This window comes from Paramisgurnus dabryanus, chromosome 17, assembly GCF_030506205.2.
Source record: "Paramisgurnus dabryanus chromosome 17, PD_genome_1.1, whole genome shotgun sequence".
Lineage (NCBI taxonomy): Eukaryota > Metazoa > Chordata > Actinopteri > Cypriniformes > Cobitidae > Paramisgurnus > Paramisgurnus dabryanus.
The window spans coordinates 24,219,599-24,363,777 of NC_133353.1; the positions used below are offsets into that span (position 1 = coordinate 24,219,599).

Sequence of the window (144,179 nt, forward strand, 5' to 3'; positions counted from 1 at the left end):
CGTATTTCCACCATATTACGTGCCCCTGACACGACTTCTTTTCCGTGACAGTTTCACGTGGTTACTCAACTGTTTTTCCTATTTTCTTACAATTGTCGCTTCGGTTTGGGGTTAGAACAACCTTCTGTTACATAAAATGACATCCTTACCCAAACCCAACTCTAACCCCAACGTCAGGCGACGATGGTTTAAAAAGCATACGATTTTTTTTTCATAAACCAATACATTAAGTGACATCCTAACGCAAACAGCAAATCTAACCCCAAACCGAAGCGAAAATTGTTTAAAAATAGGAAAAACAGTTGAGTAACCAATACGTGAAACTGTCACGGAAAAGCAAGTCGTGTCAGGGGCACGTAATATGGTGGAAATACGTGACAATGTCACGCAAAACTGAGCAAAATAATGCGTGACTATTTCACGGATTTTTGTGAGATCATGTTGTTTAGGACATATGACCAGAACTAGGAACCCCTAATGAAACAATAGAAAGAGATGTGCTAAACACAGTTGCTTAGGTGTGAATGTAGCTTTTTTGCTGTAAAATAGATTATAATGTATCTGCTGTGGGCCCCCTGGTATATATATAAACACGATAGGGATAGGAAATGGGTAAGTGGATTAAACTGGTTGAGCCGGTGGTCGTTGGTCGCGTATCGGCTCGGCATCACGTTGAAGGACAGCCAGTAGATCAGTGGTGTGATGACCTTCACAGCAGCAAGAACTGGGTCTGTTTCTCTCATTATCCTCGGGGTCGAGGGCGAGACAGGGAGAGAAAAACAGAATCCTATTAGTGTAGGGGCCGTTCACATGTAATGCAAGTGTCATACAGTATTGTGGTTTAAAATCTGCTCGGTTCCAGACAGGCTACCTATTGCGGAATAAGTATATTACCCAGATGAGTTATGTGAATGCTTTGTTCTGGACAAACTAACTATTGCGGGGAACATTTGCTTGACATTTTATGTGAATGCTTTGTTAAAGAAGAATGTCTTAAGCTTAGACTTAAAGTGATCGATTCTCTGAACATTATTTGGTAAATCATTCCAGAGCTTAGGGGCTAGATATTAAAAGGATCTACCACTTTTAGACACTTTTGATATTCTAGGGATAATTAATTGGCCAGAATTTTGTGATCGCAGTGTACGTGATGGATTGTATTCTGATAGTTATTATTTAAGATACTAGGGTGCTAGGCCATTTAGGGCTTTGTAGGTGATTAGTAATATTTTAAATTGTATGCGATATTTAACTGGTAGCCAGTGTAAAGATGCCAAAATTGGACTTTTTAGATCAAGTAAGCACTCTCGCAGCGGCGTTTTGAACTAGCTGAAACTTGTTTACCTGATTTGCGTAACATTCCCCGAGTAAAGAGTTACAATAGTCTATTCTAGAGGTCATAAAAGTGTGGATAAGCTTCTCTGCGTCAGATGTAGATGGAATATGACGTATTTTTAAGATATTTCTAAGATGGAAGAATGCTGTGCGGCAGATGTTGGAGATATGACAATCGAAGGATACTGTAAATTGCTGTCGAGCACCACACCTAAGTTCTTAACCGTGGAAGATGGCACCACATTTTAACATATTTTAATGCTTGTTTTGTCAAATTTTAAGCCATCTTGAGGCCCCCTTGGAAATCTGCTGAGGGCCCCCTGGTTGGGAAACACTGATTAATAGTATGTCCTCATGAAACAAACACTGGTTAGTTGTCAACATCCAGAAGCTTATTTATCGGTTCCTGAAATGCATCTCTTTCATATAAATTTGGAACTGTCTCTGTAACTATAAGATGGTGAAAGGCTATTAACACCAACATTTGTTTAGTAGTGGCATTGTACAGCATGTTAGTTTTATGACCAGTGGAATAGCAGTGGAAAATTTTAAATAGCTTAATTCTAGCCAAGACGTTTGGTTGCCAAGACAGAAATTAACTTTTAAAAATAAATCTAACCTGAGAAATATTCATTGGAGTGAAATGTGTGACAACAAGCCCCAGTGGCCCCAAGCTGCGTTTTAATTGGTCTGTAAAATGGGCAAACAAATGTTTCCAGCCACCAAACTATTACTGGAATAAACAAATACAATTGTTTTTTCATCAAACAGAAACTTATTTCTGAATTGTTTACTGTTTGTGTTCACTATAATGCCAAGAATTAATAAGACTTCTCGGATTGTGGTGAGTGGTTTCATATTCCGCTACTACAGAGAGGGACCTTTCTGAGCCCACAAGAGTTGGAGAGACACGCTGAGGCGCTAAACTTGGATTGAAGATGGCAGCTCTACCAGATCTGATGAGAAGCAGACGGTCTGGATGGCATAACAACAGATATCAGGCACACACATACACATACATACTACAAGCTTGGGCAAGTCCTCAGCTGGGACACAGCCTTGGGCAGACAAACAAAAAAATGTATCAAATATTTTTTCTGCTTTGATAGACACAGATGTCCCTTAAGAACCGTGGAACCGTTTGTACTATTCAAAGACAGATCTTACTTTTAACTGAATATTTTCAACAAAAGAGATTTACAAATAAATTATTCACAAGGCATTAAAAAGATGCACATTTTTGTCTCACATCAATTCTTTTTTGGAATGGGTGTCCAGTTGTGCTCCTAGAGGAACTCTCTCTGCAGTGGCCCCGGAGCAGAACTGGACACCCTAGTCAAAAACCTTTCACACGGCATGACACACTGTCAGAAATAAAGGTAAAAAAGTTGTCATTGTAATTGGCCTGAATACCTCTGACATCAGCCAAAAACGTGACACTCTTTACCATGTTTGAAAGATTCGGTCAAAATGCAATGCTAACAGGAGTTAACTTAGGACGGTTTCACATTTGGTGCGATTGCCTGGTCCGAACCCGAGTTCGATTGCTCACCCCTCCCCATGCCCCCCATGGACTGTGTTCACATATTATTTTTGCATCCGAACCACGGTACGCTTGCATCATCAAGCTGCAGCCGGTGCGTTCTCATGTTGCTTGGCAACCGCTGTAAATGAGAAGACGACAAGCGTGATTGACGAACTCCAAGCAGAGAGATGATTTCTGAATGCCTCTGCAAAAATTGACGTCGGCGGACAGACCGTTGTCATCGAAACGACTTTAGTATGTTTGGGGCAGACAGACGCAAGTGCGTTTCTGTATTATTTCTTTGAAAACAAAACCAAAGGTTTAAAAAAATAAGAACAAAACTCAAGCAAGCATTCTATGCATTTTGTTGTCAAGGTAAGTGCACACACACAAACACACACGTCTGTTTTGGTGGGACATTCCATATAATACGTAAGGCGATAACTCGCGTCATCGTTTACTTTGGCGTATGAACCTTTTGCATATCGTTAATATGTACTAATACACACTTACACACCAAAGGAAATGAAAAATCGTGAATTGGACCATAGTTGCTCTTGAAAATATTTGATTGGTTATCACCAAAGTGCTTTCCATTTATATTTCAAATATAATTTTCTATGGAACATTCCATAGACGTAATGGTTTTTATATTGTACAAACTGTATATTCTCTTCAATTCATCTAACCCAAATCCCAACCTCACAGTAAACTTTATGCTATTTCTTTAAGCAGTGGCGACCGGTGACTTCTTTTTTTGATGGCGCTCGATGCGAAGTTCGTCACAACATGTATGTAGCCTATAGTGTGCGGTTCCTTTTTTCAAAATATGTGTTCTGCGCGTCGAGTGATCCTGTGTGCATCACGTGTTTTGTCAAAATAGGTGCCTGCTGCAGATGCGTCTAAAGGGTTTATGATAAAAGAGACGCTCGCGTTTGCCAGATACTCGCATAATCTCATGCGTAATCAAAGTTTATTGTTAAGGGAGTGTCTTGCGCGTATTTTGTGAACGTGAGCGTCTCTTTTATCATAAAATGTTTTGATGCGTGTGCATCAGGCACTTATTTTGACAAAACACGTGATACACAAAGGATCTCTGTAGGCACAGAACACATATTTTGAAAAAACGAACCACACACATGACACTCCGAACACTTATTTTGAATAAGCAGCCCTCGGTTGAGCAGTCACAAGCCGCCACCGTCTTTAAGAAACATCATTTTGTTTGATTTATAAGCTTGTTTCCCCAAGGGGACCTCATTTATTCCTATCTCTTTGGGGACATTTGGTCCTCACAATGTGATGTAGGTACACACACACGGGCACACATGCAGTTTTGACAGTTTATAAACTTTTCGCATAGCAATAACTCTAGCAACATTTTGGATAAACCTTAAGTAATAGTCTACCCTTTTGCCATATTAAACTATGTTATTCCCTTAACTTATACGAATTAATTCATATCTATCTTTTTTCAATGCGTGGACTGTACAGCGCGTCGTGAATGTGTTAGCATTTAGCCTAGCCCCATTCATTCCTAGGCTAAATGCTAACACATTCACAACGCGCTGTACAGTGCACGCATTGAAAAAAGATAGGTATGTATTAATTTGTCTAGGTTGAGGTAATAACATAGTTTAATATGGCAAAAGAGTAGACTATTCCTTTAGCTTTCTATCAGTACTGCCCCACGAGGATGCAGCTGAACCTTCCCTTTTAAATAGATTAGTTAAAAGTGTCAAATTTAGCAGTTCAGTGGAAGTGACAGTTAGTTAAGTGACAACAAAACCTGAAAATATGTAAATGATAACTTTATTAATTAGCATATGTTATATCATAATCCAGCACCATAGTCTCAGAGATTTCTATGGGAAACACTGCTTTTAAATAGAGACTTCACCATTGACTTTGAAAGATTTGTAAGGGTACGATTTGCTGTTTCATTTGGTCATACCAGTGCCAGTTCCAGTGAGACAAAGAAACTGATTAACATCTATAATTCTTTACAAACATTTACGAGAGGTGTATTTTGCACATTTTGAATAGTTTGAATAGATTTTATTAACAGTCAAACAGCTTCACAGTATTATATCCAGGGTGCAGCATTATAATGCAACGTCTTAGCGTGTTTAGCAAGGTTTTAACCCATCATGTTTAATTTCATGGGTCACATCTTGAACCTGTCATCATAATCTCACCCCGTCCAGCTTCATTTGCTGTGAAATCCAAATGGTTTAAGAATCACATTCATAAATGTGCTTGGTATTCCCATCTTGCATTCTCACCTGCATATTTTCTCTACTATTTTAAATGCACAAAAACAAAGGATGATCTCTTGTCGGTCACACTCTCAGCTGAAGGAGCTTTATACACTTTGAGTACGCCGATTGCACACAAATGTTTCACATCAAAAAGAACACAAAATGTTGCAGTCATCACAGCACGGATGCTCAAACATACAGCAAAAAGCAAGCGAACCTTAAGCAATTACTTACTCCTCATACATGCGCTCTCCCAATTAATGATAACTGCGGTATCTCAACAGCAGCTCCGCATTCTCAATTATAAACAGTCATAACAAAGCTACACTGTGGTAAATGGAAGCCAGTCAGGCATGCGCAAGGCATAATTGTTACAATGTTGAAAGTCACAGTTAATTAAAGGTCACCTAAGCTGCGGCAAACATGCTGGAATAGTGAAGAATGGTGCGAATCCGGGGCTCTAGCGTCCAGGAGAGGCTGTGATGTCATGCTATGTGTGTCAAAAGAGACTGCAGGTGAATGAATTACTATGAAGTCTTTGCCTTGTACTAATGGATAATTTTGAGCGTATTTTAATGAGCTTCTGGACTGATGGGGGTAAATTATGCTGCATTGGCCATTGTGATGCCAAGCCGGGTTTTGCTGGCTCATCACTGCCTTCTGTTCAGCCGCTTGTGACAAGCGCTCAATGTGTGCCCCTTAAATACGCGTACGTACCCCATCCTGGAAGACGTATTCACACTGGACCAATGATCGTGACATCTGATAAGATCTGTTTTAAGCCTGTCTCAGGAGAACTGTCCTTCAGATGCAATCAATTGAAAGTTTATAGCAACAATTACCTGATAAGGGTTTCTTGATGAAATGTATAGCCTTTAATCTCCATTTCATAGACAGGCAGCTAATCCCATTCATGCCGTGACCTGACAGATATCTAAATTAAAACAAGAGATATGTGGAGTAGAGCTAAAACATTCATAAAATGTGAGTGGTAGATTAAAAGAGGCATTTTTAACATTATGATGTACTGCAGTACACTTTTAATGGTTTAAAGTTTTTGCTCTAGCACAAAGACATTTATCTTGTATTTCCAACAACCTACCCTTGTTTAAGATGTTGTTATTGATGTGGGTAATAAAAAAGCTTGATTCAATAAGTTGTGGTCTTTGAATTTTTAAGCATTCGTTTTAAAGGTCAGATTTTTCCAGTAAAAACAAGTTAACTTATTTTTTAGCATTTACCTGAGTGTTGCTTCTGGTTACTATGGAAGTGGATGGTGACCGCCTCTTTAAGCTTTAAAGTGCACCTATTTTATTGCTAAAAACAACGTTATTTTGTGTACTTGGTATAATACAATGTGTTTGCATGGTTTATGGTTTAAAAACATATTATTTTCCACATACTGTACATTTTTGTAACTCCAGATTTCACTCTCTTTCTGAAATGCACAGATTTGAAAAGCTCTGTGTCCCTGATTGGCCAGCTAATCTGTATGTTGTGATTGACCTCTGATGCCTTACCATGTTTGAAAGATTCGGTCACAATGCAATGCTAATTAAACCTAAAAAAGATAAGGCTACTAACCAACAGCACCACTTTGTATAATTTAATGTTTTGATTAATTAAAATGTACAATTTTAGAACTGTTTTTGTCATAAATTTTCTTTGGGGGGGGGGGGGGGCGAAGGAATGCACCGTACACAAGGGGGGCCACACAATGAAAAAGTTTGAGAACCTCTGCCCTAAACAATAACCCTTGAATTGTGTCATATCTGGGAAATCACCATGAAAGTTAGCAGCTAGTTTAGACACCGTGTGCTCCGTGATCTCACAATAACATTGTATTATAAAACTTTGCGTGCAATAGTTTAAACAGGACTGGTGGAAAGTTTGCATTGATACACCTTCATTCTACATGCTATGTGGTTTATTTTATTAGGTGAACTGTCTTTGTCATGTTAAGAGGGGAAAAGCTAAAAGAGACTGTATTGCGCTTGTGCCAGTCGTGTCCTTAAACAATAGAGAAAGAAGCTTGCCACTATGTGAATTGCTATATTACTGACTAAACGGGTGAATTTTGACACCTGATATTTTTAGAGAAGATAGACAAGATGTTATGAATTTTGACCAAAAATTGACATTCAACTTATTTTTTTATTTTCCTGAAAACATTCCAGCACAACATCTGACAGGATTTGCAAGATTGCAAGTTATATTTTTATATTATAAATTTTTTTGTTTTTGGGTGGACTTTCCCTTTAAACATTCAAACAAAGTGTCCTGCGTTTGTTTCTATCTATATGTTATTATGTGGCATTTAAATTATATATATTTTTCATTAGCATTACATGTGTTTGCTGTTAATTAATCTGTGCTAATGTGCTAATGCAATGCTCTACCAACTAAAGGGCTGCGTCCGAAACCGCATACTGTATAGTAGGTACTGAATAAGATGAAGTACCTACTTACTTGGCATTAAAACAGTAGGCACTGTACAGTATGAATCCTGGTAGTATGAATGAGATTCGGACGTACTACATCCGCCATGTTGCTACATCACGTGACATACGTCGTCATCACGTCATGTCATTTCAGCGCGAAAACAGCCGCGTGCCTCTTCTTCTTCGTTGGATAACTCCTCGTCCGGGGCATCATGGGATAGTGAAGCGTCCATCGTATGCACACTGCAAAATTTAACCGGAAGTAGTAGGTCATCCGGGTTCTTTTCGCATACTGTTTTTCGAATACTATGTATTCGGACATACTACTCGCCTCGCCTACTGCTTTTCGCGTACTATATAGTATGTAGTAGGCGGTTTCGGACGCAGCAAAGGTCTTTACAGAGGACCCGACCTGACCCGTACGTTTCTGGGTCTATTCAGTATTTTAAATGGTCTGTTGGTCCAAGTTTAATTACTTCGACTTTGATTAACATTGTGTGTGAAACCTGAGACGATAAGAGAACACCCGGCTGTGAAAGTCCATGTGCAGTCTCAAGCACACCTCCGGTTTCTATTGCCACTGATAACTGGCTCTTGTTTTAAAAGTCGCGACTATTCTGCCATGTGCTGGCACTTTTTTTCTCCTAATTATTTTGGATAATGTAATGAATAAACTGTCTTTTTTATATCTAAAATGTTTGCTCAGAGAGCACAGAAATGCAAATAAGCAATGCTAATCTCAAGCCCATTGCACTGAACGACAATTATCAGACAAACAGTCTTTATTATGTAAGATGACTTAAGATGTAAAAGATAAAAAGCTGTAATGTAAAGTCACCCATTACATTTAGAGCTAGTAGACTTTTGAATCTGGAATAAAAAGTCGATTAAGCTATTTTATTACACGGTGCTCTAAAATGCTTGATTCTGATTGGCTAGTCACGCCATTCCAAGGTATGTTAATCCAAGAAAACGAATAACAACCGCCTGAAACTACAGTAATAACACACGATAACCAGAATGCCGCTAATCAAGTCTTTTAATAGCATATGAAATTATAAATGATTAAACCACGCGTGTTTGTGACATTTTAAAACTGAAAAGAAATACGTTTTCAAGCAGAAGTTCTGTATTTGTTAAATTATGAAGTAAATAGTCGTGTAATAAGCGGTATAATGTACAGGCAGCGGGTTGTTATCATAAAATAAGCCCCTTCAGTAAGATTCAAGACCCTTTGTGTTGTGTCCTGATCACACTGTCAGGCTTTATGTCTGTGATAACAACCCACTGCCTCTACATGCCTCTACCTTTATCCCTTACTTAATTAGCAAGGAAGGGATTAATTAGGCTATGGATCGTATGCATCAAAGTCAGGTAATCTACAACAGAAAATGCTGTTAAGGTAAGACAATGTTTTATTTTCACAACTTGCTTATTGCCAGTCTTGTCTTTCGTGTCCAGCTATATCAGGTTCAGGTATTATTTTTGTGACATTTCACAATTCTGCATGGGTCAGGGCCCAACTTTTACATATTAGACGGGTCAGGGTCAGTTCTGTGTAGCACATTCACAGGTCTCTTTGGGTTTGGGTAAAATTTTTTGAACGTGTGAAGACCTCTACTACCAACTTAACTACAACAAAGATATTGGGCTCTATCATACACTGCTAGTTTCAACCCGGCGCAATGATAATTTTCACGTTTAGCCTCACATTGTTTAAATACCAAATTAATTTGCGCCCAATGTTGCGCCCATGGGCGTTCTGGTCTAAAAACGAGGTTCAGGTGCATTGTTGGCGCTATTTTGAGGCAACTAAAATAGACTACGACATTGACCAACAAAAACCTGGTCTAAAGTCTAAAGTCAATGGCGCAATATGTTTTTTGTTATTTAAAGAGCGCGTTAGTAATATGCGCCTATAAACGGGACGATAACGTGGGTTTGCTTATCACACATGGATGCGCAGCAGCACAAAAACGCTTTTAAATATGAAAGATTAAAGGATTAAATGTAAAAGATTATTATTGAGTCTCTTGAAAATAAATGAGGACTGATTATGAGACGTTAGAAGTAAGTAAATAAATGCTTTGCTTTAAACATGCATATATTTTTAAATGTTTTTTAAATGCTACCCTACGGATTTATTGTATATGATGACCTGTGGATATGGTGAGATGAGAAACATTGTCAGTAATGCTTTTTAAAAATGGCGCTGTCCGAGTGCTGAAACGCTTCGGCTCTCCACATGTTTGTAAATTCGTTATCTCTTGTTTGTATTTTTAGAGTACAAACATTTTCTTGCATATTTGCATAGTTTTTCAGTTTACAAAGTCCGTCATCTAAATAGGGATTAGAAATAGCGCCAGCGCAACTGGCTTTTAAAGGGGATGAGAGATAAGACTCTCATTGGTTTATTGCACGTTACACCCAAAACACACCCATTACTCATTAGGAGAATATGAACAACCCTTTTCGACCATTTTTCCCATCGCTAAATTAGCAAAAGCGGCATGAGACACGCCCATTTAGACCGTGCGCCATGCGCTTTAGACAATGCGCTCAGATCCTTAAAATAGGGCCCATTGAATATAACAAGACTATAGGGGGACAATGTAACACTCATTATGGCCGCTCTGGCAGCAGAAGTCTAAGTCTGAGCATAAGAAACAAGGTACAGTTGATGTCAACAGAAAGGAAGATATTATGAGAAATGTTTGTAACCAAACTGTTTGTGGACCCCATTCAAAGTATTATTTTTCCTGCTATGGAAGTGAATGGGGTCCATGAATGGTTTGGTTACAAACTATTTTCAAAATATCTTCCTTTGTGTTCATCAGAACAAATGAAACGTACATGGGTTTGTAACAACATGGGAGTGAGTAAATGATGACAGAATTTTCATTTTTGGGTGAACTATCCCTTTAATTGTGATTTAGCAGGTTATTTTAGGGTGTTTTCACACCTAGTTCGTTTGAGCCCTCCAAACGCTCTTGGAACAGTTCAGGGTGTATATGTGAACAAACCAAGTGATCTCAGACACCCCTTAAAGGATCCAAAAGTAAACCGAACTTTTAAGTGAACTGGGTTTGGTTCTTTTAAAATGAACTATATGTGAAAACACCCTTAGAAATGTCTCTTTTTCCCCATTCAAGTAGATAGCACTTTAGTCTTGCATGCCTGAAATAACTGCCTGAAGGTACATTACATGAACACTAGAGGAGCGACAATGAGGTTTTACTTTTTTTTTTAAATGACATACAATTTAAAAGTTAGTAATTCCTGATAAAGTTGTGAAATATTATATATGGTGACACACAGCAGATTCAGTTGAGTTTGTTCTTTGAGTTTTTACAATACCTGTTAACTACATACAGTTCTGCTTAAACTGTGTGACCCAAAAGTTTTTATTTGTCACAGATACAAATGCATTTGTCAGCACTGCTCAAGGTCAGATTATGATTTTGGACTTCAGAGTTGAGAGCTTCCCCGGAGCTGATTTTCCACAAAATAAATTGTATTTGTCACACTCGATGCCACCGAATATGCGACACCAACATCACAGCAACATTGCAAGCCGGCGGCATCTTTGTCTCTCCTACGAAATTTTCACAAACTAATGCTTTCTCCCTCCGGGAATTGCACCCTTTTACTTAGAGCCATCATTAAAAGTTTTCTTTGAGGTTGACTGAATCTGAGCCACTGGTTTTGCCCTCATAATTATTCTGGTGCCTCTCTAATGCATGCAGCGTGAGGCCATGGCAGTTAAACTACTCCTCTGCATGTGCAAAATGGATGATGGAGCCCGTGTCGCCGTGGTAGCGGGGCGCCGGCTGTCGTTGGCGCGTGTAGGAAAATGACATCGCTTTTCTGAATGCACCCAGCAGGAGAACACCTCTTGCTTTTCTACCCATGACTGACTAATGGACTATGGTAAAGACATATCAGACCACAGAGACCACTGAGCTTTATTTCCTTTGATCCCTGAAAACAGATTTTATTTTGTTTCTTGCTTTTTCATTCAGCAAGGTAATTCTGTTTGCCAAAAAACCCAGTTTACATATCGAAATGTCACAGTTTAATACAGCTAAGGTGGCATTGAACTGCTACTCCCAAAACTGAAGGAATTTTAAAAACTATTTGGGTTACGTGAGGTTCAAGTATAGCTAATGAATCCATTTGACTTATTTTGCCCATGCACACACACACACACACACGCACTCACTCACTGACGCATGCACACACACGCGCCCGCACACACACACACACACACACACATACAGTCGTGGGAGTCATAATTACAATTTGACATGCATTCAATTATCTTTTTTGGAAAAGGGACAAAGGAAGCTTTTTAGTGCTAATGCAACAAAATGAAGAGCAAGTGATGCATATTATGTGTGTAATTGATGCTTTATCTAATCTATCCCAACTTCTGTGCTGTGCTCAATAAGCTTTACAGTGTATAGCTGTTTTTTATCAGCAAAACACAAAAGGAATACAAATTATATTTTAATCTTTAACCACAGAATAATTATGACCAAAAGTTTGTCTTTAAAAACCCAATGTGTTTTTCCATCATTATTTTCCATTATTTTTTATTTTAGCATTTGCCTGAATGTATGCCATTTATAAAAGATCTTTAGAAGCAACAGATAAAATCGATGCTAATAAAAAAATTTCTGTGTAGCCTTGTCGGGAAAGCTAACATTTCCCTTATACACGCACCTAAAGGATTAGGAACACCTGTTCAATTTCTCATTAATGCAATTATCTAATCAACCAATCACATGGCAGTTGCTTCAATGCATTTAGGGGTGTGGTCTTGGTCAAGACAATCTCCTAAACTCCAAACTGAATGTCAGAATGGGAAAGAAATGTGATTTAAGCAATTTTGAGCATGACATAGTTGTTGGTGCCAGACGGGCCAGTCTGAGTATTTCACAATCTGCTCAGTTACTGGGATTTTCACGCACAAACATTTCTAGGGTTTACAAAGAATGGTGTGAAAAGGTAAAAACATCCAGTATGCGGCAGTCCTATGGGCGAAAATGTCTTGTTGATGCCAGAGGTCAGAGGAGAATGGGCCGACTGATTCAAGCTGATAGAAGAGCAACTTTGACTGAAATAACCACTCGTTACAACCGAGGTATGCAGCAAAGCATTTGTGAAGCCACAACACGCACAACCTTGAGGCGGATAGCCAACAGCAGCAGAAGACCCCACCGGGTACCACTTATCTCCACTACAAACAGGAAAAAGTTGTTTCTTGAACATGACAATGAGTTCACTATACAAAAATGGCCCCCACGGTCACCAGATCTCAACCCAATAGAGCATCTTTGGGATGTGGTGGAACGGGAGCTTCGTGTCCTGGATGTGCATCCCACAAATCTCCATTAACTGCAAGATGCTATCCTATCAATATGGGCCAACATTTCTAAAGAATGCTTTCAGCACCTTGTTAAATCAATGCCACGTATAATTAAGGTAGTTCTGAAGGCGAAAGGGGGTCTAACAAAGTATTAGTATGATGTTCCTAATAATCCTTTAGGTGAATGTATGTTTCACTGAATATTATAACTCAAATACTGTGTTTTTGTTTAAATACATATTACATAAAATATAAAAGTTTCAGTCAGATCCACTCAGCTAAAACATTTTCACAGGAGTTCTGACTGTAAATGTATTAACTGGTGTTTTTCATTGAATTGAGGTTCGCAAAGCCGCACTGAAGACTTTGAAAATGAGGTGTCTGTTTAAAAAAATGTGTTTAAATAAATTGCTGTTCTTTTAGTTAAATCCACTCAAGCTTTTACAGAAACTGCCAGGACACTACAGTGTATATATATTCCATCTGCTCATTTACAGGTGCCTGCAAGGTCTCTCATCTTTCATAAAGTGAAAAGTTGTTTAAAAGATAAGCAATATTCAGCAGCAGTCAAGCTGTGAACAATTACATTTATACATTTTGAAGATGCTTTTATCTAACGCACTTTATACTGTAACAATTCAAGCCACATTTCATCATTTTGAATGCTGCAATTCAAAGTTTCTTCGCAAAAACCATCATGCAGACCATCAGTCCACGCAGATTTTGAGCAAAGAGGCTTTGAGCATTTTTTCATATTTTTCAGGTAACCTCCCTATAATTAAATGTATCAGCGTGCCATGTGCTTTAAAATTCTGCAAAGCGTAATTAAGGCTGACTTTAAAAAAGCAAACATTCTAGTCACTCAGGGTTACTCAATGCCTATTCGGGTCTGTTTATCAAGCACATGAGCCTAAGGAGGGTGCATCATTTATTGAGCTTCAGCGTGCAATTCTCAGCAAACAGCATTAGAGTAGTTCACTATCCACCCTAAGTGAATTCTAGCCAGTGGTGATGCCTTAGGCGTCTGCTAAGAAGCTGCGATAGCACCATCCTCCCTCCTGCTCTGCACTTACAGGAGCTTAAACATCAAACCGCAATCACGCATGCCATTACTTGCTGATGTCGCTGTAACCAGGTCACTTCACATTCTTCAGATCCAGCTTCACCAAGGCGATTGTCATGATCTCCTAAGGTGCACGAATGAAGAAAACACATTTCAAAACTCCTCTGGGTATCCAGCATCCAAACTATTGAGTTCTCCCCCCTGTTCATCCTAATGGCAACAATACAGCTTTGAAGTTTGTGCATGAAATACTGCCTGATTTGCTTTTTATTTATATCTCTTAGCTACCCTTTTACTGTTTTTTTGGGGGGGTTGACATTTTTACTGTTTTTTTCTTTTATGTAGCAGTTTACAGTGGCATCCATTTTTATGGTCAGTGTTATTTTTAAGAAAACTGAAAAAGACAATTGAGAGGGAAAGAGAAACCAAGAGCTATGAGGTGGGTTTGCTTGTATAAAAAGACACAACACTACTGCTCTCGACTGATAACCCCGTAGATGGATTACCTCATCAATCATCTGTCGCCAGTGTTCTATCGCTCTCCATATAGCACAAAGCAGACGACGCATTTCGCCTTTTTATTCCATTGTCAACCATGAAAACCAGCATACCATCTAAGATTACTAACTCAGCTTTATTTGCATAACATTTACATAGAGATAAAGAACCTTGTGTAATTCAACATTTTCCAATGCACATTTTCGTGACATGATTGATAACCTGTTTTGCTAACAAAAAGAAGGCTTAAAAATATACACATTTTGCTCTGTGTAGTTTTGATATTGTCACAACGACCAGAAAGAATAAGTATCAATTTATATTTATGTCAGATATCTTTCCAAGAATATAAAATAGTGGTTTCCAACAGATGGGATGCTACTCTAATTTTTTTTTTATATATACATACATACAGTATAGCATATATATATATTTGACATATACATAGGTATATATCATATCAGTACAACACATATCATATACTGTATATCAGTACACCGCATCAGTCAGGATAATAGGATAAAAGTTAAGGCAGCAAAATTACAGTAAAAGTATAAAAAACTATAAACTAAAGTTTCCCTGATGTTATCTGTGAAATTTATGGAAGCTAGCCCAATTAGGTAGATACTTACATAAACATATTCAGTGACATCTTTGAAACTATTAACTGTGCTAGGAATTTCATAATACAACTAAAACTCTGATGCTCCAAATCTCATAATTGGATTATGAGACTTTTGTGCCAACAACATTTAACCATTAAAATGGATGTTTAAATACCAAAAAGTTGAGTAAAAAACAACTAAATACACTAAAAATATGTACCATGTGACATTTTTTTAAATGTTGTTTTTTTATGATAAAACAATACATAGACTGTAATACATACAATATATATATATATATATATATATATATATATTAAAAAACATACTTATAGTGTTTATAGTTTATTATTCCTTCAATTGTTGAGGAATAGTCTTACTAAATATCAAAAAGCTGTAAAAATACATTATTTTGCTAATATCATTGCCAACAACTCTGAATCCCCACGAGATTTATTCACAGTGGTTAATAGACTTCTTTGTCACAGAACGAAATTAATTTTGACTCCCTCATTAGCAACAAGCAACTTGTTAGCAATTTTTTTGTGTGGAGAGACAATTACACTGTAATGGGATTAGAGCCAGTGTTGGTATTCCTGCTGCTAAATCGAGTGCAGTGGATACAATGGGATTCTGTTTTAGTCAGTTTGAAACTGTGTCACTTTCGGAAATTCATGATATTATTCTTCATTTGAAACATTCATTCTGTCCCAGTGACACTGTCCCTGCAAATATATTGAAATATGGTGTCAATTTTATAAGTCTGAGTATTGTAGCAATTATGAATAGTAGTCTTTATAATTGGGTTGTACCACCCTGTTTAAAGCAAGCTTTGATCGACCGCTATTGAAGAAAGACAATCTGGATGTTTATGACCTGAATAATATTGCTTTATATCGAAACTTCCCATTTTATCCAAGACTTTAGAAAAAGTAGTCCTTAGACAATTAACTACTTTCTTAACTAAGCATATTTTAGAAAAATTTAAATCAGGTTTTAGATGTAAACATAGTACTCAGTCAGCACTCTTAAGGGTAGTGAATGATCAGTTGCTCATAAGTGATGCAGGGAACCATGCTGCCTAAATACTTTTGGATCTTTCTGCAGCGTCTGACACCATCAACCATTAGGTTCTCCTAAATTGGTTAAAGTGGTTTGTGGGAATACAAGGTACGGTTCACTCATGGTTTGCTTCTTACCTAGAGTAAAGATCTTTTATAGTGAATGTTAATAATTTCTTGTCACATCCAGTGGATCTTACTAGTGGGGTTCCTCAGGGTTCCATTTTGGGCCCTATTTTGTTCTTAACATATATGGTCCCATTGGAAATTATTTTTAAAATATATGGTATCTTTTATCATTTATATTCAATTCAATTTATTTATATAGCACTTTTCACAATTGTTTAATTGTTTCAAAGCAGCTTTACATTAATAGATGCAGGAGAAAAATTGTAAACATAAGCAGCAGAATACAGCAGTTAAGATTAACCGTACTAGCAAGTGTAGAAATAATGTAAATGTAGAAATAATTTAACGTATTTAAGAGGGTGCTAAGTTAAGCATATGTCAGCAGATGCCCCAGTGGTATGCGGATGAAACGCAGATCTACTTTCCTTTAAAGCCCAAATGTACTGATCCCTGTGCAACATTCCTGAGATGTTTGGATGAAGTTAAATTTTGGATATCAGATAATCTTGTTCAGTTAAACGAGTGCCAAACAGAAATTATGATTTTTGGTCGTTCAACATTTAACAAGGTGGACATTGACATACTATTATTAGGGCATGTCCATGGGTTTTTCATGATTGAAAAACCTAGGAGTTATCTTTGATTCATCCCTAAAATTTGACAGTCAAATAAAAGTTGTAGTTCGGAATTGTTACTTTTATCTGAGGGCAATAGCTAAGTTAAAACCAATTTTGTCAACTAGCCACTTAGATAAAGTCATCCATGCTTTTATCTTCTCCCGGATAGATTATTGTAATGTTATTTACTCTGGAACCTGTCAGACTTATATTGCACTTCTCCTACTTGCACAAAATGGCACTGCTAGAATGTTTAAAGGCTAAGAAGACTGACCATGTTAGTCAATTGTTGTCTTCATTAGGCTGGTTACCAGTGCACTACAGGATCCAACTTATGGTCTTGACGTATGTCTTAAAGGCATTACATAGAATGGCGCCATAATATTTGGTGGAGCTCATTAAGCCATATAAACCAAATTTACATCTGATATCCTTAAACAAACATTTATTAGTAACCCCCAAAGTACGTCTTAAATCTAAGGGAGAGTGTGCACGTGCTGTCCCTGATCCAAGGCTTCGAGGTTTCATCATCTACAACCCTTGACATCAACAAGAGTCATTTAAAATACACCTGTTTTCCCTGGCGCTTTAACTTTATATAGGAATATTTATCATTGATGATATGTTTGGTTGTGTTGTTTGTTTAATTTATTGTATTTTAATAATTGATTTGCTGACGCTGTACAGCCCTTTGGAGCTACAGAGTAGCCTGTAAAGTGCTCTATAAATAAATAAATAAATAAAATACAAAGAAAGTGAAATGTGGGAATGTGAAATGAATTAACTTAAAGAGTACATTGTGACTTTAGGACCAGCTAAAATACCTTGTTGCACTTACATTTTTAAGTTTAGTCAATAGGAATTTAAATATGGTTAAAATAATTTAAGCTAATTCAATTTTTATAATTTTTAGCATCTCCTCACTAGTCAAAAAAAGTTTAAATACATTGTAAATTTAGGTTGATTAAAATTAAGTGCAGCAAGGCATTGTTTTATAAATTGCAAAAATGTGACAAATTTGAATGAGTTCTGAGAAAAGAGATAGCAGTTATTTGCAGATGCCACTTGGTTTGATATGTTGTTGTCTTCTGGAATTGCAATTATACATTTTAAATATGACTTAAGGCTGCAAACACTTTTCTGGAACAAATTTTTTATGTAATATCAATGTTTTAACATTTAGATTTATTCTTTTATCAGAGTCTAATCCACAATGAAATTTATTAAAATGCCTACATACAGTACTGTCACATTTTTGTGTATCTTCCCTTGCATGTCATTAATATCTGTATATCATTTTTGCCTTTGCCTCGTGTATTTCTATAAATATTTTATTTTACTTACATTTTACAGTATATTATTTTTGAATGTGTGGTATTTATGGGCAGTGTGTACTGTAGTTGCTTGCATGAGTAAGTACAATGGCTCATCTATTTACAATGCATTGATCGTACTGTAATGGATCCCATGACCTTGCCATTATCACCACAATGTAGCAACACTGGAGCCACAGGAACACTTGAGTTTTCAACTGTAAAGTTATCGTATTTTAATGTCAGATGAAGGCTTGCTGATGGGGCCGTGAACATGATGACTCAGTACAGCAGAGTTTGTGAACTCGTATAGAGGTTGTCTTTTTTTAGCTGCTGTGAAGGGAGCACATTAAAGTCAACTCGAAGAGCAATAAGACAAAAAAGCTATCGCTGTTGGAGAGCTTGTTAAAATTCTATGAGAGAGATACAATAATGGTCCTCGCTATCAGGAAGTTCCTTTTCATGTTCCAACACAAAACACAAGTCCCTCAGCACTTTTTGATGTTCATTTACATCACTTTATCCTTACTCCTCCGAAGATGTCTTCTGCTGGCCCAATTCAGTCTTGTGGCAATTTGTATGTATTTTACGTTACAAATTCAAATGTTTTTGTACGATCTGCTTTCGACCCTGTAGTTTAAGGGGCGGTGTTAGGGGTGGGGTACCATTAAAAGGGAGATATCATGAAAATCTAACTTTTTCCATGTTTAAGTGCTATTATTGGGTCCCCAGTATCAACCTAGAAAATGTGAATAAGAACAACTCAGTATTGTAGTTTTGGTAAACCATTCTCTGCAAGCATTAAAATTTGTCTCCCCTTGTGATCTCAAAGGGGATCTTATTAAAATAATGCACTGCCATTTAATGCAGAGAGAGAGAGAGAGAGAGAGAGAGAGAGAGAGAGAGTGAGAGAGAGAAAGAGAGAGAGAGAGAGATAATAATTGACAGTAAACCACTATTATGCCGATCAGTGTTTGCATTTCATCAGCTCATTTGCATTTAAAAGGACACACCCAAAAACAGCACATTTTTGCTCACAACTACAAAGTGGAAATTTTAACGTGAAAATAAAATTATTGGTAGAACTTTATTTTACAGTATGCGTACTTACCTTGTACATATATGGTAAATATGTTGTACTTACACACAAATGTGTGGTACTTAATTTTGAGTATCTACACTGTTAACGATTTCTCTGTATTTTTACAGTACGGTACTGGCAGCACGGTTGCCAGTAAGTTACTGTATTTTGGTTTTACAGTACTGTACTGTAATACCATTTTACAGTACACAAACTAGTACTGTATAGTTACAAAGCAGTACTGTACTGTAATTTTACAATATTTTATTACAGTAGTCTATTTTTACAGTAATTTACTGTAATGTCTATATTGACCCATAAATACTATTTATTACTTATTACAATTAATACAATAATATTATATATAATAGCTAGATATTTAGGTTTAAATCTATAGTTATTAATATGGTAAAAATGCTAAATTAAAACAATGAATTAAAAGGCAATCCAAGCAATGTATGTATCAAAATTTTATTTAAAAAAACATTTAATTGAAACAAAACATATTTAAAACAAGATTTTAAACAATAATAAACATATAAACAAGTTAAATAAAATAAAATCAACAAGTATAAACAAGTTTGGAGACCCCTGCTGTACAGTAACATATTTAACTCAGGCAAATAGGACACTGGTCCATAGTTTGAAGTTTTCAGTTTAAAGTCCATCATCGACTAAAAGGTAACATTTCACTGTGGTAAAAAGAACACTGGCCCATAGTTTTAAATATTCTACTTGAATTTCATTGAACACTAAAAATAAATTAAAAATTAAACTGTGGCAGACAGACCACAGTGGCCTTTACTTTGAAGTCGTCCATTCGAACTCAATCAGGGACTGCATGAAGCTGTTTACATGGGGGTTAATGGCCACAGCTTTTCTCTGCACCAAGTTCCTTGTCTTTTTGCTTGCTCCTTGTCTGGATGTGCACTTTTTCCCATCTTTGGACTTAATTCTATCCAGAAACCTGTTAGAAATATCATAAACATTAAGTCAACAAATATAAGATAGAAAAAGATTTTTAAAAAACTAAACTCAGCCTTGAACTTACTCCTATTTTGAAACCTTTTGCTCTTATTCTACTGTTCCACACCTAATTACATTAAAATACAGAAGATTTACTTACCTCTGAACAAACTCTTTCCTCAATGGACAGCATCCACATGGATCCTGTCATGATTGAATGTCCTGAACAGAAAGTAAAATTGTTACTGATTTGGACACAACTTTTTATTCTGAAAACAAAATCTTTTGTCAATAAAGTCCAGGGACACCTCTGCTCAATAAATACAATTATTAAATTTCTTATAACCAAAGTCTGAATATTTCTGTTTGTATATTTCTACATGGCAAACTAAGACAATTCTGTACATGTTGTGTATGGTCGTGTTACAGTGTTGTGTGTGGGAATTGTGAATGAGTGTATACATGGGTATTTAAAGAAGCTGTAGTGGTAAAGTACAAACTTACCGAACATAATGTGCTTGGGTGTGTCTGGTGTCACCCGTTGTGCCTCGACATCTGCCTTAACTCCTGAAAAGTGCAAGGACACTCAGGTAAACTACAAATAAAAAGTGAATAGCCACATTCCTGTGTACTTTTACATGTGACGTGAAAGCATTTAATATTGCAGTCAAAAAAATACATGACTTGTAACTGTACATCATGTACTTGCCTGGTTCCTTTAAAGATGATCCATCTTACCCAATCAAGCTTACAAGCAATGGTAAGACTGTAAAAAATACAAATGTTACAAAATCTGTTAGCCATAGAAATAAGTAGACATTGTGAAGGAAATGGTAAAAGAAAATTTAGTAACACTTTACTACAATAGTTTATTACTTAACATTTGGTAATGCCTTAGCTAATATGAACTAACAATGAACAATATATTTTACAACATTAATAATATTTGATAATGTTCATTGTGCAGAGACAAAGTGATTGATTTAAAAATGTTTTAAGTGTTTAAATCTAATATCATGCTATGCTAACAAATAAAACCTTTCTGTAAGTGTTTAGTCAGTTGTAAAACAAATATATATATATTAGTTGTTATATTATATATAAATATCTAAACAAGCCTTTTTTTAATTATTATTCTATAACATCTTGTCTACAGAAAATCTCTGAAAATGTCTCGTTTAGTGCAGAAAATAGCGATTTATAGTGACAAGGTAAAAAGACTGCCCCTAATGTTTAACCCGGACCGGCTGCGGTGTAACACGCTATTTCACGCAAAGTTTTTTAACTAAGTAGCTAGCTGCTCACTTTAAAGATAAACATGATCGCCTAAATCTGAGCAATCCTGGTAATGCCAGTTTCCTACACGATGTTATTATGGACTATTTTACATCCAGCGACGAAGGATCAGATGACAGAGACGAGAAGACAAAGGTACGTAAATGCGGAGCCCATTCTCTTTTCGTGCATTGATTTGATGTGTTTTGGAAACTTGTATATACTGCATGTAATGCATCTGAAGTGGTGGAAACAATATGCCATAAAAATGTATTGGACAACTTACTGGACGTGTAAAACGCTTTAGAGAAGATATTCTCTGCTTTTGCTGATATACCGTAATATAATAACAACAACAATAAGCGCGGCAATCCCTTACGTTCATCTGATATTAAGATGAGCCCAGGTCTGAATTATATTTGGTCGAAGTTAAAGCTGCGATGAGTTCGATGCATGTATCCAGTTAAATATGAGGTTTCTTGTTTTCACTTCTGTGGAGAAGTTCGGTACTACTGTCTGTTTACAACCACGAGTCAGCCTTGCCAAACAGTCGAACTTAATACTTTTCTCTGACGGTAACTGAACGGATGAAACGCCGAGATAAACGACCATTATGCTGGGACCGCAAGACCGCGCTGGCGGGTTGTCTTTGTCCATTTCGTTAAAAATAGTTTCATTGTCACCACACTTTCAACACAATATAAACTCACCAAAACCCTCATAATTTAGTTAAAACAACCCTATATTCATTAATAAAGGTGTAAAGCGAGTTAAAGCAGCGGTAGACATCTGTGTGTAACGTTAGCTTACTTTCTGAGGGAGATTGAAAATTGTGGTGACCGTTTTTCTCTCTCATTGCACGTTTAAAACAATATTGTGACAAACTATTGACAACATTCTTAAACTAAAAATTAAGTTTTCATGAAACAGAAATATTTCAAACTTACCGAACTGACAGAAATCAATCGTCCTCCTTCAGCTGCAGCCAAGAGTTGTGCTCTCCCTCTGTCTGTGTGATTTGACGTTGGCGCACTTTCACTGATTATTGCAAGTACACCTGGCACATTACAGCAATGGCTACAGCAAGGTTACATCAAGACCAAAATATACTGTAAAATTTTCCCGCTCAAACAAATTTACCCAGAATGCATTATGAACTGCAGTACTGTACTGTAATGTACACATACAGTATAGTACTGTGGATTTTTACAGTAATGTACTGCTAAATCTACAGCGACATCTAACAGTGTACATGGTAATTAAATGGTATCATTACTGTACTTATAGTACCAGTGGTACATACTTAGTTATTATGTAACTCTAGGTAAGTACTGGGTAATACTACAGTAGACGCATACTTACAGTGTAGGTATACTATAACTAACAAAAAAACTACTGTACTTACATACAATTTGTAAGTACAGTAATGTTTGTTATTAGTTATCATATATGTACACTATAAGTACCTGTCGTTAAACCACAATTAACTGTAAGTACTAAATCCTTATATTGTACATTCATTTGTAAGTACAGTAGTGTTTCTTGTAAGTTACTGTAATGACACAAAATGCGCGGAAGCAAATGCAGGTAAAAAACAATGTTTATTGAAATGTAAACAAAGAGAGAGTATTCAAAGTCAATGCGGACGTAGCTCTGTCCGGTGTTGTGGGCAACCTACCCGTTCTCACCAAGATGCGTACAAATGACACGCAGTGTGATTATCGTGCAATAGATACGCCAAATTCCGATTTTGCGTGCATATGATACGCCAGTCCTTCCCATTCACTTATATGGCGAATCGTTTCGTGACGTTTTATTTATTGTTTTCTCATTTGTTTTCTGTTTTTTAAACCATTTTCGCTTGGGTTTAGGGTTAGGTTTCAGATTTGTTTAAGCAGGTTATTTAATATACAGGTTTCTCTAAGTTTTTATCTATATTTAAGCCATGGTCGCTTGGAGTTGGGGTTAGAGTTGGGGTTTGGGTTAGGATGTCATTTTTATATAACAAAAAGTTGTTCTAACCCTAAACCCAAGCGAAAATGGTAAAAAAAACATAAAACAAATGAGAAAACAATAAATAAAACGTCACGAAACGATTCGCCATATAAGTGAATGGGAAGGACTGGCGTATCATATGCACGCAAAATCGGAATTTGGCGTATCTATTGCACGATAATCACACTGCGTGTCATTTGTACGCTTTTTGGTGAGAATGGGTTGGGGCAACGGTGGCGTTGACTACGGTGGCAGATGTTGTATTTGAGTGCGTCGGTAATGGAGTGGTGAGCAGTGGTGATATCCAGACTGAACACAGGTAAATCCAAATGAAGACGACGACAAACAACATCCAACTGAAAACGTAATCCAAGACACACGGAACAACCAAACAACACGGAAGCCAACACAAAGTGGTGATCTGGCGAGCAACAGAAAGTCAGGTGAGTATTTATGGAGGTGATGTAATGATGAACAGCTGGAGCGAGACAATCAACACACAGGTGCAGGAGATCGCTCTAATGAGCACATGGCTGGGGTGAGTGAACAACAAACACACACACACATGACACGGTGGAAACAGTGGATTTCCTACCGTGACAGTTACAGTATAACTACACTATGGTTCCGTACACACTGCATATTAATTCGGTTGTCACTTCACCTTTTAATGTTAATCATGTTCTGTACACACTCAGTTCAGTAATTTACGGGACTGACAACCGCATTGTACAACCGAATTAACTCCCGCAAAATGCGGGTAGTGACAACCACATTTAAAGAAACTTTGCATAGTGTGTACATACAGTAACCGAACTGAACAACTAGTAGTTAATAAATTGTTTAAACGTGCATCATGGACATGACAGGTCTCTCTTCTGACAAAATAAATGCCAAGAAGGGGAAAAAGTCTTCTGTATGTGCGGTGCACAAAATGACAGAGGCATGAGCGTTTGCTGACTAGTGTTGCCAGATCTTGCAAGAATAAAACAGCAAAGAAGAAAAATCCAATAATAAACCGAAATAAAACTAAATGCTTTACCCCAAGCATTCATGAGCCAAAAGCAATAAACGGTTAAGCATCAAAACATTATGTAAGTACAAAAAAGATGAGGACCTGGCAACACTGCAAGACAGTGTGCTGTGGAGCAGCCTCACAAATGCGTACAATACACAATGCCAAGACATAGGTCTATTGCAAAACATAACGCTGTTAAATTATTTTGGTCAAAGCTGTGAGTGCTAAGCACGCGAGACGGCAGAACGTTGCCATGGTTTTCTCTGTGTTAATCATGACATTTTCGGGAGTGAGTCTTGTTCCGTACAGACATGAAACAAACATTTAGGGGATTCAATCAGCATTTAAATGTGGTTGTCACTCTCGAAAGTTATGTACACTAAGTAAGTACAGTCATAATACCCTTTAATTACCATGTAGATACTCAAAAGTTGGTACCACACATTATATATATATATATGTGTGTGTGTGTGTTTTTTTTGTGTGTGTGTGTGTGTGTGTGTGTGTGTGTGTGTGTGTGTGTGTGTGTGTGTGTGTGTAGAATGTACAGTAAGTACACATACTGTAAAATAAAGTGCTTCCAAATTTCTATAGTATTTTGAGCTAAAACTTCACATATGTACCCTGGGCACACCAATGATTTATTTTACATACTTTTTTTAATATTTAATATTTTATTTTAATTAGAATCACTTTGTATTAATTCATAAAATACAAAATAATTCCTGTCAGATCAGATTGGTTGGCCTGTACATCTCCGAGGATTCAAAAAAGTGAAAGTATTTTTCAGGGATTTAGTTCTTTGAAGGGATAAACAAGCCCAGCAGACTAATAGACAGTTACCCAGTCTAGTGTTCAATAACCGTAAAAAAAAAAATAAAGATTTTCATCCAAGCGGAATCCACTCTTTACACCATGAAAAATTACATCTTGTAAATTTAGATTCATCACATTGATAAATTGCATTTACTCTTAAAGTGAAGGGCCCTGTTCTACTTCTTTTTATGTTTGACTGCTCTTTATCTGTTCAATATTCTTTTATCTGAGTCGGTTGTGTTATTTTATTTAAATCAAATAAAGTCAACACAGAGAGTGTAGACTTCTCAGCAGGCAGATGGGAAGAAGGGATCTTAGGTGGTTATGGACCATAAAGATCAGCCGTGTGTTGACTTTATTAAAGAAATGTTTTATGCAATTCAGAGATAAGGGGGCATTTTCTCCTCTCTCCAGGTTTCGTGGATAACATAAAAATGCTCACATTTCAGGGGCTATCGACATAATGGGTCACATAAGAGGTAATACAAGCTGTGTATTTCAATTTGTGTTTGCCTGTGTGAGAAAATAATGCAGTGTCCAAGAAAAGACGTTGAGGAGGAAGAGAAAGCAAAGTTTACAAATGTTTATGTATAATGTAATTAGCCTTAATGTCAAACAATGCATCACTTTGTGGCAGTGACACTATGGTAGTTCTTCTATTGTTCAATGTGACAAAGACACAAGCACCGTTTCATTAATCTTGCTGCCCTTATGTTTGATTGCCTTTCACCTGCACAGTCTGCGCTTTTCAAATTACCTTTGTGCAGGTACTTGTGCGAATTGGCTGGTCTGAAAACTTAATTATGTCATTAACCGAATAGTTCATCCAACAATGAGATTCTGGACCCCTGTGACTTTCTTTCTTCGTGGAAAAACCCAAAAAGTTTGGCAGATTGTTGATCCTGGTCTTTACCATTATGGGTAATTTGCTGGGTTATTTTTAGCGTTCTAGTATTGGGTCAAAAAGAAACAAGCCCACCCTTCTGATTTGTAGCGTAATTTAACATACGCTGGGTTGTTTTATTCATGTTGGGTCAAATATGAAGATTTTCTGAGTTAATTTAATCCAACGGCTGGGTTCGTCCCAACGCTGGTGCTTGCAATGTAAGCATAGGGGTCAAAACACAAACTCTACGCCTTTCTGCTAAAATGTATATTAAAATGTAAATGCAAAATGAAATCTAGTCCATTATTATATTAACAGAGGACCCAAGAAGATATCTAGATATATCACAGATTTATTATGGCAGTTGCACCACCACTGTGAAAATGCACAAACTGTAGACTTCTTTTATCCGTTTTGCTAAAATGCTTGTTCGTTCCTTGGATAATTCTTCAATAAAAAGTTTAACTTGGAGATAGTACTGTGTTTTGTCTGTGATACCAGCTCTGTCAAAGCTTCTGGGACGAACCATTTCTTTCATGTCTTTTTAGAATCTAAAAAAAAAAAAAATGGTTCTGCCATTATATATATATATATATATATATATATATATATATATATATATATATATATATATATATATATATATATATATATATATATATATATATACAGGATGAGCTAAAAAGGGATGAGCCCAGCCCCTTGGGTTGTAATTTAACCTATGCTGTGTTTTTTTATTCCATTGATGTAGCAAATATATAAATTTAACCTAATGGTTGGGCTCATCGTGCAATAACATTTCTGTAGACCAGTTGGTGCATTGGCAACTCAGAGACTTTGGGTTTGAATTCTAGGAAACATACTGTACATACAGATAAAAAAGTAATCTTATGTTTACTTTAAGTTGCTTTGGATAAAAGCTCTGCATAAATGAAAAGATTTTTAGTAAATAACTGTTCTTCACATAAAGCTATCATAGGACTTTAGAAGATTTGGAATATAGTGCAGGCCATACTACTGTATATGGATTAAATATCTTTTTGAAATTGACAACTCCTGATTACTGAATACTTTCTTACCCGGTTGGAACAACATGTAAGTGAGTAAATTAATTTTCAGTTTGTGTGAAGTAACCCTTAAAGGAACAAATTCTTGTCAAACTGAAACAAGGAATTGATCAGAGCGTTAAATGGTGTAGACACTTTGTTCTATTCTCACTATGTAATGTATGGAAAACAAACAGAAGTACATACCGATGACGCTATTGGCCTGAGGTAACACCTTTGTCATTTCTAACTGCAGTCATAAGAAAGACTGTTGGCAATTCTTCCTGCTAAAATATTCTTTGTGAATCTATAATTCAATGTTTTATTGTAAAAGAAAACATGTGGGGAAAAGCAATTTCATGCACCAAGACACATGATGTATAAACAAAAATGGATCCCGATATCCTTGTGAAAGACATAACTTGATGTTCAATCAAGTGGTAAAATCCTGAGGCGAAAACCATTTGAAAGCCACTCATGTAAAATCCTCCTCTCTATTGTAGCTCTCATACTGTACTACTGTATATCATCTGCATTTTTGCCTTTCTTTTATGTGTATACCCACCGTGTGGCAAATAGTCACATGACACACAAAAATCAATGCCGAATTATTATGCTTAATAAACTGGTAGCGTGTGGGGAAATGTAAATGCGTAAAACGGTTTTCTGTTGCGTAAGCCAACACTGTTAAACCTTACCAGGCTTTTTAGGAGTAAATTACTGGCAACACTGTTGCCAGCTAGTTACTGTACAGCATCTGTAATGGTGACTTACTGGCAACAGTGTTGCCAGTATAGTACTGTGTCTATGACAATACAGTGAATAACTGGCAACAGTGTTGCCAGTAATTTACTGTCTCTGTACCATTACGGTGTTTTATACTGTAGGTTAGTAATTACAGTTAATAACTGGCAGCAGTGATTTCAGTTAATTACTGTACAGTACCACATGCTTCAGGTATAATACTGTATAGCAGGGGTTCTCAAAGTTTACATTCAAAGGTCCAAATCTGAATTCCCATAATTTTCATAGGTCCGGAAAAACTTAATGTAAATCATTTGTTTATATAACAAATCAACATAAATAGTTTGGGAAAAAAATAAGTGTATTTTGAATTTAAAGTATTTTTTTTTTAAATAAACACAAGAAATATGCCAAAAGTAACCAGGTGCAAAATACAGAGCAACCTTATTAGAGAAATGGCACAGTTTGTTCTCCATCATATGCATAAACCATGGCAAAAAAAGAAAAAAAGTGTGGTTGGTAGGCAGAGACACTGACCAAAATAAGGGGTGCACCTATAAATTGGCTGATGATGCTTGCTATTGTTCTCAATGAATAACGGTGAAATGCCGCTACATCCAAAAGCCAGGGGGCGCTCTTGGGCAGAAACTTAATATGTGCTGCAGACGAAGAACCAGATACACGGAGCTCCAGGAAATGTCTTAAGGATATATTTATATTGCTGTTCTTCAAACCTTTTCAGGTATTTTCACGATAATAAAGAATATGTATAAGATTATGTTTGACGAGTGTTGCTTTTTCAAATGCATGTTTTAAACGACTCAAACCAACAGTGATTGGTAAGGACTGATCAAAAGCCGTAGTACATGAAGTAGCTGTGCATTATTTCTGGGTGTGATGGCTACAGCGTCACACAGGAAATTTTTAAATAACTCGTTTTATTTTCGGACCAGGAATACTCTTAAATCTAAAAAGAAAAAAAACTAAACGAATGGTTTACAAGTTTAATATGCATTTGTAAAATAGCAACTGCACACATTTAATCAATCACATAGAAATTAATGCACTTGTAATATGAAGTGAACGCGGGTCCGGATCAAGTTGCCGTCGGGTCCGGATCCGGACCGGAGTCCGGACTTTGAGAATCCCTGCTGTATAGTATATAAAATGCCGTACTCATTGTGGTACTCTAAAACGTTTGAAAGATTCTTTTTTTTTATGTTACTTTATTAAAAAGGGAGAAAGAACCCCAAAATATTTAGACGAATACACTTTATTACTGTGGCAAAAGATGTCAGGATCAGAGGACGGATTAACCCAATCGCAGACGAAGTCGGGAAAACAGAAAACACTTTATTTACTAACATATAACAAATTCCACGAGGGTGTACATGACATGAAACACTGTAAGCAGATAGATAATACTAAACTTGACAAGATAACTCGGCTAGATAACCACATGAACACAAGAACAAAACAAAACGAACCTGCACAGAACTAAGGACACAATGACATTATATAGAAAAAACAAACAAGATAACGAGGGGGAACAGGTGATGGAAGAAAACCAATGATTACTAATAAGCAGGAGAACGAGGGGGCGGGGACAAGACACAAGACACTGAAGGCACATGACCCAATAAACAAGGCATGAACCTCCACATAGAGCAGGGATGGGCAACTTCGGTCCTGGAGGGCCGGTGTCCTGCAGAGTTTAGCTCCAACTTGCCTCAGCACACGTGCGTAAAAGTTTCTAGTATGCCTAGTAAGACCTTAATTGGCTGCTTCAGGTGTGTTTAATTAAGGTTGGAGCTAGACTCTGCAGGACACGGCCCTCCAGGACCGAAGTTGCCCATCCCTGACATAAAGCTTGGGACTGCCAGAACGCCAAACTGCCATCATAACTAGATATAAATACAAAACAAGACTCCTTGGCAGGATCCTGACAATAGATAAATGCATAGCACAAGGAATCACAAAATTAAACTAAACAGAACAAATTTTCTGTAGAATTGGCAAAAAAAGATAAGATAAAAAAAGCAATAATATAAACAAAGAACACTGCCACTGCATGACAGTTAAACCAAAACTAACAAAATCATACTCCAAAACAATGCAATCAAATAACATTCAGGTTATTTATTGGTAGTGCGACACATAGCAAAAAAAACACATATGGCAAATTGTGTGGTTTACTTTCAGTGTAATAGACTAATTCTTTTAAGACACTTAACAAAATAATGTCAAATCCCACCCTCAAAAAAAAAGATCTCCGTTGTCACCGTTGACCGTCAGGTTATTCCAAACCTGCAGTTATTCAACATAATTTTAATGACCTTCTTATATTCTTACAATTCAAGGATTAACAAAAATGCTTCATATAACACGAAGTAGAAACCAGAAATTAAGCTCTGTTTTTTGCACAGGCCTACTAAGGGGTTAATGGTGCCACATGGTGATCAACAGTAAAAATTACAAATTTTACCTTTTTGCAAAAGGAAAAACCATCATCAATCAAAAATGGCTTTGCAATCAAAAAATGTTGCTATAATGGAAGTCAATGGGGCAAAAATGACCACAAACCATAAATGAGGAAGAAAAAAAGTTTAATCTGATGCTGCACAAAAACTAAAAATTCATCAAAGCCAATGTTTTTTCTAATCGTTGAAATGCCAAAGACTGTGAAAAGCGTTTTTAAAAAATCCAGTCCAAAGTCACTTTTTGTATTGAAAATAAGTCATTTTGTGTTTTTTCCCAAATACTTATTTGGGAAGTTCACTTATAAACTTTTTAAAGAGTTACAATCATGGAATTTTTGTAAATATTTGGTACTTTTGATCAGTATTGATGTTGATTAACAGATTAATATTTTTTATATTAATCTGATACATTTTTACAACAGTTTCATTTTTAGTGGCATTTTTTGGCCATGAACATAAACAACACGAAAGGGCAGTGAATTTGAACAATGCACAAGGGTTAACGTTGATAGGAGATGCTAAAAACTTGCTAATCAGGAAGCTATTTGGAACCTTAACTTTATGTGTTTTAAAGACACTCACAAATATTTTAACAGTTTACTTACTCATTTTCAGCTTTTAAACATACAAATCCACTATTATATTGTTCAACACAGCACGAGTAAACAAACAAACAAACAAATAAGTTTATCAAGGCAAATTGGTGACACCTGCACCTGTGTATGTGTGTGTTCCAGTAATTTACCAGATAATATTACAGTTATTTTCCTTAATTGGTGCAAAGAGTAATTTACCGTAGTTTATTATTAGTGCAGCATAACTGCACCTCATATCACAGTAAAATACCTTTCACTGATGTTAAAGCTAAATACTGCCAATTTTACAGTTATTTACCTAGAAATCTACAGCAAGGTTTAACAGTGAACGTAAACACCAAGTGGCACAAGTCATTTTTGCTCATTACCCCGATTTAAACACCTTAAATGGTTTCTCACAGTTTTGTTCATGTATGCAAGTCTCTGTGTGTAAAAAAACAAAAAAATCACAAGTGGAGGTAAGTATCGCATAAAAGTCTTCACTCGACTCAAGCACTTGGCAGAAAAAATAAAAGCTCATGTTAGATTTACAGGTTCTGCAGACATAAAAAGAGATACAACCGTATACCTTAAGACAGTTTTTCCGTCTGCTTTTTGAATGACTATACTATAGGCGGTGACGTCACTTCCTACGAGAAACCTGACAAATCTCCAAATCCATGTTAATGCAGCTTTAGGCATTTACGGTTTATTGATTTGCATGTAAATGCATGAAAACAGGTTTCTATAATAAGCAGATTTTTGATCAGTCTGATCTCATAAAATAAGTAAAACAATCAAGCATTATTTTGCTCAGTTTTGCGTTGCTTTATCACGTATTTCCACCATTTTACGTGCCTGTGACTTTCTTTTCCGTATCAGTTTCACGTATTGGTTACTCAACAGTTTTTCCTATTTTCTTACAATTGTCGCTTCGGTTTGCAACTTTCTTTTACATAAAATGACATCCTTACCTAACTCTAACCCTAACATCAGGCGACAATGTTTTAAAAAGCATGCGAAAAAATAGTATAAACCAACACTTATAGTGACATCCTAACGCAAACAGCAAATCTAAACCCAAACCGAAGCGACAATTGTTTAAAAATAGAAAAAACAGTTGAGTAACCAATACGTAAAACTCACACAGTAAAGAAAGTTGTGAAATGCCACGTAAAATGGTGGAAATACGTGACAATGCCACGCAAAACTGAGCAAAATAATGGTGACTATTTCACTGAATTTTGTGAGATCAGGTTGTTTTTGATAGTTATCCACTTATTCTGTGCATGCAAACGCAATTATTGACTTCTTCGTGAGGTATCTTTAAAAAAAATGTGAGACTAGAAAAATTTAGTGGGGAGAATTTTCAGCAACAGGGCATCACCAAACCCAATTAAAGGGGACATATCATGAAAATCTGACTTTTTCCATGTTTAAGTGCTATAATTGGGGCCCCAGTGATTGTATCAACTTAGAAAATGTGAAAAAGATCAACCCAGTAACTTAGTTTTGGTAAACCACGCATGTGAAAAAATATTTGTCTCCCCTTGTGATGTCAGAAGGGGATAATACCACTCCTTAATCTGCACTATCCAACCTCGGCACTGCCATTAATGCAGAGATCAGCTAATTTGCATTTAAAAGGACACACCCAAAACGGCACATTTTTGTTCACATCTACAAAGTGGCAATTTTATTGTTATAATAAATTATCTATGGTATTTTGAGCTAGAACTCACATACTGTACGTACTCTAGGGACACAAAAGATTTATTTGACATCTTAAAAAAGTCTTGTGAAATTTTCCCTTTAAAATTTAAATTTGGGTTGAACTGTCCCTTTAAAAATGTGCGGACTGTGAGTACAGCCAGAATACTAAAGCAAGGACATGCATTAACCAGTTAATCAGCATAGATATATCAGGTCCCTTAATGTGTTACCAACAAGCAGAAGCAGCAGCACATACTGTTTATGGTACCTTTGGCCTGAGGTAAACCCTTATTCATTTATAGCTGCAGTCATAATCAAGAGTCTTGGCATTTCTTCCTGCTAAAATATTCTTTCGTAGTCTATACCTAAATTTTTTATTGCAACAGGAAACATGAGGGAAAAAAGCAATTTCATGCACCAAGACACAAGATGTATAAACAAAATGGATCCCGATATCCTTGTGAAAGCTATAAAACCTTTATAAGGTGCTCAGTTAACTTAATTCTTCAGCCCTGATACGCAGGGAGCGGAGTAATAGCTTGTGCAGGCTCGTCGTTGTCACAAGCTTCCATGCTAATCATAAACGATTCCAAAAAATGGAGGGTGTAGAAAAAGGAGGGGATATAGATTACATTAACCGGCTCGATAATCTGAGGTGAAATATGACAACTGCTGCGAAGTGAATCTTGCCTCATTGGCTACACCTCCATTTTATTCACAATAGAATATATTGTAAGTTAAACTTTGGTCTGAGGCTCTGTGAGATGCACAGTATTGAAAAGGTCAGTAGCCACACATAGATGTGTATAATTCATGACCTAAAAAATACTAAACTTTGTTCATTCATTCTAACTTGTAACCTAAGAGCAAAACATTAACTTATAGCCAGCGATTCATTCATATTCGGGAATGTTCACTGTGGTGGAGAATTTTCTAAATGTCATTGCCATCCTAATAAAATTCATCACCAGTTTTGCACTTTGTTGTGTGCGCCTTGGTTTTAACCGGTCTTCATGAATCATACAAAGAAATGAACGTTTTATGATTTTAAATGAATATGTACGCAATGTTAATTAAATATAATGGCTTTGATTAAACGTGTTTAATAACTTCAATATTCTAAGGGATCCTTTAAAATTGTTCATGCTTCGTACTGTACAGAATGTTTTGATGCTGTCAAAAAAGAAATACACACCATTTACTGTACAAATACCTTTGAATGCAAAAGAGTCTATTTTGGTAATGCGAAATAAGCAGAGCAGTAGTCACATAATAGTGCAGTACATTAGTGTTTCAGTCATCACTCAACTCGTTTGCATTGCATTAGGCCAACATAAATGTTTCAAAGGCTTTCTGTGTAATTTGCATGCAAGAGTGTGCGGACTTGTCACATAATACCAACCAGATGCAGTGACATATATCGTTTCTCACAGCAGGGTTATCTACATGACATTTATTCTATCAGTGACATCTTAATGTTCTCGCTCAGGTTGATGTGTTAAACCCTCCTGTGTCAAATGATCAAACCTGCTATATACAAGTGACATGAATAATTTACAAAATAACTACCTCAGGCTTTTCAAGCAAATCAGTCACATGAAGTATCATTAATTTGTTGCCTTTTCCCCCATTTTTCTCTTCATATCACCAATGATACTTAAATTGACATTTATGCATTTGGCAGAGGCTATACCCAAAGTGACTTGCAGTGCTTAAAGAGCACCAATTATCTGATTCACATTTTTACATTTCCTTTGATGTTTAAGTGTGTATTAGTACATGTTAACTAGGGGTGTAATGGTTCAAATTACTCATGGTTCGGTGCATGTCACGGTTTTATGTTTCGTTGTGTGCGTTTATGGGGACAAAACGGCTAGTGTCAATTCAATTCAATGAAAATAAAATAATTTATTGGGTAACAAAAAACCTAATACTTTTGTCACAACAGGCTTCTTTACAAAATAAAACCTTAGCAGTTTTTAACCTCTGCCAAAATCAGTATTTTAACTTAACTCTTTCACCGCCAGCGTTTTTAAAAAAAGTTGCCAGCCAGCGCCAGCGTTTATCATGATTTTCACCAAAGTTTAATGCCTTCCAGAAAATATTCTTCTTTAAATGTATACAAGATACTCCTCGAGTCTCTGGAAATATTGGAATCAACATTTGTATGTTTTTTAAATATTGGACACACATTTGTGCTATGTGCTATTTATGGTATGTTTGTTGTGGTTGTTTGTGGATGTTTGTATACTGTGTGTTTCTTTTATATATTATGGATGTTATATTGTGTATGCTTTTTTATATATTATGGACGCTTGTATGTTGGTATGTGTTTTTATATTTGGACTTCGAGTCTGTTAATAAAGAATAATAATAATAATAATATAAACATACAATATACCAAATAAAAGAACAGTCCCTCTGCTTTCAAAAAAAAAAAAAAAAAAAAAAAAAAACACCACATTTTGAGCAAAAATCAGAGATAATTCCATTTTTGTAATGGACTTTTCATAGAGATCCCATTCAGAGCGATCTTTAAAACAGACACAGACATGCAGCCGCTTGCCATTGGGCAATACTTCCGGGTTTAAAAAGTTGCGGAAGGGCGCCACGTGGTGGGTAATAGCGGTATTGCGGAAAGCCAGAAAATCTCGTCATTGGCGGGGAAGCGTTTTCTCTTAATTGACGAGATATCTTGTTAATGGCGGTGAAAGAGTTAAGAGTACACACACAAACACACCGAAACATGAGGAGGAACTATGAGGTTGGCAACAGATTTGCATACTATGGGTATGATGATTGGAAAGGTACTCTCATGGAAAGATATGCAGAGCTTATTCAGAACCATACATTAGCGGTTTTATGCGTTGTTTTTTCACCAAACTTAAAAATGCGTGGTCGAATGAAACATGGTGCACCGCAGTGCAAGTGCATGCCGAACCATGGGTGGCTAACGGGCCGATTCTTTACGAAAAACCTAATGTTAACAATATGCAAAAGGTACATACCCCAAAGTAAACAATGATGCGAGGTGTCGTCTTCAACGTAAATCTCTTTTCTTGGACTACAACAAACACACGGATTATAGGCAACAGTTTACTTCCTGGGATTGGTGATGTAAACAAGTCCGACATTATCATAATTCCTCCCGCTTAGACTCATTAGCATTAATTCCTTAGCATTGCATTGTGACCAAATCTTTCAAACATGGTAAGGAGCGTCACATTTCCAGCTGATGTCAAAGGTATTCAGACCAATCACAATGTGCAGATTAGCTAGCCAATCAGGGACAGTTTTGTACAAAATCGTGTGTTTCAGGAAGACAGGGAAATCTGAAGCTACAAATATGTGGAAAATAATGTGTTTTTTAACCATAAACCATGCGAACACATTGTATTATACCAAATACACAAAATAACCTTGTTTTTACCAATGAAATAGGTGCCAAAAAATTCTGTCATTATTTACTCAGTGTCATGTTGTTACAAACCTGTATAATTATTTTTGTTTTTGTTTTGATGAACACCAAGGAAGATATTTTGAGGAATGTTTGTAACCAAACCGATCAGAAGCCTCTTGACTTCCATAGTAGGACAAAAATACTATGGAAGTCAGTGGGCCTTCTAATGGGACAATTCTCAAAATATCTTCCTTTGTGTTCATCAGAACAAAGAGATTTACTATTACTTACAGTTTGAATCTGACTATTATGCCTATTTAATAGCAGCCTTCATTTTGACAATATACTAATTTTTACGATATTTACCTCATATACTGTAGTGTAACAACATGCCACATTGAAATGTAGGAAATTTTCAATAGCTTTTTAAGGCAAGTAAATATGTTGCACAAAAGTGACCTTGAAAACTAAATGAGCAAACTGAGTTGAGATTCTCATTTTTGTTGAAGTGTCTGAGGTTCTGATGGAGATGAAGAAGCTGAGCATTAGCTGTATAGTGCAGACAGCCAAGGTGAATTGGTCAGTTATGACAACTTTAGTTTTCATAGACCTGGAGGCAACAACTCAGTGACCTTCAAATGAGGTGGACAAAATGAATGGGGGAGGAACAAAAAAAGGAAGGTCAGCATTGACCTCTGCACGGCTCACTGCAGAACTGTCTCTAAGTGAAAATCAAGTGCTGAATAAATGAGTGTTTATATTATAGTCACTGATCATTCACAATTTAAAGCCACATTAAGAAGTCTAATGTGATTCAATTAGCAAGCATCTGCCCTGACTGAATATGCAAGATGACATTCTGCACTCACCAATGAGCTTGATTGTAATTATGTGCTTGGAAACAAAATAGCTGCAACCTGGTTTAAGGATAATCACTATGTCAGTGGGAATTTTGGGTTTTATTTGTCAATTTGTAATGACTTGCTGTACAAGCCCAATAGATGTAAGAAGTTGCCCGGTGCCACCCACAACAACAACTAAGTAACAGTCAGCTAATTTATCACTTGGCTAGTTACCACTGGCTGGAGAAAACAAGGCATTTTTAAAATCAAATTAACACAGTTCACGCTTTATGGTGATTTTTTAAATTCTAGAATTGGCACAAATAGTATTCATCGTTAAACGAACAGTGCACCCAAATATTAAAGTTTCTCTCATAATTTACTCACCCTCATGCAGCGTTTCTCTAATCCATTCTGAGTTTTAAGAAGTCTCCCAGCATAAAAAATGCCTGATTTAGCTCATCATCCCTTTCCCATAAAAAGCTTGTTTGACAACATGTGCAGAACGATCAACGTGTGACATCACGGTACCACAAGAGCAATCTGAGGCTACTCTACTTTATGTCACACACTGCGCCACTGAAGTCGAACAAGCGAAATGTAGGCATTTCTCTAGTTAAAGAGCCACTATTATTCGATTCATGATTTTACTTTTTCTTTGATGTGTAAATGTTTGTTAGTACATGTTAAATAATGATGGGGACGAGACCACCTATGCCGAGTCCGAGTCAAGACCGAGTCTTTGAATGGTTGAGACCAAGTCGAGACGAGTCTTTTGGTTTTCAAATAGAGTCGAGTCCGAGTCAAGACCGAGTCTTTGAGGAAGCAAGTCTGAGTCGAGACCAAGACCATAAAAACATTTCAGTTTTCATATTCATGATTTAATATCACCCCAGTTAATAATCAACAGTTAGGCCTACAGACTAAGCTAGATTGGGAATTGTTTAGAGGAGCAGTCATATGGACTATGCTTTTACTTTTTCTTAATAAAATCCCTACCACATGCATCATCTTCTGCCTTTTTTTCTAGAGATAAATGAACGGCTCTGATGGCAGTATCTTTGCATTGCACCATGGGATGTCACTTTCAAATAATGCCTGATAACATTTTATTATTATTGGTTTGTGTTGTGTGTTTTTTTATATGACCATAAAAATGCGCTGGTCTCGAGGGCTAGGTCTGAAATTACAAGTCCTTCTCCTCTCACTGTGGTCCTAGACCGAGTCAAAACCGAGTCTTTGAAGGAACGAGTCCGAGACGAGTCCGATAAAGCAGAAATCAGTCGTGAGACCGGACTCAAGTACTACATCACTAATGTTAACGATATGCAAAGTTACAAGAATTGTTTTTTTGTTTTGTTTTTTGGTTACAAGAATTGTAGGCAATTGTTTACATTGGCAGCCCGCTAGACACCATGTATGCAATTTTTTTACGCAAACACATTCCATTACACGTAATAACATTTCTAGCAATGTAAAAGCAGCTCTTTAACAAATTTTTTTTAAAGGGGACAGAGAATGAAAAACCATTTTTACCTTGTCTTTGTTGAATAATGGCAGTCTACCGCATTCACGAACATACAAAAAGTGCTAAACATGCTAAACATCTCAGTCTCATAGAAATTCCTCTTTTAGAAATGTCAGCCAGAAAACGGCCCAATCTGAAAAACTGATGCTTATGACATCACAGGCATCTAACTGCCCCTCCACTTTAAATTAATTGGCTACATTTTTTGAGTGGCAGCGAAGTCAGCCAATCAGTAATGAGATTGTAAATTAAGCCAGTAGGGGGAGCCAAATAGGTGCAAAACCACTTGTTTAAAAGCCCCCACCCTAATAGAGCTATCTGAGAGAGGTTTTTAGGAAGCTTCTAAGGCATTACAGACCCAAACAAATTTTTTTTTGTCTACATGTCACATCACAGAACAAGGATAAATACTCCGTTCAATCATTCTATGTCACCTTTAAGGTAAGTGGGCAACAATTTATTTAAGCTACATTTAAACAAAGTTTTTTATTTTATTTTTTTCCATAATTTTTTTGTTTAAATGTAGCTTAAATAATTTGATTGCAACCACTTACCTTTTAAAATGTAGTAAATTGAATGAATAATTTTTGGTTAATCGGATCACAAGAACAATTTTTAAAATGGTGTAAACAAGGTCTGAAATGTTTTGAGCTTGTCCACTTTCGCAGTAGATAGTCAAAGGGGCTTTTTACACTTGGTCACTTCATGCGTTTTCTCTGATCGAATAGCTATCCGATCGTAAAAAGGCCAGGTGTAAATGCCCACTGAAACTTTTTCAAGTCGGATTTAAATCAGAATGCTCAACACTTCAGGACATGGTCTGAGACGCATTTTAGACGAAAGTGTAAATAGATTGACTGGTTGATGAAACTACATATGTCGGCGCATAACTCCTCCCAAACGTACACACGCCACCCTGAAGTTAGCCGGCAAAGAGGCAAACAAACAAAGATGACACGCTTGTTGCTTTATGGAGCGACGACAGCAGGTAAAAAGCTTCCTAGAACCAATAAAAGAGTCCAATGACAGAATCGAATGACATTAAACAAAGAAATAAAACTTTGAGAGAGAGTTTTGTGAACGCTTTTTCTCGTCATGGACCTGTGCATTAAATCATCGTGCGGTCACTCTGCTGATGCTCTACTGCGTTCTCCAGCTCATGCCGAGCAAGGAGACACACGCCCGCTGCCCAACACACAGTGCAATACAGTAAGTGCTGCCTTTTGTTGCATAAACGGTGTCTTAAGTTTTTTAAGCCGGAGTAATGAATAGTGTATTTGCATTTTGCGAGGGAGTAGATGATCGGATTCATATCCGTTTTGCCAAATTTAACAAATCAGATAGCTATCCGGTCAAAGAAAACACATGAAGTGACCAGGTGTAAAAAGGCCCAAAAATGCATAAGACCGGATTGCTTTTGTGGTGTAGCACACATGTGTAAAAAAAATGCATAAATGAATGTGTTCGTGCAGCCACGTAAGACCACCTTCTCTCCGTCTATTGCTCTATTGTAATGTACTGAGCACAATGTTTTTACATCGGACATGACTTCTAGCATAAACACACGGTGTACACAACTGTCTTTAGACTTTCATTGTTATATCAGAGAAAGTTCTTACATAGGCATGTACAAAACTCTTTGCAGCATGTTTACTAACAACACAAGCAGTCGCCCAAAGACCACTCCCTCAGTAATCAGGGCAGAAGTGGTCGAAAGTGGAGAAATTAGATGAATTAAAACACTACGTGTTAATGTGAATGTGTCTCTCTCATCCACTTGTGATCTGATTGACCAAAACGCATCTTAATACACTCAAACAAAGTTCATTTAACTTAATTTAATTAACTTTTTAACAAAATAAGTTTAGGCTTGTACAACAAGAATAGAATACGTTCATTTAAACAACCATTTAAATTTCTTGGTCATACAAATATTTTGTTCAATAAACTTAGTTCAGTTAAGGAAACCTTTCCACGCAACTTGTTCTGGTCTGTTTAACAAAGACAAAACAAGTTAATGCAAACAAATATTGTCTTGTTAAACCAACTGCCAGTTTCTATATCATACTAATTAACGAATTATCAAACACATTAGCATGCTAATAATAATAATAAAATATGATAGGCTACATTTGATGAATATGTGAAAAGGGATTGATCACCAGACAGGCATTAACACAGTTCATTAACTCACCTCCATAACTTAACCATAAGCCCAACCCTTCTGCATGATGAACTCTTTTAAATCAGTAAGATAAATAAACATTAAACACTATAAAGTCTTTCTTAACTTTAAATTACTGTCCAAAGGCAGTTGCATGCAATGCATGCTGGGAAATACAGATCCACGGCACAGTTAGTAAGTTACATTTAAAAATGTAAGTGGATTGAACATGATAAAATTAATTTGAAACAAAAAAATTTTTGTATCAACTTGTTTCATTTAAATAAATTGGACAATGTGCAAAATGTTTATTTTTTATAACTTACAAGCTGATGTAACAAGCTCAAAAACATTCTGGGAGGGGGAGGGGTGCGAGAATTGAAATAGAAAAACACTGCATGTGTGTCATTCTATGTGTATATGACTTCCTTTCTTCAGCCGAAAAAAATATGTGTGTTCGACTTTAGACCGACAAGCGTATGACATCACAGCACCGCAAGAGCGATTTATGACTGGTTCATGATTTTGAATCGCACTCAGACATGAGTTATATTAAATAATATCTGTTCAGGCCGAATGCAATGATTGAAAAACATTTTATGGTCCTCTGCCTTTCACGGAAGATTTATTGGAGCTTCACCATATTGAGCCCCACATAAAAAGATAACATTTCTGTAGAAAATTATTCATTTGGCAAAAGGGTGAGTAAATTATGAGAGAATTTTTATATTTGGGTGAAATATTCCTTTAAGAAAACCCTGCGAAATGCAAGTGAGGAATTGCATGTCAGGTGTGATTGTCTTGAATTTCTGGGTGTCAGTGTGGCAATTTTTTCCTCCATCTCTATATTTTACGTTTCTTTATCTTTTTCTCACCTTCTCTTCTGCCCTTCAGATTCACAGGTGTGATGGTAAACGCTTCATACAAGTATTTGATTTAATTCAGGGGCAATGGGCCACAGCTTGAAGAATTTTTATGTGGTTGGCATTGGGGGTTAGATTTTGAGCTGTATAGTATTAACTGTATGAATTCCTCCTTTAGAGAGAATCTGTGTAATGCTGCAAATATTCAGATGGGTTAAAGGAAAACACCACCGTTTTTCAACATTTTACTATGTTCTTACCTCAACTTAGATGAATTAATACATACCTATTTTTCTCAATGCCTGCACTTAATCTTTGTACAACACGTCGTGAATGTGTTAGCATTTAGCCTAGCCCCATTCATTCCTATGGCTCCAAACAGGGTTGAATTTAGAACACTTCCATGTTTTCCCTCTTTATAGACTATTACATGTAATTACACGAGTGAGTATGGTGGCACAAAATAAAAGAAGGAGATTTTTTAAATGTATAAAAAATGAGATCTATATTGTATGGCGGAAGAGTACTAAGTTTGCAACACTTCGACCTTGGCGCGTAGTAACATCATCATCCCTGACTATTCCCCCTCTCCCTCAAACTTCTATCAATATTACTCCACTCGAGGTCGAATTCGAAGTACTTCTGTGATACAATATAGTTAAAAAAATTTATTCGCCACCATAGAAATTTGTGCCACCATAGGGAAAACATTTGGTGGCTTCTATTTTCATCCCTGTTTGGATCCTAAGGAATGAATGGGGCTAGGCTTAATGCTAACACATTCACGACGCACTGTACAAAGATTAAGTGTACACATTGAAAAAAGATAGGTATGTATTAATTCGTCTAAGTTGAGAACATGGTGAAATATTGAAAAACTGTTGAAATATTGAAAAAATATTCACCCAAAAATTTAAATTCTGTCATCATTTTCTCACCCTCATGTTGACCTAAATCTGTTCTTCCGTTGAACATAAAAGAAGATATTTTGATAATTGATGGTTGCAGCCAGTTAGTATGAAGCACCGGCAATTTTGCATTGTGATGCATCATTCAAGGGTGTCATTCAAATAAATGGCATGTTGCATTTCTACATCCTTCAAATTATTACTGGCTAAATAAAATTTGAAGGACCAGAGAACAAAAAAAAAACAAAGTTTTTAGTCTGTTTCTCACAAAAGAATTACCACATGGCCTCAGAGGACTTGGAATAGGGTAAATAAAGTATTCCCATGACACTGGTAATGAAAAGACAACAGCTCATGTTGTCCTAAAATTGTATGTGTTTCTATCTTCTGATTAACACAAAAGAAAATATTTTGATAAATGATTGTAAGCACACAGTTGACAATACCCATTGACTTCCATAGTAGGAAAACCGATGCTATGTAAGTCAATAAGTAACATCAATTGTTTGATACCATAATTTTTCAAAATATCTTTTTGTGTGCAACCAACAAAATAAAGAAACTCATATAGGTTTAAAACAACTTGACGATGAGTAAATTATTGTTTTTCGGTGAACTGTCCCTTTAACTGTCTAATGCCAAGGGATTGGAGGTTTAGAAACAACAAACTGATTAGACTACATATACCGTAGTATAAAACCGCAGTAGAATTTTTGATTTTGTAAAGATTTTGGCTTCCTGTTTATCATATGATGGCTGTCTAATGAGAAGCCAATATATGTGTGCACGTGTGTCAATTTAGCTTGTCTTTGTGATAAAGTATATGTGAAATGATGAAAAAAATCTCACACATTTACATTTAATTTATACTGCGTTATCCTGTCTTCAATTGGCGTCAAAATGATTTTTAATCGGTGTAAAAATTCACTACTGTCTAAATTGTGTGGTTGTATTGTGTTTTATATTGCATATGCCAACACTAACTTTGTGATCCCTTTTAAATAACATTACGATAAATTGTATGCATCGCAAAATTCTAACATAAACCTCTATAGATTTAGACAAACCCTCGGTACAGTACAATGCAATATATATGATTTGTCAAACACTGTTGGCACAAAAACCTCCTTTGGTCAGCATTGAGCTGGTCAGTGATGCAATAAAACTGTACCCAGTCCGCTGAAACTCCATCCAGGCATGCAGAATTGTATTGATTTAAGGGGCAATTAGGTGAGACTATAGAAAAATAATGATTCTCTTCTGTATTTATGCATAGATATTGCTTTGAGAGATGCATTGAGATTGAATGGGTTTTTCGACCGCTTTAGAATGTATGCCAGGCAATTAATGTCTTCTTCTATTTCTCATTATGGTGGATGTCAGCATCATCTTTACCCGAGGCTCAAGGGCAGTTCAGTCTCCTGAAACACAAACAGTGAGCTTTGAGACCGTTCTGCCCTGGGTTTATGATGTGTACATGCCAGTGGCTTGATTACTTTGGAGGTACAAGAAGCTTGCACAATTTCGGTACGAATAGCTTTCCGAGGACCGCTTTGTCCAATTCCACAGTTTCAATGTTTACCGAATGTAGTCTTGATAAGGTCTGTATCAGGCAGATAATTTAAATACACTACGATTCAATTTTAGTCACGCTGCAGTGCGGTGATTGGATTGATCTTGCCAGAGCTTGCATTAGACGTACCAATGATAATTACAACTGATGGGAGCCGTTTGCACCGTGTGTATATCAGTGAAAGAGTGTGTGTTACGGCTAACAACTTTCATTTGTAATGAGATTCATTAGTGGAGATGTTTGGGGAGCCATTGCCCTCTTACTGCTCAGACGCATTTATCGCGTGTGCATGTTTGTGCACATGCAGTAATGTGTGTTCAGATGCGATCGCATATGTCCAAACATCCACGAGATGGGAGAAAGCACGGCTGTTGAGGGACTCTCCAACCAATCACAATCAGCCAGTCGATATGTAGCACCCGCAAGACACTATTTTACAGCCTGATGCAGCATTCGAGGATGTCGTTTGAAGGAATGGCATGTTGCATATATCCTTCGCATTATTACCAGCTAAACTAGAAAATAAAATTTGAAAGAACAAAGATCAAACAAATTTGTCACCAAAACGATTTATATTTCAGTCTGTTTCTCATACAAAACTACCACATGGCCACAGAGGACATGGAATATAGTGAATGAAGTATTTCCATGATACTTTTGTCCTTTTTTCAGAGCTGCGTGCGGAAGAGCCGTGTGAATATAAAGAGAGATTGAGGGTTAGTAATAGATGACATGATTCATTTTGTTAAAACTTTTCAATTAGGTTTCATGTATTTGATAAATAATTAACATCAGAATTTACCAAAATGGTCTTTCTGCTTGCATGTTAAGCTGAAAATACAGTTCATTTTTCAGCAAAGCATACTTCATTTGACTCGAACGCGTACATTTGATGCTTGCAATACCTTTCCTGGCCTACAGGGGTCTGTAAGAAGCAGTCAAATCGGTCTAAAGGGGTGACTCCACAGATTAAAACTCTTGTTAATATCTTTGTACCCTTTATGGTACAGTTGTATAAATGAGGATACTTCCAGACCTCTTCGCACCATCTCTCATGTACTGTATTATGGCCTCTATCTTCGATGTAGCTTGCATGCTTTCCGGACAGTTTTGTATATGCAGTTTTTCATTGACATTCGCACTTTATCCACAGTTTGTCTGGTCCTGCGACTTATTGTCAGGTGCGATTTATATGTCAAAATTAATTCATATGAACCAAGAGAAACCATTACCGTCCACAGGCCGCTATGTGCTTCTCCTGTATTTTTGTAATTCAATGGATTTAGTAATGTGGAATGACTTCGGGAGTTTAGTGAACTTGATTTGGCTTGTTGTGTTAATTTAGCCTATTCAGCCTCCCAGGTATGTTCTGTATGCTATTGTGTTATTTGAATAAATGTTAAAGTTACGTTAACATGTACGGACACCTATTCAGCCTGCTGTTGTGTGTGCCATTGTTTAGTTGAATAACTTACCTTTTCAGATTAAATGTCAGTTCTTATTTTGTAGATTTTCTAAATAAACGTGACATATAGTACAGTGCGACTTATATATGTTTTTTCCTCTTCAAAATGCATTTTTGACTGATGCGACTTATACTCTGGAGCAACTTATAGTCCGGAAAATACGGTATGTGCGACTTGCGATTTACAAAGTGTGTGCGGTTACAAAAACCCTGCACTGACCCTGACCCTTTTGTACATGTAAAAGTGAACTATACCTTGGCCTTTACTCCAATGAAAACGGTGGTACCGCATATTCTTCTCCACTCCAACCATCATTGAGGAGCCTCACTCGACACCCATATTAAATGTATTTGTAGTAATAGACTTTGAAAGAGTCAGGTCCAGAAACAAACTTCCCATTGAATCATTCCTTCTATATTTAGTTCCATCCCAAAAGACCACCTTTGATTGAAGTTATGTTTGACTATGGAGCCCGTATGGTTTTCTGTCACTTTAAGATCTGAAGAGCCCAGAGGCGAACACTACTTAAGTAATTTTACTTTCAACATAAAAGTACATTTTTAAGAATTTGTATTTTATTAGTATTTTTCTTTGGAAAACATACATTCCAAAGCATATTATCATAATTTTTACTCCACTACATTTCATAATTTCAAGTTTTTGGTTTATATTTAAAATGTAAGTACATTAAACATCTAGTATTTGTTTTTACTTTTACTTAATTAAAAAGTACTTTTTATGTAATTAGGTATTAAATCAATATTAATATGCAATATAAAAGGAATACACAGTATGATTCTAATGTAGTGGACATTTTTAGTAAAGTTAAGTATTTTTTTCACTCTGATAAAGCACAGATGCTTGGAAAATTTACTTAAAATACTCAAGTAGTGTCCGCCTCTGGAAGAGCCACAGAGAGGGATCCTGTGGCCCAGTTACTGGAGTATATGCTTTAAAAGTACCTCTACTTTCCATGATGTCGTGCAGTTTATTTAATTAAAGAACGATTCCAGCATTCCTTTATGGAAGCCAAGAAGCTGTTTCAGTCTAATTGTGGTGAATGGCTTATCAGGAAGAACAATTTAGAGCAGCAATTTTCAATTACTTCTTCCAGTTCTGGAGTTGACCTTTCACCATTCCAATTTTATTAAGGGGTTATTAATGCCCTCTCGCCACACACCCAGTCAAACCGCAATCCATTTGCAAACACTACCACTGAGCTGTGTACAGAGTCACACTTTCTTTGTACAGTGCTTTAGTCATTGTATAAGAAAAAGCATTACTGCAAGATATTCTGTACAGTGGTTTGATATTTATTATACAGTATAGTGCTTACATATATTACAAAATAATTTGTGCAACTTGTACATTTAATTGTGACCATGGCATTAAATGTACATTCAGATTATAACCTTATCTGTTGAGTAATTAAGTACAGTAGCATATACAGCTAAGGATATAAGTGTATTCGAATAGTATATAATCAGAAATTTAACAGATGTACTAAATTTTATTCCAAATGCCGCACAGCCATTGTGTTTCTTATGAAAACAAATGTTTTACAAACAGCAGCTCTTGCAGACAAGGGCATTTGCGTTGCATTTACGGAAAACTTGAATTATGGATCCACTTTGTACAGTACTTGAAAAATTACCCAACAAAAAAACGACGTCCTACAGCAAGAGGCGGGGCAGAGTAGTGGGCATCTCGCTAATCCACCTACAAACAAGAACAAAGACATGTCAGTCATACTAAGGGGACGTCACAAAAACGTCCTCAAAAAATGCCAGAGCAAATGCACACTTTTACACAACAAACATTTAGCATTTCAACACTCTGCCCCTAGTTATGTTAGTATGGTTTTAGTTGCATGCAAAATATAAATAATTTCAGGGCAGCAATGAAGTGAAAAATGTTTTTATTTATATGAGTAAATCAGGGTTGGCTTAGGAAAGGCACAAGACCACCAGGTGTCATAAACAGGCCATTCATTATTCACAGCGAGGTTAGTATGCAATGTCAAGGGCAGACTCAATATCCATAGACCTTCCTTTCTCTGCGACCAAAACTCATATAAGTTTCCATTAGTATTGTACCATAGTTCCTGTCAATTTCCACCTGCATTCATAGAATACTGTACGTCTACTCTTAAAGGGACACTCCACCTTTTTTGAAAATAGGCGCATTTACATCTCCCCTAGAGTTAAACATTTGATTTTTACAGTTTTGGAATCAATTCAGCTGATCTCCGGGTCTGGCGAATCTGATTAGACCATTAGCATCACACTTAAAAATAACCAAAGAGTTTAAATATTTTTCATATTTAAAACTTGACTCTTCTGTAGTTACATCATGTACAAAGACAGACTGAAAATTAAAAGTTGCGATTTTCTAGACCGATGTGGCTAGGAACTATACTCTCATTTCAACATAATAATCAAGGACGTTTTTGCCATACCATGGCTGCAGCAGGCGCAATGATATTATGCCATGCCCAAAAATATTAATAGCAGCGGGACTTTTGCTAATGGTCTAATTGGATTCAATGGATTGTGCTAAGCTATGCTAAAAGTGATAGCACCAGACCCAGAGATCGGTTAAATGGATTCCAAAACCGTAAAAATCAGATGTTTAACTATAGGGGAGCTGGAAAATGAGCCTATTTTCAAAAAAGTGGAGAGTCCATTTAAGTCGCTATGAAAATAAAATGAAAAACTGTAATTTGTTTTGGAATATTGTGGTATTTTTAAATTACTTATCTGTGAGTTAAAATTTTTTTAAGTCATGTGCCCTCATGATCTTTAATCAAAAATGCAAATCTCCTCCCCTCCTCAACACGATCTCTCTTTACTTCCAGGAAAGTGGGCGGGGTCCGGGAGAAGATTGCGGCGATAAGCAATTAGCAACATGACCCAACTTCAAACGATTCAATCAGATCTCGATGGACAAATTCAAATCCAGCCCTGCTTTATTTCATTTCAGAAGCTGATTTAATTTGGATATACGTCACCAACTGGAAAATAAGGCAATCGCTACTTCCGTTTCAAGGCGACTTTAAAAATGTAAACATTTAGTTTCATTATACATTTCAACAGTCCAAAATGAAAATTATGTCATAATTTACTCACAATCATGTTGTTACAAACCTGTATAAATTGCTGAACACAAAGGAAGATATTTTGAACAATGTTTGTAACCAAACTTTTGTTTCCTGCTTAATTTCAAACATCTTCCTTTGTATTCAGCAGAATATACAGGTTTGTAACAACATGGGGATGAGTAAATTAAGACAGAATTTTCATTTTTGGGTAAACTATCCCTTTAATAACATGCTTATAATGTTTAATATGACCAATTGAATCTATGTCTGTATAGTGCATATACATGTAATTTACCAAAATGTATTTTAAATGGCTAATCATTAACTAAATTAGTAAGTGATGTTTTTATTAATATACTGTACAGCATAAACATCCAGGTTAGAAGAACTACTGCCCGGAAGTGACTGGTGTTTTACATTGGTGCTTAAGTGTCATCAAATTTGATACAACCTTCTGAAACAAACAAATCCTAATTAAAGTAAATTTTTAAGCCAATCTTTGGCTTTAACTTTCACAGGCACGCTTATGAAAGGGTTTTTAAGTTAATTGTGTAGCCCCATCTTTGTTCTGCTTTGAAAAAAATTGTCCAATGTTTTTGCCACTTCTTACATTTGAATTACTTAATATTGCACACTATTCAGCAAAGGTACACAATTATGTCATGTATAATGAGTGGTTATGGCCATCACAGACCAATGGCTCTTATAGCTTACTGTATGTCAGACAGGATTTAAATCCATATGAAGTAATTAAATGTGGCTGGAGTTGTGCTTCACATAAACAAAATATGCTGATCCTTTTGTTTTTCCAAACTAAGAGATAAATCTGAATTATTTTTAGAGAAATTGACGGCATGCCGTAGAGGCTGTTGATAGAGTTTAACTTACATTGAACCCAGAATATTCCTGCAGACTTGACAAATACTTTTGACGTCGGCTGAATTTGTCATTTGCTTTGTGTAAATCCACAAAGACGAGCACTTTCTCAAAATCCGAGACACGTTAATCCAATTCATTCTCAATATCCAACTAAGAGTGTTTTCAAAGCTTGAGCATATGAGACACAGCACGGTTGATAATAATTATTCTGAAGCCATTCTCTCTCTAAAAGAGATTTTAACAATACAGCCCTTGAATGACACTAATGAAAATGATTCTGCAGAAGGTTTGAGCTCAATGCGGTGTGGACAGTTAATTGTTGTTGTCAGACAGAGTGCAGGTGTGTCGCACGGCTTAGTCTGAATGCATTTGGCTTTGGCAGACAGTGAGAGAGACCATTTCCATGCTTAATGAGAGAGTACAAGTGCTGAGCAGCAATAGCTTCACACTCACATTGGCTGAGCCTTTCCTTGCTGTTTTTATTGTTATTCATGATAAAATCGTATCAGAAATGTTCGATCTTAAGATATTGTGTTATAATTTCTTTTGATGCTTTTTTTCTTATTAAAACATTTACAAAAATTGTGAGATAGGGTAGCACTTTATTTTATTGTGACTTTGTTATAAATGTTGTATGCAATTAATTAATATAATAATAAGTAAGGAGTAATTGACGACGGACCATTGAATTATAAGAAAATAATGCACACCCAAGGTGCAATGCGGCACGACGCGAAGCAGAGTGTGCATTATTTTCAAATAATTCAAAGGACCGGAGTCAATTATTCCTCTTATACCACGGTTACCACAAACATTGCTCTGGTGCCTATTTTTAAGACATTTTACAAGTTAGGTGTGCGTTTTCAGAAATTAATGCATACCCACAGAACATTTCTCAGCCAATCAGAATACAGCAATCAACAGACCCGTGGTATAACAGTAAATAATGCATATTTACATGCAACTAACCATAAACAAAACCCATACCTAACCACAACCCTATAATACAGTGGTTGCCAAACTTTTCATTCTGCAACACACTTAAAATATATAATCTATCCTGGGACCAACCAACATACGTTTAATTCAGAACGATTATCAAAACATACATGGAGTGTAAAATTGATAATTTTTTTGCTTCAGTTTTTTGTAAATTGGGTAAGTGTGGCGACCAGTGGATATTACAGTTAAAGGTATTACAGATAACGATTAAAACTCATCAGGAACACATTTTTTCATGCAAATGTTATCTCAATTGATGAGATAACTCGTCAATGGCGAGGAATGAGTTAAATAAAAATATGAGAAAAATTCACATTTTACTTATTTTATAATGAAGAAGTTTTTTATTTTCATTGTCATTTTTTAAATAAAAGTTTAATTGAAATATTAAATACATTTATGATATATCATATCAAAATCATTGTCATTGCTAGTCATTAATTGGAATAAACAATTTTACAAATTGTACAAATTGTACACACGTTTTAGGGACGCATTGGATAGAGGAGCAACAATAATGTAGTCTATGTGGAAAATAATGTGTTTTTTGAACCACAAACCACTCGAACACATTGTATTACAGCTAATACACAAAATAACATTGTTTTTACCAATGTAATAGGGGCTCTTTAAAATATTCAAAAACTGCCTATAGCTGCAGAAAGACATCTTTAAAATTCTTCTCTGCAGGCTTCACATTTCGCTCACAGGTTCACAGGTTCAGCTGAGGCATTGAGCCATAACCCATACCTGCACAACTTGTTGTTTTGGCTGAGAAAGGGCATATTTATTTATGATGAAAATAGAAAAAGAGTCTAAACAACAAGCAAAGTCTTCGGGGTCTTGCATATTTAAAGACAGCCATGCAAAAGACCTTCTCTCAGCATTCCAAATCTCACATAACCTGTAATGTGTCTGGGCAATAAAGTTGAGAGAGCCATGAAACATTAATCCTAACAACGCTCTGCAATATGAAATGAATTTTGAGACATGAAAAACGGCTGCTTGACAAAACCTGATATCAAAGCTTTGTGTATTTTGGCCACGGCTATCACAAATCTTCTTAATAATATACAGACTGAATAGCTCGGTCATTATTGATTCAGAGCGCAAAGCAACCCTTATTGTCATAGTGCCACCATGGTAACCAGACACAATTTTATCTTAACACTGTACTTTCCTCTAGGCAAACGCCAGTAAGCATTTCTTCTGTAGAGCCGATAAATAAATAAACAATTAAACAAGTGGAATGTATTGACCAACTGCCATGCACATTTTAGTTTGATGCTGTACAAGGTTTGGCTGGAGGTACAGTCCAATAAATCCAGTCTGAATCATCAAAGGAAGTTCAACTAAACACCTGCATGTCCCAACTGTCGAACAAATCGACCTGCTGACCAGCATTCCAGGACTTTTTCTCATGGGTTCATCAAGCATTTTTGTTGAATGACATCATCTGATACTCACAGATACCGATAGTTTTGCTTTTTACTCTTTCTTTCATATTATTATGTCATAAAATCCAAGTGTATAGCATACCTACAGCAATTCTGTTGTGATTTTGACCCACTTCAGAATAATTGACCTATGGCTAAGCCACGCCCCTCCACTAACTCGGACTAACAATCAACATTCTGTCAGGAGAAATTTCACAGGAGGCAATTGATGATTTTTGGAGACAGAAAGACTATATATCATCTCGAAGTCACCAAAAGGGCCTTAACTATGCATTGGAGGGTTATATTAATAATTTTATTGTTGAGAAGGTCAATGAAAAGCTTCAGCTCCAGGCAAAAATTTACACGTCACAGTGTAAACGCGATAAACCGCATCTCGTTGCCATCATGATCAAATTAAAAATGTTGGGGGCTAATTTGCATACGTTTCGAGGACAAGCCTTTTTACCATCTTTACCAAAAGTATATCGTTGATAGGATGTTTTCACATCTTTAATTTGGTTCATTTGAACGTATTTCCTAAACTGCTTCTCGATTGGTCAGAATCAACATCCTCGAATCATTTTTAATTTGATCATGAACCCCGGAAGTAAACAAAAAGAATGAAAATACAGCAGACACCGTGGAAAGACGGCTGCACGCTGTAATTATGTCTCTGTTGTTGTTATACATAGTTTGTATACAGCACCCTAGACAAACCGTTCATTTTCAGAATGAATCACGGATGCGCCTTGAAAACAACGTTTTAGTGCACTACAAACGGCAAAGACAACAAATTTCTGAGGCTCCGCCCACACCTCCTCGCAACTCCAGGTATATCCGCTATCTGTCATTGTGCTAATATTGCTAATAGAAACTGTCAACAAACATTTTCTCATCCGATAATGGACTGCGCAGCTGATTTAGTCCAATATGTGCAGTACTTTTGCAGGTTGGTTAGATCTCGGATCGTGTTCTCACCAAAAACTATTTACAAATAACATTTGTTATCTCAGTTATTTACAGATACGTTAATGAAGCTAAGTGACATGTACAACGCAGCTAGAAGCTAATGTTAACATTTTCTAATGTTAGGCTAATGTTACGTTAGAGATGTTAAAGATAATGTTCAAATACATTGTTGACTTAGCTTAGAACAGATGTAGACATCCTTGTTTAATTCATCCACGTTTAGTTGGTGTTGTGGTCTACCTCATAACTTAATATAGTGAAGACACTTAACATTATCTCAGTTGAGATATGGCTTAGGAAAGGGTAAAAAATACACAATGTCACCCATCCTCTCGGTATACCTAGTGTTGGAGTTGCATATACCCCATGCACACAGTTTGACCATTTTAAACTTAAAATGAAAAGAAAAAACATATAAAAACGAATGAAAACGGACTAATTGAAATGCATTACAATTGACGTGGAAGCAGAGAATGTCCGAGTGTATTGGGTTAGCTATGCGGACTGTGATTAGCTCATCGCGTTTGAGGGCGTGGCTTAGCCATAGGTCAATTACACAGCTCTAATGTGTTTTTCCCTTCTAATGGGTTTTTCCCTTTACCCTTTTTGATTGCCAGGATATAATCTTTCCCTGAACTCTAAAAAATGAGTGGGTCAAAAAGAGACGAACACAACCTGTTGGGTTGTAATTTAACAAGGTCTGTCAAACGATTAAAATATTTAATCTAGATTAATCGCATGATTGATATGTTTATTATTTGTAAAAATCCTGTTACAGATTTTTAAGATTCAAAAACAAAATCACTGCATCCATACCTTAAAATCACTGGTAAAACTAATAGATTTAGCACACAAAAGGCTAAAACAATATATGTTCAACTTTTTCCGTTCTTTTATTGTTTGATTGACATTGAGACAGACAGCTTTAACCCTTACGAAAATTAACCATGGTTTTACTAAAGTTAAAACCAAAAAAACATGGTTACTGTAATAAAACCATAGTAATTACAAAATAACCATCCTGGTTTTCAAAAACCATAGTTAAACCATAGTTAGTGTAGAAAAACCATGGTTTTGCTGAAAGTAATCAATACACCAAAAAACCATTATTACTACACTTTTACCACAATAAAACCATGGTTAATGTTCGTAAGGGAAGATCTACTGTAATGCAAGGATCTAATATAATGTTATACATCAGATAATTATTTCCCCAACAGTTAATTAAACGTTTACTTAAGACATAACAGATTATATCTGCGTGAGTTCTTGTCAAAACTGTAATTCTGTCTATGTGTGCTTACATCTGTTCACGCGCCTGTGTGCATGCTTTAGATGTGTCAGTCAGTGTGAGGAAGATCATTTTTATGTCATATCGCTCTTAATAACTCTTTTAACATCAATCAGGTGTCAAACTTGATCACTCTTAATATCTCTTTAAAGGTGCCCTTCCTCTGGCGTTTTTATTGTTTTAGACTGTTGTCTGAGGTCTACTCATGACATTTGCATGGTTTTTACATCCAAAAACATCAAAAGCAATAAGTAATAGGCTATTTTGTACCCTGATTTTGAGGCTGGTTAGAGAAGTGATCCGTTTTAATGGGCGGGCTGCATTGACGACTTGGAAGTAAACGCCCACTGCTATGATTGGATAACAGTTTTTCGTTCAAACTAACTTTCAATTTAATCTCATGTGTAATCAGTTTAATGTTAAGTGAGTGTCTTAAGACACAGTGTCTTTCTTACACACGCATATTTTATCATAAACCCTTTTGACACACACACGCCTGTCTTTTATCGTAAACCCACGCACAAAAACACACACACACAAACACAAACGTACACGTGTCTTTTATCGTAAGCCCTTTCGTTGTGCGTGTAGCAGCACACACACACACGCGCACGCGCACACACACACACACACAAACCCTTTTACATAAACCCTTCGACGCGTGTGTAACGAATGCACAAACACACACATGTGTTTTTTATCACATTTAATAACTCACACAAACACGAGTGTCTTTTATCATAAACCCTTTCAAAGAGTGTGCAGCATGAATTTGCGTCCCTCGGAAGAGAAAACACCGGCCACCACAGTGACACATAGTACTAAAGTGTTTTACTCCCACAAACACGCGTGTCTTTTATCATAAACCCTTTCAAAGAGTGTGCAGCATGAATTCGCGTCCCTCGGAAGAGAAAACACCGGCCGCCACAGTGACACATAGTACTAAAGTGTTTTACTCTCACACACTCGCGTGTCTTTTATCATAAACCCTTTCAAAGAGTGTGCAGCATGAATTCGCGTCCCTCGGAAGAGAAAACACCGGCCACCTCAGTGGCACATAGTACTAAAGCGTTTTACTCACATAAGCTGCGCCACCATTACGTCCGGATCCAATATTGATAGAGGAGCATTGCTTTTTAATCGCAGTCTCTCTTCAAATCCAGCGTTCTTCTGAACATCCAAACATGTAGCAACTGGTATGATTACCTCGTTTAATAGGAATGATGTCTCTTGACGAAAAACAATGGCCCGAATATGGTACGGTTAACGTTTAGCCATCCTTGCAGTAACTTGTTATGAAAACTAACTCAACTACACGTAATATGTGGGCGCGGTCTCAAGTTGAAGAGCTCATGAATATTAATGACCTCGATCAGTTCCACGTCACACTGATAAGCTTTTTAAACTGACCTGATTTCTCCGCTTATTTCTTTTCAGTGGCTAGAGCTGACAGAGTAGGTGGAAGTTAATTTTCACATTCACGACACAACACAAACACATATGAACCTAACACATATCAAAAAATACAAGTAAAAACGGTTTTATGTGGAAGGGCCTCTTTAACATCAAGCAAGTCCTGAGCTTTATTTTCTAATTCCTGCATGTTTTAAAACCAAAACCCAAGACGTGCAAGTGGATGGACGCACACGCATTTAGGGCTATACTGTACACATCTCAGAACACGTACAAATAAAAATAATTTTAGAGGTTTAAAGACTATTCAATTCAATTTATACAACAACGGGCTAGGCCTAGGGTCAGAAATTGCACGTTGCATTTATTGCACGTTAATAAATTAGTGTCGTTAAAATTAACCTTAACACGTTTTTAACATGTTAATTTTGACAGCCCTAAATTTAACCTATGCCGGGTTGTTTTAACTCAAAATGTCATTTTTGGGTCAAATCTAAAAAAATTTCTGGGTTAATTTAACCCAAATTTTGGGTTCATCCATTTTTAAATCAACTATGGGATGAAAAAAACTAGCATTTTAAGAATTTTATGTGATCATCGGCTGTTTTTCAACATGTTGGCCGATGTCTGATAATGCTTTTATCTGCCGGTACTGATTATAGGCAGATATATTTCGTTTCTTTCAAAGCAAATGTATTATTATATTATTGGGCACAGCAAATAGCCAACACTTCAAGCCAGAGTGGATGAATTTTTTTTTTTAAAATCTGTATGTTTGCACACAAGCCAGCACATTTGTATGAATGATGCGTGAAAACTGTTCTTGGTGCATATCTCTAAAATATGAATGTGAGAAAAATGCTTTCACCAGTGTTTCACTTGGATGAGCAGCACAACATCTTCAGAAAATGCATAACCAAGTCCAGAATTCTAAATGCATTTTACCTGATGCATCACTATATGGATGCCTGAAAATCTGGATGCTTAAATTTCATGCAACTACAATCTTTCACCAACGCTGTCACACTTTTCATGTGTGAACAATGTGTTAAGCATTTATCTTGGAGCAAAGCCTTGCTGCATTTCCGTGCATTATCAAGAAATATATTGTAGTTGTATGTACACTGTCAGAAAGAAATGGTCAATGGTTAATCTAAAAAGTGAGGGGGACCGGGATATGCATATGTGTATGTATATAGTAAAGCAAAATATAGTAGACTATGACATATTATAACAATAACCCAACAAATTCTTTATGGTCTACCAATATGTCATGATCCTGTCAGCCCTGTATGTTTTCTTATGTGTTTCATGTGACAGGGTCATGACAGCCCAGTTGTCTTGTTTTGTTTGGAGAGTCACGTGGCCTTTTTTATATTTTGTTCTCATGCTCTCCTGGGTTGCGTTCAACCCCGGCAAAACGTTGCACAACGTTATTTAACCAGGAACAGTGACGCATTGAACACCCTGTTCTGATGACGCAAGAGTTGCAACTTTGATAGCTGAGAGGCCATTCTTTCTGTTCTTTTTAAATGTTTCTGGAGCCTGACGAAATTGTTATAAATACATGTTTAATACTGTAAAATACCCTCGATGTTACGGTCACTGCACTTGCTGTCCAGAATGAAAGACATCATTTCAACTTGAACCCATTGTGCGAGCTGTCTCTTTAGTGCCGTGTGGTGTGTTTACATGTTGCTGCTGATTGGACTGCAGTTCTGACACACCCACCAAACAAGAGAAAACTTATCTCAAAACCCTGTTGCACACCGATGCACACCTTTTCCAGGAAACATGTTCAACCCGGAAAGCGTAGCAAAACGTCCCCTTGTTTCCTTGTATTCATTATTAGTTAATGCCCTTCACCTGTGTGTCCTCGTTACTTAGTTTAGTTCTTCCCTATTGAATGCCATTGTGTGTGCCCTGCTGAAAAAACCAGCATACCAGCAAGACCAGCATATGTTGTGTTTTTTGTACTGGTTTGCTAGCTAAACCAGCCCCAAACCAGCATCAGCACCAGCATCAGCACCAGCATCAGCACCAGCACCAGCATCAGCACCAGCTAAACCAGCACTAGCACCAGCATCCCATGCTGGTCATACCAGCAAGACCAGCATATGTTGTGTTTTGGTGCTGGTATGCTGGGGACCACCAGCTAACCCAGCATAGACCAGCATAATTCCCATGCTGGTCCATGCTGGTTTGATGCTGTTTTTTTCAGCAGGGTGATGTCTTGTGCTGGATCGTTGTGTGTCTTATGACGCCATCGCATGAGTCTTGTCATGGTTTACCATGTTATGTTTGATTATTGTCATTGTTTTCCCCCTCAAGGGTGTTTTTGTTACAAAATAAAAGTATTTTGTTTAAGAGTCTGCAATTGGGTTCTGTCCATCCCCCTTACATGACACAATAAAATTGATAATAAAAAAATGACACCAAAAATTATCTAGATAAGGTTGACCTGACCATGTTTTGCTTAATTGTTTTATTTTCCTTAATTCGAGATTAATTTGTTCTTAAAGACTAAGTAACAAAAAAATTACATGGGCGGAATGGTAACGGCGAGTTGAAAACTGCAGGGTATATGCCCCGCACAATCTACACCCATGGGATCTAAAAAGTCTTAAATCAAGATAAATTTTCAAATGTAATTCAATTTGTGCTTAAAACAAGCAAAACTACCGAGCCCCTAAGGTGACATTGGAGTAAAAAAATCTAAAGTTTAGTTTCATGTGCTCACGTGAAACTTTCATGTGCTTTTTATTTTCAGGGCCGGCTCGAGGCATGAGAGAACTAAACGGCTGCTTTTTTTGTTGTTGTTTTTTTACAAATAACTTAGTGCTAGCGTTTGAGTCATGCGCAATATAGACACCTCGCGTGCATTGATAATTCGCGCGACATGCAAGTGCGCGTCACTGTAATAAATGATAAGCTATGTCACAAAAAAGGATGTATCCCTCTGGTGCCGAAAAGGGAAAGAAGAAAAGGACAGAGGAGGAGAAAAAAGAGCAAGATAAAGGTACGTTTGCATGTTCATTTACAGTATGTTTAATTTGTGCAGCAGCAGCTAGTGATGTGACAGATCGCAGTTGATCCCTGATCGACCCACGGTTCGGCTCGCATGCAATTCGCGGATTGATATGCACATTTAAACAGGGAAACTTTATAATTTGCACATGTTTCAAAGGCTTGCAGATGTTAAAATTTCAAGTGATTTTAAAAAATTGGCGCTAAAGTGAGCAGCTTTCTGGACGCACATATCTCGTCAATGACGGGGAAAGAGTTAAACTTTAGAGAGAGTTACGCTACTGTGTGTCAGACTGAAGTCCATTAACATACATTTGAGGAATAGAGCACTGAAAAACAATGTACCGTTTTTATGCTGCGCTGTCTGTAATTCGTCCTCCATCTGTGTGCGCGTGCAGCGTTTAAGTGCACTCAGTAGTGCACACATGGAGAGACGCATTTCAGAAAGCAAGCAAACATAAAATCTTTCTGTTCTTGACAGGGCACATACAAACAAAATGATCTCCACAGTATTATTTTTTCCAATAAAACCATTTGTTAATGTCTTAGGTTCATGTATAGATTAGGCAGAAACCAGGTCCATGATTTTCTTAACAGTAACCTCAATTAACCTACTTAAGTCTGTGTCATTATTGTTAATCAAACAATCTAAGACGAAGAGAAAATTACTTCTGTAGCTCTAAAAAAATATAATTTTATTTAATTCATACAATAAAGACAGTGTTATGATTCATTTGATTTGATTTCTGTACCTAATGCTAATTTTTGCCCTTACTTAATGTGCAACTTTGTTCTTTTTATAAATGTTTGTAATTTCTTTATTCACAAAAATTGGTGAGAGGGGGGCCCCCAAACAAATTCTGCTTAGGGCCGTCACTGTTATTTGACAAAATATAGCTATGTGAAACCTTTAACTGCTATGTACAGCACATTATGAACAGCTAACAGGTGCTTTGTATCATAGCTGTCGATATATTATTGATGACAGCATGATTCAAATTTTGCATTGACCAATCAGGATAGGCCTAACTATTTTTTGTTTTTAAAGTTCAGTACCTTTTCCTCAAATAAAACACAGCTATTTTTATTATTTACACAATACATGTTTTCTTTGTTCTCATCACTTTCAACCTCACTTTGCATTCTTACTAAGTCACATGGCACTACTGTAGTTTACCGATGTAAACTCTTCAAACAACAGCTCTGGTTTACTCGGATATGTAATCACATTTAAAATCAAGGCAGGAGATAAAGAGAAAAGAAAGCTTAAGCACTTAAAAACAAGAAAAGACTGTTTGATGTTAGATTTAAAGAGACATCTTTATAGTGAGGGTAATTGTCTAACGTAATGAGAGAGAGGCTTTGATGGATGGATTAAGACCGATTTTAAGTCTTCAGGCTTCAGTGTCCCTGTGTAAACTCTCATTTGAGTCAGTGGCACCGCAGAGGCAGACTGCTGTTATTCTCCAGCCCTGCTCTGTCATTACTTTTCTTTTATTCCCTTTTATTTCTCCTCAGGCACATCAATATTCCATAGGGTCAGGAATCATACACTCTGCAATTCCTCCTGTTTGACTGACACCCCAGATACTATATGCTATATGCATACTCACAGGAACGAATTCACTAAACAGTGCTATATTTCAAAACCACCACAATCCAGTTGAATTCTTCTAGGTACCAAATGTGCCGAAACTTTGTGCTGCAAAAGTTTTTCATTGTGTAGCACAAAAACGCCATTAACATTGCTTCCATGAAAAGCAAGAATTTGTATTTTAATAAACTGCTTGTGTACATTTTTATTGGTCTTGCCAACAGTTGTTCGTCAACTGATATTCATCAATTGATGAAAGAGGAGCATTAGCACAAAGAATAAATCCAAATGCGTGGGGTACACGACAAGAACACTTTCTGCATTTTAAAGAGCAGTCCCTATGAATTATGGCAGAATGAGCTAATATCTCATTTTTTCTCTATAGACAGCAATGACAAATGAAATGCAAATTGAGATTTCTGCTTAACTACATTCCTTCTCAGATTTTTCCTCTGAGAAAATTTTTTAATCTTACATCTGTTTCATCTAGAGTTTCAGAACGGATTACTATGATGTCTCAAAGTTGTGCTCGGATGATATCCAAGTTTGAGATTTTAATAAGAATTTTACCAAATCAAATGATCTGATATTACTTTTTAAACTCTACATACTATTTGCCAACAGCTGTTTCATTTGTGTCTTTTTAGACATATTACCAGACTCGTATTTATGGGAAGATTGAACAAAAATTACAATGTCGACTGTGATGGAAACATGGTAAGACACTTGGCACCGATGACAATGAACAAAATGGCATCTCACATTTCACATTTGTTTTCTATGAAAAGCTTGTTCGTGTCGATAAGAGTCTTTGGTGAAGTTCTGTCAAAAGTGAGTGACTGAAAATTCAAACCCACGAACTGTGCAGCTGTTTATCATTGCCGTTACTTGGCACACTTAAAGTTCACTCAATGCTGATAATGTATGAACGTCAAGAAAGCCAAATATTAATGGCTATAATTCGAACTTTCACAAAACCTACAATTTCTGATTGGAAACGCTCCGTTTCCCAGCAGGATAATGGGTTACATACGGATTATGTGTGTCTTTCTCTCATTTTTAATAATGGGCTGCTTGGCGCATGAAGAAAAGAGGACAAGAATCATGGGAAAGTTTGCGACCCTGAGCGGGCATGGCCTCCGGGAACAGCCCATTAGTTCTGTAATTACAGCCTGGGTGTGATAACTATGCTACACTTCACTACCCACCACACAGAGGCTTTATTGCAGGTGTACATTACTTAATGCCTTCATTACCAAAGACAATCACTTAATTATATAGTCTGAGGAAGAACATCAAATGCACGTCAGAATCAATTTAAAGACTGATAATGAAGGCGGCAAAAACCATTTATTGCCAAACTGACAAGCACGTCAGTTAGATCAAAGCTTCTTCGAGAATCCCTTAAAAAGCTTATTAGATATTGCCTCATTGTGCATAGCCGATTATCGTGTTTAATCAATGAGCCAAAGATATTAGAGATAAAACGACATTCACCTGGATTCAAACCATAAACTCGCATACTTTTGGTTGCGCATTAATAGACAAGGTTGCATTGAAATACTTTTTGGGTCACACTTTATATTAATGTTTTTTTATTACTTACATAAATATAAAAAGGCATGGTAAAATGGTAGATTTAGGATTGCACTGAATAGACATGTACACCACAGCTGTAGTTTTAACATAAAGTAGTTTTATTATATCAATAGAGGTAAAATAGAAATGTGCTAAGCTTCAATTGAGAATTATCACAAATATTCAAGAGATGGATTTGGCATCTGTGTTTTCACCCCTGCTGGTTAAATATTGGACAGAACACACCGCTGGGTTAAAAATTACCCTGTTCTGGGTTGTTATTACAGCAGTTGGATTAAAACTGGAGGGTGTAATGACTTATGCTGTGCTATTAGCACATAATGTTATGCATTTCTAATCTAAATGTACTGTAAATTAAATCCAATGGAGATATTATGCAACAAAATGAAAACTACACTGCAATTAAAGGTGCATTGTGTAACTTTTAGAAGGATCTGTTGACATACATGCAATATAATATACATAACTATATTATTAGTTGTGAATAAACCCCTTTGCAAAATGACTGTATTGTTTTTATTACCTTAGAATGAGCCATTTTTGTCTACATACAACGTGGGTTCCTTTACAAGGAAGTCACCATTTTGTGCCGCCATGTTTCTACAGTAGCCCTAAATGGACAAACTGTTCTATAGAACGTGCTATGTCACTACGTTGCATCAGATAATGACGTGTTTGTCTGTGGTGGCTAACGTAGCTTCACTATGCATTTCGAAAGGTAGGGTGAGCTGTGGAGTCTCACTAGATGCCGCTAAAATCTACACACTGGCCCTTTAAAGGAAAACACCACCATTTTTCAATATTTTACTATGTTCTGAACTTAGACGAAATTAATACATACCTATCTTTTTTCAATGTGTGCGCTTAATATTTGTACAGCACGTCATGAATATGTTAGCATTTAGCCTAGCACCATTCATTCCTTCGGATCCAAACAGGGATGAATTTAAAAGCCACCAAACACTTCCATGTTTTCCATATTTAAAGAGAGTACATACAAAACATAGAAGTGTTTGGTGGCTTCTAAATTTATCCCTGTTTGGATCCTAAGGAATGAATGGGGCTAGGCTAAATGCTATCACATTCACGAGGCGCTGTACAAAGATTAAGTGCACGCATTGCAAAAATACAGGTATGTATTAATTTCTCTAAGTTGAGGTAAGAACATAGTAAAATATTGAAACACTGTGTTTTTTGCCTTTAAGGTTATCCATTGTTGAAATCTTGTGTGGGTCAGTAAAAACGTTTTTTTTTTTTTTTCTGTATAAATTGTACAATAATTTTGCTATTAACTGTAAAACAAATGTTGGAAGCAATTATCCTGGACACCAATGGTGCAATTAACATAAAAATTACACCATAATTGTAGCTCCACTTGACCAATAGAGTTACCATGCCAACAATAATGACTATGACACATTTGTGAATTATGAAAGCAATAAGTGTCCTTTTTACATTCAATTCTATTATTTAAAAATCATCATCATTATTTTTCACTGAATAACAAATTAACCAATATTACCAATTATTCTATGTGGTGCATGTCTTTTAAGTTTGTAAAATAGTAAGTACCCGACTCATTTTGTATAAACTTCAACCATATTTAATAAATCTATAGCAAAGCATGGCACTTACAACCCTACAGTATCAGTAGTTTATTCCCAAGGAACAAATGTACTGATAAAAAATAAAACATATACCCATTGCACTGTAAGTATCTGCCAAAATAAATCAATGCAATGCAGATTATGCCAACTACCCAGGTGGTGCTTTCTAAGCTGACTCTTTATTTGTCTCAGCGTTTCTTCCTCAACAACGTAAATCTATCTTGAAATATTTCCACGCCACTCTCATCTTTTGCTTTCTACTTAAAGAGTTTCCGGTAACACTTTATTTTACGGTGTCTTTGTTACACATGTCACATGTAATTATTTTAGTAATAACAGTTAATTATGCATAATTACATGCAACTAAGCCTAAACCAAACCCTAATCCTAACCCCAACCCTACAGTAAGTACATGTTGTTGATGATTATTACTTAGTACTTAAATATATAATTACAATGTAACAGTGACGCCTTAAAATAAAGTGTAACCGAGTTTCCTTGTAAAGCTGCTTTGTAAAATTGTAATAATCAATTTAAAAAGAATTTCATGTGTTACATTTCTGTGTCTATATGAAATAATAAGAAACTTACTGTAAAAGAATCAGTACGATGAGCATAAAGCCAGCCATGATGATATAGGGCATGCCAGGGAATGTAGGCAGGGTCAGGGGGTAGAGGCCGTTAAAGATGGTGGAAGCAATAAGGATGCAAGTCGCTTCCACTGAGGCAGAGAAGGAGAACATGGCACCTGAGGACATCAATATTCAGGTCAATGAGGACATGAAACAGACGTCAGGAGAAATTCAGCTGAACCAGGCCCAGGTGGAAAGGATTAATATTTAAGTAAATTTACATTGCATTTTACACAGACTAATCTTTTGGCTAGTAGTAAAATGTGAAGCGCATATAAATAATGCAAAACAGTAATATCTCAGTCCCTCTTTTAAAGTACTGGTCCACCATAGTAAAAATCAAAACAGAGACAGTATTAGGAGAAATCATAATGCTCGATGATTGACATGAAGCTGTCGAATCTGAAATGCGTATACATTTGTAAGACCTGAAGGTCTGAAAATACTGGTTTGTAGTGAGATCTCAGAAAAATTGCTGTTTATGCTCATTTAAAATAAGTTCCTTGAACATAATTTTTCTTTTGTTTCCTTGTGGATAAGAGCTTCACAGATTGGTGTAGTTTATGAGGACTTTAAATTTTATACATGCAGTTTTATGCAATCATACATTTAATTAAATCATTCATTTGATTTAAAGGCCACATAAGCAGTTGTTAGCTGTTTAAGTACCCTTATATAATCATACTTAAACGTCAAGTTGTCCACATAAATGTCTCCCCTTTACATTTTAAATGATGCATTGTCTCATACAAAACATTTTTAACCATTCGGGAGTGCATTTCCCAAAAGCAATGTTCGCCAACTATGATCGCAAGATCCATCGTTTCAGCATAGTTTAAAGATTCGGGTGTTTCCCGAAAGTATCGTTCCAGCAGATATTTGCAAACTGCATAGCAAATTTGTGTGGTGGTAACTACAACTGTTGAGCTGTGGTTAGAAGCATAGTTCCTAGTTATTGGTAAAAAATGGTAAATGGATTGCATTTATATAGTGCTTTCATAGACCAATGGCCATCTAAAGCGCTTTACATATTGCCTCACATTCACTCATACATTCATACACCGACGGCAGTGTCAGCCGTGCAAGGCACCATCCAGCTCGTCGGGAGCAGCTGGGGTTAGGTGTCTTGCTCAAGGACACATCGACACTTGGTCAGGTGGAGCCGGGGATTGAACCACCAACCTTTCCGATTTGTAGACAACAACCTACATGAAGCACTGAACCACTGCCACCCATGTGACATATGACATGTAGACTGGCATTGATAGTGCTTTTTAACAAAATAAGCAAGCAACATGCAGAGCATGCTTTATCCATCATTCTTAATATATGCAAAGTCTAATTAATGTCTTTTAGTTTGTAAACAGAATTAAAGAGGAGTGACGTAAGAGGCACTTGCGCATTAATAAAATATCTTGGAAAACAACAACAAATGACTTAATCACGATAACAACATCAGTCTTCCGGTGCAATTTACATTATTTACAGCAATAATCTGACATTAAATCGATTTTAACAGATTAATTAGTACTTCGCCTCCTACGTGACATCATCAATTATGTTGTTGAACCAACATGGTTCAAACGATGAATGTGCGACAAAGTTACTATGTTTTCGGTAAATCTTGACAAGGTAGTTAATTTCTCCAACTATGCATCGTACTATGGTGGTTCAGCAGCCCAGTATCCACGAAATGATGTACCTATAGTCACGTAAATTTTTATTATTTTTCGTGATACTGTCACGAATTTCCATGTTTTTCGTGACTGTATCATAAATTTCTGTTTACGTTTCATTGTCACATATTGGTTTCCCAACTGTTTTGTCCTTTTTTATCATTGTCGCCTCGGTTTAGGGTTAGATTCACATAAAATTACATCCTTACCCAAACCCAACTCTAACCCTAACGCCAGGCGACAATGGATTAAAAATATGAAATATTAAAAATAAATCAGAAAAACAAGTATAAACCAATACTTAAAGTGACATCCTAACGCAAACACCAAATCTAACCCTTAACCGAAGCGACAACGATTTGAAAATAGAAAAAAAGCAGATGAGTAACCAATACGTGACAATGACACATAAACAGAAATTCATGATACGGTCACGAAAAAAAACATGGAATGTCGTGACAGTATCACGAATAGCATCAAAAATGTACATGACTATAGGTACGTAATTTCGTGAGACTGGGTTAGGTTTAACAGCGATTATGTCATTTTTGGGAAACGCACCCCAGGGTGGGTGATAACCTTTGACGGTTATCCCCAATACACACTGACTGTACTCAAGGCCGCCTTAATGCACGGGCTTACCTGGGCTGAAGCCCAGGGGCCTCCCAAGTTCAGAGGCCTCCCAAGTTCACGTTCATTTTGTTTTTTAACTTGTCAGGTTGTCTGTCAATCACTCTAACTGCACGTTACATGGCTGCTGATTTGTCCGTGGTAACTTACTGTGAAATAAAATATCAGACGTAACAGATTTTTCTATTCCGCATAATGTAATTAAGTGCGCGTTGTCAACTTGGCATTCCTGCATGTTAGACTGAGTGTGACAGAGAAACAGGAAATAATCCACCAACAAATGAAAGAGTCATTTCTGAAATTTCATAATCAGCACTGAGGTGCAGGTCTCTATCTCTCTTTCGCGCGCGCGCTCGCTCTCTCTGTACTCGTACAGCTGTGTCTCTGGCATGCAGAAGTCTCTCCAACCGTGCGCAAGATACTGTGCCGCCAAATAAAAAAAGGAGTTCCCAAACATATTAATGCTGTTCGTTGTTATAAAGTTTAAGTTTACTCGCGTTTAGATCAGTGACGCGTGCGCAGCTGGAGCGATGTAGTTTGACGCGATGTTAGCTCACAGTACACACATCTGGTTTAGAAAAAATCAAAGCGTGACAAGACCATCTCAAATGATCATTCCCTGATCGCACCATTCATATTTATAATCTCCTTATCTAAAGATCTTATATACAGGTATGTTCCCTGTCTGTTTTGTGCATATTCATACGTGTTCGTTTTACATGCGTAGTATGCATAAATACTAAATACAATGCATACTATATCTTCAGTAGCCTACAAAATAAATAACTGATTAAAAAACAATATTCTGTCTATAAAGACTTATCTTTTGTTAACATTAATGCATTAAAACTAACTTTAACTTCTTATATTTTATACAACTGTGGTGAGCATTTAGTTAGTGAGTGGCAATTTTCTGCAAATTTGTATATTCCAACATAAAGCTTATAAACATATATACTTTTGGTTTTATTTTCACCACAAGTTGCTGTGTGTGGTTGTTAAATAAAGTGTCTTGTGTTTATGCTCAAGTGGGCTCAGTGATATGTTATTAATGATAATATGGTGTTTTCTGGGTCAAAGAGGGAAAACTACATTTTGTGATGTAGATTACATAGATATTACACTTTTTTTTCAAAATGAGACTATAAATTGAGGGTATGGGGGGCCTCCAAAACCTCTCAGCCCCAGGGCCTCACATTAGGTTAAGGCGGCCCTGACTGTACTCTTCCGTTTTGTTTTTATAACACCGTAAAATCAATATATGTGTGATGAAAGTACATCTGGAAATTACATAATATTTAACATTATGTTCTTTGGCAATGCACAGATGTGTAACTTATGATTATCAGTATGATCAAACCTGTGACCTCGCCATTTTTACATACCTGTATAGTACACATTAACATGGTGATGAAAGGTATTAATTTTTTTAATAAGCAGAGGCCAAAATTGTCATTTATATTGACTACATATGTTACAAATAATGTTCCTCAGTTAGGCCTATCAGTTGATGAAGATATATCAAACTCTGTAAGGACAAAACCAGCACCAAGCCTTTAATATGCCATGGATGCACCTGAAATTCATAACCTATGATTTTATCTGAATGAAAGAATAATGGCCGCTGAAACTGAGGTCTGCGGAGTAGATTGTTGGCATGAATAATGGTTTGATCCGCTTTGATAAAATATCTCCCCGAGCTGCTCCGAACTTCGTGACTGCTCTGACTAACTGGAGCAGAATGAACCTCAGTGCTTCGGGGCAGCCTTTAAGTGCCTGAAACATGCAATACTTATTGATCTAAGCTGGAACTAGAAGTCGCCTGAGTGGCCCTGAATGAGTGCAAACTGCAGTAGATTCAGTGACACATGCAATCTAAGACAGAGATTGAGGAAATGGATGTCAAAATGGAGTTAGGCGACTTTGTGTACACAATGAAACCTTGAGCTGATGCTTGGGCATAACCTGTCATCAATATGTCCATTCAGAGTTGTGTCCCTCTTGAATCAACAAGAAAATAAACAACATAAATGGAGAGAAAGTAGCTTGTGTCCTCAAACAAGGTAGATATTTCCTGCGAGTTTGGCTAACAGCTTCAAGCTGCTTATGAGAGGGTTGTTCTGAATCCGAAAATTCTATTCAAGCTGTTGTTTGTTGTTACTCGGTTTCTTTTGCATTCTTTTCCACTTAGCATAGTTTGATAATTCAATGATTTCTGAAAAACTCAGCCTTCAAATCCCCAGTTAATAATACACTTTGCACCGCCTCTCATTAGAGATTTGTGAAAGGACAATGTAGATTAAAATCTCGGGCTTTTAGCTACGTTATCAGGGAGAAACAAATGTCAGAGAAAGTAAAGATTCAGAAGAAAAGCATGACTCAAATCTGTTTGTCATAGTGAAGGTCAAAACACTCTGGTGCTTCCTGAAGGTATTTCAACTCATTTGTGGGCGTGAAGATCAAACAGTAGGACTGTAAAAGTCATGATGTCATGAACACTGAAAGAATAGAGCACAGCCTTACAAAAACAATACTGTTGTGCTTGCATGGTACAATAATGCTATCATATGACATTACTAAAGTATATCAAAATATGCAATAATACTGAATGTCTTATCATATTTATTTTATTGTGACAGTTAGTGCCTTAAAATGTACGCAATTTACATGTAATTTACGAGGTGGCTTATTAGCATTAATTTGTACAACCACATTTGTATCTTTTTATACAATTTCAGGGCTCGAAATTGCGACTGTTTTGGTCGCATATGCGACCGAAATTTAATTTGTGCGACCTTAAAATATATTTGGGAGCATTTTTGCGACTGCCTATTTTGTTGTGGTGTGACTTGATTTAGATTGTGTATGCTGTGTGCTGTTCCAGGTTCAGTGTGTAACCCTGATGTATAAATTTGTTATTTTCTTTATTTACTGAGGGTGAATGTATTATAAAATGTCTTATTTTCTATGTATTTTGAAACTGGATTTTGTTTAAAATGTATTGTTTTTGTTTACTTTGCTATATTATAGTTTTTTGATTTGTACATGAGAAAAACGTGTCTAACATCAGTTTGGGTTGTCATTTGATGTTCATTGGACAAAAAAGTGATTGACATGTTTTGAGCCAATCAGATTGTTGGAAGGGAGGGTTTGTTTGGGAGATGCTGAGAGAAAGTTGGAGAGATAAGAGAGGAGAGAGGATAGAAAGTGACCGAGAGGAAAGACGTGATATATAGTGATTTGTTTGAGTGTTTAAAACGTGAATCTTGCTGTAAACAGAAGTACTGCTCGTATTTCTACATTGAGGAGGTGGATCGTTTTACTCCGTACTGTTTCAAGTAAGTTGGCAGTCTCTGCATGTTTGGCTCGGTCAGAGTTGAACGCGGTGCACGTCAGCATAACTTACGGTATTATTGTGACTGAAACTGCTGTTGTTATCTGCTTTAACCGAGCGGATTTTCATGACAATTACGCGGACTTTCGTTTCTCGGGATCGGGATGTCAGTGGGCATCGTCTGGTAACTTTGTGAGCGTCTGGTGCTTAAACAGCCATCGAACCTGTTGCACACTGAGACATCGCCACGCACGTGACACTGAGGACCATTTCAATGTGATGAACGTGAATGTGTTTCAACGCACACTAGCTTCCAGATTGAGGTAAACGACCAAAAAGTCTTTTTGTTTGCTCTTCAGAGCGAAGGGGCCAGTTTGTTTTCCCGGCCACTACGCACTCAAGCTCCGTATCAGGCCTGCAACGGGGTGGGATGTGTGTACTGTGTATGTGTGTGCGCGTGCACGTGTGAAAGAGATTCAAGTGCACTAATAACAAGGTGACCGGTCTTTTCCTTTTCTTTAATTCTAATGTGTTTTGGATACGTTAAAAGATGTAAAGAGTTATTTGAGCTTACAGAAAGTTAAACGAGTTACACGTTCATTTGTAAAGTATAACTTTGAGTAACTGAAGCTTTAAACTGTCTGTTGGTGTTTATGTGGATAACTTTTGTGACTTAAATCCACTACGGTGATTTAAGATTGATAATCCTGCAGTGATACAGTGAAAAAGTGTTTAGTTGCAGTTAAAGAAAGACAATCACACAGAAGTTTGTTTGATTTATTTTATTTGTTTATTTACATTTCATTTACATTGTCAGATTTTTATATTGATTCATATTTCATTCCATTTCATATTTCATTTCAAGTAAAAAACTATTCATTTCAAAAGACATTCAATACAGTATATCTGTGTTTAAACGTTGATTTGTGAGTGTGTGTGTTTTTGCAGTTTTGAAGTGAATCACTGGAGGACTAATTAATTAGTAGAAGACAGGATTAAATTATCATTTAGTATTAAAAAAACCCAGGTCCTTATCGTAAACTCTGGTCTTGTGTAAAGGGGCGGAGGATAGGGGCTACATAATGGAGGCACCGCTGGGATTTCCTGTCTTCTAAACTAAAGGTAAAAGCAAAATGTCAGAGAACGATCATTCAAAAGAACTTCGCAGCTGGTGCGCAAATGAGAAAATTGATCCCCAACATGCTATTTTACTTGTCGGTGTGCCATCTGACACTGATGTTGCGTTTATCGAAGACACGGTGCAAACTGTTAAAGTCTTTGGTCGAGTGCGGGCTCGCGCAACGAAAGAAGGCACAGTTCCTGGGACATTTTTAGTATTGTGTGAGTGCAGAGAGAAAATCTGCCCCACCCAGGTGCCATCTGAGGTGTTGCCATCCTCTGGGGACACCTGAAAAATTGTTGTGGTAAAAGATGAGGATCCTAATGTGAATGCTTTTTCTGACAAACTATCTCAGTTCTTAAGTAGGGAGGGCAAAAGCATCACTGACCTTCAGAGTCTGATTAACCCCTTGGCTTCAAATGTTACATCACCTGAGACAATTATTCGCGCCATTGGGGAATTGTTGGAGAAAACTAAGCCTACTAGCGATGGTCAAGCCTACCGTCGCTTGCGCATATTTTCAGGTATCGAGCCTACCCCAGTAGGTGAAGAGAATAGTGAGAATTGGCTTGAGCAAGCTAGATTGATGATTTTTGAGACAGACTGCTCCACCAAGGAGAAGCGCAAACGCATTGTGGAGAGCCTTAAAGGGCCAGCCTTAGAGGTGATCAAAGCGGTAAGAGTCAACAACCCAGATGCTACAGCATTTGAGTATATTGAGGCTTTAGAGAGTGCTTTTAGTACCTCCGAGTCAGGTGAGGACTTATATTTTGCTTTCCGTTTGCTTCGACAAGAGCCTGGAGAGGCCTTGTCTGATTTTCTCCGTAGACAAGAAAAATCGCTAACATTAGTGATTAAAAGGGGAGGGTTAATGCCTCAGAGAGCTGATCGAGCCCGAGTAGAACAGTTGTTAAGGGGTGCGATTGAATCAGATCTGATGCTTTTGAAATTGCGGCTGCATGAACGGAAAGAAAACCCCCCACATTTCTTAAACTTCTTAATGAGATTCAAGAAGAGGAAGAAAATGAAGCGGCTAGACGTAAGCTGGGTGCCAGTGTGAAAGATAAGACAGTAAAAGACAGAGTGAAAGGCTCACTGTCAAATCGAGACAATGTGAAAGTAGATGCTAAAGAGTTACGACTCCAACTGGGCAGCACTGGTCTGTCACGGCCCTCCGAAAGGGATGAGGTTAAAAGCAAATCTGATGTGAGGCCCTCAGATAACCCGCTTAATGCAGAAGTGCTAGCACTAAAAGCTCAAGTAGAACAACTACAGAAACAATTGTCTGTGCTTAGTGTGGGGGCGAGTAGCCCGGGTGCTCAAGAGTTTCCGGTGAGCCGTGGTTCATTTGCTCCGTCAAGATCGGCAGGTAAAAACAGTGATGGCTTTTTCTGTTACAATTGTGGTGGAGATGGCCACATTGCCAACAGATGTGAGCATGCCACAAATTCTGCTTTAGTCATTCAGAAACTTTTACAAGTACTTCGCAAATCCAAAGAGAGAAAACCCTCTTCAGCACCGAAAGATACTGATGTAGAGAAGAGTAATTGTTTTTCCAAGAAAAGCCTAGTTGAGGTTCCTGAGCCTAGTCTTCTACCAGCTGGTCTAGTAGGGCCTTCATCCACAGTTGAGGTCAAGGTTAATGGACAGCCTTGTTCGGCTTTGTTAGACAGCGGGTCACAGGTGACCATTGTCTTTGAGAAATGGTACTTAAGTCACCTACCCCAAGTACCATTAAATCACCTTGATGGGTTGGCTATCTGGGGTTTGAGCTCATCCAGCTACCCTTACCGGGGGTATATTGTCGTGGATGTGGAATTCCCACAGGCGCTAATGGGCTCATCTGAGGTGATTTCGGTACTTGCATTGGTGTGTCCAGATCCAGTAGGGCCTAAGCAAACGCCGTTGATTGTTGGTACCAATGCCAGCTTTTTCCAGAGATTAGCTGACATTTGTACTAGTAGTACAGTGCCCAAGACCTCTCATGCTATGCGGATACAGCCTCAGTGGGTAACAGACAGGTTAGTCCCTACAAGTAACCTTGCTGCTCTTGAAGAAAAGCCTGTCGGTGAGGTGAAGTGGGTGGGAGATAGCCCTCTTACACTCCCTCCTCAGACCGAGAAATGTGTAGTTGGCCGCATCGACTGTCAGTCTCCCCTGGAGAAAGATATTTATCTGGTAGAGGGTCCTGAAGAGGATGTCCTTCCTGCTGGAGTCTTAGTTCCTCCTGTAGTGGTTCCCTTTTCAGCCATGGAGACAAGCCAAGTCAGAGTTTTGGTACGCAATGACACATTTAAGGAAAAGTCTATACCTAACGGGACAGTGCTAGGCAGAGTTTATGCTACAGACACAGTAAGAGACGCGCGTGAGGCACCAAAAGACCATCAACTACTTGATCCAGAAGCGTTTGATTTTGGTAACTCCCCTGTGTCGCAGGCGTGGAAAGATCGACTCAGACAGAAATTATCAGAAAGAGTGAATGTATTTTCGCTATCCGAGGTTGATGTGGGATTAGCACAAGGGGTCAAACATCATATACGGCTGAGGGACGACACCCCTTTCCGTGAGCGCTCCCGTCGTATCGCCCCTGCGGATGTTGAAGACGTTCGTCGGCATTTAAAAAATTTGATGACTGCTGGAATCATTAAAGAGTCGCGGAGCCCATATGCATCTCCCATCGTCATTGCTCGAAAAAAGAATGGCGATGTGAGGATGTGTGTGGACTACCGCACTTTAAATAGTCGTACGATACCTGACCAGTATACGACCCCCAGGATAGATGACGCATTGGACTGCCTAGCCGGTAGCCAATGGTTTTCTGTCCTGGACCTCCGGAGCGGATATTATCAGATAGAGATGGCCGAGGAGGATAAAGAGAAAACCGCGTTCATCTGCCCTTTGGGGTTTTTCCAATTCGAACGCATGCCCCAAGGGATCACTGGGGCCCCAGCTACTTTCCAATGGCTGATGGAAAGGGCCATTGGGGACATGCACCTCCTCGAAGCCATCGTCTATCTTGATGATATCATTGTCTTTGGACGAACATTAGAGCAGCATGAAGAGCGTCTGCTCAAAGTTCTCGATCGGTTGGAAGAGTGCGGTCTTAAAGTCTCTATTGACAAATGTCAATTTTGCCAGCCTGAGGTCAAATATGTTGGCCATATGGTGTCAGCAGAGGGTATTGCGGCTGACCCTGCAAAAATTGAGGCAGTAGCAAAATGGAAGCAGCCGTATGACTTGAAATCACTGCGGTCTTTTCTCGGCTTTTGCGGTTACTACCGCCGGTTCATAAAAGGTTACTCTTCCGTACGACCACTCACTGACCTAACTAAAGGGTTTCCACCCACTGGTAAGAGAAAAACAAAACCTAAGACCGCCAGCATTCAGGGGTATTTTAAAGAGTCGGAGCCGTTTGGAGATCGCTGGACTCCTGAATGTACAGAAGCGTTTAGCGAAATTATTTACCGACTGACACACGCGCCAGTTTTGGCCTTTGCAGATCCATCCAAGCCATACGTCTTGCATGTGGATGCAAGTATGAATGGTCTTGGGGCGGTTCTTAATCAAGAAAACCCGGACGGGTTGCGCCCCGTTGCATACGCCAGTCGTAAGTTGAGTGAGACAGAACAGCGTTACACCATCCATCAGCTTGAATTCCTTGCCCTTAAATGGGCTGTTGTCGATAAATTTCATGATTATTTGTATGGGGCAAGGTTTACTGTCCGTACAGACAACAATCCTCTCACTTACGTACTGAGCAGTGCTAAACTGAACGCCACTGGACATCGATGGTTGGCCGCTCTCGCCACATATGAGTTTACCATTCAGTATAAGCCAGGTCGCATTAACACTGATGCTGATTTATTGTCTCGCAATCCACATGATGACACGACTCCCATTAAGTGGGCTGAGATCTCCCCTTCTGGTGTTAAAGCGGTATGCAAACTTGCCCAAGTTGATGTCCCTTCCAGTACTCCTTACAGGTTAGCCGATCAGTTAGGAGTCCCTCCTGATGGCCTCCCTGCAGCATTCGTTTGTCCTGTGCAGTTAGGTGGTGAGGCCTTAGAACTTTTATCTATGGTTGACTTAAAGGAGGCTCAGAATAACGACTCTGTAATTGGTGTTGTAAAGAGGGAACTAGAGACAGGTAATGTAGTGTCTACGGTGAAAGGCACTAACCCAGCTGTTACTCTACTTCAGCGGCAGAAACAAAAATTGCGCCTTTTGGATGATGTTTTGTATCGAGTAACGCAGACAGATAAGGGTGAAGAATGTACACAGTTAGTCTTGCCTGAAGAGTATCGCCTGACAGTTCTAAGGTCTCTTCATGATGAGTCCGGTCATTTAGGTATTGACAAGACCCTTGAATTGATAAAGGACAGGTTTTACTGGCCGAAAATGGGTAGTGAGATTGAGTCCTATGTGAAAAACTGTGGTAAATGCATTACCCGTAAGACTATCCCACAGAAAGCTGCCCTGTTGCATCAGTTAACCAGTAGTGGCCCCCTTGATTTAGTCTGTATAGACTTTTTATCCATAGAGCCTGACAGCAAGGGATTTGCAAATGTGTTGGTAATTACTGACCATTATACTCGTTACGCTCAGGCATATCCCACTCGTGATCAAAAAGCAACAACAGTGGCAAAGGTCCTGTTTGAGAATTTTTTCGTCCACTATGGTCTGCCTGCACGGGTACACTCTGACCAGGGGCGAGATTTTGAGTGTCAACTGATTCAAGAGTTTCTCAGAATGCTAGGCATCCGAAAGTCTAGGACCACGCCTTACCATCCCCAGGGTGACCCACAGCCAGAGCGTTTCAACAGGACGCTCTTGTCAATGTTGGGCACTCTGGAGTCAGCAAAGAGACAAAGGTGGAGCCAATATGTTAGCTCATTGGTACACGCGTACAATTGCACTTTCAATGAGGCAACGGGTTACTCGCCCTATTTTTTGTTGTTTGGGCGAGAGGCTCGTTTGCCCATTGATGTTTGTTTTGGACTTTTTCCCTATGGGAAGGAAAATACCACTCACACACAGTATGTTCAAAAGTTGAAGGCTGATCTTCAGGAGGCCTATGAACTAGCTTCCGCTGCAGCTTTGAGAAACCACCAGAAAAACAAAACTTACTATGACCGTAGAGTCCGGCATCAGGTCTTAGCTAAAGAAGACAGAGTGTTGGTTAAAAATGTGGGACTCAAAGGGAAACACAAACTTCAAGATAGGTGGAGTTCCGTTCCACACGTTGTAGTGGAGCAATTGCCTAATTTGCCAGTATATCGCGTGAAACCCGAGGATGGGTTTGGGCGAGAAAGAACGTTGCACAGAGATCATTTGCTTCCGATCGGAGAGTTTGTTCGGTTTGGCAATTCTGTTGAGAAAGAAAAAGTCTCTCGTAAACCTGTGACAAGGGCTGAGCGAGCAGTGAGAGAATCCAGAAAAGCATCAAAAACAGAGACTGCTAAGTTACCTCATGTATCTGTAGATCTTTCAGCCAGCTTATCCAGTTCTGAGGATGAAATGTATTATGGTGATTCAGAAATTTGCCAAGAGATACTGGATTCCTTCAGAAAAGAGCCTGAAACTGGTGATAGCAATCCGGTAGAGTTAGTGGAAGATAACATGTCTGTAAGTGAGCAGAGTGATGTAGAAGAACCACCTGTTGTAACTGATGAACTGGTGGGGAACAATGCTGAGTCTGTTGTGTCTGAAGCAGTGGAGTCAGAGTCTGAAGGGGGAGACCATCCTGTTTCATATGATTCTGATAAAGCTGAAGAGAGTGGGCATACTTACAGACTCCGACGCAAAGTTGAACCTGTCATTCGACTCAGTTATGATGAGCCAGGAGTACCTACAAATCGACCTATTACTTTAGTACATCGTGGGCTTGTCATTCGGATAAGTTACGAAACCCGGCATGTTGATTCCTTTCATACACGTTGTAAATGTGTACCTGTCCCCTCTTGATATGTATGAGCATATGTTTTAAGTTTGGTCTTATGGGGGCATGAAGACCATTTGAAGGGGGAGAATGTAACCCTGATGTATAAATTTGTTATTTTCTTTATTTACTGAGGGTGAATGTATTATAAAATGTCTTATTTTCTATGTATTTTGAAACTGGATTTTGTTTAAAATGTATTGTTTTTGTTTACTTTGCTATATTATAGTTTTTTGATTTGTACATGAGAAAAACGTGTCTAACATCAGTTTGGGTTGTCATTTGATGTTCATTGGACAAAAAAGTGATTGACATGTTTTGAGCCAATCAGATTGTTGGAAGGGAGGGTTTGTTTGGGAGATGCTGAGAGAAAGTTGGAGAGATAAGAGAGGAGAGAGGATAGAAAGTGACCGAGAGGAAAGACGTGATATATAGTGATTTGTTTGAGTGTTTAAAACGTGAATCTTGCTGTAAACAGAAGTACTGCTCGTATTTCTACATTGAGGAGGTGGATCGTTTTACTCCGTACTGTTTCAAGTAAGTTGGCAGTCTCTGCATGTTTGGCTCGGTCAGAGTTGAACGCGGTGCACGTCAGCATAACTTACGGTATTATTGTGACTGAAACTGCTGTTGTTATCTGCTTTAACCGAGCGGATTTTCATGACAATTACGCGGACTTTCGTTTCTCGGGATCGGGATGTCAGTGGGCATCGTCTGGTAACTTTGTGAGCGTCTGGTGCTTAAACAGCCATCGAACCTGTTGCACACTGAGACATCGCCACGCACGTGACACTGAGGACCATTTCAATGTGATGAACGTGAATGTGTTTCAACGCACACTAGCTTCCAGATTGAGGTAAACGACCAAAAAGTCTTTTTGTTTGCTCTTCAGAGCGAAGGGGCCAGTTTGTTTTCCCGGCCACTACGCACTCAAGCTCCGTATCAGGCCTGCAACGGGGTGGGATGTGTGTACTGTGTATGTGTGTGCGCGTGCACGTGTGAAAGAGATTCAAGTGCACTAATAACAAGGTGACCGGTCTTTTCCTTTTCTTTAATTCTAATGTGTTTTGGATACGTTAAAAGATGTAAAGAGTTATTTGAGCTTACAGAAAGTTAAACGAGTTACACGTTCATTTGTAAAGTATAACTTTGAGTAACTGAAGCTTTAAACTGTCTGTTGGTGTTTATGTGGATAACTTTTGTGACTTAAATCCACTACGGTGATTTAAGATTGATAATCCTGCAGTGATACAGTGAAAAAGTGTTTAGTTGCAGTTAAAGAAAGACAATCACACAGAAGTTTGTTTGATTTATTTTATTTGTTTATTTACATTTCATTTACATTGTCAGATTTTTATATTGATTCATATTTCATTCCATTTCATATTTCATTTCAAGTAAAAAACTATTCATTTCAAAAGACATTCAATACAGTATATCTGTGTTTAAACGTTGATTTGTGAGTGTGTGTGTTTTTGCAGTTTTGAAGTGAATCACTGGAGGACTAATTAATTAGTAGAAGACAGGATTAAATTATCATTTAGTATTAAAAAAACCCAGGTCCTTATCGTAAACTCTGGTCTTGTGTAAAGGGGCGGAGGATAGGGGCTACAAGTGTTCTCTCCAACTTGACATAACCAATCAAATTTCACCATCAAGTTCTTGCGTTTAATGAAGAGCGCAGATTGGCTAATATGAATGTCAATCATTCCTTGTTGCCGTGCTACGTTGGTACGCAAAGCACGAAAATGTGAAAAAACGAACCGCGAGCATGAAGAGAACGAGCCGACTACAGCCAATGTTACTACTGTATTAATTCATAAAGACGGTCCGGATTTAAATGCAACTTCACCACCGGAAAATAAGGCTTAACGTGAAACTTTTCGGAGAGAGTGGCTTAAAGATTACGAGTGGCTCCGCTATGAAAATGACTCGATGTTACTGTGTACTGTTTACTGTAAATCCTGTGAAACGGAGGTTACAGGTAAAACGACGTTGGTGGCGGAATCCACACATTTTAAGCGCGAGAGCCTGCTTAAACATGGCGAAAGTGCCAAAAACACAAAAACTGTCGTGACAAATGTGTTCATTATTGATGGAGACACCGATCTGGCTGTCCATCAAATAGTGTTTGATGATGTATGTGCGCATCCTGCTTGAGGGACATTCGACAAACATCCTTGTATTCCATGTTAAGGTGGAACACGACAATGCTGATGGTATGTTTTTAAAAACATTGCCTATTTAGTAGTAATAGCATCCTGGTAATGCAGTTATCAATACCAATATATATTAGCCTTCTATATTAGGGTCACTTTTGTAATGTCACAATTAATCAGTGTTTTACGTGTTTACTAGATTTTCTATTGTAATCATAATTATGTTACCTGTGATTGTTAAATTATTATTGCTGCTATATTATTTAAACAGCATTTGGGTATTATTTTAGGAATCTATGCAGCAAAAAAGACCAAATTTCAAATCCTGGCAATAGGATGTGTAAAGCCCAGTTGTGGTGTTTAATTTTTACTAAAATATATCTATTAACTTATACATTGTAGTTGTGGTGCTTCATAATTTTTGGATGAGTGCGCCAAAATTTTTGCTGGTGCTCCTAACTCTTTAAAGTTGGGAGCACCAGTGCTACCAAATAAAAAAAGTTAATTTTGAACCTTGAATTTTCTTTCGCCCCTGTGATGTTGGTAGTTAGAGGCGGGGTTAGCAATAGGGTTTCATTATTGGGTTTTTATATGTACGATTCATTTTGTACGAATAAAGTTCCGCAGGGAGGGCTTATTTTTGTAGGCCAACCCCGGAAGTTAGCGGGATACTGGTTTCCTAGCTAAAAAGGCAATTAATTTTTCCAATAGATTTTAATTTATCATAAAAAATAAGCTCTGTGTTTAACAGTGACAGTCACTCCGTTTTTTGAAGGCGCACGATGCGAAGTTCATCACAACATGTATGTAGTCCTTCCATGTTTGTGGTTTGTAATTTCAAAATAATATGTTCGAGGTGTCGAGTGAACCTGTGTTCATCGCGTGTCTTGTCAAAATAAGTGCCTGCTGCAGACGCGTGCGTCTAAAGGGTTTATGATAAAAAAGACGCTCGCGTTTGCCAGATACTCACATAATATCATGCATATTCAGAGTTTACTTTTAAGTGAGTGTCTTGCGTGTATTTTGTGAACGTGAGCGAATCTTTGATCGTTAACGGTTTTGACCCGTGTGCATCAGGCACTTATTTTGACAAAACACGTGATGCACATGGTTCACTTGACGCAACAAACACATATTTTGAAAACACGAGCAACACACGACACTCGAACACATTTTAAATTTGCACCCCTCGTAAAAGCAGTCAGGAGCTGCCACTAGTGTTTAACAAGTTTATGATACTTACACATTTTCTCAACAGCTTAATTTTCACAAATTTTAGGAATTTTAAAGTCTACTTTTTTATTTCTACACTGTAAAAAAGCAGCATTTTTGTCAAATCAACATATTTTTTTATGTTACTTCATCTGTGAAGATTAACTTGTTGGACAAAACGTGTAAGGGGGTGTGCACACCAAAAGCTTTTACGCTTGCGGCCGGCATATGTTTTCAATTGTTTGCAGAGAGTTGAAAAATATTGTACTTTGGGTGAAAAGCTCAGCTCGTCAATGTCAGTTCTCACACGGCCAACCAATCACAGTGGAGGAGGGGCGGGATAAACGCAACAACCAACCGCCGCATTGTACAACGACTGATATTACAGCAACCATAGCGCTCAGCTGTAGAAAGCTGGTAGTCGGCAGAAAAAAGCTGCCAGTTAGTGTCCGCCCGGCGTTTCAGCTATGTTTAAAAGCTGTGTCACAAACTTTTGTTAAACACAGAGCTTATTTTTTTTGCAATGATCCAAAAGTCTATGTGAAAAATGAATGGGCTTTTTATCATTGTCCCACTAACTTCCGCAGGTTGGCCTACAAAAATCATCCCTGCGGCACTCTATTAGCCAACTCGTAAAATATGTACAAATTCCTGTGAGATCAGAGTGCATTTACCATGGTTCCCAGTCATAACATGATTGTTTATTGTTTATCCAATCTTTGATCTGAAAATGTTTTGTGTCTGAAAATTCGAAAACCACAAGCATTTTTGTGAAATGTTTATAAAATGAACAGAAACCACACGTTCTGTATTCCCATTTTGCATGTTAAAATATCAAACAAGCGTAAGATTGAACCAAAGACAATTTGTATTATAAAGTCTGTCTCACCTTATGATTGGATTTTTAAGCTGATTTTTTGGTGACAAAATGTAACACATTAATGTTTTTTTATTATTCTTTAAGCTAATTAGCATGTTTTCATTCAAAGATTTTTACTTGGTATACTTGGCTCCACTAAAACAAAATGTATTTTTAATTTTAAAGTACATGTGCATTTGGTCCATTTTACACTGTTGCTGTGGTATCCTAAGGTTCTGTTTTTTTAACGTTATAGACCGTTTCAGCAGTAACAACATAAACAAGCCGCTGTCGCGGTCCGCACCTAACTTCCGGTAAACTCCGCTAATAATAAATAACAACAAATTCTTTAAACATAGTTTATTTATATAACAAGCAAACAAAACAACACATAGATTGCCTAGGAAACCAAAAAATTTGTTATTTTCGATGAGGCATTTGTTCAAGAGATCAGTTTAGCAACTAGTCAGACCATTAAAAAACTAAACCGGAAGTAAGGTTCGGATCCAGACGTGTATCGCGTGCGTCCGATGAAACCATCTATAGGTACAGGTATATAAAACATTATACGATTTTGAGCATGTTTGGAAACATTACTGTACTTTAAGGACCTATTATGTAGCATAGAAGGTACAGTTAAATGTTTTGTATACCCCTACATTTAATTTACAAAATTGGTCCTTAAATGTACACAATAGGTCCTTCAGGTATAATATTGTACACAAAATGGTACAACATTTTAATGTGTTTTATACCCAAAAATGTACAAAAATGAACCTTTGAGGGCACCACCCCAGTGACAGAAAAGGTACAGTTTTGAACCTTTTTTTCCTAACAGCGTACAACCACAGAACAAAACTCTCTTTCTCAAGATCTCTGATGCAATTTAAATGCATGTGCTTCTGCATAGCCCAGTGCTAAAGCATTGCATTAGCAGCACAAAATGGGTTCAAACCAAGGAAATAAACATACTGATAAAACATGTATACATTGCAATGCACTGTATGTGGCTTTGCATAAAAGCATCTGCCAAATGCATAAATATAAATGTCTTTCACTACAACACTGCTTTCTCTTATACCCTTCATTTATATTCTGCAAATGTTTTGGCATGTTTTTGTTGCTGTGAATTTTTAACATTGTACCTTGTTCATCTGGTCCCACGACAGCAGAAGACACCGAACGAATCACTGCTTGACTGATCCCGGCTGGAGCGCCAACTACAGCCACTACAACACAAGAGAGATCAGATGCACAGTCCTTAGAAAACAGTATGCATAATATATTATGATTTAATATACAATGAGGTCAACTAATTAAAACGCTTCTGTTTTGTGTTTGCTTTAGTCACCACAAACAGAGCAAAAGTTGAATAGAAAAAAAGGACAATTAGTGTGCTTTCCTCATTACAACATGCACTCAACCTGCCACGGAAGTTAAATCCTGATAATCCAGCCGGCGTTGGATAATCCGTGTTAACCAGCATGATCTGAGAGCGTTTCAAAGACCATCTTGTGGACTTTAAAGGGCCAGTGTTTTTTTTTAGCTTCATCTAGCAGTGAGATTGCGAATTGCAACCAACAGCTCAGTCAACAGCTCACCCCTCAATTTTGAAATGCATAGTGAAGCTACGGTAGCTGCCACAAGACAAACATGTCATCGTCTGGGACAATGCAGGGATGAAATCCAATCTGTAACAGTTTGTCCGTTTAGGGCTACTGTAGAAACATGACGCCGACTTCTATGTAAGGAGACCCACGGTGTACAGTCTTATGTTGGGTTCACACCAGACGTGTTGGAGGCGTCAAATTTGCGTCTACCGCGAGTAGTTGGACGCTTGAACATTTTGAGCGTATTGCTTCATTCTTGCGTGAAAGCCGCGCATGAAATTCTAGTCATCGAGACATTCACAAGGAAATTTGCATCATGGAAGGGGCTTCTGCGACTCTGCTCGCTTCCAGTAATCATGTCACTACTAGAGCAAGGTCTTGATTGGTTAACGCGGCACGTTTTTTCCGCCAACGTTCCAATTTTTCAACTTGCGCGTTTTCCGCGGCAACGCTCAATTTGCGGCAATCGTGCAAACTAGACTTGTGAATGAGGCGGAATCGCTTACCGCGCTGCGCTAACACCTCATTTGCGCCGCAAGACCTCCAGACGCGCGTCAACGCGTCTTTACATTAACTTAACATTAAAATCACTTGCACTTGACGCCTCTACCACGGCTGGTGTGAACGCAGCATTAGGCCACCACCACCAGACTTGTTGTTTTAGAAGTTTTAATGTCCATCCATATTTATTTTTCAATCTATTTTATTAAGATTCAAACAGAAAATACAGAAAGTATATATTAATTTTCAGGACTAAATAACTTCTTTAGGCATCATCGGTGTTAAGTGTGAACTCTCTTGGCACTAAACACATCTTGAGCGTTTTTAAGCAGAATTAAGTACAAAGACTAATTTCTTTAAAATTAGACATTAGGATTTAATTTTATTTAGGTTTAAAAGATCCTGCAGTTTCCTGCTACTGCTTAAGTGGAAGTTTATAGTTTACATTTTTATACAGTTTTTAATCTTATATGCACTTTTCATGTATTTTCTGAATGTATTCTATTAAAGAGACTGAGAAACAATTATATATGATCACTATTAAAACAACAAATCTAATTGTGGCATGGTGGCGTAGGACTTTTGCACAGTACTGTATGTAGATAAAAACATCTCATTCTAAGGTAATAGAAAATACAGTTCATTATGTAAGGTATTTATACTCCACTTATAATATAATCATGTATATTACATTGCATTTATGTCAAGAGATCCTTGTAAAAGTCCCACATTGCACCTTTAATGAACGTTATATGATCTTTAGTACAAATGAGTTAAGACTGTCATTGTCAAGAGTTAACTTTTTTATTTAGTGATCCAAAATAATGCAGGACATTTATTCTATCCAATCATTTTGTTATATTTCTTTTTGTAAAAAAATCAGAATCCGAGAACTTCAATTTGGTCCCAGACATTTGAAACCAACACAGTCTCACACCCATGGAGTCAATATTTGACGACACTTGACCATGCGTCAATATGTTGACGCGGAGGGTATACCTTTCGCGTCACTTTTTGACGAACTGGGGACTTCAATACTATTAGGTACGCGAAATTAAACAGTTGTCGCCTGACATTGGGGTTAGGGATAGGTTTGGGTAGGGATGTCATTATGTAAATCTAACCCTAAACCGACGCGAAAATGGTAGAAAATGGTAAGAAAATAGGAAAGAGAATTTCGCGTACCTGATAGCATTGAAGTCCCCAGTTCGTCAAAAAGTGACGCGAAAGGTATACCCTCCGCGTCAACATATTGACGCATGGTCAAGTGTCGTCAAATATTGACGCCATGGGGTGAGACTGGGTTGTTGAAACGCTCTATGAACATAAAATACAAGCATTACACTATGCAATCTGTGTTCCCTACAAGCCACAATTACCTTAAATCTATGGCTAGAACAAGTGTAAGTGAATCCAAAGTGGAATGTTCAATAATTCATGGAGGTAATCTATATGTATGAAATCTCAAAGTAATTCTGATTACAAAGCATGGGCTTTTACTAACGGCTAAAATGTCACTCATATCAGCAGCTTTCTCATGCATGTTTAGAGAGCAGTTCTCATCCTAATGAGAATAAAAGCTTTTCTCTCTTGCGTTACTCTGCACATGTGTTGCAGTTTTAAGTGTGTGTGTGCACATGTGTTGCAGGTGCAAGTGTGTGTGTGTGTGTGTGTGTGTGTGTGTGTGTGTGTGTGTGTGTGTGTGTGTGTGTGTGTGTGTGTGTGTGTGTGTGTGTGTGTGTGTGTGTGTGTGTGTGTGTGTGTGTGTGTGTGTGTGCTGTAAATGCAGGTTATGACTCTCACATGCGCCGCTGTGCCCCTTATTATCGCACACAACAGAACACCAGCATGCAGATTTCACCCTCCCTGCTCTGATTATTCATCGCAGTCGGCGCTCATCTCCATTTAAAAGCCATTGGTCCGCCACATCGATTAGAATAACAATTTCCACAACCATTTATTTAATTAATGGCATTAATGCTAGTCTGTCTCTCTCTCCCCAAGAGTGGCCATCTATGGTGTCCGACACAATGTTATCATTACCTACCACTCTCAGAACTCTCCCTCAGAGGTGCAGCCCCCCAGGTACAAGGCAGCAGTGCAAAAGTCTGGTCAGGTAGACATTTTTAAAGCATTTACCCACTTGACTGTCAGCTAAAGTGAAGGCAGGGAGGCCTCGAGTGGGAAAAAGTTTGCTGCATGCACGTCACGTACCGACAACAGGAATCTGCATTGGTTTTGGGAAGAAAAATGCACTTTGATATCTCCTCTGGCAGTTTTGAAACGGGGTCAGTTGTGATGTTGCTAACCATCTCAAGTTTTGTTGTTTTTAAAGGCTCTCTTGCTGTGAACAATGGAGTTGGGAAAACAACAAATCATCACTACCACAACATCAATACGTGAACAATAAGTGGATAGTTTACCTAGAAATGTTGTCATTGTTTTCTTATCAACATGCTGTATAAAACCCAAATATTTTTGCGGACCACAAAAATGCAAAATATATAAAAGCTTTGTATGAAGACCATATAAAAGGTAAAGTTCAACATCTTCACCTATGCCTCTCACTTATTTGTGAGGTTTAAATATTGCTACCCAGTCTCACAAAATTATGTACCTATAGTCACGTAATCTTTTTATTTTTTTCGTGATACTGTCACGAATTTCCGAGTTTTTTCGTGATCGTATCACAAATTTCTGTTTATGTGTCATTGTCACGTTTTTGGTTACTCAACTGCTTTTTCCTATTTTCAATCCATTTTCACTTCGGTTTAGGGTTAGATTTGTTGTTTGCATTAGGATGTCACTTTAAGCATTGGTTTATACAATTTTTTTCATATTTATTTTTTTATATTTTCTAAATTTTAAACAATTGTCGCCTGGCGTTAGGGTTAGAGTTGGGTTTGGGTAAGGCTGTCATTTTATGTAAATCTTACCCTAAACTGAAGCGAAAATGGTAAGAAATTCGGAAAAGCTGTTGAGTAACCAATACGTGACAATGACACATACAGAAATTCGTGATACGATCACGAAAAAACACGGAAATGCGTGACAGTATCACAAAAAAAAAATTACGTGACTATAGGTACGTAATTTTGTGTGACTGGGCTGGAATATTCACATAATCACAGTCTAAAAACAGAATTAGGTCAAAAACGTCTGATCCCAGCCGTTGGGTTAAAAATTAATCAAATGTTTATATTTGACCCAACAATACAGTACATACAAATAACCCAGCAATATTTGTTGGAACAACCCAGCATAGGCTAAATTACGATCCAATGGGTTGGGTTCGTCCGTTTTAATAATGAATCATTTGTAACATTTATATAGCGCTTTTCTGCAGCACTGAAAGCACTTTACACATGAAAGGGGGATTCTTCTCAACCACCAACAATGTGCAGCATCCACCTGGATGATGCAACGGCAGTCATATTGCACCAGAACATCCACCACACACCAGCTTATAAGTGGAGAGGAGACAGAGTGATATAGACAATTAGTATATAGACTATATAGGAATGATTGGTAGGTCAATGGGCAAATTTGGACAGGATGCAGGGGCACACCTCTACTCTTTTTCAAAAGACATCCTGTGATTTTTAAGACCATAGAGCCCTCGGTTTAACACCTCATCTGAAGGACGGTGCCCCCATGCGGATTGTGTCCCAATGACTATACTGGGGTGTTAGGACCCACACAAACTAACACACTAGTCTTACTAACAACTCTACCAGCAGCAATCTAGTTTTTCCAGGAGGTCACACATCCAAGTACTGACCAGGCGTAATCCTACTTAGCTTCAGTGGACACCAGTCTTATGGTGCATTCACACAAGCCGCGGTAAAATGCGGCAAAAGCGCGCTATTCGCGCGTAGTTGGACGCTTGAACATATGATTTTATGTGCTTCATTCGCCCTTGAAAGCCACGCGTGAAATTTAGTAATTCGAGACATTCACACAGAAATTCGCGTCATGGGAGGGGCTTCTGTGGCTCCGCTGAGACTCCGCTCACTTCCTGTAATCACGTCACTACTACAGCAAGGTCCTGATTGGTTAACGCGGTGCGGAAATCTGCCAAAGTTCAGATTTTCAACTTGTCAACAAGTCTGCATGAACTGCATTTATGGTGCCACAGACTGGTGGCTGAACATCTTAAGCATATGGTACACTTTTATGGAAACACTTCTGGAGATTTCAAAATTGTCACAGCACTTCATGTTTAAATCGGTGACAGTATGCTTAATCAAGATTGAATTAAAGAGCACCTATTTAATTGCTAAAAAAAAAAGTTATTTCTGTATTTGGTATAATACAATGTGTTGGCGTGGTTTATGGATAAAAACACATTATTTTTCACATACCATACATTTTGTAGCTACAGATTTCACTCTCTGAAGAGCTCTGTGTCCATGATTGGCCAGCTAATCTGTACGCTGCAAATGGCCTGAATACCTCTGACGTCAGCCGAAAATGTGATGCTCCATACCATGTTTAAAAGATTCGGTTGCTAACAGGAGTTAACTTACAGGCTGAGTCCAAAGCGGGAGGAATTATGATAATGTCGGTCTTGTCTACAGCACCAATCCCAGGAAGTTAACAGTTGCCTAAAATCCGTGTGTTTGTTGTCGTCCAAGAAAATAAATTCACGTTGGAGACGATAACTCGCCTCATCGTTTACTTTGGGGTTTGTACCTTTTGCATATCATTTACATGTACCAATACACAATTAAAAACGTGAATTGGACGATAGGTGCTCTTTAACACTGCACGTTTAAAAGTATGCAAGATATTTTACTGTGTTTGCTTCAAAGGACGTTCGTGAATGATGGTAGCACACTGTTCTGTTATTGTGGTGACATCTCCAAGCTCCTAAACATGACGTGGCACATAGTGAAACGTGATTGGTTGCTTTATGTCTCAATATGGCCTCTTCGGCGGTCCTTGGCCATTGAAAGCTGCCATCGTTCCCATATCTTTAGCAGGAGGGTCTGACTACGCAAGACTAGAGTTTGACAAACCTTCTTCATCATTCACTTTAATTATATGAACGTTCTCCTTCATTCATCTCTTTGTGTTTAAAGGAAGAAAGTCATACACTACTTAAATGGGTGTGAGTTAATAATAACAAAATTACATACTATTACATCTACAAGCTATATATGCATAAATAATGGTATTATCACATACTGTACAGGTAAGTGATGGGATCTTACCAAGGAAGACCATCTCTGTATTGTTGGAAAATGCGAGTAGGACATAAGAAGCCGCTCTGAACACAGCGCTGAGTTTTGCTAGAGTCATCTCCTTCATACACCTCATTAGCAGAGGAAATAGACCCAGCAGACCAAAGCCCTAAAGAGAGCAGGTTAAAGATGAACAGATCTGACTCTGAGGATATAACATGCTATATTTTTCAAAATAAGATGTGACCGGAACCATTTTTTGTATAGTAAATCCTTAAAAGGTTATTGCTATTGTAGGTCATAGTGCTAAAATTACACAAAGGCCATAGGTTTGAATCCCATGGAACATACTTTATTACTGATAAAGTATATAGTATAGCTTGAATACATTGTAAAATCAAATAAGTGTAAATGAGGCTTGTGAACAACACTTATAGATGTTGCTGTAGATTTAGCAGTACTATTACAGTACAATACCATATATCTCCATTATAGTAAAGTCTGTTGTATGTATTCTATTTTTTGTCATTTTGTTTAAGCCAGAATATTTTACACAATATTATATTCTTTATGTAAGCTGACTGTAATATGCCAGGCTATAATAAGGGATTTCTGTAAACAGCGCCATGGGAAGTCACTTTACACTGAACACAACTGGTCGGAATTGAAGTATGATGATGGATTTCTGAAATAGTTTCTAAAATGCTATGCATCGTTTTAAGGATGTTTTGGGTAGTTAAAATCACAATGATCAGCAGTGGTTAGGGATTATGTGTATTTGAAAGGTGGTTCATTGATAAATCAAAAACAGGTGCTAAAAAGCCTAGTGGTGAGGCCAGTACACCAGATTGCCATGCATCATAAACAGAAGATATTTTTGTGACCATCAATGCTATTTTTAACAAATGGTATTTTATTGGTTCAAGTGAAAAGAGCTCAAACCACAACAGTCTCCTTTGTCTGTTCTATGGCCTCTGGAATTCAAATTGTTTAGAAAAGAAATAATACGCTGCACAATATGAGGTTTTATTTATGCCCGAAGCACAAACAGTGTTTCAGCAACAAAGTTGTTTAAATCCCTAACCCTAAAACATGAGCAACGGTATTTGTGATAATAATGACTTAGCATGCATCTTTTTTGTAACATTAGCATTCTTTGGTTCGTGGTAAGGTCAGTTTATGGCAAAAGAAATCCTGTTATATACCTTAAAAGAAAACACTACCGTTTTTCAATATTCTATTTTCTTATCTCAACTTAGAATTATTAATACCTACCTATCTTTTTCAATGCGTGCACTTGATCTTTGCACAGCGCGACGTGACTATGTTAGCATTTAGCCTAGCCCCATTCATTCCTTAGGATCCAAACAGAAATAAATTAAGAAGCCACCAAACACGTCCATGTTTTCCCTATTTAAAGACTGTTACATGAGTAGTTCCACAAGTAAGTATAGTTGGCACAAAATAAAAAGTTTTTTTAACGCAATTTTTTGAGTGGATTAAAAATGAGAACTATATTGTATGGCGGAAGAGCACTTAGTTTGCGGCACTTTGACTTCGCCGCTCAGAAAATATCATCACTCCTGACTACTCCCCCTCTCGCTCAAACGTCCATCAATATTACTGCGTCCAAGGTCGAAGTGCTACAAACTAAGTGCTCTTCTGCCATGTAATATAGTGCTTATTTTTTATCCGCTTAAATTACTTGTGTAACTACTCATGTAACAGTCTTTAAATAGGGAAAACATGGAAGTGTTTGGTGGCTTCTAAATACATCCCTGATTGGATCCTAAGAAATGAATGATGCTAGGCTAAATGCTAACACATTCAAGACACGGCGTACAAAGATTAAGAAAAAATATTAAAAAAGATTGTAGGTATGTATTAGTTTGTCAAAGTTGAGGTAACAACATAGTAAAATATTGAAAAACGGTGGTGTTTTCCTTTAAAATAATGGGTTTGTAATAAACCTAAAGCTTGGTTGGTGACAATATTCACTCTTTTGTCATGGTTTCTAATATTATTTTATACTCTGGATTTAAAATTGGGTCATTTTTGAGTGTAACAGTGTACAATTTTTTTTTTTTTAATTACTACATCCAGTAAAAATTATGTATAGTAAATTGTAAAACATAATAGTGAAATAAAGTATATTGTATACAATTACTGTAGTAAAAGCTGACTATATACAGTACAGTACAGTAAAGTACTACATTCAGTAAAAACCTGTTAACCTGTTCGTTTACCTCTTAAATAAAGTTTATATTCACCATATAAAATTCTTTATTTGTGTTTAAAAAAAACTTTATATTGTTGCAATTAATTTCATCCCAGTAAATTGTGTTGATGTATAATTTAATGTAGAGAACTTCTATAAATATCTAAAACACATAATTATACTGTAGCACTAGAATATGTAGGCAGTAGATTGTCTGGTTCAGCTTTTGATAAAAAAAAATACATAAAGCCCTGAAATATTTTGATTGTCTCAGACTCATTATAAAACTAAGCAGTGAATTAATTAACCTTCAGTGTTTGTGCCTGATGAGGCAACGTCAGAAACAGCAGCGAATCTCACTCACAACGTCTGAGAGCACTTGAAAGCGAACTCACCTGTGTCCGCATTTGCGTGTGAGTGTGTGAAATGTAGCGTGACTCATTTGCCCTGCCTGCTCATGCAAACAGTTTTGATGTAATTACCTCCCTCCCCCCTTCACCCGATGCGGACCCCGTGTCAACAGACTTTGCCACCAACTCTGATTTGCAGCACAAAACATAATGCGAATGCATAAACATTCCACGGAAAAGGTCAGCGCTCCGTGTTTTTACTTTCATCAACTCATTAGACCCTGGAGTGTTTAATAATTCCTCACCAACTCCACACCACCCTAATTACAAGTCAATTTCAGCCCTTTAGCCATTTATAAAAACTGCTCACCGCAGCCTTTAGACATGCCAAGATTTTGATGGCTCGAATCTTTAGAAGTACCAGGTCTGTTCACCTCTGTTATACTTTTTTACATTTCATTTTCTCTTCTTTCTTCTTTCAATTGACTTATTCAATTGCAGTTAATTAAAACTTTTTGAGGCTTTGTCTACTGGGTGGCAGCCTGCCAGGACGACAACCCCTACGGATTGAATGTATAATAGGTTCAATCAGGATCGATAGCGTCAGCTTTCACACAAAAGGCAACTGAGCGATTGGAGCCCCATCATGGTTTAAATGGAGAACCATCACCTCTCCAATAAGGAAGGTGCTTCTTAACTGGCTGTCTTTGTCTGAGCGTCACTGCAAGACACGGCATCGACCAGCTCACATCGTCTGTGAGAGACAGGCCTCCTTATGACAGACAGCAAAACAAAGCTACCTTCAACCTGTTTGCTTTATCGCTGTTGCTGTAATGTCCATGTCAAACCGCACACCTTTTCTGCTAATGTCAGGGTATGGGAAATGCTTTCTCTGTGAGGGGAATTGATAATAAAAGCCAAAAGTTTCCCAAAGGAAAAGTGTGTAGTTGTATCACAGAACCGAATTGGAAAATAACAGCTTTTACAGGTTTGTTAAACCCTGCACCACAGCTGCATTGTTCAAACTCACTAGGGAGTGCTTCCAAAAATACAGTAAACGTTGTTTGGTTGAGCCAGTCTTCGCTTTTGAGGTAATTCGATATTCCCACAGTTTTTACAGAGAATCAACTAACAAAAACTTTATATTTGTCCTATACTGAGATAAGATAAAGCATTTTGACATCAAACGTTGGGTTACACCTTTATTTTGAAAGTTTACTTTTGACATTTATGACCCTGCCTGTGAAAACACATAATTCTACATACATTTATCCTATAGTACACAATGTAAAGAACATTCTGTGAAAACATAGTCTTGATATCTGAGATCTAACCTTGAGATGAATTGATTTTGACAGCCTTGTTTACACAGGCAGCCAGGGTCACATTTTACTAACTATACTGTAAGTAACTTTTTGCACTGTCAGAAAAACTGTCAAAATATGTACCCCAGCTGTCAATGGGGCAGTACCAAGGTTCAAACTAATACGTACCATTAACTCTTTCCCCGCCATTGACGAGATATCTCGTCAATCTGCAATACCCCTATTATCTTCCGCAACGTATAAAAACCGGAAGTATTGCCCTAGGGCAAACAGCTGTATGTCCGTGTATGTTTTAAAGATCGCTCTGCATCTGATCTCTATCAAAAGTCCTTCACAAAAATGGAATTATCTCAGCTTTTTGCTCAAAATTTGGTGTTTTTGATTAAACCTACACATATTTGAGAGGTGATAAAAACAGAACACATGAAGGTAGGATGAAACAGATTGTTTTGTTTGAAAGCAGAGGGTCTGTTCTTTTATTTAATATATTTTATGTTTATATATTTAAAAATGAGCATTTTCTGGAAGGCATTAAACTTTTGTGAAAATCATGAAAAATACTGGTGTTGAAAGAGTTAAGAGCAGATGTATACCAAATATATACCAATATGTACCTCTGAGGTACTAATATAAACTCATTAGCTCCAAAGTTGTTCTTTTTGAAAAGGTACCACCACAGTGACAGCTGAGGTACATAGTTTGACCATTTTTACTAGAGCTGTGAATGCAGTTAATCTGTGATCCGTACCCATGGTTCGGCTCGCATGTGATTTGCAGATTAATACGCACAGTTACATATGGAAAGTTTATCATTTGCACGTGTTTCAAAGGCTTGCGAATGTTAACATTCAAGTGGTTTAAAACAATTTAATCGCACAAAGGTTTAAGTGCACTCAAAAGTGCACACACGGAGAGACGCATTTCAAAAAGCAAGTAAACAAAAAATCTTTCCGTTGTTGATGGGGCACATACAAACAAAATTATCTCCATTGTATTCTTTTTGTAATAAAAACATTTGTTTATGTCTATCTGTTTAATATCTTCTAACACTTTATTGTGATGATCCCTTAAAGGAATAGTCTACTAATTTTCAATATTAAACTATGTTATTACCTTAACTAAGAAGAGTTGATACATCCCGTTATCATCTGTGTGCGTGCACATAAGCGCTGGAGTGCGCTGCGACACTTCGATAGCATTTAGCTTAGCCCCATTCATTCAATGGTAGCAATCAGAGATAAAGTTAGACGTGACCAAACACATCAACGTTTTTCCTATTTAAGACGAGTAGTTATACGAGCAAGTTTGGTGGTACAAAATAAAACGTAGCGCTTTTCTAAGCGGATTTAAAAGAGGAACTATATTTTATGGCGTAATAGCACTTTTGGGAGTTCTTCGATTCGGCGCAGTAACACTCTCCCTCTCCCATTATGAGAGGGAGAATGGGAGCGGACTTTTCAGGACTTTTTTTGCTTTTTCAAAAACTAGGCATAAACATTTTTCTCTAAAAAATACAAACATGTACATACATGTTGATTATATGATATTGTGGCCCAGTTTGTGATGAACACAGTGTTATGAGACTTTTGCCATTAATATGTTTTAAGCAACTGAAAAAAGCACAAATGTCAGTGCATGCCCAGGGCCCTAAAAACCCCTTAGACCCCAGAGGGTTAATGAAATTGTCTAATCAACCAATCACATGGCAGTTGCTTCAATGCATTTAGGGGTGTAGTCCTAGTCAAGACAATCTCCTAAACTCCAAACTAAATGTCAGAATGGGAAAGAAAGCTGATGTAGGCAATTTTGAGCGTTGCATGGTTGTTGGTGCCAGATGGGCTGGTCTGAGTATTTCATAATCTGCTCAGTTACTGGGATTTTCACCCACAACCATTTCTAGGGTTTACAAAGAATGGTGTGAAAAGGGAAAAACATCCAGTATGCCGCAGTCATGTGGGCGAGAATGCCTTGTTGATGCTAGAGGTCAGAGGAGAATGGGACAACTGATTCAAGCTGATAGAAGAGCAACTTTGACTGAAATAACCACTTGTCACAAACGAGGTGTGCGGCAAAGCATTTGTGAAGCCACAACACACACAACATTGAGGCGGATGGGTTACAACAGCAGAAGACCCCACCGGGTCCCACCCATCACCACTACAAATAGGAAAAAGAGGCTACAATTTGCACCATCTCATCAAAATTGGACAGTTGAAGACTGGTAAAATGTTGCCTAGTCTGATGAGTCTCAATTTCTGTTAAAACATTCAGATGGTAGGGTCAGAATTTGGCGTAAACAGAATGAGAACATGGATCCATCATGTCTTGTTACCACTGTGCAGGCTGGTGGTGGTGGTGTAATGGTGTGGTGGATGTTTTCTTGGCACACTTTAGGCCCCCTTAGTGCCAATTGGGCATGGTTTAAATGCCACGGCCTACCTGAGCATTGTTTCTGACCATGTCCATTCCTTGATGACCACCATGTACCCATCGTCTGATGGCTACTTACAGCAGGATAATGCACCATGCCACAAAGCTCGAATAATTTCAAATTGGTTTCTTGAACATGACAATGAGTTCACTGTACTAAAATGGCCCCCACAGTCACCAGATCTCAACCCAATGCAGCATCTTTGGTATGTGGTGGAATGTGTCTTGCCATGGATGTGCATCTCACAAATCTCCATTAACTGCAAGATGCTATCCTATCAATATAGGCCAACATCTATAAAGAATGCTTTCAGCACCTTTTTGAATCAATGCCACGTAGAATTAAGGCAGTTCTGAAGGTTAAAGGGGATCCAACACAGTATTAGTATGGTGTTCCTAATAATCCTTTAGGTGAGTGTATACTATAAATATATAAAATGTAGATTCATAAAATCAACAACAGGTGACTTTTAATGTGCATAATTTATGGCAAGAGAACAAAATCACATTTTTCTATATAGTCGTACAAACTAGAAAATTGCTGACATTTCTGTTTTCCGATATGTTAATGTGTATTTGCATCTAGCATAGTGATACAGTCCTTGTGGGACATAGCTAGCCATGTCATGCAATGGAGGTGAAATTAATTGATGATGTTATTTTCAAATTCAAGGCATTTTCAAACTTAAAAAAAGCAACGATGTGCCCTGGGATGTTGTGTGTTTCAATATATTGCGCAGTGGGAAAGCAAGACTTTAATTTGTGCTGATGTCATTTTCCAATCTTATTCTCACTCATTTCCAATAATTGTCTGTTTCCTCCCTGATCCTTTTTTTAATACCATATGTCCAATATTAAAGAAATATACATTTTGTTTATGAACACCCCCCACTATAGAACCCCTATACAGTAGCTGTGTATAGCCAAGTATCATATTAAAAATAGTCAAAAGTACACAGCTGTGTCCATTCAATGCAGACAGAAAGGCTGAAATTGAAAGATTTCTTGGTATTTCAAGGACATTACAGATCTCCACTTTAAACAGCAAAGGCCCATGAGTCATTAAAGAAACGTTACTGCATTAAACAACAGTACTTACCAACAAAAGCATCCTTGCAGCGTTAAATACTCCAAACAGGGCAGTTGTAAACTCTCTGGGCTCATACTTCAAATACAGCAGCAAGATCGACTGATCCCCTGTGGAGACATATACACATAAAAGCACACATTTTTTATGTCTTTTCTCTTTCCACCTCTTTATTGGCATGACTTACAAGACTCACAGTTTTTAAAGCAATATGAAGTGTAATTCAAGTGCCATATATTGTAAGATTATAGGGGAATTCATTGTGCACCTATAAAACAATAATTACAGTATATTAGGCAAGATAAAAGTACATAATATTTAAGAGGAGAAATTACTCATTTTAAGAATTTATGGAACTTAATTCATTCTTCAGCCCTCCGTGTCTATCTGGCCTCCAGAGAAACAATATTCATGTGCTCTAACTTCCCTGCAGTAGCTCAATGGTATTATCAACATAAACAGGCGACTTTACCAGAGGGAGCATATTAGCCCTACTGATCATTTATTACTATATAAAAAATCTGCCTGGCAACTTAATAAGGATGTTTATGCACTGCTGAAATATTTTATTGTTCTAGCAACTACAAGCTCATCGATTCAATTTCCACTGAATGCGCATACTTACAAAATGTATAGCTTGAGTAATCTGTAAATTGCTTTGAATAAAAGTGTCTGCCAAATGCATGGATTTGGCAGGATTGTATATATCAGTAACACTTTGCAATAGGGTTGTATCTGTAACATCAGTTAATACATTAGCTAATGTGAACTAACAATGAACAATACTTGTTTAGCCCTTATTCATTTCAGTTCATGTTTATTTCGCCATTTACTTATATACTCTATTTTTAAAATCAAAAGTCAAAAATGCATACATGTGTAAGTATCTCTCTGTGTGTGTGTGTTTGTGTGTGTAATTGTAAGTGTGTACTGACCAACAGCTACCAGGTTATTTATGAAGGTGCAGAGAATGAGAAAGTGCAATTTCAGTCTATCCTGCCCTGGTCTCCTCTTAAAAACTGCTTTGAAAGAAAGCTTGGCGTACTTTAAGATAAACAGCCGAGACTGGTCTACTTGGGCATCTTCCTCAACCGCATCCTCTTTATAGGTGACCGTAAATGTGTTTTTGGTCATCACAGGGTCTTTCAGCCATAGCACAATATAACTAAGTGCCAGAACATGACATCCAATGTAAGCCCCGAACGCTGCCTGAAGCCCATATTCCTGCTCCAAAAATCCACCTAGTAGGAAGCCCACCATCCCTCCTACGAAGATCATCGACTCAGCCACCGCCATACGTAATGTGCGGCTGGAATTGGAACCCATGGTCAAGTCGGCGAGGTAGCTGAAACAGCTGAGGAAGACAGAAACATGGCCACCGGTGAGGCCTGCTAGAGCGGCAGCCATCATGGTCCAGTAAACATTGATGTCCAACAGGTCTATAGCCAGTAACAAACCCCCACTCAGCAGGGATAGCAAAGATGGGAACGCCATGACCATGCGGCGTCCGGCGCGGTCCGACCATGATCCGAGCAGTATCGCAGGGGGGATGGAGACCAGACTGAGGGTGACATTGAAGAAAAGGAGGATGTAAGATGCTTTTCTCTGAACCTCTTCGTTATCTTTGTGGGGCTCAGGATTATTGCAGATTGTGTCATTTTTGAGCAATTCATGACAAACCTATGAATCACAAATGAGCAGGTAAATACACCACCTTGTTTACAACTGCATGTACTCATAAAAAGGTTAAAGGATTAGTCCATTTTAAAATCCAGATAATTTACTCACCACCATGTCATCCAAAATGTTGATATCTTTCTTTGTTCAGTTGAGAAGAAATTATGTTTTTTGAGGAAAATATTCCAGGATTTTTCTCATTTTAATGGACTTTAATGAAACCCAACACTTAACACTTAACTCAACACCTAACATTTTTTTTAAACGGAGTTTAAAAGACTCTAAACGATCCCAAACGAGGCATAAGGGTGTTATCTAGCGAAACTATTGTCATTTTTGACAAGAAAAATAAAAAATATGCACTTTTAAACCACAACTTCTCATCTATCTCCGGTCCTGTGATGCGCCCGCTCGACCTCACGCAATACGTCATCACGTCAAGAGGTCACAGAGGACGAATGCGAAACTCCGCCCCAGTGTTTACAACTGTGGAGAAAGGGGACCGTTCCAACGTTTTTGTATGTTGAATGATACTAATTAATGTCTTTGTGTCAGTATATTGTTTACAATGGTCCGCAAATGTGCGTTTCATATATGTAACACGTGACCTTTCAACGTCACTATGCAATTACATGAGGTCGCGCTGGCACTTCACAGGACCGGAGATAGACGAGTTGTTGTGGTTTAAAAGTGCATTTGTTTTTTTCTTGTCAAAAATGACAATCGTTTTGCAAGATAAGACCCTTATGCCTCGTTTTGGATTGTTTACAGTCCTTTGAAACTCTGTTGAAAAAAACTGTTAAGTGTTGAGTAAAGTGTTAAGTGTTGGGTTCCATTGAAGTCCATTAAAATGAGAAAAATCCTGGAATGTTTTCCTCAAAAAACACAATTTCTTCTCAACTTAACAAAGAAAGACATCAACATTTTGGATGACATGGTGGTAAGTAAATTATCTGGATTTTTTTTTTTAGAAAATGGACTAATCCTTTAAACATTGAATTATAGGTTGGAATGAAGTGTGACCTTGTAATGCATTTGCTTTTATTTAGTTTTTTTGAATAAAGCCTTGTTTAATAATGATAACATATGCAATGAAACTAAATTAAGTATTAAAAAAGTGTAACGTCTTGTCAAACAATATAGCGGAGCGCAACAGTTGCTAAGAATTGATCTGTAACTTTTTAAAGCAAGATTTAGCAAACTTCTATTGATTTCTGTGAATCCACGGCCCACACCGAAGACTTGACATTTAAATCTTATTCTAGTTCCTTCAAATGTTATGAACTGAAAATCAGGTATTACCTCTTATGTCAGCTGTGAGAATTTTCTCAATTTTTTATTCACTGTCAGTAATGATGCTCTAAGGCATTATGGGAATGATGCAGAACCGTGGCACTTACTCATCGTGCCAGGGGACCCTTCAGTTATCGTAAGAAGTCGTCTTACAGAATCTCCCGAACTGCATTCACACAAATATGATGATATCAAGAAGTAAATGGCGAGAATCAAGGCCATTAAGAATGGCGTAGATGAGCGCTTTGCAATAAATGATTGGGCACTTTTTAATCTTTGAATGTTTTTTACTGCGCCGAGTTGAGCTCGTTCCTATGATATATTCATCCACGTTTTTTCTGTGAGCTGTTTTGCAAAGATCCACAGAGTTCATTGGAAGGGTAAGAGAGTATTAAGAGAGAAAAGAAGGTAAGGACGCATGCTTGTAAAAAAATGAGTGTTACAGCTACACGATTTGGCGAGTAAACATAAGCCTTAAGCTAGTGCAAATATTTACAGGAATATTTATATTCATAAAATATATTCACACAGAGCTTTTTCCTGCCATTTTACTTTCATATAATTAATGCGCTGACATAAGTTAAATTACACTTTATGGGGCGGTTTCCCAGACAGGGATTAGACAAGTCCTAGACTAAAATAAATGTAAGAGCTGTCCAAACTGAAAACAACTTGAACTGACATATCTTAAAATACATTAGTGCCCTTTGGTTTGCCTCAAAATGCACATAAGTAATGTTTTTAGTAAGGCATGTTTGTTAAAACTAGTTATATTTCCTAATTAAACTAAGGTCTAGTCCTGACCTAAGCTAATCCTGGTCAGGAAAACCACCCCTATATGTTATAATTGTATACAATAATATATAACATTACTGTGCAGTGTTAGTGCCCAGGTTTGTTTTACTTTGCTGGCATATTTGCAGGGTGGGGGCAGGTGCTATACTTTTTTTAAGGAAGTAGCATTTAGTTTAAATCAGTACATTGTCAGAAAAAACCTCAAATAAATGGTCCCTAGCTGTCACTTTCAAAAAGTACACCTTTGCATCTAAAGGGTTTATATAAGTACCTCAGAGTACATCGGCCGGGCCGATAATTTGGCAGATTTCTGCATATTTAAAAAAATCGTCTTTGGACGATTTTCCTGCAAAATTAGGCTGATTAATAGGTCATCTGCGGGCACCTAAGCGTTGTTGTAGAACTCGTGACGCCACCTCTTGTTTCACAAAATAAATTCAAACGATGATAAACAAAAACCTAAGATGGTGGCATTATCGGAAGCTAGTTATTTTTGTTTATAAAGTTTTAAATATGGATATTTCTACAACAAAAAATGCACGGATTACCCTCAGAAAGCCTTTGTTTATCATTGTGGAGCCGTTTGGAATTATTTTGTGAAGGATGGATGCACATTTTTGGACTTGAAGGAGTGGACCGTGCAACTTTACATTTGATTAACTGAAACATCTCATTTTCTAAAATAACTGAAAATGTGTTCATCTGAAAAATGATGGACATATGCATCTTGGACGGCTTGGGGGTGAGTAAATCATGAGTTTAATATAATTTTTGGCTGAACTGTCCCTTTAAATCTCTTAAAGGCGGGATCCATGATCTCTGAAAGCCAATGTTGACATTTGAAATCACCTAAACAAACACGCCCCTCCCCCTATATAGAATCTGGACCTCCCTTGATAGACCAGCCCCACACATACAGAACCCAAAAGTGTGTTTTGGTACTCAGGCCCGAGTCCCTTTTCCAAAGTGTTTTTCAAAAATCATGCACCCCGCCTTTAAATATTAAAATATATTGTGTTGCGATATACTATACACATACACTCACAAAGCACAAGGTTAAAAGGATGACACTGAATTATCTTAAGCACTGCCAACATTTAAGTTCAGCATCAGAATACAAACGAATGTCAACGATTGTTTAATCTGTAGCATGAATGATAGCGGAGCTTGTTGTTTTGCTCTAAGACTGTCATGGTCTGTTTGGTGTGATTAATGCCTGCTATAGTTTTGGGCTTTGAGTACATCTTGAGCTCTGCTATTCTCCAAGCGCCCCGTGGTTTTGCTTCGGGCATTTCCGTTTTGTGTACTAGAACCGTACCCTGCTGACCTATTTTCCAGGGCACAGAACACAGCGCTGACTCTGTGGACAAACTTGATTAATGTTTCGCTTTTCACTATCTCCTATTTTTTTACTTTTCTTGTTTTTCAGTGCGTACTTGCAATCTCCCCCACTGTGATATGAAGTACCAGCCCTCTTACCTTTGTGATAATCATTTGTTGATATGCAGGTGTCACGATGAAAGTGCCGGTCATGTAGAGGAAAATTACCGGCTCCACAGTAACAGTTCTCCTTAGTTTCTCTTTCCATGTCGACATATTCGGCTTAGCAGTAACTGTTACAGGAAAAGGAAGGAAATGAGATCCAGTCTCTGTATTACAGCTGTGTTATGCTGAACGAATCCATGTCAATTGTCTATATAGTCCAAAAAGAAATAATGAACAAGGGAATTGTCTTTTCCTGTTTAAATGATCTCTGAGGTTAGTCACATGCATGTCAGATGCAACACACACAACAACTGTCTGACTCAACGTTTTCTTATCAGGTTCTTTTTATTCATGGTTGTAAAAGAGACTCTGCCTTTATTTGCACTGTGAACACATGCTCCACAGATTAACACTTCTCCAGTAAAAAGAAGAAGTGGCCAGAATAGTGCCTTTTTTTAGAGTGCGTACTTTATGAAATCTCTGAATAGCTTAAAATGTCTTCAAAACTGTTTAATAGCAGAATGATACGTATGAATGATCATTTCAATTTTGAGAGGCCTGTTACAGCCAGAGGTTTCTTTAAATAATTTAGCAATAAAATGTATTGGATTAAGAGAGTATTTTCCTACAGTAAGTGATAATAGACTAAAAAACAAATTTTTAATCTTTATTGATTCATGTCAGTCACAATAATAAATCATAAGAGCCAATATACAAGGAATAATTGCAATAATGCAAACTCAAGGTGGTAAACCGCAGGTGTGCGTTATTTAAAATTATAACACGGGTCTGTTGAATGCTTTATTCGGATTGGCTGAGAAATGTTCCATGGGTGTTGATTATTTTTCAATAACCGTGCGCACCTAACCTTTAAAATGTCTTAAAAAAGCACCAGAGCAATATTTTTGGTAATCGTGGTATAAGTGGAATAACTGACTCCGATCCTTTAAATTTTTCGAAAATAATGCACACCTGCGGTGTAACACAGTATAACTGTTAGGAATTAGCAGGAAGCAAACCCAAGCGCAGATGTAGATGTAACAATGAACACTTTATTTTATAAAAAAAAGAAAACAAAACCCATGATGGGGCAAACAACAAACTGAACAGAAGACAGGATTAACACTGGACTATAATAACTAGACTACAAAGAAAATAACAATAAACTGGACTATAACTTAACGAAACATTACTTCAGGGTACTCACAATGACAGGACAAAACAAACCAGTAAAGAACACCAAACACTAGAGCTGTGTCTGAAACCGCTCCCTATCCACTATATAGTGCACTATATCGGGTGTCGGCCATTTTGTAGTGGTGTCCGAAACCTGAGTGAACAACTTCATTCCCTACATTCATTCACTACTTTTTACCCACAATGCACTCTGATTTTGAGGGTACATTCGATGTACACTCGTTCACTCATATTTCCCATGATGCAACGGGAGACGAACGCGTAACTTGAATCAGCTGAAGGATACTGACAGTAAACACCAAACATTTTCTTGTTGTCAGTTATTTTCTACTTTTTGAAAATAAACAAATGAAAAATAATTGCGTTATCTTTTATTTTAAATCTAATACACATTTTTATTAAACAATAAACAAACAGCAGTAAATAAATATTATAAGCAGTTGTTTTGTTCTCTTTATTATCAACTAATAGCCTACAATAAACATGACAAATGTGAAAAACAGTAAGAAAGTAAACTTTACCATTTCACAGCACAATCAATAAAGCCACACAGGTGTTTTTGATTAATCTCTGCGACAGCTCTCTGACGCATGATATTGACGTCAGTGTCCGAAATCGCTCACTCCTTTTCATTTGCTTCATCCCCATATAGTGGACTCAACTGTCATTCCCCATATAGGGAATAGTGAATGAGTGAACGAGGGAACGGTTTCAGACACAGCTAAGGACTTTAAATAAGGAGAACTAATGAGGGGAACAGGTGAAAATCATAACAAGTAAGGGATTGTGTAAAAAGTGACGAGACATGGGAAATACGTGGTTAGCATAATACAGACCACATTCCCTACACAAAACATTGTACTGTCAGAACCCTGCCATACTGGACTTATAACACTATAAAAAATGAGACAAGGTTCCGGCAGGATCCTGACAATAACCACCTTGGGTGAGCATTATTTCCTTATAATTCAACGGCCCGCAATCAAATATTCCTTACATAATTCAAAGGACCAGAATCAATTATTCAGCTCACGGTTACCACAGACATTGCTCTGGTGATTATTTTAAAACATTTGACAGGCTAGGTGTTCGCTTTTTTGAAAAAATAATGTGTACTCATAGAACATTTCTCAGCCAATCAGAATAAAGCATTCAACAGCTGTGATATGTATAACAATAATGTTCAATGTTTGCATAAAAATAAAGGGGCTTAAAAGGTTCTTTACAGCAATGCCATAGAAAAAAAACCTTTTCTTTTCAACTTTTTTCACCTAAAAGAACCTTTTGAAAACAGAAAGGTTCTTCTGATTTTGTGAAACAGAAAGGTTCTTTTATCCAAAAACCAGTGTACATTATTTTATGTGAATTACAGTTAAAGTGTTTAATTACAACACTGACTGGCTGCTTTATTATAAAAAGTTAAAGTTTGATCTACTTAAACAAATTGTTAATTGGTAACACTTAATAAATGCAATTTTTGTCAACTTTAATGTTTCACTTAAAGGAATATTCAATTTTCTTAAAAGAAAAATCCAGATAATTTACTCACCACCGCAAATTTCTTCTCAACTGAACAAAGAAAGACATCAACACTTTGGATGACATGGTGGTGAGTAAATTATCTGGATTTTTCTTTTAAGAAAATGGACTATTCCTTTAAGTCTTAGCTAAAGCCAGGACTAGACCTTAGCTAAATTAAAAGTGCCGTAGAATGTTAAACTGTATGGAAAACAGGCCAATCTCAACCTAACACTGACTGTGACGTTACTGTCGCGATGTATTCCCCCCAACATCAAATTACATAAAATTAATTATGTTGTAACAATGCTAAAAACAAAGTTGTGACTGCTGAGTTAGCGCAATATGCTAATTAATCCTATATGCTATGTTTAGGCTGAAGTTCTACTATTAACGTTACAGTTACATTTTGTAGGTTCTTCCTGAAAAGAACACAAACTTACCACTCAGAATCCTCCATTAACAATCTCTGAATAATTTATTATCTCCAAAATCTTTATCTTTGGCTGATACAGGCTCAAAAATAAGATTTTTTTTAGCTCACACAGAGCTACTAAAATGAGCAGCTCTGAGAAACAGCCAATCAGAGCACAGCTCAACATTATTATTCATGACCCTTTCAAACACGGTAATAATAGACCATTTAATTCTGGGGACAAATCCTAGGGTTTTAAATGGACATGTAAAACCGCCTCTGGGTCATTTTTGCACTTAATAAAGTCATATGCTGTACCATGTAGGTATCAGAGAACAATGTAACATTGTATCAATGCATTCTTTGCACTTTTAAGATGTTTCAGCATCTTTTATAGACATGCCTAAGAAAAAGTTGTTACTGGTGTGTATCTTGAGACAAATCAATGGCACTTGCATATTTTAAGATCTGTCATTGCAAGTTATTTTTTGTTCAGACAGCCCAAACATGTGTTTTATTCTAAAACTATATAGCCTTAAGACTTGTCTGTGATACTTGGGGTTAAAGTGAGACAATTTAAAGGGGACAGAGAATGAAAAACCATTTTTATCTTGTCTTTGTTGAATAATGGTAGTCTACCCGCATTCACGAACTTACAAAAAGTGCTAAACATGCTAAACATCTCAGTCTCATAGAAATTCCTCTTTTAGAAATGTCAGCCAGAAAACGGCCCAATCTGAAAAACTGATGCTTATGACATCACAGGCATCTAACTGCCCCTCCACTTTAAAATAATTGGCTACATTTTTTGAGTGGCAGCAAAGTCAGCCAATCAGTAATGAGATTGCAAGTAAAGCCAGAAGGGGGAGCCAAATAGGTGCAAAACCACTTGTTTAAAATCCCCCACCCTAATAGAGCTATCTGAAAGAGGTTTTTAGGAAGCTTCTAAGGCATTGTAGACCCAAACAAATTTTTTTTGTCTACATGTCACACCACAGAACAAGGATAAATACCCCGTTCAATCATTCTATGTCACCTTTAAAGGAACAGTATGTAGGTTTGTGTCCAAAACTGGTACTGCAATCACACAACTAGTGGCCAATACACAAAATGACAACATAAACATCAGTTGAGGGCTGCAACTCCACTTTTTAAATGAAAATATCCTGTCCGGACAACTGTTGTGAGTGATATAAGTATTTGAAATGATTATTTCTTTATGTCTAGTGACATATCAGGGCCATTTTATGATTCATTGATATACATTTCTTACATACCCTTCCTTTAAGTAGAAAAAAAATGTAATACTTTAGGTTTTACCAATTGAAGTGATTTTTTACGTAAATCGAACTTTCACTTTTTACAGTGTGGCTTCACCTTGGTTGTATCGAGGTGGACCCTACAAAACTCAGAGCTTTGAATTCTTTTTAATTCTTTTTTTTATAGATTCAGTATGATGCTGAAAAAATTTCTATGTTTGCATCACACAGTTGGAGATTTGTCGGCTGCACTTTTATGATGCAGATCTCCCATTATTCAAAACCCCACATATGATGGAGGCCAGTAAAATATTAAAATGATCTTTTATCCAAAGTTTTACTAAGTTGGTAATGTTCAAAATACTAAAACATTCTTATTATTAAAATTAAGCCAAGAAAAAAATACACATTTTATGTTAATATTAAATCATTATGTTTTTCCAAGAGTCTTTTTTGTTATTTTTTCGCTTGCACAAAATCTAATGCATCATTTCCTATTTAATAATAGACTTTTTTGTAGCCCAGAAACCACATGCAGAGCACTGACTTTTAAAATCCTTTAAAATCTAATTAAAGCAAACCACTGTAATCTTAAAACACAAAAATTCTTACTAAAATGTCTGGGTTGTACAAAAAATGTCATGGTGTAAAAACAAAATTACCACTCAGAAGTGACCCTTAAATTACAACAGAACAATGATTACATAATAACTAACACTGAAAACACCAAATATTTTCATCTGGTCTGAAGCATTTTGGTGCTGATTACACCTCAAATACTTTCAGACTGGGTATCCAGAATGGACTTGAAGGCATGAGCCACAGAAAGAGATATAACAGATATAACAGGAATCCAGTATGTGAATAAAGCCTTTCTTACCTGGTATAGTGTTGGACTCTCTAGAGACCCTTATATCTGCTGGGCAGAGCTCAAATATTTACACAGGCTAGCTGTCTGAGGAGATGTATTTGTGTCTGGACACAAGCCTGGTCTATCATACTGCACTCTTATAGATTTGTCAATACCAGCTCCATCCTTTATCAAATGTTTAATGGTGTTTATCACGTTGTATATAGCTTGAAAAGCACAGTTCTTGTCAAACATGAGATTGTTGTATCGTATTATTTACACTATATGAAGAGCTCAAATGCAAACCCTAAGTGTGTCTGACATGTTTTCTTGTAAATTTGTGTAATTTTTCATCAGGCTCTTCAGTAATTTCATTTTAATGGCAATGGAACGGTTATTAGTCGGTAATTGAAATGCCTTATTTTCACAAATGTCACTTTAGTCATTTCATTTGGTATTTAACAAATTTGACTGTCCTTCACTGCAAATGTAAATACACAAATGATATTACATTATAAAACAAAAGAGATATCTGCAAATAAATAATGCTAGTCATCCTAAATGTCATCCATCTAAATATGCAACTAAATATTTAGTTTAGTAGTATAGTAACAAAGTAAGTATTTTAACTATATTTGTACTTTACCTCATGACATTAAAATGGACAAGTAACAAACTTTTTGTTTGAAAAGTGTGCTTGTACTATTTGTTCCATATAACAAAGTCCATAGAAATATTTTTATATTCATATAGGGTGTTTTTACTTTGTTGAGTGTTTACTATACATCACATCTCTTCAACATTCCCTACAGGTAGCAATACTATCAGAAGTCTGGCAACCATTATAACCATTATGCCCCCTCACCTACAAATTTTATGTCCATCTCCCCATTCGGAAGATAAATAACACCCATAATGTGTTTCCCCTCTTTCCAAATCATTTCTGTGCCATTGCATAGAATATATAAGATGGCAAGAATTTGCCTTGACAGCCATGAATAATGAATGCGTATTCCACTAGGTAAAAACTGTAATTGTTGCAAATTACCTCATAAAATATCATGAACCAAAGCTCTGTGCAAAGAATCTGGGTTTCTTTCTCTTGGAACTTCAACACGCTCTACATAAGGTCCATGTGATCATGTGCAAAGTGGAGTATAATGCTCTTTTAAAGGTTGAGATAAATGATCTGACCTTCAGTCAATGGCCAATGTGTTTTCCACAAAGTTTTTAATAATACCACAGGATGGCCCCGCACACCCTTCAAAGTTTTGATAGTGACAACCGCATTTAAACGCAGGGGTAAATGTTCATTCTATGTCTGTACGGAACAAGACCCGAAAACGCAATGATTGACAAAGACATAACCATAGCAACGCTCTGCCGTCTCACATGGTTACTATTCACTGCTTATAGCGCTATGTTCTGCAATTTTAATAAACCTCCGGTGTGGTGTGTTGTGTGCATTTGTGAGGCTGCTTCAAAGTAGTTTTGTAGTGTTGCCATGTTCATGTCTGTTTTGGGCATATAGTACATACCATTGTGGCACTTAACCATTTTTGGCCTTGGCTCATGAAGCGATCAAGTTTTTGTTGTTGTTATTAAACTGGGTTCCACTATTTTGGTCTTTGAGGAATTAATTTCAGTTTAGCATGGTATTTATCTTGTTTTTATGTGCAAGATCTGGCAGCACACTTAAGTAAATGCTCGTACACCTGTGATCTTCTGCACCGCGCATACAAAATATTTTTTTTCCATGCATTCATTTTTTTTTAGAATGGAGACCTGTCACATCCATGATGCATGTTTAAATACTTCATCAACAACAAGTTGTTCATTTTAGTTCTGTTAATATAAATGCATTTGTAACTGCATTTATGAACTTGATTGAAATTATTGAACTGTCTGTGTACAGAACAGGAATAAGCATTTAAAGGTGAATTAACAACCAAATTTAGCTGGAGTGTGTACAAGGCCTATGACAGTAGCTACACAGATTTAAGTTAAAGGTTAGTTAAAGATTTTTAAAATAACCTGTTCTTTCTTACCTTTTAATAGTCTGCAGAACCTCTTTCCACCACAGACCTTTTGTGTAACAAAATGGTTCTGTGGATGTTCAAGGGACATTTCACTTTTTTAAAAAATATGCTAATTTTCTAGATCTCCTAGAGTTAAACATTTAATTCTTACCGTTTTGGAATCCATCCAGCTGATTTCCAGGTCTGGCGCTACCACTTTTAGCATAGCTTAGCACAATCCATTGAATCTGATTAGATCATTAGCATTGTGCTAAAAAATAACCAAAGAGTTTCAATATTTTCCTTATTTAAAACTTGACTCTTCTGTAGTTACATCGTGTACTAAGACCGACGGAAAATTAAAAGTTGCGATTTTCTAGGCAGATATGGAAAATAGTCCCCTTGGTTACTTTCAATAGCAGGGGACTATATTCGGGCAGTGTGTAATATCTCTAAGCCTGCTGCAGTTATGTTACATCAGCAAAGTCCTTGATAATTACGCCGCAATTAGAGTATAGTTCCTAGCCATATCTGCCTAGAATATTCCAACTTAAAATTTTCCGTCTGTCCTAGTACACGATGTAACTACAGAAAAGTGAAGTTTTAAATAGGAAAAATATCGAAAATCTTTGGTTATTTTTTTGCGCGATGCTAATGGTCTAATCAGATTCAATGGATTGTGCTAAGCTATGCTAAAAGTACTAGCGCCAGACCCGGAGATCAGCTGAATGGATTCCAAAACGGTAAGAAATAAATGTTTAACACTAGGGAAGCTGGAAAATAAGCATATTTTCAAAAAAGTGTAATGTCCCTTTAAAAGTTTTACATTTGAACATGTTAGTAGTCTGGGCAAAACAAGATCTGTTTATGGTTCTGCTACTGTTGCAGAACCAGTATAAATACTTGCTACATTTAATGAATATGCTACAGTTAGCATGAAAATGATGCTGCTGTAGTGCTAGGCACAATATCTCTCCATAAACAGATCTAGACAGGTGGACCTGGGGGTGGAGCGGGTGATTGTAAAAGCTCTGAGAAAAAGCTCTGCGCCATACTGCTAGCAGCACGCCAACAAGATATAAATTAAGCATTATCACTGCTATGAATTACCTGAGGCCAATCAGTTTGGTTACGCTGAAGTGCAAGCTGATTGGTTGACGGATCAGCCAGCACCTCTAGAGTTTCATGACTGAATTAGGTCATTTTTAATAATTTAGAGACAAATCAAATTTAATACAGATCAAATGTACATTTCGGGTTTCTCTCCTGACATCCTAAATCTGAATCTGAATATTGTCAGAAACTGCACTCATGGAAATATTTTTTCATGCACAAGGCACTAAATATATGCAAAAATGTTCTTTCTAAAATTTAATAATTGTATTTATAGTTTTAAAATCTTAATGTACTACATGCAAACAACTGACTAATCTGCTCAAATATAGGACCTATCTGAAAGTTTGAGTGCATGAGGCACATACAGAATGAAATCTGCGTTTCAGGAAAACCCTTTTAGTAAACAGACCTTTGGTAACAGTGACGTACATGCCCTTTATGAGATAAATTGATTCTTTTTATTAAATCTCTTTATTTCATGATGGGCAGCGCATCATGCGTCATCACGCTGGTTTTTGTAGGCTCATTTTGTTAAGAATTCATTACGCTTTTCTTTCCAAGCAGAAAATCATGTTCTCAGCAGAACCGCAGGTTTCCTGTCACGCTACAGTTCATACTGCAATTTCTTATTCCGGGTTGCTATCTACTATTCGCTTACAAAAACCTGATCTCCACTCGCGCTGCATTGCCTTCAATTTATCTGCGGGCTGAAATTAAAAAAACATAATTAGCTTTAAACGTGGTAATTGCTTTTCACTATATGCGAATTAGATGAGTCCATCAGTCAAGGTCTTTGATCTGGCAATGATCTTTTTACTCAAATGCCTCCATACAACCTCTCTATTTATCTTTTTCTTGTGTGGTGAAGAGATAAAGGGTTTCTGAAGTGTTGGTGCAGTAAGCATTGTACCAGGTCTCTCTCTTTTCCTCTCTCTCATCATAATTCCCTCTGATCTATCTCTTGGGATCCGGCTTCACCTCTACATTAAACAGATCTTGCGGGTCTCTCACCTTACCACTTTTACTCATATACAACGTGAGGGTGATAAATCAAGAGTTCATGCATGCGCATGTACTTATTTGCAAGTGTTTTTAAATCGTCAAGAATTCACACATGACGAGGCACTAATGGAACTGTTGATTAAATTTGAAATGCAAAAGCAAATAAACTATTGTTTGAGATATGCTTACAGGTAACAGTTTAGATTTTTAATTCAGTGCGAAAGAAAAAATTGCGAACGAGATCTTGTTTATTCATCCATTGTTTCTCATAGAGAGTAATAGAATCAATGGAGAACGAATGGACACACCTTGTACTGAAAAAGACCCTTTTTATATCCCATCTGTTTTCTGCGAAGTTTTAAAAGAAATAAAAAAAATCTAAACACTAAAATTGCAAATACATAGGTCCAAAGGCCAATAATTTCCACATGAAGCTTAAATCTTTCTCTTAAGATACTTCTAAGACCAAATTATCAGAGCTATGCTATCAAAGGGGATTAGCAAAAAGAGCTTCCTGGAGGGAAAATCTGTTACACATTCCTCCATCAGCATATTTCTTGATCATTTACATCACTTTAAAAGTTTCAAGTAACTGTCTTAAAGTGCACCTATTTCATTGCTAAAAACAACTTTATATTTGTGTATTTAGTAATACAATGTGTTCGCGTAGTTTATGGTAAAAAAAAATTCACATACAGTACATTTTTTTAGGTCCAGATTTCCCTCTCTTCCTGAAACGCACTGATTCATGTACAAAACTCATTAATTTGAAAAGCGCTGTGTCCCTGATTGACCGGCTAATCTGGATGTTGTGATTGTCCTGAATACCTCTGAAGTCAGACGGAAATGTAACGCTCCTTACCATGTTTGAAAGATTCGCTCACAATGCACGGCTAACAGGATTTAACTTACAGGCTGAGTCTGAAGTGGGAGGAATTATGATAATGTCGGTCTTTACTACATCAACAAATCCAGGAAGTAAACTGTTGCCTACAATCTGTGTGTTTGTTGTAGTCCAAGAAAAGAGATTAACTTGTGTAATTGTTAACTTTGGGGTATGTACCTTTTGCATATCGTTAACATACTAATACACACTTACACTACACACCAATGGAAATGTAAAATCATAAATTGGATAATTGGTGCCCTTTAAAAAATATCTTTGGAAGTGACTAAACACATGAAACTGCACTGAAAACAAAGATGATAACATTCACCAACTGAGTAACTGCTATTAGGACGTATAGGAGCAATTTCAGTGTTATGGATGTGACATTTGCAGTCAAAAATCGAAATACAAATGGTCAAAGAATGCATTTATTACCAATATATACTGAACCATCTGTTTATATTCTCCTAAACCCAGATAATAGAGTTCAGAAATAAAAAAATCAGTCGTGTTTACAATTTAAGATGAGGGAACATGCTTTATGAATGTGACAAAAAAAATATGCTTTTGGGAGACAACATACTAGGAATTCGGTGAATTCAAACCAAAAGAAATAATGGAGAAGGAATGGCTCTTCAAAAAACATGGAATATTTATTTATTTTAATTTTTGTCTGTGCATTAATGAGGAAGAAACAACGTTATGGACCTTATGGAATTCTTCATATGTACATGACAATACTGAAATATACACTTAATATGAAAAATAATTAACAAAATGATTTGAAAACTTTAACAGAGACTATGTATTGGTATTTAAAGCACTTTACACCAAATATTAACATCTGAGATATCAGTACGGTTAAAAACTTTGGATAAAAACTTTGCTTTACTTTTCAAGATAAGGTTGACATTTTGGAATGTCCCATAGGCATGTCAAGTTCACACAAGTATATTAAACCTTAAAAATTTTATAATTTGTTGAAATTTTAAACAAAATCGTCTGAGACAGTTAAACGTTTCTAAGAACATTGTCTTCCAAACTATGAAGAGCAGTCTCAATGCAATAACATTTCCTCTGGATTGTTCCCTGCCAGTTTTAATTAAAGTGACAACGATGTTTGCATGACTTATAAATCTTTTTTTCTCAAGCAAATAAACTGTTTACAGCCGCAGATAAATAATGATGATCTTCAGCAGATGCAGTTTGGATCAAGAAGACATTGCACTCAGTCACATTTTATTACCCTCATTTCAAAGTGCTTAGTATTAAATTCAATAGAAATGTGTCTTAATACTACCAAATTGATGGCTTATGGTTTGGCTTCGTTTTCAAAGGCTTTTAACATTTTTATTACCGCCATTAGCTTTACACGGCAAATACTGTAATTATTTCCACCGATGAATTTTTGTTGCTTTATTACTAGAGCTTGTTTAGGTATGCATTGTCAATTTATAACATTTTCAAGTCACTCAAACCATTTTCACAGCTTTGGAATACCTAAAGACCATAGCGTGCGTACAATGTTTTCGATTCAAATAAAGACAAATGTGGTGGTAGACAATCACACCGCAGTGGTGTGGAGGGATTGGGAATGTGTTTACAGTAGGTACACGAGGAGCAGGTTCTCTATAACATTTTAATGCATTTGATTAAGTGAAATGTTGTTTATACGAAGAGCAATATTGCAAATGAGCACTGCGACGGAAACAACAAAGGATGCAAAACAAATTTGCCTAATGTTTTCGGTTTATTCAAATCCACACAGATAGCACTTACGTGTAATCTGTCAGAGTAACATCCAGCAAATAATATCTCTCTAGTAGGTGTATCATTTGATAATGATGTCCAAAAGAACTGAGAGCATGCATTTATGCATGAGAGCAACTCAAATGCACTGCAAGGTCAGACGCGCTGCGAGCAGCTCGCCTTAGCAGCTCTTATTACACATGTGTGTCACGTTCGACAGGGTCCGAAACCTGCTCAACACGCACTCCAGAGTCTCATGACATCATGACAGAAAAACATATCAAAACGCATTAGGGACCCACCTGAAAGAGAAAATTAGCAAAAACAACCTCGCATTGCACAGAAAATTGAGACTAAAATTACACCACTGCTGTGCAGGGGTGAACTGTATGGACTACACTTATATGTATGATTTGTCCAACCAAAGTGCTAATATTAAGGTTGCCATATATTAATATTAAGGTGTGTGGGGGGGTGGCATTATGCTGAATCCAACAGATGCATCACCAACATTACCATGCAAACTGAAGCTCACATGAAGGTCAGGTGACCTGTTCTTCTGGGAACTTTAGTCAGCAACATGCATTTCTCTCATGCATTTTTTTGCTTTACCATACTTTACTATGCTAAGTCAAACCAAGCAGTTTTCCACTAGCTGAATAAAAGTTGAATTTTGAGAAACAAGCTGTCAGGTTACCAAAAAGTCTTCATGTTTTGTGTGGTTCTATTCAAAACTTATGTAATACTTTTAAAGGTCACGTTCTTCTGATCACATTTTTTAAACCCTGGTTAGTGTGTAATGTTGCTATAATAATATAATAATACCTGTAAAATGATAAAGCTCAAAGTTCACTGCCAGGCGATATATTTTCTTAAAGAGTAACTAAACCCTAAACCAACTTTTTTTAGTTAATGATCTGTAAGAATGATGCTTTATTAGAGCTGTTCGTTGATTTTAGTAAGTTTTTTGGCATTTGGATATAAAGTGTTTCAATACTACAATATATGGTGTAAAAACGTCTGAGTGCTGCCCTCTTCAGGTTGAACGGTGACTACTGCAGTTGAATTTTCCTATTGGATGTTGGGTCCAAGAAATAACTCGTGACGTAAGCAGGTTCAAGCTCACCACGCCCTTGTTACGATCTCACCACACACTTAGTTCGTCCCCTCTATCTCCGTTGGGATCTGCCCACTTTTCTTGCATTTTTCAAATATTGCAGTGGGTGGAGTCAGGCTCTGACCAGGGGTTTAGTTACTCTTTAAACAGAATTCACCTTTCAAAGCCTACAGCGAACGGCCGGTTTGGACTACAGCCCTCTCCTTCCTGTTTTAATAAGGTCAGTAAAACAGTTTTTGACTAAACTCCGCCCACAGGAATATGTCAGTCGCCAGCTAAGCTAACGGCAAGGTAAGCTAATATCGAATCACAACACACTTAACACAATCAGAATTGGTAACGTATTTCTGAAAGAGGGACTTCATAGATCAAGGAAGACATCAGCACGTTTTGAGGACAGTGAAAACAGCGATATACAGATGTGGCCTTTAAAAATGCGCGTCTGTGAGACCAGAATGCCGCGGAGACTTCCGAAATTCTGCGAGATCCCGCAAAAGGGGGGTTCGGTGGGGGACGCAGGAAATATAAAAACCTGTAGAGGGCAGGCGTGTTTCTTGTAGGCCATACTGACGACAATGTGTGTGCTCGACTTCATGCTGAGCGTATACTGTATGATATTGAAGTAACATGACACGGATTATCGATAGACTTTGATGTCATACAAATGCATGCTTTTTGGCAAACATTTTGTTGGCGAAGTTTTCTTTTGCCAGTTACATAAACAGTCACATATTCTTCATAAAAATCCGACTCAAACGCGCATCATTTGTCTTATTTTTTTCCGTGTACTTACAGTAGAAGAGACGTGATGTATGATAATCGAGTCTTATAACAAAATAATTCGCGAAGACCTTTGAAGAGACCGAGCGCATTTACGCAATATCATTAACTAGTTTATCTAATTTTACATTTAGTTCATTTTTGCATCTGAACGTTTTAATAGCTTTAACATGGTTGTGGTGCGCTTTTCTGCATTACTGAACAGTAGGCTACTTTTTATATTATCATGTTTCCCTTTACATGGTATGAAACACGATAAAAAGTATGCATTGGTGTTTAATACATTTCACTGAGAATTTGTATAATATGTTATACTTGTACTAAGGAAATAAAATCATATTGTGAGTGTAAATATTCATAAATTCGAGGAGTTTCTGAGGTGTTTGTCATCGGCAAAATGCGCAGTTTCTTTGTTGCCGATTAAAAACCGTTGGCTATGTGATTGTTTAAAATTGACATTTTTTCTACTTATTATTAATTAATTTTTTGCCTACATTTACTCAAATAATATCAATGTGAAAATATAAGTAAATCATACTTCAAGTTAGGCGTAAAACTAACACATTTTTTATGTCAAATAGAAATAATAATAATTTGAAATATGCAATTATTACAGTTTTAAAAACTTAAATATATTACTCTGACCTTTTTAAATATATTGACTAAAATAATCTGTAAATGTAATACTTATATTATTAAGGCGTATACATCAAATAATATATGTACATTTTACACAAAATATCTGTTCTATTTTTAGTAATTTATTTTCCAACTAAAAAAATCGCATTACTGCATTAAGAGATTTTATTAAGTTACTTTAATCATTTATTTTAGAGATATTTACAAAGCCACTGAATCAATTTTAACAGTGTGTAGCTACATTATCACCTTACGGTAGACTATTATTAAATGCATATAAATAAAAATATGTAAAACTAAATAAAAAAGATATCATACACGGACTGTATGTAAGCATACGTTTTCTTGTTCGGTGCACGTGGGTTTAAATGCCGTTTTTCTAAAGAAGAATTTTAAAACTTTATTGGTGGTAGTTGAGAAGAATTCCTTTTTCCATTTCTAAATCATTTTGAGCGCAATATAAATATATCATATTGTTATTCTTATTATATAAGAATACGCAATTTTTACAACATTTTTAACATATATAAAATATACGTTAAGCATGTTGTGTGTATTTCCTAATTACAAGCTTTTGATGAAATTGCACCAAAACTAAACGTGCATAAAAACATAAAAAAGTCATTTAAATAAGCGAAAAATCTTTTTTATGAGCTCAAAATTTTGAATAGGCTATAATGTGCTATTGCTGAAAATTGCCCATCTCTAAAGGAGAATATTCATCTTTAAAGTTTAAGAAACAAAAAAGTACTGATAAGCATTCTCAAACATATATATTCTGCAAGCACTCATTTATCCATAATGATGTTATTTATTTTTTAATAACATATTGTCGCTGTTGGGCAAAGATACTCTCTGGACACCAAGACCATGTCTATGGGTTCAAGAATAACAAAATATTGGCCATTTGAAACTCGAAAGTCATCACTTTATTTTGTCCCATTGTTTTCCATTTTGCGTGTGGTAAAACTCCTGTGCGCGTCGTTCAAATTCATTGAAATTTCGTTCACTTGTAGTTTAGCAAGTATGTGTAATACAATTTCAATAATGTTTTTACACTGCACATCGTCTGAGGAAATCCGAAGTTGCGTCGAGGGGAACCAAGCTGACAGCCGCGACAGCAGAGATTGTCACGTACCTACAAAAGGGTACTGGAAAAAGTTTGCATCTGACCTGCAGCGATATCATTCTGGCTTGGTGGGATGTCAGCCAGCGAGAGTCCTCTGATTCTGACCTTGTTCTTTTACTCCTCAGAGTCTAAAACCAGGAGGCCATATTAAGTATTAGAGCAGCTATGGTTGCGCGTTTCACACACCTCTCCAAACAACGTTATTAACACCATGCTTGTTCGACTTCATGCGGCGCCGCAAGAACCGACAGCCGGATGACGTCAGAGTACCGCGAGAATGATTCAAGAAATCATATTTCGCCTCGCTCTCTCGATACTGTGACGTCTTCCGGCTGTCGATTCTCGGGGCGCCGCATGAAGTCGAACAAGCCTATTGACAGCAGCAAAAGCTACGCATGCGCTTTTAACTTGTAAAACTCAAAGGTGTATGGGTAATGTAGTCTCTGCTCTCGGTGGGACGAATTAGGTAGCTATTGTGAAGGGCGCTTTGAAAAGTGGCAGCGCAGCCAAATAATTAAATTAAGCCTCTGATTTAAACAGATGTGCAAATGAGCGTTCTGGTACGCTAGAAGTACGTTCTGGACGCAGGGAGAGTGGTACGCTCAAGAGCTATAGCCTATTTGGAAGTGGCGGTACTGAGTACTGGCGCCTACCGGCCCACATTAAAGCACTGGTGGTAGCAAAGGTAGACGGCCCTTTAAAAAGCAAAAGAAAGCTGATAAAAATGAGAAACCTACACTGAAATAAATTGGAGTAGGATTTAGGCTACTTAACAAAATCTAAACATTTTTCACTCAGAAAATGCTAGTAAATATAAACAAAATTATCAGCAGCTTTAACTTTATTACTTTTTTAATTTTAATTCACTCTTTGTTTCAGCGATGTTTATAAATATACTATATTTTTGCATTTTGATGACAAACTGTTCAACACTGAAAAGAAACTAATGTAATCTTCCTGATTTAATCACGTAAAACACGAGTCTAAACACAAGCACCACTTTTCTGAATGATGATAATCACAAACATCCCAGAGTTTGTAAACCAATTGTTTGTAAAACATATTTAATGCTAACTTTACTTAAAAATTCAGAAAATATTTTTTACAGTGTATAAATAAAAAGACATGAAGGAAGTTAATTCCAAAATGTAATTAATTGTACATGGTTTAGCTGCTTGTTTTAGCAGCTACCAGTGACAGAGAGTCAAAAAATTAAAAACCACCCACCCCTAGGTCTGCCAATTCTTTGCCAACCCCCAATGCTAATCGATCACCTCATGAAAGAAAACCGGTTTATCCAGTTTTCACCAGCGTGTTGGGTTTTAATATCAACCCTTGCAGTTTCTTTGTTAAAATGTAATTTAAGCAAATAGGCCTAATACATACGCTGTATGTTATTTTAAATGAATGTTTATAACTTATAAAATTAAGTGGATATCAGGTAACTTAATTTGACATATGTTGATATAACCTACACTGTAAAAAATCCAATTAATGAAATGTTGGACGGGCAAAAATATATAAGTTAAACCAATTTTTTTGTTTGAGCTAGTTGAGAAGACATATTATTTTAAGTCTAGATAAATCTGTGTTTAAAACATTAAATGAATGGTTATTTTCAAATCCAGTCAACATTCAGAATGGCTAATGTTGACTGAACTAATTAAGACAAATCAGGTAAATATGTGGAGTTATGACAGCTATGTTTTCTGACAGCAAAATGCTCCTAATATTACTGTTATTTGGTCACAAAATGTAATTGTAAGAGTTGTTCAGGCGTGAATGTATGTGCTTAAAGTTTAAATATGCGGTCGGTTAATAAAGATAGCGTCTATTTAAACGTGTGCTCTGACACTTTCGGACGGAGATGAGCTCCATATGAGCTCCAGAAAATCACCGGCGCTTAAGTGCTCACACCCCGCCCAGCGCAGCCTCGCCTCGGCAAGCGCATCAGAAATCGACTGCTGGCTCTGATATCTCTGTGGCGTTTAAACGTGATTTAATTCATTTTAATTTCTCATACTTAACAATGAAAGGGTTATGTTTTAACCCTTGTTGCTCATGTTGCTGGTACTTTGCCTTAAAGAGTCAAAGGGCGTTTCTATGTGGCGCTGCGCAGACAGTTCGGCAACGAAGACATCAAAGTACCGCGAGAGCAAGTCGAAATGTTACAAATGGTCCGACTTTACCTTTGCTCTCGCGGTACTCTGATGTCATACGCCGACCAGTCAGCGCCGCACCATTTAAAGTCGAACACACAAAGCGACAAACGTGTGGAGAGCCATTTCAGCACTTGGACAGCGAAATGTTTTTTTTTTTAAGAATTACTTAAAATGTTTTCTCATCTCACCATATCTACAGGTGCAGAGTCATTATATACAATAAATCCGTTGGGTAGCATTTAAAAAAAAAACATTTAAAAGTAGATGCATTTGTTTAAAGCAAAGCATTTATTTACTTAGCTTACAGATGAACTTACAGATGAAGCAGCTATTTAAGCCTTCTAACCTCTCATAATTGGTCATAATTTATGTCCAAGAGACTCAATAATAATCTGTTACATTTTAATCCTTTAATTTTTCATATTAAAAAGCGTTTTTGTGCTGCTGCGCATCCATGTATGTAATAAACAAACCCGCGTTGTCATTCCGTTAATACGCATATTATCAATGCGCTCTTTTACTCACGCAGAAAAAACTCGCGTTTTCATGAGCTAGGGGACGAATGTCCAGGAAGTTCAGTATTTCTGTGTGGGCATGCATCAGGGGAAGGTGTGTGAGTCTTTTCTGGGTCATGGTGCTGCTTACCAATGTCTTCAAAAGACGCAAGGCAAAGAAAGTGCGCTCGGATGAGGCCACGGATAGGCACAGACAGTAATGAAATTAAAATCCAAAATACACGTAATAACCTACGTGTGTCCAAAATAATTTCCTAAAATATTCATAAGTAATATATCAATTGTGCAAAATATTTGTACTTAAAAAAAATATATTTCTCGCTTTCCCGCGACCATGCTTCAAGGTCTGAAGGAAAGGATACCTGCCCGGATCCCACGCACGCATCTGCAGTTATATACATTTTACAAAACCAGTATTCATTAGATTTTAAGAACTTTTTTGCCACTTTTAAAACTGTAAAACTAAATAAAAAAGATATCATATGCCGATTGAGCATGTAAGCATATGTTTTCTTGTTCGCTCCACGCAACACGGGTTTAAACGCCGTTTTTTTTCTAAAGAATAATGTTTAAACTTTATTGGTGGTGGTTGAGAATAATTTATATTGCAGAATAATGTATATTGCATTTTAGCGCAATATAAATGTATCATATTGTTATTCTTAATATAAAAGAATACTAATATATTTTTTACAACATTTTTAACTTTAAAACATACATATAAAGATGCTTTGTACAATAGCTTTGCTTCTGACAACAATTTTCTGTAATAAATCAGTAAATCAACCACAAAATGTGTTGAAAGTGGCGAATAAAATGCTTGTCAATTCAAACAAAGGTGTATAAAACCGCTTTAATTAACAATAACTAAACTGTGCTCTTTTGCATACCTCTACTTTTCTCATGTCTTTCTTTATACCACCTTTATCTTTTTAAAATCTTGCCACTTTTAGAAATAATTTGTTTGCATTTATTGTATACTGCACACTTTATTTGCATCAACTATACCCATAATAACATTTTCTACGTTTTTCTTTCAATAAAAATAAACATATTTATTATTGTCTTAACTTAAAACTTTGTTTTTTAATATATATATTAGATTTTATATAAATACGTTTTAAAAGTGTTGACTGCGAACGTCTGAGATAAGATATCTGGAAGGACCTATAATAAACGCCTATAATAATGTACGTTTTAAATTAAAATGTCTGTTCTATTTCTAGCCATTTATTTTGTTTTGACCAACTAAAAAATACATAAGTGACATTAAGAGATTTTATAAAGTTACTTTAATCCATTATTTTAGTAATATATTTACAAAGCCACTGAATATTTTTACTGTTATGAATAACGGCTAAAAGGATTAAAAAAAATCATAACGCTGACTGCCTATATGCGCAAGAAAGGTATTATTAAAGTTTTAAATATGTCAAACTAAATAAAGATATCATATGCCCACTGTACAGTATGTAAGCATAGGCCCATGTTTTCTTGTTCGCTCTGCGTGGGTTTAAACGCCGTTTTTAAAGAATATTTTTTAAACTTTATTGGTGGTGGTTGAGAAGAATTCCTCTTTCCATATGTAAAGCAATTTAGCGCAATATACATGTGTCATATTATTGTTCTTAATATATTAAGAACAATAATACTAATATATTTTTACAACATTTTTAACTTTAAAACATGTATTTTTATACCACATGAATCTCTTTAAAATATTAATACTTTTAGAAAAACTGACATAATTATTAATATTATGAACAAACAATGAAACGGTGTCAAAATTCGACAACACAAATAATTAAGATATTCATTGTAAATAGAGTTAAGTGTATTAGGCTCACACTAAATTCTTTGTTGCACTTAGTATAAATGCCCATTGCACGTACAGTCATCTTAATATATGTATGCGCTGTTTTAATAGAAATGTTAAATATTCAGCAATGCCCTTATTAACTTCTGGAAACAACCGCAATGACAACGCATATAAAAATGTAGTTTTTTATGCGCCACCTGGTGGATTTTCTGTGAAGCGAAACACATTAAGGGAAAAGGGAAAGTAGCCCCCCCGAAAACACTTGCAGAATTCTGCGTGACTCCGCGAGACGATTTGGCGAATGCCGCGGGAGAAAACGCGCGTTTTTAAAGGCCACATCTGTACAGATAAGTAAACTGTGTGAAAAATACAGAATTTTTTTTACACGTGAAACACGAACACATGTTATATTGTGCACTGTGAACACAATCAAAGCTTTAAAAACACACAAAGAACGAGACCTTTAACTGAATTCATTACACTGCATTAGGTTACAAACTTATTTTTTCTGTGTCTTATGAAGCAGAAATATTGCACTTTTTTACTTTATGCAGTGTGATTTTCAATACTCTAGTCTCACTCCTGACAGACAGAGATTTGAAATGTGGTAAAGAGGCATTTATTAAAAATGTATTGTACCCACGGTTGATGCTGTTATAGTGCCTGATTCACTAAAAGAATTATGCAAATAAGGTTACAGACCAAATGTGCCTACAAAATCTGTGCTAAACGCGATTTGCACGGCCCAACTGCGGATCGCTTCTGAGAGGATTTGCATGGTGGATGCACCTGATCTGCCATAATACATTAAACTGCTTCATAAACTTTGGCGTCTTTCATCATTTTGGTGCTGACACAATTTTGTAAAAATAGTAAGCTTCAAATCATGGAAACTTGTCCCTTACCAGTTATAAAACCACTGTAATGCACTTTACTAAAACACAGCTGAACATAAAGGAAAATCACAAGATATTTTCTGAATATATTTTGTTTTGTTCTAAACAGGTGACAAAAAGGGAGGGGTGCATAGCTGCCTTTGGCAGTTTGATAATGAGAACATATCTAATTATATCACTTTGACAGTGCACCATGCAGTAAACAGGGAATTTTGTCTGTTCTGAAATGTCACAAGTAGCATGTCGCTATGAATAAAAATTGATGCAAACCAAATATACACACTGAACCAGATGAAAATGTTGCAGTCTATTATGTCAAAAGAATTCATAGTGTTTTAGTGAAGGTTAGGATGTTATAGTTTGCATTAAAATACCTAAAAATATTGACTGACTGTCTGATATGAACTCTTCTGTTCTTTTGGCCATGTTTGACCTATAAAGAATACACAATAAATGTCATATCATTTCTGGTATTCAAACCTTTTTAAGATTCTTAAGAAAATCTGGTTTCATCATTATATAAGAATTTATTGACCGTTTCAACCGCATAAACAATGGCTGTCATGGTCCGCATGTAACTTCCGGTAAACTCCGCTAAGAATAAATAACAACAAAGTTCTTTAAACGTAGTTTATTTATATAACAAGCAAAAAAACAACAACACATAGATTAGGAAACCAAAACATTTGTTATTTTGATGAGGCATTTGTTCAAGAGTTCAGTTTCAGCAACGAGTCAAACCATTAAAAAAACGAAACCGGAAGTAAAGTTCGGTCCAGACGTGTATCGCGTCAGCGCACGTGCGTCCGATGAAACGGTCTATATGTATCAACACAGAAAATGATTAATTGAATTTACTCAATTTTTTAAGGTAAGTGGTTGCAATCAATTTATTTAAGCTACATTTAAACAAAAGTTTTAAAAAATATTTACTTTACTAATATTTTTTTGTTTAAATGTAGCTTAAATAAATTGATTGCAAAAACGTATTTAAAAAAAAGAGTAAATAATCATTTTTTTCAGTGAATGCAGTGTTTATTTAAAGCAACTTTGCCAGTCGATTACTTTTGGCCTTACAAAATAGATTAAAAGAAAACTTTTTAATGATTTATTTATTTGTTTGTTTGTTTAAAGGTGCGTTTAGGTAACTTTTAGAAGGATCTGTTGACAGAAATGCACTATAATATACATAACTTATCAGTGGTGTATAAAAACCTTACAAAATGAACTGTATTGTTTTTATAACATCAGAATGAGCCGTTTTTATCTACACTGTCAGAATAAAAGGTACAAAACTGTACTTTCTCGCTGGGGTGGTACCCCAAGGTACCGTTTTGTACCTTTACAGGTATATAAACATAATACAATGTTGTACCTTTTGGAGGTAAATTACTGTTCCTTAAGGATCTATTGTGTACCTTTAAATGTACAGTTAACTGTTTTGTACACCTAAAATTGAACTGGTACAAAATTGTTCCTTAAGGTACACAATTGGTCCTTAGGGTATAATAACCCCATAAGGTACAACATTTTAATGTGTTGTATACCCATACAGGTACAAAAAGGTACCTTTTAGGGTACCACCCCAGCGACAGAAAAAGGAACAACTTTGTATCTTTTTTCTGACCACGGATCCCCCTATATGGAAGTCTATATTTACACCAACGTGTTTCTATAATAGCCCTAAATGGACAAATTGTTCTATTCATCTGGACCACGTGAAATCACTGTGTTTCATCGCTGCCATTATAACATTAAGTAGCAGATTGTTTTTGAAGACGCTCTTAGCGAATTCACGCGTTTTAGGCCTTGTTACATACAGCAAACATCTCCTCACTATCTGCTAGCTGCCTGTCCCCTGAACACACTGTAAAAAACGTGGTCTACGTAGACAGCCCAGGCTCCACAAACGGCAACAAAAACAGTGGCGCAGCCTACAACTATGAAACATAACAAACGTGTTCCAGCCAATAAACGACAAGAAGGATTTGAATGGTAAGTGCGCGTGAGAAAGCACAGAGGAGAGAGGGAGGGGCAAGGGGGGCAGTGAGAGAGAGGAGAGAGAGAGTGGGAGGAGTTAGCTACTCTCCGTTTTGTCAACACTTTGAAGGTCAAGTGTCGTCACACACATTCGCTTAGAGCGCCTTTAACATATACAGATGTCACTTTAAGAGCAGTAATGGATTCATACATCCTAAGCCATTTTTTGTTTTTAGATTTTTAGTTCTTCCACGATCGCAAACAACTGGAGGGACTCGCTGGCAGCTGACATCCAGCTCCATTTGTACAATCAGTATTTTATCTCTGGTAAGCCCTTAATTAAACTAAAATATTTGACCATTTAGTGCATTACATATGCTGTGTTCGCTGCCAAGACGGGCACAAATATGGCGACAGGCATGGCGGAAGTTACGTTTTTGGTTCCCATGAATAGACCATATCAGCATTAACAACATAAACAAACAGCTTTCCTGGAACAAACGTAACTTATGCAAATAATCAATAACAACGTTCAAATCATAGCTAAAGCATATCAAAAACTACACTGAGCTAATGTTACTGTACAGTATAAAATGTGTAGTATATAATGTATGTTAACTACAGATCGGTTACCAAACCTCCCACCACTATGGTGATCCATTATCTGCATCTCTCCTCGTCTTTAGGAAACCAAAATATGTGTTATTTTCGGCAAGGTTTTTGTTTCAGAGTTCAGTTTACCCATAGTTAAGTTAAGTTCCATCCAGACACAGGGGTATGCGTCTGATGAAAGTGTCTATAGACGGTTTCAAAAGTAACAACATAAACAAGTGGCTTTCGTGGAACACACGTAACTTCCCGTTAACTCCGCTAATAATAAATAACAAAAAAGTTATTTTAAAGTAGTTTATTTATATAACAAGCAGTGTAAACAACACGTAGATTACCTGGGAAACCAAAACACTTGTTATTTTCGACAAGGTATTTGTTTATGAGTTCAGTTTCAGCAACTAGTCAGACCATTAAACAAAAAGAAACCGGAAGTAAAGTTTCGACTAGATGTGCAATCGCGTCACCGCATGTGCGTCCGATGAACTGGTCTATAGACCTTTGGCGAGTAGGCGCCACAGTTACGTCACTGCAAGCTGTGCGGGCAATGTGGTGGCAGAAAAACAGTGGAAATGAATTATACACGAGTGAAATGAGCAAGATAACTCACTAAAAAATTTCTTGTTGTGCCTGTTTAGTGTCAGAATAGTAATGCCAAAAAAGATGGCCTTCATTTTTATTAAATACCGCAGTCTAAGAGACCATTTGGAGATAAACGTTGTTGTTTATGGTTGCAATAAACCCTTAAACGTACAAACTGTAGTGATGAAATCATCTGGAAATCTATTAATAATTAGAAAAGAAAACAATTAGAGAAGATGTCCGGTTTTCTGTCTGTTCCCTCTGTGGGTTTCTTATGGTGTTTTTATCACATTGCGTTCATAATTTATTTAGAAATATTAAATATTTGAATGGGTTATACTAAAAAAGCAATAATATCACAATTTATAATCCGTTTTCTATAATTTTTTTACCTTATATCTTAGACTAAGTCTTTCTGTTTGTTCTAAAATTTTGATGTTTACATACTTAATAAATATATAAATATAGCACACACAACACACACACATACATGATGTAAAGTGTTATTAATATATAAACAGGCCTATGCATATTAATTTGTATGTAAACATAATAGTTTTATAATAGTTTTAGAACAAACACGTAGGCTAAAAATATAATGAAGAAATAATAGAAAACATGAAAATTATTAAATATTTAATAAATGTTATTATATAGAATACATTATATACATGATCATACTGTAAAAAGAATTGCTTAAAATTACATTAAGAACAATACATATACACTGTCACGGTAGGAAATCCACTGTTTCCTCCGTGTCATGTTTGTGTGTGTGTGTTTGTTACTCACAGCTCTGCCATGTGCTCGTTAGGCTGATGCCGCTCACCTGTGTGTTGATTGCCTCGCTCCAGCTGCTCATCATTACATCTCCTCCATAAATACTCACATGACTCTCTGTTCCCTGCCAGATGATCACTTTCTGTTTGGTCCTCGTGTTGTGTGGTTCTTCGTCTCTGTCTTGGATTACGAGTCGCATTGTGGATTGTTTATTGTCGTCGTCGTCTCCGTGTGGATGTTCCGTGCACAGTCTGGATTTACCACTGCTCACCACTCCACCAACGCCGCACTCAATAATCATCTACCACCGTAGTCCTCGTCACCATTGCCAACAACACCGGACATTTCCTGCTTGTTTCTTTTCTCTCTCTGTGTTTATAAATAAACATTGTGTTTTCACCTGCAATTGCTTCCGCTCAGTTCGTGTCATTACAGAATCATCTGGCCATACATGGAAGCAGCAGGAGACCAACCCACGGCCACGCTGGAGGAATTTCTCCAGCGAACTCTGGCTCGTATGGATCTTCAGGACCAGTCGATCAACGAAATGCGAAAGGCCGTCCATGCAATGGTGACGAAGGTGTCCGAGCTCTCTCAGCGTTCATCTCATCCTTTGCCTCCCACTGCGCCACCCACACCGCCCGCACCATCTTCTCCTCCAGGGGGTGGTTTTCATCCGGAGCCCCGATTACCGATCCCTGAGAAATACTCCGGTGAGCCAAATTTTTGCCGTACATTTCTGTCTCACTGTTCTCTGCACTTCGCTCAACAGCCCCGATCGTTTTTCCTTGAGGAAACCAAGGTGGCGTTTACTCTCTCCCTACTGAAGGGCAAGGCTGCCCTCTGGGGGACGGCGGTGTGGGAGAACAACGACGCCTGCTGTTCTTCGTTCACCCTCTTATCTGAGGAAATGAAGAGGGTGTTCGATCGCTCCGTCGCCGGGAGAGAAGCTGCTCGCCTCCTTACCGAGCTCAGACAGGAGAACCCTACGGTATCCGACTACGCTATCGAGTTCCGGACCCTGGCGGCGGAGTGTAAGTGGAACGAGGAGGCGCAGTGGGATCATTTCCTGCATGGGCTTGCGGATCGCATCCAGCGGGAGATCGTCACTTCTGAACTACCCACATCTCTCAACGGGCTGGTGGATCTGGCTATCCGGGTCGACGCTAGACTGACCGTAGCGGACCGTGGTAAGAGATCTACCAGCATACAGAGCCGACCTGAGCCGTCCAGCCCTCCCAGCGAGACACCCAGCAACGTTCTCCCCGATCCTGAGCCCATGCAGGTGGGTAGAGCTCGGCTTTCCCGGGAGGAGAGGAACCGGCGGAGATCCCTTGGTCTTTGCATGTACTGTGGCGAGACGGGTCATAACTGCCAGAGATGTCCGGTAAAAGACCAAGCCCGATAGTAAGACGGAGGCTACTATCGGGCGGGATCTCTGCTCGCAAGACCTCGACGACATCTACTCTCCTTCCGGTGAAACTACGGTGGTCCACCAAGTCACACACCGACCACGCACTACTGGACTCCGGGGCAGAGGGGAATTTCATTGACTCTTCACTTGCACGTAAACTACAAATCCCCGTCATCCCACTCACTCACCAGATTGCACCCTTCGCTCTCAATGGACATGAATTACCCACCATCAGTCACACCACTGCCCCCATCACTCTTATCACCTCAGGCAACCATACCGAGAAGATCTCCTTTTTTGTTACAGACATCTCACTCTCTCCCATCGTCCTTGGTCATCCCTGGCTCCATACCCATAACCCTAAGGTCGACTGGAGACTGGGCTCAGTCACCAGCTGGAGCGAGGAGTGTCATAAGTCTTGTCTTGTCTCTGCGTGTCTTACTGTTTCTGAGTCTGTGTTTCAGGGGGAAGCAGTGGATTTGGCTAACGTGCCCGCGGAGTACCACGACCTGAAGGAGGTGTTCAGTAAGTCTCGGGCTGATTCTCTCCCTCCTCATCGTCCCTATGACTGTGCCATAGATTTATTGCCAGGTACGTTTCCGCCTAAAGGCAAGTTATACTCTCTATCCGTTCCTGAGATGGAGGCCATGGAGAAATACATTTCTGATTCTCTGGCAACGGGGTTCATTCGTCCTTCCTCTTCTCCAGCGGGGGCGGGGTTCTTTTTTGTGGGGAAGAAGGACGGATCCTTGCGACCTTGTATTGATTACCGAGGGCTGAATAACATAACGGTAAAGAATACTTATCCTTTGCCGTTGATGTCTTCAGCCTTCGAGAGGTTGCAGGGAGCGTCTCTCTTCACTAAATTGGACTTACGTAACGCATATCATTTGGTTCGCATCAGGAAGGGGGATGAATGGAAGACTGCTTTTAACACCCCTCGTGGCCATTTTGAGTACTGCGTGATGCCTTTCGGTCTCACGAACTCGCCAGCAGTCTTCCAAGCACTCGTTAATGACGTGTTGCGAGACATGGTAGATCAGTTTATTTATGTTTACCTGGATGACATACTGATTTTTTCCTCGTCTCTCCAGGAACATTTGCAACACGTACGACGAGTGCTTCTGCGGTTGCTAGAGAATGGGCTTTTTGTCAAGGCGGAAAAATGCGTTTTTCATGCACAGTCTGTTTCTTTTCTAGGACACATCATTTCGACTGAGGGTGTTCGCATGGATCCTGAGAAGGTTAAGGCTGTGGTTGATTGGCCATCCCCAGAGTCTCGCAAGGCCCTGCAGAGATTTCTGGGGTTCGCCAATTTTTACCGGCGTTTCATTCGCAATTTCAGCCAACTAGCCGCACCTCTGACCGCCTTGACCTCCCCTAGTTTGACGTTCAGGTGGTCAGACGCAGCCGAGGCTGCGTTTGCCAAACTGAAAAGCTTCTTTGTTTCAGCTCCCATTCTCGTCTCACCTGATCGCACACGTCAATTCATAGTGGAGGTCGATGCGTCAGAGGTGGGGGTAGGAGCAGTGCTTTCCCAGCGCACAGCCTCAGACGGAAAGGTTCATCCTTGCGCGTATTTTTCTCATCGCCTATCTCCTGCGGAAGTTAATTATGACATTGGCAATCGAGAGTTGTTGGCAGTCAAGTTAGCACTGGAAGAATGGCGTCACTGGCTTGAAGGGTCAGGGGTACCCTTTATTGTATGGACGGACCATAAGAATCTCGAATACATTAGAACCGCCAAAAGACTTAACTCCAGGCAGGCTCGGTGGGCTTTGTTTTTCGGTCGTTTCGATTTTACTCTTTCTTACCGACCGGGTTCCAAGAACATCAAACCCGATGCTTTATCCCGACTTTTTGAGCGTTCCGATCGTACTGCCACTCCCGAGCGAATTTTACCAGAGACCATCATTATCTCCGCGCTCAGATGGGAGGTCGAATCGAAGGTGTTGACAGCCTTAGAAGGGGTAACGCCCCCGGCCCGTTGCCCACCGAACCGCTTATTTGTGCCGGAGGAGTTACGGTCAGACGTCCTTCAGTGGGGTCATGGTTCCAGTGTTGCCTGTCATCCAGGGGTTAGTAGGACTAGATTCCTAGTTAAGCAACGATTCTGGTGGCCAGGTATGGCTCGTGACACTCACGATTTCGTCTTGGCTTGCTCGGTTTGTGCCACTGGTAAGACTTCCAATCGTCCTCCAGATGGGTTACTTTTACCGCTGTCAGTCCCTTCGAGACCCTGGTCCCACATCTCGCTAGACTTTATTACCGCCCTCCCGCCCTCCCAGGGTAATACGGTGATTTTAACCGTAGTGGACCGGTTCTCGAAGGCGACTCACTTTATTCCCTTGCCCAAATTACCTTCAGCCAAGGAAACAGCGGTAACTGTCATTGACCACGTCTTCCGTATACATGGCCTCCCGACAGACGTGGTCTCTGACAGAGGTCCCCAATTCGTATCCAAATTTTGGCGTGAGTTTTGCAAATTGCTAGGAGCGACTGTTAGTCTTTCTTCAGGGTTCCATCCCCAGAGCAATGGCCAAACCGAGCGAGCCAATCAGGATGTCGAGAGGGTGTTACGATGTTTGGTTTCCAAGAATCCTTCGTCCTGGAGTCAACAACTCTCAGTTGTGGAGTACGCACACAACTCTCTGCCAGTGTCATCCACGGGCATGTCTCCTTTTAAGTGTAGTCTAGGTTACCAACCACCAAATTTTTCTAGTCTGGAATCCGAGGTTTCGGTCCCCTCCGCACACACATTAGTCCAGAGGTGCCACCGCACCTGGACCAGAGCTCGTAGAGCTCTGCTCCAGGTGAGGTCGCGCACCAAGGCTAAGGCCGATCGCCACCGGTCGAAGCCTCCCCGTTACGTCGTCGGTCAAAGAGTGTGGCTTTCTACCCAGAACATTCCGATGCGTTCCGTCTCGAATAAACTTGCTCCCAAATTTATTGGCCCGTTTTCTGTTACCAAAATCATTAATCCGGTAACAGTGCGTCTGAGCCTTCCTCCGGCGTACAGGAGGGTTCACCCAGTGTTCCACGTCTCCAAAATTAAACCGGTGATTTTTTTCCCGTCTTAATCCGCCTGCCCCGGTTCCCCCCCCGCCTCGTCTCGTTAATGGGGAACCGACTTATTCGGTTAATCGTATTCTGGACTCCAGACGGAGGGGACGCGGATTTCAGTACTTGGTGGATTGGGAAGGTTACGGTCCGGAGGAGAGAAGGTGGGTTCCTGCTCGGGACATACTGGATCACCGCCTTATCGATGTTTACAATCAACAGGTAAAGCAGGCTGGGAACGTCAAGGGGCGTTCCTAGGGGAGGGGGTACTGTCACGGTAGGAAATCCACTGTTTCCTCCGTGTCATGTTTGTGTGTGTGTGTTTGTTACTCACAGCTCTGCCATGTGCTCGTTAGGCTGATGCCGCTCACCTGTGTGTTGATTGCCTCGCTCCAGCTGCTCATCATTACATCTCCTCCATAAATACTCACATGACTCTCTGTTCCCTGCCAGATGATCACTTTCTGTTTGGTCCTCGTGTTGTGTGGTTCTTCGTCTCTGTCTTGGATTACGAGTCGCATTGTGGATTGTTTATTGTCGTCGTCGTCTCCGTGTGGATGTTCCGTGCACAGTCTGGATTTACCACTGCTCACCACTCCACCAACGCCGCACTCAATAATCATCTACCACCGTAGTCCTCGTCACCATTGCCAACAACACCGGACATTTCCTGCTTGTGTCTTTTCTCTCTCTGTGTTTATAAATAAACATTGTGTTTTCACCTGCAATTGCTTCTGCTCAGTTCGTGTCATTACAGACACATGCACACATATCAGTAGCCAAACCATTTAAACTTTTAATTTATTTAAAAAATAAACGTAAAGTTATGAAAGCACTACAAGAAACATTACACTAAAAAGAAACACAGGGGAAACAGACTTCGACAGAACACCGGATCTATAAAAATCACAGTTTAATGCTAAAAAACACTTCACACCGCTACTGCAGAGCTGTCACTTTCTGACACCAGTTGGGCTCTGCCTAAAAATACATCATCTCTGTTTGCAAACATGCAAATTGTCTTTTGATCGTGTTTTGTCACTTGTTTCAGATCATGACATGTTTTTCCTGTGGTGGCTAGCATAGGTTCTTAGGCGTTTCAAAAAGGACAAAAAGAGCTGTGGACTGAGCCCTCGGTTGCCCTAGATGCCGCAAAAATCTACACAGTGGACCTTTAATATTGTTTTTTTTTTACTACAAAACATTAAAATATTGATTTCCAGTTTATTATAAAAACATATTTTAGATTAATTAAATTCAACTAAAACTACCTTTTGTAAAAAAAATATTTACATATTTTAGGGAAAATTTATCTTTAAATTATACTGAAAATAAAGATTCCAAATAGGATAATTTGGAGTAATGCCCACAAAAAAAATCATTTGTGGATTCCCATGAAGGCAAAAGTTCTTAACATGACCATTTTAGTCTTACCCAAATTAGTCTGAAAACCCTTTTCCACTATACAAAAAGCCTTTAGTGCAACAAGAAAGTTCCTGTAAATGTAAAACGTTATGGAACCACACAGCTCGACAAAGTACATTAATATTACAATGCATTGAAATAAACATTTTAAAATGTTTTTATTTTCATCATAATAGGTATTACAAAAAAGACCAGAAAGTCAGAAGAGCTCTTACGGCTCAAGTGCTCTGTGCAAATTGAAAACCAGTCTTGTACTAAAATACCATTTAAAAGTATTTTAGAAGGACGTGTAAAGTGATTTAAGCTGAGATCTCTCCCGCTTTGACTTTACCAGGCCAGAAACAAACATCATCTATGTCCATATTGTTTTTGAATCTTCACAGCCCCATGCACACGCTAACAGAGAGGGCAAAAGAATCATTATGGCATAGCTGCCCAGTGAAGCTTGTTATGAGGGTCCAAACACATTAGCAGATTATGGGTTTGTGTCTTGGTTGCCATTGTTCATTAGGGGCCGAAAAAAGACTGAACCCGTGTGACTTCTTTAATAGCATCTCATCCCATTTGGTTCAGTCATTCCTCCGCAGATATCCTAAGCACTTTGACTTGTTTTGATTCCCTGCAGCGCTCAGAGCTGTTTCAGGATGAATCAGACATCACACTTGTGGAGAAGGTGGAGCAGCAGTCCAATAAAATAAAGAAAAAAGAGCTGTGCCTCTGTTTCTTTTAAACTCTCATTTACGCTTTGTTGGCTAACTGAATGATTTCTGGGGTTAGTTCAAATCGAAGGGAATTATAAGGGACACACAATTCTGCTGCACATTAATGCACAAGTGTGCAATATCCTTCAAAAAAGGATAATATTGAATTAGTTGCATTTCTATACCCTTCAAATTGTGCAATCGTGAATTGAAAACATGCAAAACACTGCAAAAAATGACTTTCTTACTTAGTTTTTTTTTTCTTGTTTTCAGTAAAAATATCAAAAAATTCTTAAATGAAGATGTATTTTCTTGATGAGCAAAATTACCTAGGAAAATAAGTCTAGTTTTTAGACAAAAAATATAAACTTATAGTAAATTAGTGTTTAAAACAAGCAAAAAAATCTGCCAATGAAATAAGAAAAAAAATCTTGAAATAAGTTTACTATTTTCATAAACACTTAATTCAAGAATATTTTTTTTTATTCCATTGGCAGATTTTTTTGCTTGTTTTAAGCACAAATTCTCTTAAATGTACCTTTTTTGTCTAAAAACTAGACTTATATGTTAGACCTAATAACTAGACTAAGTTATTTTGCTCATCAAGAAAATAGATCTTGATTTAAGAATTTTTAGATATTTTTACTGTAAACAAGACAAAAATATTCAGTAAGAAAGTCATTTTTTGCAGTAAATGCAAACACATCAATTTCTGGAAAACTCCAACAGTATATATTGCAAAAAAAAGTTTACACACTCTAAAAATGGCTGGGTTTTACCGCTGGGTTAAAATTGACCCAATGCTGGGTTGTTTTAAAGGTACAGTGTGTAAATTTTAGCGGCATCTAGTGGTGAGTTTGCGCATTGCAACCAATGGTTCAATCCACTGCTCGCCCCTCACTTTTGAATCGCATAGAGAAGCTACGGTAGCCAACATCGGAAAAATATCTCATCATCGGAGACAACTAAGTAAAAAAAGTTTGTCCGTTAAGGGCTTCTGTAGAAACATGGCGCCACAAAATGGTGACTTCCACGTAAGGGACCCTCGGTGTATGTAGATAAAAAAGTCTAATTCTAAGGTAATACAAACATAATGATTCGTTATAATAAGGTCTTTATACACCCCTAATGATATAGTTTTGTATATTATTTTGTATTTCTGTCAAGAGATCCTTCTAAAAATTACACACTGCACCTTTAACCCAACTGCTGGGTTATTATGCCAAATGGTTGCATAATAACAACCCAACATTGGGTCATTTTTAACCCAGCATGTGTTCTGTAAAAGATTAAAAGTTCATGCATTGAAAAAAGATAGGTATATATTAATTCATCTAAGTTGAATTAATAAAAAATTAATGTTGTAATGTTTGTTCATCTAATGTTAAGTTTTTCATGCAATGCCATGCCATGCTATGCCAAGGGTTGTGTTTTATTGTTTGCTTATGTTGTATATAAAACTGCGCTTGTGTTCTATTGTTCATGACACTCGCGAGAGCAAAAATAATTTTTAATCACATAAAATTGAGTTAATAGTTAGTATAGATATTATTTATATATGTGCCACGACCAAAGCTGATAATGCAAATGCAGGCTATTAAAATGTGTTTCTACAAATTAATTTAAAGATTGATGGTTCCCTATTGTGTTGATCTGCACAATGTGGATGGAAAGCAATGCAAGAGCTGATTCTCAGGGTAATAAAAAATATTGGTCTTTACTGTAAGGGTCTGTTGCAGTGCAAAAAATCTATGAGGAAAGTCAAACTGATTGATTCTGATTGGCCAATTGCGACATTTGCAAGTTTGTTATTCCCAGATAATAACTAACAACACACAGTAACCCAGATGCTGCAAATCATTTTGACAGGTAAAGGTAAATATTACAGAAAAATTACATATAAATATGTCTTTTAATAACATATATGACATTGTATTTACAAATGATTAAACCAAATAGTGTATTTGTAACATTTAAACGTCTTGTCTTATCTCAAAACCGAAAGTAAACAGGCTTTCCTCACGGAAAGTCTGCATTCGTTAAAGAAAATTGAATATTTTAAATCAATATTTAATGTTCCTTACTTTACTTATGAAGTAAATAGCCGTGTAATAAGCAAGATGTTTACAGGCAGTTTTTAACTGCAAATTTTATGGAATCAAAAATTATTCAAAACATTTGGGATAACTACACATGCAAAAAAATATGTATAACGTTGTGCTAGTAGTTTTAAGATTGCAAAAAAGTTAGCTTGACTACGACTTATTTAGTTTGCATAATTTTTTTTAAATAAATGAAGCAAATTTACAAATAAAATAGCATTACAATTTTAAAAATAATGAACACAAAAACATACAGTAGCATAAGCACAAAGACCTTGTTAAAAAAAACTGGACTTCTATGCATGGCAGTTTGAATGGAAGCAGGTGATAACTGCACAAGATTGAACTTCATGACCATGGAGGCATTGGTATAAAATTACCTTTAGCAGAAAAACACATTTTTCACTGGGGAATTTGAAAAGATCAAATAATGGCAAAATGTTATTTGAATTTCATCCATGGAGACCGTAAAATTCAATTTAATCTTCTTTTAGAGTATCTCAATGAACCACTATCCATGTCTCAGATAGAGTAACACGTATTACCAGGGGCGACCTTGAATCTCACAGAATAATGGCTGACCTTGGAGCTATTTATGAAATGGGCACCTTTGTGTATTTGATTTTAGTCTCATTTCATTGTTTCTCATAGGTTTAATAGATGATATAGGTTTCATAGGTTTAATAAATGATAACTAATATTGCACTCTTGTACTATTTTCTAATGTTTTCCATTGGCAATGCTGTTTATTTCAAGCTCATCAAGTTACAAATCACACATTATAAAAACAGATTATACTTGTCTGAATGCTGACTGGTCAATGCAACATTCCAGTAAAACTGAAATGCATAGTAACAACAATGATGTAAAACACCTGTTTACTTATCTGCAGTCTTTGTCGCATCCATAGTTGCCAAATATTTGCCTAATTCTATGTTGTAAAGGACTTTCACAACCCATTTTACTTGAATTTACTTTATATGATGTATTTCTGAATTTAACAAGGAAATCGAAGAATGGGATTTTACAGAGAATTACTGGACTGTGAAAGGGGGCATTCCACATCAAAATGGACGTGGAAAGTGGCTGGCAACAAAGGTGTAAAGTATTTATTAAGTAAGAGGGCTTGGTGATGTCACATTTTTAAGTGGTTACAGTAAGAGTTACAGATTTGTCTTCTTTTGTAACATTGATTGATGAATCATGCATACATACACTGTAAAAAATTCTGTATAAATTATAGTAGGCTATTCCTGCGCACTCTAAAAAAACAAACGGTGCTATATAGCACCAAAACAATTGCTTTGGATCGTAACGATAGAAGAACCATTTTAGTGCCATATAGCACCGGTGAAGAACCAGTGAAGCACCAGTGAAGCACCAGTGAAGCACCAGTGTAGAACCATATAGGGGCCATATAGCACCACATATGGTTCTACATAGCACTATATGGTTCTACACAGGTGCTTCACTGGTGCTTCACTGGTTCTTCACCGGTGCTATATGGCACTAAAAATGGTTCTTCTATCGTTACGATCCAAAGCAACTGTTTTGGTGCTATATAGCACCGTTTGTTTTTTAGAGTGTGGCAGCTGGTTTCCAGTAACTTACCGTAGGTTACTATTTTACATTAATGTTATTTACTAGCAACAGTTTGTTCAAAGTTAAATGAACATGAAACATTTTCAGTCTTTATACTTATTCATTTAGCTGACGCTTTTATCCAAAGCGACTTACAACTGCTATATAGGTCGCACGCCTCTGGACTCTGAAGCAATTAGGGATTAAGTGTCTTGCTCAACAGGGACACAATGATGTTTCACAGTGGATTCGAACCCAGGTCTCCCGCACCAAAGGTGAGTGTCTTATCCACTGTGCCATCACCACCCTCAGTCTTTATCCTCTACAGTTACTGGCAACCAGCTGCATAATAACAGCAAATTTTTTACAGTGATAACAATAATATTTACACTGTAAAAAAATTCCGTAGAAATTTCAATGTTATTGCAGCTGGGTTGCCGGTAATTTACCGTAGATTTAAATTTATGTTATTTACTGGCAAGAGTTTGTTCAAAGTTAAATAAATTTTAAATATAAACAAGTCTTTATCTTTACAGAATAAAACTATACAATAACTGCCTCATGCAAAGCATTCTGGGAACCAGAAATCATCATCAACCTTTTTCTGTTTTTTGCTTCAGATTTTGTTTCCCAGAATGTTTTGCTTGATGCTGTTTTTTTAGTTTTACTCTATAAAGACAAAGACTTGTAAATGTTTAATGTTCATTTAACTTTGAACAAAATGTTGCCAGTAAAAAACATAAATTTAAATCTACGGTAAGTTACCGGCAACCCAGCTGCAATTTCTACTGAATTTTTTTACAGTGTAGACAAATGTTTGGATCAAATATGAACAAACCCAACCATTGGAATATACATAAGTCTTTTAATTATAAGTTTATAAGTTTATTTATAACCCAACCGTTAAATGTATATAAAGAGTTTGGTTCCAAAATGCTGTAAAGTCATTTAAAAAAAAGTTACCTCCAAAATCAGTGTTGTATTAGTTCAGTATTAAAAAGTAAATTCTTAATTTTACACAAAATCCGATATCTGCCATGTTATTCTGTCAACTTTTCTCCCTTTTTCCCAAAACGCGATAAACGCCACTCCTATTTCTCTGCAGAATGCAATAAATCCACTCAACAAATCACAGCGCACCATTCCACACATTGTTAACAACAATGGCGGCACATTGAATACACACAAAATCCTAGTTTTCCTCATCTACTTTGTACTTTGTGATCAACAAACAAACAAAAACAAAATAATACTTTTAATGGCATTGATAAACCTCTCTGTGGTGGTTTTCTGTAGCATGGAAGAAACGTAAGTCACTCGGGTGGCGGAAATATGTCAGCTGTTACATGTTCTTACACGACAGCATCAAGCTTCTGTCATGCTAACACATTGACCCCAGGGGATCTTATGAAAATGTTTCCATTATTTTACTCGAAGTCAACGAACATCGAGCAGGATCAAAACTTTTAATAGCAGATCGCTGTCAAAAAAGTTAAGTGACGACGTCCCAAGGATGACAGCAGCAATGTTCTTAATATGACAAAATAAGTGTTTTGATTAATGCCATTAATGTTATTTTTTTAAGCAGTGTATACCACTAGCCAACTAAATGAGTTTAACATGGCAAAGATGAATGCACATTTCTATATTGATTCAATAGATTTATAGCATTTTGAAAAAAAAAACGTCATTTTGCGGAAAAAAAATAATAAGTTTTTATAAAATTCTAATTATGGATTTGAATGTTTTATGTTATTATATCGTAAAGATGCTATGTGAAAGTTTGGAAAAGAAAATAATGGTTTTCATCTTGTAGAAAACACGTTTTTACGGAAATTCGTCAAAATGGATTTATTGCCTTTTGCAACCAAACTCTTGGTGACCAAATGCACTTGTCATATCTTATACGTTAATCAAAAATTTTCACGTCAAATACACTTTATCTTCACCTCAGGCCATTAAGAAATACAATTGATGGCAGAATCCCCTAAATACCACATCGATTTTTTAGCAAAGTCCGGTGCATGGAAGATGGATTGGATGAACGATGGTGTGCAAATTTATAATATAAATATAAAATTTTATAATATGCAATGTTTCTAGTTGGGTTGTGCCGTGAAAGACAACATTTTCACATTTTTAAATACCAATGAAAGGAAATTGACATTTGTGTAAACCAATATCTGGTCCTATAGTGGTGCTATATCACCCCCGGATGGTACTATATAGCACTAAAAATTATTCCCCTATGATTACAAGCTTTTAGTGCTATTTGGCACTAATTTTTTAGAATGTAGGCCTATACTAAAACAGGCTAACAGGTGCACTAGGCTTTCAGCCTAAAATCCTCTTTTTGCTAATACCAGTGACGCATGGAGAAGTGGGTATACTCCTGATTTATGCGCCCATGTTTTTTTTTTGTTGTTGTTTTTTAAGTAAAAGTTGTGGTACCTGGGTATACTCTGCACTACACCACTGGCTAATACTATATTCACAATATACTGGCTAGAGCTGTGACTATACAGCATTCAAAGCATTTCATGCCATATTGCTAAATCAAAACATTCACAGTTCAAGCAGACCCCATGTTTTGTTTCAGAATGTGACCTCTATGTGCACTTGAGGAAGTGAAGTCATCCCTCCAAATGCTCTTATGGTCTGATTCAAAGCCTTTTCCTGTGACTGTATACTTTCAAGTGCATACGTCCCAATCTAAGAATGTGTTTCCCAGTATGTCTCTTTGACTATGTTTCTGCCTTTATGAAGCAAGACGTTTTGCTTGCCACTCCGGCCGGGGAATGCATTTCTTTATATGGAAAAAGGTTGTAGTAATTTCCCCAAACACAGTAAAGAGAATCCAGTCTCCAAGGCTCGACCCGCCCCTCTATCCTCCCAGTTCTCGGTGGCCGGTGCTACTGTAAACGCTGCTGGCGCCTCGCTCACTGGCATTCCATGCATTCTTTCATCATGTGCTCACGAAAAGACAAAGAAAAAAGAATGAGAGACGAGAGGGAAAAATTACAGTTAGAGTTAACCCATGCTGTTTTGCACTGTGAGAAAGAATGGGCCTGCTTCTGAGTCACATTTAAAATAGGAAAAACTTTTTTATATGGTAAAATATCTGTCTTTTTATTAAGGTTTTGTAGCATATTTTTTAAACACCTAGTTTTTAGATAAAGAAAAATTTTTGTGAAAACTATCATATTTTTAGTTAGAGCTTAGGTATGCACGTGAAGTAAAAGCACACTTCAGAAATCTTTCTCACGGGCTTTCTTAGAGGTCAACTATTCAATAAAACAAGATGAAAGGTTAAATGAAAGGTTGAGCTTTACTTGTCCTTAGGCACAATTTTTCATAAATGTCACAAGCAGTCACAGTTTAGTACACTTTAATTGTAGCTAAAAAGCCTAATAGGTTATTTAATGACCGCATGTATGTGTCATTAATGGGTATGACATTTATTTTTGAAATTGTATGTACTCTGTGAAAAATGAGCCCTGGTTTCTCCAATAAAAGGTAACATGGTTATTTTAAGTGACCTTGAAATGAATACACTATTAAAAAATAAAGGTGCTAAATGATGCTGTAGATTAACCAATTTTGGCTCTATGGTTCGATAAAGAACATCTGAAAAACCTTTCTGTTTCATAAAAGGTTCTTCTTAGTTTAAAGATAATCTACAGGTCGGTTTGTATCGCATGCCGTGCTGTTAGCACAAAAGAAATGCTTTGGCAGTACATAGTTTAAAAATCATCAGATTCAAAGTTATGTTGATAAATATCAGCCCCATATTACTTGCATTCCAGTGTATAAACATTGGAGTGTTTGGGAATGACTGAGATGTGTGGAATGCTCTGTTGAGTACAGATGAATGCTGGCTGTCAGTTGAATGAAAGTCATTAGCCCAAGCTTTTTGTGCCTCTCGGACAATAAGCCTTAAATTCAATTATGATGTAATTGTTCTGTCATCACAAAATGTTTATTCAGTGTAGATGCTTTCAACGTGAGACTGTTTCTGCTGCGGTTATTCTTAGTGGATTGCCTCAGGGTTCACATACTTTGACTATGTGAACTTGAGGCTAGATAACAGCAGCCTCAAGGTTTGAATTAGTAAATTGGGGCACCTTATATTACATAAATGTATCAATTTTGTACCTACCTATCAACGGGTATCTGTCTGTCTTTCTGTCTCTCTGCCTGTCTACGTACATATGTACCTACATCTATCTATCTATCTATCTATCTATCTATCTATCTATCTATCTATCTATCTATCTATCTATCTATCTATCTATCTATCTATGTACCTACATGTATCTGTCTATCCTGTCTGTTTGTCTGTCTGCCTGTCTACGTACATATCTATCTATCTATCTATCTATCTATCTATCTATCTATCTATCTATCTATGTACCTACATGTATCTGTCTATCCTGTCTGTTTGTCTGTCTGCCTGTCTACGTACATATCTATCTATCTATCTATCTATCTATCTATCTATCTATCTATCTATCTATCTATCTATCTATCTATCTATCTATCTATCCTGTCTGTTTGTCTGTCTGCCTGTCTACGTACATATCTATCTATCTATCTATCTATCTATCTATCTATCTATCTATCTATCTATCTATCTATCTATCTATCTATCTATCTATCTATCTATCTATCTATCTACCTACCTACCTACTGTATCTATCAGTCTGTCTGTCTTTTTGTCTGACAGTCTATATTTATCATCTTCCTAGCAGTGTCTGTCTGTCCGCACGCACGTCTGTTCTTCCGTCTGTCTCTCTGTCTGTCTGTTGTTTGTCTGTTTATCATCTTCCATCTACCTACCTGTCTACCTACTTGTATCTATCTATTCTGTTTATCATAAACCTACCAGTATCTGTCAGTATATCTATCATCTTCCTAGCAGTATCTGTCTGTCTGTCTATCCATCCATAAATACATACATCCATACATCCGTCAATCCTTTCATCAGTCCATCTGGTCCATCTTGTCTGTCTGTCTGTCGCCCGTCTGTCCTTCCATCCATCTGTCCAGTCTTTCAGTCTGTCTGTCTGTTTATAATATAACCGGTAATACTACCGGTATCTGTCAGTCTGTCTATCACCTTCCTGGCAGTATCTGTCTGTCTGTCTGTTTGTCTGTCGGTCTATCCGTTCGTCGGTCTGTCTTGTCTGTCCGTGTGTCTATCTGTCTATTCACCCATCTGTTCTTCCATTCGTCTGTCCAGTCCTTCCGGATGTATGTGTGTCTGTTTATTATCTACCTACCAATATTTGTCTGTCTGTCTATTCTATTTATTATCTACCTACCTCCCATCTGTCTGTTTGTCTATGTACTCATGTTGCAGAGTTAAACTGTAGTTGAATTAAAAGCATATATAATTGGCTCCACTTGACTTAGCAATATGTGTAATGTTGAGGCAATTAGCTAGATAAATATAATTGAAGAACAAGCAAAGATATGGGCAAAACAATTTACTGTTCCCTTATAGCAGCACTTTGAGACAAATGCCTGCCTTTTTGCTGCTGTGCATTTGTGGGGCGATGTGCAGGCTTGTGTGGATGATTAATGGAGCAGTTTGTCCAGTGGCTGCAGAGCCAACGCTCCAGTCACAATGAGTCTACTTGCTGTCATCTGGGCTGTTCTGCGCCCTCACAACGCTCCCTGGCCTAACGTTTAAAGCTTTTGCATGTGTCTGTGGCCAGGGAATAAAATTGCTTCATCAATTGGCGCGTCACTCTTTGCGCGACATTAATTATTTGTTTACTCGTGAGTTACGCTTTATTTTTCCTCTCGCTATCTGTAGCAGATAAAATTAGTTTTTTGCTATTTAATTTAGGATTTGTCATTAATCCGAGCCGTCGTTGCAGTGGACAGGGAGAAAAAGGGAGAAAGTAAATGCCAAAGTAAACTCTTGTTCAAAACAGGCCATGGGAGGAGTAGCAATAGTAATAGGCATTAGTGTTGCATGTATCTAATCAAGCAAAGAATTTTTGTGTGCCTACGTGCCCAACAATCTTTTTGCGCAAATTATACAGGACGCAGCTGTGCAGCTAAACATTTTGACTTGATGGTAATAGCAGGATCAGCCAACGATTACACACGCGCGGCTGCGAATCTTCATAAAACATCAGGCGCTTCACTGCTTTATCCAACACTCCATCTATCTTCCCCCACTGACCTCCATAAATTTGATACAGGCTCACAAGTGCCGCCTCTGGGAGACAATATCAAATCATCTGCATTAAATACAGCAGCTTTAACAAAAGAGATACCATGGAGATTATCATTTACATACAACACAATACAGCCAGAGACTGTCCTCAGTACGACAAAGAGCGCACTGTCTAGGACATTGTCTGGCGTACAATAGCCGACCGTCATTCAGTACCTGGAAACCACAATGAGGCTGAGAGGCAAAGAGAAAAAGACTTAATGGTTATTGAATGAGGGTCAGCGAGTGCTAGGCCAATCCGCTTGTGTCTGTTCGAGGGAGGTGGTGTTAATGGCGTTAGCCGTTGACAGATGTCTGTATTGCCGTGGGTGCACATTCTTCGCCGTCCTGGCAAGATGGAGTTTGATCTTGACGTGACAACCCAGACGGTAAACATGTCGTGACTTCTACCTCTCAAAGTAACAGAATAATAGGAAATGGATTTCAGTCTCGGGTCACAAAAGACCAGGCTTGATTTTTTCCATGTTGGACGTTTCAACATAAATATTATTGCTCAGCAGGAGCGTCGCCTACATTTGAACAGTTGATGGTCACAGCTGTTGAAAGCATGTGAAACGCGATTGTTTGACTTAATACGAGACGAAATTCAAAGGTTTCCCAAGGCGTTTGACAGATTCAGCCCTCATTTGAACACGATACGTGGGGGCTGATTACTGAGATTATGCTGATTGCTCGAGGGACCTTTCGGTGAGAAACATTCCTCACCGTCCTTGGCATACATAATGTTGTCTGTTTCAAGAGAGGACTTGTGGGGGTCATATTCTGACTGCTAGATGTCTGATAAGACCCAGCTCATCAGGGCTAATTCAGCAAAATGGAGGAGTGACGGTTTTTCCCATGAACCATCACAACAAACACGGTGGTGCAGTAACAGTGGGCGTTCAATTAACCAACGCCTAACATCATTAAACTATTAGATGAATCCAAATTAAAACAATTGTGCCAGTTAACTCCTACTGATAATGATTGCACTCAGAAATAAACTTTTTTTTTATTTGTAGAGCCAGTTTGCATTTCTTCCTTTATGGAAACGGACTGATATTTATAATCTATCCCTCCAATGAGCTGTTAACTGCTCTGACTGAATCATTTTTAAAAGTTGAACTCGAAAACCTGATCCGTAAAGCCTAAATCCCCATTTATTGCAAAAAGAGCGACCTTTGAGATCCTACCAAGTTTCTCTTATGTGTGAAAAATATTGACATTTTAAGTTGACTAAACAGCACAGTTTTCTTGATCTGATTTGTGTAAAAAAAAAGAAAAATATGAATCTACCACTGTTAGATTTTATTGCAGATTTGAAATATATAAAAAGTTAAGATGCACCTCAAAAATTTGCTAATATAGCATTGACTGAATGCTCTCGACATGAGGAGTCAGTGGATCACATTCAAACTTGGGTCCCTTGGGGGTACTTGGACCTGAATACAACACAAATGTGGCACCCACATGCATCACAGCGCCCCCTAATGTGTGCTTCAGTTTCTTCATTTTACATTTTTAGACTTTCATCATTTGGAAATGTTTCTAGTTGCACCTTTAGTGATTTTGCAACTGTTTACTTTGTCTTGTCTAAAGAGGATGTAGAGGTTTAATTTGTTAGTTTTCAAAAAAAATGACTAAAGTGATA

General features: G+C 37.4%; 1 protein-coding gene across 1 annotated transcript; it reads right to left on the bottom strand.

The window, feature by feature from the left end:
• Positions 1 to 46,860: 46,860 nt before the first annotated feature.
• On the bottom strand, positions 46,861 to 101,319 carry LOC135778358 (proton-coupled folate transporter). The gene is made up of 7 exons (XM_065288820.1): positions 100,990 to 101,319; positions 96,681 to 97,425; positions 95,758 to 95,855; positions 88,366 to 88,504; positions 82,184 to 82,267; positions 64,070 to 64,226; positions 46,861 to 47,277 (listed from the first exon to the last, which is right to left on the bottom strand). The coding sequence occupies exons 1-7, from the start codon at positions 101,104 to 101,106 to the stop codon at positions 47,232 to 47,234; spliced, it is 1,386 nt and encodes a 461-aa protein (XP_065144892.1). The 5' UTR covers positions 101,107 to 101,319; the 3' UTR covers positions 46,861 to 47,231.
• Positions 101,320 to 144,179: the final 42,860 nt, after the last annotated feature.

Bases quoted from the DNA above. Each gene is read 5' to 3' on its own strand.
- LOC135778358 (XM_065288820.1), bottom strand. From the start codon at position 101,106: ATGTCGACATGGAAAGAGAAACTAAGGAGAACTGTTACTGTGGAGCCG. The intron at 97,426-100,989 runs GTAAGAGGGCTG...TGTGATTCATAG, and splicing joins AACAAATGATTATCACAAAG to GTTTGTCATGAATTGCTCAA. The intron at 88,505-95,757 runs GTAAGTACTGTT...TGCTCTCTTTAG, and splicing joins CTGCAAGGATGCTTTTGTTG to GGCTTTGGTCTGCTGGGTCT.